This window comes from Phyllobates terribilis, unplaced genomic scaffold, assembly GCF_046119375.1.
Source record: "Phyllobates terribilis strain yellow unplaced genomic scaffold, ASM4611937v1 Scaffold_4__5_contigs__length_816908805, whole genome shotgun sequence".
In the NCBI taxonomy this organism is placed as follows: domain Eukaryota; kingdom Metazoa; phylum Chordata; class Amphibia; order Anura; family Dendrobatidae; genus Phyllobates; species Phyllobates terribilis.
Window position 1 is genome coordinate 684,251,422 of NW_027362764.1, and position 131,980 is coordinate 684,383,401.

Consider the following 131,980-nt stretch of genomic DNA (forward strand, 5'->3'; position numbering starts at 1 on the left):
CTCCACCCGCTAGGAAGGCACCACATAGGGTCAGGGAAACTGGCGCCAAGTTTACCAAGAGGAGGCCCGAGGCAGCCGGACAGAAGTGTTGGTAAGAAAGGCCAGACAAAGGACACACAAAGGGGGTCCTGTGAAGCGCTCCAAAGTTATCTGGGAGTTGTCTGAGCCCCTCACCTGGTGAGCACAGTACGACGTGGGCAGCCGTTACCTGCAGACGTGGTCTGGATAATAAGAACTGTGAGTAAAGGCCCTGAACTGCATCACTGACTCCGTATCGTTACGGCTGCTGCCCTGCACCATCACCCCCATCCTCCGCATACACTGCCCTGAGGCTATACTCCTCCCGTGGGGAGTTATGCTACGCTCTGCTGCACCCACAACACCAGCCTTAGCGGTCTGCCCTGTAGCGGCGGTTCACTCTGACCGCAATCCACGGGTGGCGTAGTCGGACATTTAAACATCAAAACCACATAAATAGTTCCGCCACTGGTTTGACCGCCCTGAGCCACGGAACCGGATCGCCGCCACGAAGACTACAACCACCAGCATCCACCAAAAAGTGTCCGGCTCCGGGTGTCCCAAGGCCCAGGGGGTGCGTCAGAACATTTTCATCACCTTTCACAATCACCAATGGGACAAGGCAGGGATGTCCTCTGTCCCCTCTCTTATACATCCTAGTGACGGAGCACCTGCTCTCATCAATTCGCCATAACCCCAATATTAGGTGGATTGAGGTGGGAGGCACCGAGTACAAGTGCTCTCTATTTGCTGATGATGTCCTAGTATATATCACTCAATCACATATATCCATCCCTGCTGTTATGGCTGAAATAGATCACTTTGTTACATGGTCAAATTTTAAAATCAATGCAGCGAAGTCTGAGGCCCTCGATGTCTTCCTCCCTAAATCCATATAGGATTCCATCCAGTCCAACTTTCCCTTTGCCTGGCCCTCACAGGGTATCAAATACTTAGGAATTCCTATTCATAGAGACCTCTCCCATCTATGTTATCTTAATTTTGGGCCCTTTATTGAACAATTCCATACAGACCACGGTTGGCAAGTTAGAACTGTAAGATTCACTACGTGAACCACTGGTGTTTTGTGGAAAAGCACATGTACACCGCGTTCCAAATTATTATGCAAAAAGTGTTTAGGAGTGATAAGGGAAGAATTTGTTTGTTTGTCAGTTAAACTCATTGATGGTGATGTGTGTCAGGGCTCTTTATATCACTGTAAGCAATTGCAGACACCTGTGCTAATTAGTTTGGCAGGTGTGTCCAATGAAAGGCAAGACTACTTAAGAAGGCTCTCTCACATTATTAAGCAGCCTACATTTTCTGCCAAAATGGGAAAGAAAAAGGATGTGTCGGCTGCTGAGAAGCAACAAATTGTGGAGTGTTTAGGTCAAGGCATGACTACAATCAACATTGTGCGATGATCAGGATGAAGTGTCTTGGCAATCAAGAAGTATGTAGCTGATTCACAGTACACATGTGTGCGTGCTGATAAGGGCAAATTGAGGACTCTTTCCTACAGGCAATTACGTCAGGTTGAAACAACAGCGGCAAAAAAGCCTTGTCATAGCAGCAGACAAGTTTTTGAAGCTGCTTGTGCCTCCAACGTCCCCCGAACAACAAGATGCAGGGTCCTTCAGAGGTTTGCAGCTGTGCATATGCCATCCTGTCGACCTCCTCTATCCACTTCACACAAGCAGAAACGGCTCCAGTGGGCCAAACATTACATGAAGACTGATTTCAAAACTGTTTTGTTCACGGATGAGTGCCGTGCAGCGCTCGATGGTCCAGATGAATGGAGTGGAGGATGGCTGGTTGATGGACACCCCACGCAAACACGGCTACAGCGCCAACAAGGAGGAGGTGGAGTAATGTTTTGGGCTGGAATCATGGGGAGAGAGATTGTCGGCCCCTTTAGGATCCCTGAAGGCGCTAAAGATGAACTCCATAATGTATGTGGATTTTCTCAAACAGCACTTCCTGCCATGGTTCAAGAAGAAGAACCGTGTATTTCACAGCAAGATCATTTTTCTGCATGATAATGCACCATCTCATGCTGCACATAAAACATCTGCATCTCTGGCTGATATGGGCATAAAAGGGGACAAACTTATGGTGTGACCCCCATGCTCCCCTGACCTCTACCCCATTCAGAACCTTTGGAGCATCATTAAAAGGAGTGTCTATGATGGCGGGAGGCAGTTCACATCTAAGCAACAGATCTGGGAGGGTATTCTGTCCTCATGCAAAACAATTGAAGCAGAAACCATCCAAAACCTGACAAATTCAATGGACGAGAGAGTTCAGAAGCTCCTTTCGAACAAGGGGTCCTATGTGAAAATGTAACATCACCTAGAATAAAGTTTTGAGTTGAAAACTGTTTGATTTCAGTTTCTAACAACCTGCTAATGCTTATAATTTCAAAAATGACCATTTTTTTGGTCTTTATTAAAATGAAAAGGTTGATCGAAAAGTTTGGGGGATCTAAGAGTGTGGCAACCCAGTAGTCATGATTACTTCGAATTCTGACAATATGAGGGTCATGCTGCAGGTAGTGCAGCAAGAAGGCACTTATGTGTCTTGCGCATCTCGGAGCCCCAAAATTATTTTCCGGGCTAGATGCAGCTAAAAATTATTTTTAATTTTAAATCTGGTGAAGCTTATTATAGATGGCCTAATAGGATCAGTGCTGCACACTGCTACAAAGCCCAAATTATTTTCCAGTCAAGATACAGATAAACATGATTAGTAATTTGAAAGCTTAAAACGGTTGGTAGGGTGATTTTAACCAATCATCAAGCTTTTACTCTCCCCAGGATGACACAGGGGTAGAAAAGTCGTTTCGGATCCATGATTTGTTCATCTTTATGAACGTGAGTCTGTCTACATTATCAGTGGAGAGCCGCGTGCGCTTATCTGTCAGCACACCACCAGCAGCGCTGAACACACGTTCAGACAGAACGCTGGCTGCGGGGCATGACAAGATCTCCAAGGCGTAAGTGGCTAGCTCCGGCCATTTATCCAGATTGGAAGCCCAAAAAGAGCAAGGGTCCAGTGACACAGTCGTGGCTTCAATGTTTACTTGGAGATACTCCTGTACCATCGTCTCTAGGCGTTGACTATGTGTCAGACTTCTTGTCTCCTGTGGCCTTGCAAAGGATGGGCTAAAAAAGTGGTGAAATGATTCCGCAAAATTGATGTTACCAGCAGATACTGTGGTTCTGTTACGGTTTGAGTGCTGAACACTTGACGGTCCCACGGTTGGCAAGTTGGAACTGTGAGATTCACTACGTGCACCACTGGTATTTTGTGGAAAAGCACATGTAAGATTCTGCAACAGTCTCTGCTGATACTCCTGCATGCGTGCATCCCTTTCTATGGCAGGAATAATTTCTGCAAATTTACTTTTGTACCGGGGATCTAACAGTGTGGCAACCCAGTAGTCAGGATTATTTCTAATTCTCACAATTCGAGGGTCATGTTGCAGGTAGTGCAGCAAGAAGGCACTCATGTGTGTTGCGCATCCAGGAGCACCAAGTCCCTGTTGTGTTGGTGGCGAGGTAACAATCATGCTTCCTTCCTCTGTCCTCTCCCCCCAACCTCGCACAACAGAAATGTGATCAAGGTCTCCCTCATCTGATGAGTCTTCCATCAGTTCGTCCTCCACTTCTTCCTGGGCTCCTGCACCTTCCTCACTAGTTTGGCTGCTACCATGCGCCCTGGTAAAACCATCTCCCCCACCCTCACATGCCTGCCGCCTTGGTGCTGCCGACCGTCTGGACCTTGCAGATGTTAGCCCTTCCGCATACAACTCCTCCTCCTCTACTTCCTCCACCTCCTCTTGTGCCACCACCTGACTCCGCATTCTGTTTAACATGTGCTCCAGCATGTAAATCACCGGAATAGTCATGCTGATAATGGCATCGTCAGCACTAAACATCTTCGTCGCCATTTCAAAACTGTGCAGAAGGGTGCATAGGTTCCTGATCTGAGACCACTCCTCCAGCGTGATTTGCCCCACCTCTGAATCTCGTTGGCCCAGGCTATACGTCAGAACGTATTGCACCAGGGCTTGTCGGTGCTGCCACAGTCGCTGCAACATGTGCAGAGTTGAATTCCACCGGGTAGGCACATCGCATTTTAGCCGGTGAAGTGGCAGGCCCAACGACTTCTGTAGAGATGTAAGTCGCTGAGCTGCGGGATGCGAACGGCGGAAGTGAGCACACAGCGACCGTGCCCTCTGCAGAAGGCCATCTAGTCTGGGATAGTGGGCTAAAAATTGCTGGACAACCAGGTTCAACACGTGAGCCATACAAGGCACGTGTGTGACATTGCCCCGGCGAAGGGCCGCACCCAGGTTTGCAGCATTGTCGCACACGGACTTCCCTGGTTTCAGGTCCAGTGGAGACAACCATTCATGAAATTGGTTCTCCAGAGCTGACCACAACTCCTCAGCTGTGTGACTCACATTTCCCAGACATTTCAATGTAAAAACCGCCTGATGACGTTGAGCCCTACTGCCAGCATAGTAAGGAGGTGTGCAGGATCCCTTCTGCGCAGTTAGAAAGCTTGTGGCATGACCAGACAGGCTTTGGGTGCAGGTGGAAGACCGAGAGGAGGTTGAAGAGGCAGAAGCAGTGGAGGAACTTTGACATAAAGAGGATTGACGCACAACTCGTGGGGACGGCAAGACTTGGACAGCAGCCCCTTGTCCTGCTGTCACCATAGTTACCCAGTGCCCAGTCAGCGACATGTAACGCCCCTGTCCATGCCTACTCGTCCAAGTGTCTGTGGTGAAATGCACCCTGTCACACACAGAGTTTCTCAAAGAAGCGGTGATGTTGTGTGCGACATGCTGGTGGAGCGCAGGCACACCTTTCTTTGAGAAGTAGTGCCGACTGGGCATCTGGTACTGGGGCACTGCGACGGACATAAGGTCTCGAAAATCCTCTGTGTCCACCAGGCGGAAAGGCAGCATTTCTGTAGCCAAGAGCTTGCAGATGGTGAAATTCAACCTCTTAGCTTTCTCATGGCTAGGAGGAAATGGTCTTTTACTTGTCCACATCTGAGGGACCGAGGGCTGGCTATTGTGCTTAGACGGGGTTGATAAGGGTGTCCCCGGCAAACTGCCGGTCTGTGAGGAAGATGCAGGCGGACATGTTAGGTTGCCTTGATCCAAAGGTGGTGCTATCGATGTCGGACAGCGCTCAACACCAGCTGGTGTTACCACCTCCAAAGAAAATGATGACCTGCCAATCACGCTGGCTGTTGCGGGTAAAGAGGTGGCAGGTCTGCGCCCCAAAACAGGTGTGACTGCTGTCCCCCCAGTCACAGAGGATGAAGAGGCCGCGGATGCACAAGATATGGCAGACGGTGATTGGCCCGGCCGGCTAGGCCGCATTGTAGCACACTGAGCTTCCCACTGCAACTTATGCTTCATGTCCATGTGCCGGTTCATGCATGAAGTACTCAAACTATGTATTTTTTGGCCTCTACTTAGCTTTTGCTGACAAATGTTACAGATAACACGAGTTGGGTCATCTTTATCGATCTGAAAAAATGCCCAGGCTATGCAAGGCTTAGCACCCATGCGACCTGAAGAGCCACCACGACTTGTGGTGAGAGGCAGAGTTGTGTTTGAGGATGCAGTTGTTGACGTGCTTCCAGTACTACGTCTCTGTCCAGGAAGGCGCAACCTGACCTCGTCGTCATTAGCATCTTCCTCCACCTCCTCTGCTGACCTCATCTCTTGGCTGACTGTGGGTTGACAGTAAGTGGGATCTTCGACCTCATCATCATCACCCTGTGCGTTATCACACCCGTCGTCCTCAGAGCCAACCTGTTCCTGCCCTGACAAAAAACTAAAGTTGTCGCTCCAATCAGGTATTTGAGTCTTATCATCGTCTTCCTCATTGTCTCCACCAACAGGAGTTACAGTTTGGGAATGAGGGTCTACATTATGGTCAGAACCTTCTGCGTCTGGTCCTGGATCCGACTCATAAAGATTCTGGGCATCAGTGCAGATCATTTCCTCGTCTGGATTCACAGAAGCGCTGGAGTCGACCTCTGATTCCCAGGCTATAGTATGAGTAAACAGCTCTGCAGACTCAACCATCTGTTCTACCTCATACTCAGACGGGCAGCTGGAGATTTGGGAGCTGTGAGGAAGCAAGTGCGATTTGGGTGACACCTTTGAGGACTGGAGTATTTGTGATGTTGAAGTTGATGTGGAGGAGAGCCCACTTAAAGGAGCACTTGATATCCGTTGAAGCACCTGCTGTTTTTGTGCCTCATCTGGAATTTGTAGCGATTGGCGTGGCCGTAAGAAAGGGATCTTATCACATTGTCCGCTAAAAGAAGTAGACATTTTAGTTTGGCTGGAAGATGGTCTTTCTTCTGCACCTACCCCACGGACACAACCTTTTTTCCCCTTCCCAACACGCCTATTCCCCTTTCCACCAGCAGCAGGCCTTTTTCCACTCATTTTGGTGGTTAACTAATTCACAACTCTGGAGTTGTTTGCACAAAAAAACAATGGATGGTAACCGAGCAGAGCTGAGTGGCCAAACTGTGGTATTAGGCCAAAACTATTGGCTGGGCTAGATGCAGAAAAAAATTATTTTTAATTTGCAACCTGATGGAGGTCAGTATAGATGGACTAATAGACCAAGTCCCACACACCGCTAGAAGCCCAAATATTTTTTCAGAGCTAGATGCAGAAAAAAATTATTTTTAATTTGCAACCTGATGGAGGTCAGTATAGATGGACTAATAGACCAAGTCCCACACACTGCTAGAAGCCCAAATATTTTTTCAGAGCTAGATGCAGAAAAAAATTATTTTTAATTTGCAACCTGATGGAGGTCAGTATAGATGGACTAATAGACCAAGTCCCACACACTGCTAGAAGCCCAGATATTTTTTCAGAGCTAGATGCAGAAAAAAATTATTTTTAATTTGCAACCTGATGGAGGTCAGTATAGATGGACTAATAGAACAAGTCCCACACGCTGCTAAAAGCCCAAATATTTTTTCAGAGATAAATGAAGAAAAAAATTATTTTTAATTTGCAACCTGATGGAGGTCAGTATAGATGGACTAATAGACCAAGTCCCACACACTGCTAGAAGCCCAAATATTTTTTCAGAGCTAGATGCAGAAAAAAATTATTTTTAATTTGCAACCTGATGGAGGTCAGTATAGATGGACTAATAGACCAAGTCCCACACACTGCTAGAAGCCCAAATATTTTTTCAGAGCTACATGCAGAAAAAAAATATTTTTAATTTGCAACCTGATGGAGGTCAGTATAGATGGACTAATAGACCAAGTCCCACACACCGCTAGAAGCCCAAATATTTTTTCAGAGCTAGATGCAGAAAAAAATTATTTTTAATTTGCAACCTGATGGAGGTCAGTATAGATGGACTAATAGACCAAGTCCCACACACTGCTAGAAGCCCAAATATTTTTTCAGAGCTAGATGCAGAAAAAAATTATTTTTAATTTGCAACCTGATGGAGGTCAGTATAGATGGACTAATAGACCAAGTCCCACACACTGCTAGAAGCCCAAATATTTTTTCAGAGCTAGATGCAGAAAAAAATTATTTTTAATTTGCAACCTGATGGAGGTCAGTATAGATGGACTAATAGAACAAGTCCCACACGCTGCTAGAAGCCCAAATATTTTTTCAGAGATAAATGAAGAAAAAAATTATTTTTAATTTGCAACCTGATGGAGGTCAGTATAGATGGACTAATAGACCAAGTCCCACACACTGCTAGAAGCCCAAATATTTTTTCAGAGCTAGATGCAGAAAAAAAATTATTTTTAATTTGCAACCTGATGGAGGTCAGTATAGATGGACTAATAGACCAAGTCCCACACACTGCTAGAAGCCCAAATATTTTTTCAGAGCTAGATGCAGAAAAAAAATATTTTTAATTTGCAACCTGATGGAGGTCAGTATAGATGGACTAATAGACCAAGTCCCACACACCGCTAGAAGCCCAAATATTTTTTCAGAGCTAGATGCAGAAAATTTTTTTATGCAATTTGCAACCTGATGGAGGTCAGTATGGATGGAATAATAGACCAAGTCCCACACACTGCTAGAAGCCCAAATATTTTTTCAGAGCTAGATGCAGAAAAAAATTATTTTTAATTTGCAACCTGATGGAGGTCAGTATAGATGGACTAATAGACCAAGTCCCACACACTGCTAGAAGCCCAAATATTTTTTCAGAGCTAGATGCAGAAAAAAATTATTTTTAATTTGCAACCTGATGGAGGTCAGTATAGATGGACTAATAGAACAAGTCCCACACGCTGCTAGAAGCCCAAATATTTTTTCAGAGATAAATGAAGAAAAAAATTATTTTTAATTTGCAACCTGATGGAGGTCAGTACAGATGGACTAATAGACCAAGTCCCACACACTGCTAGAAGCCCAAATATTTTTTCAGAGCTAGATGCAGAAAAAAATTATTTTTAATTTGCAACCTGATGGAGGTCAGTATAGATGGACTAATAGAACAAGTCCCACACGCTGCTAGAAGCCCAAATATTTTTTCAGAGATAAATGAAGAAAAAAATTATTTTTAATTTGCAACCTGATGGAGGTCAGTATAGATGGACTAATAGACCAAGTCCCACACACTGCTAGATGCCCAAATATTTTTTCAGAGCTAGATGCAGAAAAAAATTATTTTTAATTTGCAACCTGATGGAGGTCAGTATAGATGGACTAATAGACCAAGTCCCACACACTGCTAGAAGCCCAAATATTTTTTCAGAGCTAGATGCAGAAAAAAAATTATTTTTAATTTGCAACCTGATGGAGGTCAGTATAGATGGACTAATAGACCAAGTCCCACACACCGCTAGAAGCCCAAATATTTTTTCAGAGCTAGATGCAGAAAATTTTTTTATTCAATTTGCAACCTGATGGAGGTCAGTATAGATGGACTAATAGACCAAGTCCCACACACTGCTAGAAGCCCAAATATTTTTTCCGAGCTAGATGCAGAAAAAAATTATTTTTAATTTGCAACCTGATGGAGGTCAGTATAGATGGACTAATAGACCAAGTCCCACACACTGCTAGAAGCCCAAATATTTTTTCAGAGCTAGATGCAGAAAAAAATTATTTTTAATTTGCAACCTGATGGAGGTCAGTATAGATGGACTAATAGAACAAGTCCCACACGCTGCTAGAAGCCCAAATATTTTTTCAGAGATAAATGAAGAAAAAAATTATTTTTAATTTGCAACCTGATGGAGGTCAGTATAGATGGACTAATAGACCAAGTCCCACACACTGCTAGAAGCCCAAATATTTTTTCAGAGCTAGATGCAGAAAAAAATTATTTTTAATTTGCAACCTGATGGAGGTCAGTATAGATGGACTAATAGACCAAGTCCCACACATTGCTAGAAGCCCAAATATTTTTTCAGAGCTAGATGCAGAAAAAAATTATTTTTAATTTGCAACCTGATGGAGGTCAGTATAGATGGACTAATAGACCAAGTCCCACACACCGCTAGAAGCCCAAATATTTTTTCAGAGCTAGATGCAGAAAAAAATTATATTCAGTTTGCAACCTGATGGAGGTCAGTATAGATGGACTAATAGAATGATGCTATGCCCAAAAGATTTTACTTCACTAGGTGCAGTAAAAAAATTGGTATTCTATACACAGGTGGTATATCTTGCAACACAGATAGGCTACTCCACTGACTAACACACTCTGCAATAGGCCAAAAAGGATTAGCTTTGCTAGATTCAGCCAAATGCTGTGAAAAAAACTTGCACAGCACTGGCACAGACCTGCCTGGCAAAAACTGATAGGAACTGATGTAACCTAGTCCTGAAAAGGACTCCAATTACAATTAGTCTTTACTCCCACAATCTATCTATTTAAGAGCACAGACCTGCCTGATAAAAGTCGTAGGAAATGCTGTAACCTAGTCCTTAAAAGGACTGCAATCACAACTATTCCCTACTCCCAAGCTATCTGTATATTTGTGCGAAAATTGGCTTGAAATTAACAAGGTATAGCGCACACAGCAACAGCGGTGCCGTCTAACACGCAGCTGCAGCAGTGAGAAAATGGTGGCGACGGGGAAAATGGCTTGGTCTTATAGGGCAAGAACATGTGACATACACTGCCAATCACACATGCCCTTGCTTGTGTGAAAAAAAGCACTTCGCTCCGTGTGTGCGCTGCTGATAGGCTGACAGATTGCACCTCCCCACTGTAAATGAGGGAAAGAGAAAAAAAAATGGAGATCTTCATTGTTCCTGCAGAGATCCATCCCCTGCCACTCCCCCCGCCCCGCTGTACACTCAAACTGCGTATTAACATTAATTTTCATCATTACTGAGAAAAAATCCAGTTATGATTTTGGTGCACGAACAGTTATCGAACATAACCTCGAACAGCCGAATTTTTCTCAAATTGTTCGTGTTCGCCGACCGGCTCGAACACCGCCCAAAACAGCTCGAATTTGAGATTGGCGAACAGTTCGAGTAGAACAACGCTCATCTCTACTTGAGAGAGATTCCCAACAAATGTCTGGATAGTTGAAATCTCCCTTGACCACTACGTCATATTTTTGGAGAACTTAGTCATTTGATACATAAAGAGTTCATCCATATCTTCAGCTTGCCCAGGTGGCCTGTAGTAAATGCCTACAATGGTGTCCTTTCCGTTGTTCTCTCCTTGTATTCTTACCCAAACAGTTTCCACAGAACTCCCATTCTCTGAAGCTTCAATCTCTGTGCAGATATACACTTTTCTAACATACAATGCAACACCTCCTCCTCGTTTATCAAGTCTGTTTCTTGCAAATAAGTTGTATCCTTTTAGCCTTTTATTCCAATCATGTGTATCGTCCCACCAAGTTTCAGTGATTCCAATGACATCACATTCCTTTTCTTGCATTAGTAGTTCCAATTCTCCTTGTTTGTTGCCCATGCTTTGTGCATTTGTATAAAAACATTTTAGTTTGTGATTGGTTTCTCTTCCTCCCATATTTTTATTATTTAAATTGTTTTGTCTTTGTTCTTCCTTTCCACTATCAGTAGCAGAGATCTCAATAGTATTTGTCAGCTGTATGGCTTTTTCTGGCCTTTTGCTTCCCTTCCCACATTGTTCTAGTTTAAAGCTCTTCTGATGAGTGTAGCAAGGCGACTTCCAAATACATGTTTTCCAGTCTTCGTAAGGTGCACCCCATCTCTAGCAAGTAGTCCATCGTATAGGTAATTCATTCCGTGATCCAGAAATCCAAATCCTTGTTGACGGCACCATCGACGTAGCCAGTTGTTCACCTGTAGAATCTTATTCCACCTCATTGTTCCATGGCCATCCACTGGGAGGATGGATGAGAAGACCACCTGCGCTCCCAATTCTTTCACTTTCTTGCCTAAGTCTTCAAAGTCACTGCAGATGGTTTCCAAGTCCTTTCTTGCGGTGTCATTTGTCCCCACATGTATTAGCAGGAATGGGTAGTGATCTGTAGGTCTGAAGAGTCTTGATATCCTGTCAGACACATCTTTAATTTTTGCTCCTGGAAGACAGCACATTTCTCTTGAGGTTATGTCTGGTCTGCAGATAGCGGCCTCTGTTCCTCTTAACAGGGAATCCCCCATGACCACCACTCTCCGTTTTTTCTTCACAACATTCTTCTTTCTCCATCCAGGAGGATTCTGAGGGCTTACAAGGTTATTCATTGCTGGCAAAGTCTTATTTTGCTGTATTTCTTCATGGTTCTCCTGCGTGAGAGCCTGGTACTGGTTCCTGAGCAGTATGGGTGCTGACTGCCTCTCGATCCTCCTGCTTCAGTGGGTCACATGCTTCCATTCCTCTGTTTCGTCAGGTGCAGTTCGAATTTCTTCTCTTTCTGAATCATGAAGAGATAATTCTGCTCTGTCTAAGAACTCTTCACCTTCCTTAATGATTTTCAAGGTAGTTAACCTCTCTTCTAGATTACGCAACTTTTCCTCCAACAGGGACACAAGCTTGCATTTCTGGCATGTGAAGTTTGGCTTTTCCACTGGCAAGTCTGTGAACATGCAGCAGGATATGCAGCTCACCAAATGGCTCCTGGACTCTTCCATGTTCTTATTGTTAATGTTCTGAAAACAGTGAAAAAAGCTTAAAAAAAAAGCTTCAAAATGCGCGCGCCAGTAGGCGCGCGGTTTACCGATGTCCTCTTTTCAGCTCCAACAGCCAAAATCCAGTGTTCTTTGAGCTCGCGGAGACTCTTCACTTACCCCAAAATGCAGTGGGAATATGCAAATTATCTCCTCAGGACTCCTCCCCTGGTTTACCGATGTCCTCTTTTCAGCTCCAACAGCCAAAATCCAGTGTTCTTTGAGCTCGCGGAGACTCTTCACTTACCCCAAAATGCAGTGGGAATATGCAAATTATCTCCTCAGGACTCCTCCCCTGGTTTACCGATGTCCTCTTTTCAGCTCTAACAGCCAAAATCCAGTGTTCTTTGAGCTCGCGGAGACTCTTCACTTACCCCAAAATGCAGTGGGAATATGCAAATTATCTCCTCAGGACTCCTCCCCTGGTTTACCGATGTCCTCTTTTCAGCTCCAACAGCCAAAATCCAGTGTTCTTTGAGCTCGCGGAGACTCTTCACTTACCCCAAAATGCAGTGGGAATATACAAATTATCTCCTCAGGACTCCTCCCCTGGTTTACCGATGTCCTCTTTTCAGCTCCAACAGCCAAAATCCAGTGTTCTTTGAGCTCGCGGAGACTCTTCACTTACCCCAAAATGCAGTGGGAATATGCAAATTATCTCCTCAGGACTCCTCCCCTGGTTTACCGATGTCCTCTTTTCAGCTCCAACAGCCAAAATCCAGTGTTCTTTGAGCTCGCGGAGACTCTTCACTTACCCCAAAATGCAGTGGGAATATGCAAATTATCTCCTCAGGACTCCTCCCCTGGTTTACCGATGTCCTCTTTTCAGCTCCAACAGCCAAAATCCAGTGTTCTTTGAGCTCGCGGAGACTCTTCACTTATCCAAAAATGCAGTGGGAATATGCAAATTATCTCCTCAGGACTCCTCCCCTGGTTTTGTGCTTTCCCTTCTCTTCAATTTTTTTGCTGGCTTCCTTAAAAGGTCTTGTAGACACAACGCCCCACTCAGAGCCACTGAGCTCACTGATCGGCTGCAGCGCTGTCGACGGAACGTCAGCTTCACGGCCAATACCACAGGCCGGGAGCAGAGGCGAGACTCACCGGTAGACCCGGGTAGGGTGAGCAGAGCGCGGTTAGTTGCTTTCTAATAGCCTGCAGCCGGGGATTAACTTTTAATGAAAGGGAACAATCCCTTTGACTGTCTGCAGCGCGCCACACCTAGGAAGCGCACTCTCACACACAAGCCAGCATGCACACGTGCTCACACGTGACAACACCCCATATCTGCCCCTACAACCTCTCCGTCACCATGCGTCAGACTCTTCTGCCTGTTTTATGATTTCAGGGCCCTAGCAGGAATCACCCCCCCCTCCCCAATTCCTTCCTTGCCTTCCTTGCACTGAGGTTAGCTCTTTGTCAGCCGCCTGGCTTGGTTACACAAGCTTCTTTGCAGAGAAACATGTTACTTCTGCTGGCCCTCGCTAGGCGGTCGGCATCCAAAACCTTCCCTGGGCACCTGCTGAAAGCCTGGCCCCTTCACGGCCCCGGGTGCTTTTAACGCCATCATTTCCACACGGCGAGCTGCGGAGTCAATAAGCACTCCTAGCCGTGACAAGGAGCTCGGTGTCAGGCCTGCGTGAAGGCGGCCCGGGTAGCGTACTTAGCTGCCAACTGGCTCATAGTCCTTGGGGCTTCCATCATCTAAGTTACTTAAGGTCGGTGTCCGGCAAGGCGCCGTTCCATGCTAGCCGAGCTGGGCAGTAGGGCAAAATGTCATCAAAATGGTCTACAGCACCCGGTGTTCCCAGGTGGTCTCCCATCCAAGTACTGTCCGAGCCCAGCCCTGCTTTGTTTTCAAGATCAGACGAGATCGGGCGTATCCAAGGTGGTATGGCCAGTAGACTCTGCTTGATCAATCGCCCGGCCAGCCTTTCTCAGGATCGCTTTGTTATGATCTGCTACAGAGAGTATGGAAAGAAAGGAGATCTATCCCTACAATAGAACTAAACTAGATCCCTACGATGTAACGGGGAACCTGATCCTGCGATCAGACCCGCTAAAGTCCTCGGCTAGTCTGAACGCAGACCTATAGATGTGAGGTAGGGATCCCTACAAGATCTAGAGACTGGGAAAAGCTGGACACCTCCTAGCAGAAATAGTAGCAGTCAAAGACAAACACACAACAAAAAGGCATAGGGGTCAGAAGACCTAGCAAAACTAAAAGAGAACGGCAACAGAGCAACAAGCTAGCTCAACAGTAGTAAATACAAATGAAGTCCAGCAAAGCCAGGAGGGCGGAGCCGGATTAAATAGGCAAAATGGTCATGTGACCAGCAAACTAAAAAAAACCTAACAGGAGAGTTGTAACAGTACCCCCTCTTCTAAGAGGATCCTCCGGATCCCCTAGGCCCAGGCTTACCAGAAAACCTCCTGTGAAACGCTCGGACAAGTCTGGGGGCAGAAACATAATCCGCTCTCACCCATGAGTTATCCTCAGGTCCGAAACCCTTCCAAGCGACGAGATACTGCAAACTCCCTCTATACCGTCTAGAATTTAGGATGCGGGAAATTTCATATTCCCCGTCCTCCACCACCGGAGGAACAGTGGCAGAGGCGTCACCATCCGACACATCAGCTTTTTTCAACAGAGAAACATGAAACACCGGATTAATCCTCCAGGACGTAGGAACCTCCAGCCTAACAGCAGATTGGTTAACTATCTGAAGTACCTTAAAGGGCCCTACGAACTTGGGACCAAATTTTTTAGAAGGAATCCTCAATCGCAGATTCTTAGAGGACAACCAAACCATGTCACCAACCGCAAACAAAACCTCTTGCCGTTTCCTATCAAAGTACCTCTTAGATTTTTTGTTAGCCTCCTGAAGATTACCACGCACATCCATCCAAACTCTCTCCAAATCACCGGAAAAACTCTCCTCCTCAGGCACAGCCGAAACCAATTTGGAAAATGACCCAAAAGACGGATGTCTCCCAGAACAACAAAAAAAAGGCGAACACCCAGCAGAAGAGGATGTATGGTTGTTAAGAGCAAATTCAGCAAGTGGCAGAAACTCAGACCACCCCTCTTGATTGTCTGCCACAAAACAACGCAAGAACTGCTCAACATCCTGGTTCTTCCTTTCTGTCTGGCCATTAGACTCAGGATGATATCCGGATGAAAACGACAAATGAACTCCCAACCTGTCACAAAAGGCACGCCATAAACGAGCCACGAACTGAGGTCCCCTATCAGAAACAATGTCAGTAGGAACACCATGTAGTCTGACAATCTCCTTGACAAAGGCCTTAGCGAGTGTCTTAGCGCAAGGCAGTTTGATGAAGGGAACCAAGTGACACATCTTGCTAAAACGGTCCACGACCACCCAGATGACCGTGAAACCTTCAGAGGGAGGAAGGTCAGTAATAAAGTCCATAGCCAGATGTGTCCAAGGTGCACTAGGAACCTCCAGAGGGCAAAGCAACCCCGCAGCAGGAGCATGCGAAGACTTGGATCTTGCACACACAGTACATTGGCGCACCCACTTAATGACTTCCTTCTGCCATCCAGGCCACCAAAAACTGCGACCCACAAGTCTCTTGGTCTCAGAAATTCCTGGATGACCTGCCAACCGAGACTCATGACACTCAACAAACAAATCTCTCCTAAAGGTCCTAGGCACAAACAACCTCCCATGGGGAGTGTTAGATGGGGCATTCTCCTGTGCTTTAAGAATCTCATCCTCCAAAACGGAGTCCAAAGCAGCAATCACAACACCTTCTTGTAAAATGGTCTCCTCTTCCTCCTCAACACCGACCATGGGAGAAAAGCTGCGAGACAAAGCATCCGCTTTAACATTCTTGGTACCCAGGATGTAAGTAATGGAAAAATTAAACCGCGAGAAAAAAAGTGCCCACCTAGCCTGACGGGCATTCAAGCGCTTGGCAGCATCAAGATAGATCAGATTTTTATGATCAGTGAAAACCTGAATGGGAAATTCAGCACCTTCCAAGAGATGACGCCAGTGTTCAAATGCGAGTTTAATCGCCAGCAATTCCCGATTACCAATATCGTAATTAAGTTCAGTCTCGGAAAATTTTTTTGAAAAAAAGGCACAGGGATGTACTCCATCCTTGTTTTCCTGAGACAACACCGCACCAACCCCCACCGAAGAAGCATCAACCTCAACCAAAAACGGCTTAGTCACATCAGGCTGCATAAGGATGGGAGCAGAGGTGAACCTCTCATTTAGAAACACAAAAGCTTCAATGGCCTCAGAAGTCCACTGAACCGCATTAGCACCTTTCCTGGTGAGATCGGTCAGCGGTTTGACAATAATAGAAATTTTTTTTATGAATTTTCTGTAATAATTGGCGAAACCCAAAAACCTCTGTATCGATTTCAAACCAATAGGCCTAGGCCATTCCTGCACAGCTTGAACTTTAACCGGGTCCATCTCAAAACCTTCACTGGAGATAATGTAGCCCAAAAAACTAATTCTCTGTACAGCGAACTCACATTTCTCCAGCTTAGCAAAAAGCGAATTGTCCATTAATAACTGTAATACCTCACGTACGCTCCGCCAATGAGACTCCAGATCCGGCGAATAAATCAAAATGTCATCCAATTACACAACCACATTTTTGCCGATTAAAGGTCTAAGGATATCATTAATAAGATTCTGAAAAAATGCTGGAGCATTGGTGAGACCAAAAGGCATAACCAGATTCTCAAAATGACCCACAGGAGTGTTAAAAGCAGTCTTCCATTCATCACCCTCCTTCATGCGCAACAAATTGTATGCCCCCCGGAGATCAATTTTAGAGAACCACTTGGCCCCCACTAACTGGTTAAATAAATCAGGAATCAATGGCAGTGGGTAAGAATTGCGTACAGTAATTTTATTAATCTCACGAAAGTCCAGACAAGGACGTAAACCGCCATCTTTTTTTTTTACAAAAAAAAATCCAACAGCCACAGGAGACTTGGAAGGCCTAATGTGACCGGCGGCCAAGTTTGTCTGTATGTATTCTTTCAAAGCCTTTCTTTCAGGAATAGTAAGATTAAATAAACGACTCTTAGGAAGAGTCGCGCCAGGGACAAATTCAATGGTACAATCATAGTCTCTATGGGAAGGCAAAACCTGCGACTCCTCCTCAGAAAAAACTCTCCAAAAATCCTGAATAGGTACAGGCAATTCCCCTCTATCCACAGCAGCAATGCGCCCGTTACAACACTTGTCATAACACTTAGGGCTCCAGGACTTAATTTCATTGGTAGACCAATCCAGTACAGGATTGTGCAATTTTAACCAGGGTAACCCCAATATTACTGGAGAAGGCAAATTATCCAATACCACCAAATCCAAATTCTCTTGATGAATACCATTAATAGTGAGGGGAAATTCACAGACCTTGTGAGTAACACTCTTCAAGGGAGAGCCATCGACAGAAACCACAGCAATAGGGGATGACAAAGTTTTAGGTTCTAATCTAAGTTTTTCCAAGAATCCCCCATCAATCACATTCAGAGTAGATCCACAATCCACAAATACCCAAAATTCAATTAATTCATCCTGAGCAGCAGTAGTGGCAGATAGGAATACTCCCTTAGAATTTAAACAGGCAATACGAGCATGACTGACCATTTTTTTTTCTTTCTTCTTACGAAGCACACAGCTCTTAATAAAATGACCAGAATTTCCGCAATAGAAACACAAGCCTTCAGAAAGTCGGCGGTCTTTTTCCTGAGAGCGGGGTGCCATCGCCCCAATTTCCATCGGCTCTCCATTGTCAGCACAGAACCTCTCAGGACTCGAAGCTGACATAGCAGAGGATTTGCTCTCATTAACCCTTTCACGCAGTCTCCTGTCCACCCGTATAGCTAATTGCATTGCCTCCTGCAAGTTTCCAGGTGTGGGATAAGCAATCAGTAAATCCTTTACCCTTTCACATAGCCCTGCAAGAAACAAGCTTTTCAAAGCAGAATCGTTCCACCCCACCTGGGCAGACCACCGACGGAAGTGAGAACAATATTTTTCCAGATTACCTGATCCCTGCCTCAAACGTCTTAATTCAGACTCAGCAGATGAGACACGATCAGGATCATCGTACAACAAACCCAAAGCAGAAAAAAAACTATCCACTGATCTAAAGCACGGATCACTAGGTTGGAGAGAGAAGGCCCATCCCTGAGGATCTTTGCGCAAAAGTGACATTATGATCCCTATGCGCTGTGATTCATCACCAGAGGATCCGGGTCTCAAACGAAAATATAATAGACAAGCATTTTTAAAAGAAAAAAAATCTTGTTGTTCGCCAAAAAATAGATCAGGCAGACGTACCTTAGGTTCCACAAAATGCGGTCCAGAACAGCTACTCACGTGTTGTTGGAGCTTGGTCACCTCCAGAGAGAGTCCCTGCAAGCGTTGAGCCAAACCTTGCACCGAGACCATGATGGAAAACTGGAGGTCTTTCCATAGAGAAATTTTTTTTTTTTTATGGCTGGAATTACTGTTATGATCTGCTACAGAGACTAAGGAAAGAAAGGAGATCTATCCCTACAATAGAAAGAAACAAGATCCCTACGATGTAACGGGGAACCTGATCCTGCGATCAGACCCGCTAAAGTCCTCGACTAGTCTGAACGCAGACCTATAGATGTGAGGTAGGGATCCCTACAAGATCTAGGGACTGGGAAAAGTTGGACACCTCCTAGCAGAAATAGTAGCAGTCAAAGACAAACACACAACAAAAAGGCATAGGGGTCAGAATACCTAGCAAAACTAACAGAGAACGGCAACAGAGCAACAAGCTAGCTCAACAGTAGTAAATACAAATGAAGTCCAGCAAAGCCAGGAGGGCGGAGCCGGATTAAATAGGCAAAATGGTCATGTGACCAGCAAACTAAAAAAAAACTAACAGGAGAGTTGTAACACGCTTGGTGGCGAGCAATCTGGCCGTGACGGGGCGGGCTCCGAAGGGTCCATGCAAAGGCTGTGCCGCTCTTACAGGTGTGGTTTGTTTAGCAGTGATTCACCCGCCGCATCAGGTGTCTTCAAAAATGTCTCGGCGCAGGGTCTCCTGCAGGCTAAACCCTTCATCGCGGTAATGTGACAGAAAGAGCAAGCTGGACCCGTAACTTGGGGGCGGAGCGAGACGTCCAGGGGTGAATGAAGGAAGAGGGTGAGATGGTTGCCAGTGACTTTGAGCTGCTCTTCAGGGAGGAGGGTCGTGTTGCCTGCAAAGGTCTTCTGCTTGGGGTTACTGGTGGTTGCCTCCAGCCACGCGGGAGACCCTGGTCCTAGTATTAAAAGTAAAGAAGCAACAATGCTGGAGGCCCACTGTAATCAGAAGGATGCTGGTATTTTGCAGAGATGAAATAGAGCAAGAGAGAAAGCAAATGAAAAAAAGAAAAGAGAATGAATGTGTGCACTTGTGAAAGGAAATGGAAAAAAGGCATAGAAGAGAGTGCCCCCTGCTGGTGGAAGGAAGGAAAAAGCAAAAGCCTACAGCACCTGGTATTCCCAGGCGGTCTCCTATCCAAGTACTAACCAGGCCCGACCCTGCTTAGCTTCTGAGATCAGGCGTGTTCAGAGTGGTGTGGCCATTGGCAGAGACAAGCCTCTCACTTGCTGCTTTTCTACTTTGACGTCTGTCTGCCGGCTGCCCTTTCCAGTGCTCAGCAAGACCAGGTCCTTTTGTGCTTTCCCTTCTCTTCAATTTTTTTGCTGGCTTCCTTAAAAGGTCTTGTAGACACAACGCCCCACTCAGAGCCGCTGAGCTCACTGATCGGCTGCAGCGCTGTCGACGGAACGTCAGCTTCACGGCCAATACCACAGGCCGGGAGCAGAGGCAAGACTCACCGGTAGACCCGGGTAGGGTGAGCAGAGCGCGGTTAGTTGCTTTCTAATAGCCTGCAGCCGGGGATTAACTTTTAATGAAAGGGAACAATCCCTTTGACTGTCTGCAGCGCGCCACACCTAGGAAGCGCACTCTCACACACAAGCCAGCATGCACACGTGCTCGCACGTGACAACACCCCCTATCTGCTCCTACAACCTCTCCGTCACCATGCGTCAGACTCTCCTGCCTGTTTTATGATTTCAGGGCCCTAGCAGGAATCACCACCCCCTCCCCAATTCGTTCCGCACCTTCCTTGCACTGAGGTTAGCTCTTTGTCAGCCGTCTGGCTTGGTTACACAAGCTTCTTTGCAGAGAAACATGTTACTTCTGCTGGCCCTCGCTAGGCGGCCGGCATCCAAAACCTTCCCTGGGCACCTGCTGAAAGCCTGGCCCCTTCACGGCCCCAGGTGCTTTTAACGCCATCATTTCCACACGGCGAGCTGCGGAGTCAATAAGCACTCCTAGCCGTGGCAAGGAGCTAGGTGTCAGGCCTGCGTGAAGGCGGCGGGGTAGCGTACTTAGCTGCCAACTGGCTCAGAGGCCTTGGCGCTTCCATCATCTAAGTTACTTAAGGTCTGTGTCCGGCAAGGCGCCGTTCCATGCTAGTCGAGCTGGGCAGTAGGTAAAAACGTCATCAAAATGATCTACAGCACCCGGTGTTCCCAGGAGGTCTCCTATCCAAGTACTGTCCGAGCCCAGCCCTGCTTTGCTTCCGAGATCAGATGAGATCGGGCGTATCCAAGGTGGTATGGCCAGAAGAAGCTGCTCGATCCATCGCCCGGCCAGCATTTCTCAGGATCGCTTGGTGGCGAGCAATCTGGCCGTGACGGGGCGGGCTCCGAAGGGTCCATGCAAAGTCTGTGCCGTCCCTACAGGTGTGGTTTGTTGAGCAGTAATTCACCCGCCGCATCAGGTGTCTTCAAAAATGGCTCAGCGCAGGGTCTCCTGCAGGCTAAACCCTTCATCGCGGTAATGTGACAGAAAGAGCAAGCTGGACCCGTAACTTGGGGGCGGAGCGAGACGTCCAGGGGTGAATGAAGGAAGAGGGTGAGATGGTTGCCAGTGACTTTGAGCTGCTCTTCAGGGGGCAGGGTCGTGCTGCCTGCAAAGGTCTTCTGCTTGGGGTTACCGGTGGTTGCCTCCAGCCACGCGGGAGACGCTGGTCCTAGTGAACAGGAGCCTAGTATTAAAAGTAAAAAGCAACAATGCTGGAGGTCCACGGTGATCAGAAGGATGCTGGTATTTTGCTGAGATGAAATAGCGCAAGAGAGAAAGCAAATGAAAAAAAGAAAAGAGAATGAATGTGTGCACTTGTGAAAGAGAATGGAAAAAATGCATAGAAGAGAGTGGCCCCTGCTGGTGGAAGGAAGGAAAAAGCAAAAGCCTACAGCACCTGGTATTCCCAGGTGGTCTCCCATCCAAGTACTAACTAAGGATTTTCCCAACATAGAAGATCTGCAGAAACTAAGGATTGGTAGGAAGGAATGTACATATACATTCATGTCCATATTTGAACGGTTGTACAAAGCTCTCATCAAAAATGGAAAAGTACAACATATGATAACAACTTTTGTACAAAAATTCAAATTCCTAAATTCAGTTTCCCAAGTTATGGCATCACAAAAAAATTCATTATTTGAATGTGCGCAGATGGATTTTGTTAGAAAACATGAGAATCGTGAAAAGAAAATAAATCAAGCTAAATTTATAAAACCAGGAAAGGTAAAATCTTACCAAAAGCCAATATCAAACTCTCCTAGACTGAGTCATCCCCATAGTGAACTCTATCAAATACGCAGAAGATTTCATATATGTTATAAGCCATATCAGCCAGTGCAAAGATCCATCTCTCCACAGAATGAGTTAATTCTCAGTCAGAACTGTGATTCTCTAAAAAGGAAAATGGCTGAAACTGATGGACAGAGACAGGTGAGATGACCAACTCACAGTGACGTCATGGAATGTGGACAGAAGAACAGGCAGTTCTCTGAGGTTTTGAAGGATATAAAACTGTCTTTCCTAAATAGGGCGTTCCTGGAGATATTTGAGAGAGACAAAAGATTTGGTTTAGGGAGTGGCTAAGGAAAAACTGTAATTATAATGTTGTATCAAAATGTAATACAATGTCTCAATATTTATTTATAATCTTATATAGTAAAATTGTAGTTACATAGTTTCTAATAGTTCATATATATATATATATATATATATACACTTGTCTAAGTAGAGATTGCTTATAATTGTATTTATATATACGTTTATAAAATAGATATATATATTAATTAATAAATTAGAACTTCATATATATAAATTTAAGTAGCAATATTTTGAATTACATTAGAACCAACCAATATATGTATAAGATATTTAAATAATTCTGTTTCTGTATGAATGTGATATTTAATTTTATTTTCTTATATTTCTTTAGAGTTTTCATTCCAAAGCAGGATTTGATCAAAGAACTCTAAAATGGATTTATTTCTTTATTCACACAGGAAGTGAAAAAATTGCATGATTTTATGTGTATAACATTTTAAAATAATAACAATATATCTAGTTGAACTATAATATATATGTAATACTTATTAATTCTTTTGTGTTGCTAATATTTTCTGTGCATGAAGTGTTCGTGCAAATTAAAGTAGCTTTACAGCATGACGTGTGACAGCTGCGGCCTTTGAACTTTGAGCTAATAGTATAGGATCCCATTCATTCTATTTTCAACTGATGTAACTTAAGACCGGGCAGCCAGTGAAAAAAGAATCTAAGACAAGAGTTTTTTCAAGTGTCTGAAATTCCAGTGACTTACTCTCATATTATATAATATGTACTTGGGGAATATTCAAAGAAATATAAAGATATTCAATTGATATGGCAATGCGCATTAATAAATTGGGATACAACAATTTTGGGTTAAATATATATATATATATATAAAACTTCATATGTGGAATGTTTGAGTTGAACAGATCTGTGAATGTCATAGTGAAGGTGACAGATGAGTAAATCAGCAGCTGCTAAGTGTGATTGATGTGACAGAGGCCTCGTATGTTTGTATGTTTAAAAAAAAAAAAATGTTTCTTTATGTGAAGGTACAAAAATATATTTAATTCTGAGTAAATTATAATACATAATTAGGTATTATCTACATATGTATATTTCTATATTTCTTTAATAATTATTATTTCTTGATTTAACTAATAGTGGATAAGGGCAACCACACATCAAAATATTTTTCAAAGCAAATTTATATTTAGAATAATTTTCCACATGATAATATTCTTGAATAACTATAATATTATTTTTAATGGTTACCTAAATAGGTACACACCTCTCTTTAGTCACATCTATGCTACTCATCGATATGAAATTTATGCACAATATTTCTAGAAGAATAATTATTTTTAATTGGGTTCTGATATATACATAAATTTTATAAAATAATATTTTTGGTATTAAGGGGGAAAATGTGTTTTTGATCCTGATTACATAATCACTTTTGATCAATACTTATTTTACACACATTTAATAAAGAAGAAATAATAAGGTACTATGGTATAATTAAGAAGGGTATTACATGCAAAGTTGCATAATTTAATATTTTTTGGTGGTACAAGGTTATGACAAATATGAAATCATCCAGATAATGGAGATATAAGGGTATTTTTTATGGAGAATATAATTACTCTGCATTTGTCATTAAAATTTAAAGGCCTTATTTTTATTTTTATTCTTATTTTTACTCTTAATTTTATTTTTCATTTTTAAAATTTTATTCTTACTTTATGCTTCTTATTTTTCTATTTTTTCATTTTTTAATTCTCATTTGATTTTATTTTAGTTCAATATCTCAATTGAGAAAACACATTAATATTTAATAAAGTAATGTCTAATACAAGAGTATTGCTTCATTAAATATATATTGCTAAGGAAAAAAATGTTTACATTTTCTGAGTAAACACAACAATTCATTCATTCATTTATTCATTCATTCATTCATTCATACATTCATATATTTATTCATTTTGGTTCAGGAGTATACATTCTTTGATATTATTGGTTTAATAAAGATATAAAAACTTGTTTTTTCAAAATACACTGACACCTATGGGTTGGAAAAGGTAATTACACCTATGACATAAAAATGTTCTATCATATGGAGAACTTGATTGATAATGAATTATTATCTATTATTGTTTATTATTCCAAACATAATTTATTTTAATATTTTGATAATAATTAGATGGATATTACTGATTGCTATGGTACGCTGTGATATTATAGGTTAGGAAAAACTGCCAGATTTGGTATCAGATTAGGGAATGAAGACTTCAATCAAGACATCGCAATTATGAATTCTATCTTAATAAAGACTTTTAATTTTTATAAATCAAAGAGATTCTCAAAAGTTACAAGAAGAAGCAACTGATATCCGGACGTCTCAGAAGGTAACAGGTGTGAATGCTGAGTGTTATAATAGACTGTGTCCATTACATACAATACAATTCACACCACTGATCACCAGGACGGCAGAGGACGATAATCCTATATGTACTGTGTTGTGTTCAAGTTTCATCACGTTCCACTGGTTTCTTATCACCTGCAATGCTTCAATGAAAGCTGGTGAACAGGTAATACCTGGCATATGTGTCCTGTATATAAAGGACTGAGTACTGGTTATGGTGCTATATAAAGCAGGAAAGTGTCAAGTTAACCCTTGCTTTACTGACCAAAGACGTCACATCTGTTCCAAAAGTGACACGAGACCAGTGCGGACACACGGAAGATTCCAAAGACGATCCAACGTAAGTCCAGGTGACACTGCACAGATATTAAAGCTACATTTCATCCATGAACTTTGTTTTCTTATCAACTGACACACATGATCTTTCTAATAAAGAGTACAGTTTATGGACTGAACAATAATGAACACAATTATGGACTGTACAATATCTACATGCTGTAATTTATTTCAAAGGAGTTTTCATCTAAAGACTGTGTTATAAAAGAACCAAGAAGAAGACGAGACGACGACCCGATGACATCAGATGATGACGATTGAACCCGCGATTGCTTCAATTTAGATATAGGGAAGTATTATTATACATATTAAATGAATATTAGTCGCGGCTTACCATAACATGAATTCACATCATTATATAACAATAATCCGATATTGATACTATTATTACTATTATTATTATTATGGAAATTTAATGATATTGCCAAGGAAGAAGAAAAGAAAAAATGGTTGATGAATGTATCTTCTTTTGAGAATTTTCAGTTAAAGTCCTTTTATTCTCAAAAAGGGGGAAATGTTAAATGGTTAATTATGGAAATTCATTTGGAATGTTAATCGATAATCATTTTTCTGAGTTCTATGCCTCAGCCATCGTGTCTAGTTGACAGGCGCTAGTTGTGTGTGTATTTTTGGTTCACTACCATATGTAGAACAGGTGTGCCATACGACTGGCTATAAAAGCCCATGGTACAGAAAGGAAGGGCTCTCTTGCTCTGCCCACCCCACAAGACACAGAATCTTCATGCTGAGAAGCAGATGACATGTAGGCCTGGACACATGCTGGACAAAGACATGATTTACCAGCCAGGATCCAAGGAAAGATGGGTGAATCTCAACAATTAAGCTAATTATGGACAAATGGACAATTACTTTATAACTAATTATTGTATGTACCTGCTGCAATCTGATTCTTTTTAATGGACAATCCAAGAATAAATAGATACATTTTTTTATAAGAATATCGTGATATTGATACTTTGAGAAGTCCTCAGTAGAAAAAAAATGATAGAGGAGGAGTATTATTTTACAGTCTCCCATCCAAGTACTAACCAGGCCTGACCCTGCTTAGCTTCCAAGATCAGATGAGATCGGGCGTGTTCAGGGTGTTGTGGCCATAGGCAGAGACAAGCCTCTCACTTGCTGCTTTTCTACTTTGACATCTGGCTGCCGGCTGCCCTTTCCAGTGCTCAGCAAGACCAGGTCCTTTTGTGCATTCCCTTCTCTTCAATTTTTTTGCTGGCTTCCTTAAAAGGTCTTGTAGACACAACGCCCCACTCAGAGCCGCTGAGCTCACTGATCGGCTGCAGCGCTATCGACGGAACGTCAGATTCACGGCCAATGCCACAGGACGGGAGCAGAGGCGAGACTCACCGGTAGACCCGGGTAGGGTGAGTAGAGCGCGGTTAGTTGCTTTCTAATAGCCTGCAGCCGGGGATTAACTTTTAATGAAAGGGAACAATCCCTTTGACTGTCTGCAGAGCGCCACACCTAGGAAGCGCACTCTCACACACAAGCCAGCATGCACACGTGCTCGCACGTGACAACACCCCCTATCTGCCCTAACAACCTCTCCGTCACCATGTGTCAGACTCTCCTGCCTGCTTTATGATTTCAGGGCCCTAGCAGGAATCACCCCCCCCCTCCCCAATTCCTTCCGCACCTTCCTTGCCTTCCTTGCACTGAGGTTAGCTCTTTGTCAGCCGTCTGGCTTGGTTACACAAGCTTCTTTGCAGAGAAACATGTTACTTCTGCTGGCCCTCGCTAGACGGCCGGCATCCAAAACCTTCCCTGGGCACCTGCTGAAAGCCTGGCCCCTTCAAGGACCCGAGTGCTTTTAACGCCATCATTTCCACACGGCGAGCTGCGGAGTCAATAAGCACTCCTAGCCGTGGCAAGGAGCTCGGTGTCAGGCCTGTGTGAAGGCGGCGGGGTAGCGTACTTAGCTGCCAACTGGCTCAGAGGCCTTGGGGCTTCCATCATCTAAGTTACTTAAGGTCGGTGTCCGGCAAGGCGCCGTTCCATGCTAGCCGAGCTGGGCAGTAGGTAAAAACGTCATCAAAATGGTCTACAGCACCTTGAGTTCCCAGGAGGTCTCCCATCCAAGTACTGTCTGAGCCCAGCCCTGCTTTGCTTCCGAGATGAGATGAGATCAGGCGTATCCAAGATCATATGGCAAGTAGACGCTGAGCGTTCCATCGCCTGGCCAGCCTTTCTTAGGATCGCTTGGTGGCGAGCAATCTGGCCGTGACGAGGCAGGCTCCGAAGTGTCCATGCAAAGGCTGTGCCATCCCTACAGGTGTGTTTTGTTTAGCAGTGATTCACCCGCCGCATCAGGTGTCTTCAAAAATGTCTCGGCGCAGAGTCTCCTGCAGGCTAAACCCTTCATCGCGGTAATGTGACAGAAAGAGCAAGCTGGACCCGTAACTTGGGGGCGGAGCGAGACGTCCAGGGGTGAATGAAGGAAGAGGGTGAGATGGTTCCCAGTGACTTTCTGCTGCTCTTCAGGGGGGAGGGTCGTGTTGCCTGCAAAGGTCTTCTGCTTGGGGTTACCTGTGGTTGCCTCCAGACACGCGGGAGACGCTGGTCCTGGTGAAAAGGAGCCTAGTATTAAAAGTAAAGAAGCAACAATGCTGGAGGCCCACGGTGATCAGAAGGATGCTGGTATTTTGCAGAGATGAAATAGCGCAAGAGAGAAAGCAAATGAAAAAAAGAAAAGAGAATGAGTGTGTGCACTTGTGAAAGAGAATGGAAAAAAGGCATAGAGGAGAGTGCCCCCTGCTGGTGGAAGGAAGGAAAAAGCAATAGCCTACAGCACCTGGTATTCCCAGGCAGTCTCCCATCCAAGTACTAACCAGACCCAACCATGCTTAGCATCCAAGATCAACCAAGATCAGGGAGTGTCCAGGGTGGTGTGGCCGTAGGCATAGACAAGCCTCTCACTTGCTGCTTTTCTACTTTGACGTCTGGCTGCCGGCTGCCCTTTCCAGTGCTCAGCAAGACCAGGTCCTTTTGTGCTTTCCCTTCTCTTCAATTTTTTTGCTGGCTTCCTTAAAAGGTCTTGTAGACACAACGCCCCACTCAGAGCCGCTGAGCTCACTGATCGGCTGCAGCGCTGTCGACGGAACGTCAGCTTCACGGCCAATGCCACAGGCCGGGAGCAGAGGCGAGACTCACCGGTAGACCCGGGTAAGGTGAGTAGAGCGCGGTTAGTTGCTTTCTAATAGCCTGCAGCTGGGGATTAACTTTTAATGAAAGGGAACAATCCCTTTGACTGTCTGCAGCGCGCCACACCTAGGAAGCACAATCTCACACACAAGCCAGCATGCACACGTGCTCGCACGTGACAACACCCCATATTTGCCCCTACAACCTCTACGTCACCATGCGTCAGACTCTCCTGCCTGTTTTATGATTTCAGGGCCCTAGCAGGAATCACCCCCCCCTCCCCAATTCCTTCCGCACCTTCCTTGCCTTCCTTGCACTGAGGTTAGCTCTTTGGCAGCCGTCTGGCTTGGTTACACAAGCTTCTTTGCAGAGAAACATGTTACTTCTGCTGGCCCTCGCTAGGCGGCCGGCATCCAAAACTTTCCCTGGGCACCTGCTGTAAGCCTGGCCCCTTCACGGCCCCGGGTGCTTTTAATGCCATCATTTCCACATGGCGAGCAGCTGAGTCAATAAGCACTCCTAGCCGTGGCAAGGAGCTCGGTGTCAGGCCTGCGTGATGGCGGCGGGGTAGCGTACTTAGCTGCCAACTGGCTCAGAGGCCTTGGGGCTTCCATCATCTAAGTTACTTAAGGTCTGTGTCCGGCAATGCGCCGTTCCATGCTAGACGAGCTGGGCAGTAGGGCAAAACGTCATCAAAATGGTCTACAGCACCCGGTGTTGCCAGGAGGTCTCCCATCCAAGTATAGTCTGAGCCCAGCTCTGCTTTGCTTCCGAGATCAGATGAGATCGGGCGTATCCAAGGTGGTATGGCCAGTAGACGTTGCTCGATCCATCGCCCGGCCAGCCTTTCTCAGGATCGCTTGGTGGCGAGCAATCTGGCCGTGACAGGGCGGGCTCCGAAGGGTCCATGCAAAGGCTGTGCCATCCCTACAGGTGTGGTTTGTTTAGCAGTGATTCACCCGCCGCATCAGGTGTCTTCAAAAATGTCTTGGCGCTGTGTCTCCTGCAGGCTAAACCCTTCATCGCGGTAATGTGACAGAAAGAGCAAGCTGGACCCGTAACTTGGGGGCGGAGCGAGACGTCCAGGGGTGAATGAAGGAAGAGGGTGAGATGGTTGCCAGTGAATTTCATCTGCTCTTCAGGGGGGAGGGTCGTGTTGCCTGCAAAGGTCTTCTGCTTGGAGCTACCGGTGGTTGCCTCCAGCCACCCGGGAGACGCTGGTCCTGGTGAAAAGGAGCCTAGTATTAAAAGTAAAGAAGCAACAATGCTGGAGGCCCACGGTGATCAGAAGGATGCTGGTATTTTGCAGAGATGAAATAGCGCAAGAGAGAAAGCAAATGAAAAAAAGAAAAGAGAATGAATGTGTGCACTTGTGAAAGGGAATGGAAAAAAGGCATAGAAGAGAGTGCCCCCTGCTGGTGGAAGGAAGGAAAAAGCAAAAGCCTACAGCACCTGGCATTCCCAGGCGGTCTCTGTTAAATGGTTAATTATGGAAATTCATTTGGAATGTTAATCGATAATCATTTTTCTGAGTTCTATGCCTCAGCCATCGTGTCTAGTTGACATGCGCTATTTGTGTGTGTATTTTTGGTTCACTACCATATGTAGAACAGGTGTCCATACGACTGGCTATAAAAGCCCATGGTACAGAAAGGGGGGGCGCTCTTGCTCTGCCCACCCCACAAGACACAGAATCTTCATGCTGAGAAGCAGATGACATGTAGGCCTGGACACATGCTGGACAAAGACATGATTTACCAGCCAGGATCCAAGGAAAATGGGTGAATTTCAACAATTAAGCTAATTATGGACAAATGGACAATTACTTTATAACTAATTATTGTATGTACCTGCTGCAATCTGATTCTTTTTAATGGACAATCCAAGAATAAATAGATACATTTTTTATAAGAATATCGTGATATTGATACTTTGAGAAGTCCTCAGTAGAAAAAAATAATACAGGAAGAGTATTATTTTACAATGGTGAGCCAGCCAGTCCTGTTTTTTTGTTTTTTAAATTAAGTAAGTGAATTTCTTCCGTGAACAAGGGGGGAGTCCTGACGAGCTGAACAGCTGTTGTTCACGTGTCAGTAAATTCACTAGTTTGTCACGAGAAGCAGAAAGGACCTACAGACTGAGGAAAGACAGGAAGCAGAGGTACTAACAAGGAACAGAATCACACAGGAAAAGAATCAGATGAACTGAAGACAGGACGTGCTGATAAAGAGAAGCCAAGGAATCTTAAGGTAAGCAAAATATGGATATAATTTCTTCTTTTGCTAAACAAAGTAATATTAATTTCAAAGTTAATGTAGGAGATGACATAGAAGTTTTGTGGCTCAGTTTATACAAAGAATGTGAATTGCAGAATTTACAGTTAGCTTCTAAATTGGTAAATAGAGACAAACAGAAATTGAGAAATATTCTACATTTGGTAGATTTTTTTCATAGTCTTGTGTTAGAGATTTCTAAGCAGGAAAATAGTGTAGAAGTGTCAGACGGTGATACTGATTCAGACTGTAATGTGGAAAATGAACAAGAAGTAAGACACGTGTCTGTAACTGAAGTTGACCTTGGGTCTGACCAAGAGACGGACATACAGAAACCTGACATGGGAGGAGACATGACTGACATACGAGAAACCGACATACTAGGTGATGTGGGAGGAGACGTGAGTGACGTAGGAGGAACGGACGTACAAGAGCCACTAAATATATCAGAGAATTCTGGAATTACCTAGGCTCAACTCCAAATTAAAATGAGGAAAAATTTGCTGAAATTATACAAAATCATGCCAAAATATGATGTCAAAATCCATGCCTGTAGAAATTCAGAGACATTTGAGAGCTTCTCTGATAAGTTTGATTTATCCAATGAGGAGAGGAATCAATTATTTAAAATATGGATTCCTGTGACATTGTCCAGACGTTTACATTTAATGCCCTGTGAAAATTACTCTCCTAATGGATGGGAAAATGATTTGGACAGATTAAGATATTTGTTTTATTGTGTCACAAAGGATTTTCCCAACATAGAAGATCTGCAGAAACTAAGGATTGGTAGGAAGGAATGTACATATACATTCATGTCCATATTTGAACGGTTGTACAAAGCTCTCATCAAAAATGGAAAAGTACAACATATGATAACAACTTTTGTACAAAAATTCAAATTCCTAAATTCAGTTTCCCAAGTTATGGCATCACAAAAAAATTCATTATTTGAATGTGTGCAGATGCTGGATTTTGTTAGAAAACATGAGAATCGTGAAAAGAAAATAAATCAAGCTAAATTTATAAAACCAGGAAAGGTAAAATCTTACCAAAAGCCAATATCAAACTCTCCTAGACTGAGTCATCCCCATAGTGAACTCTATCAAATACGCAGAAGATTACATATATGTTATAAGCCATATCAGCCAGTGCAAAGATCCATCTCTCCACAGAATGAGTTAATTCTCAGTCAGAACTGTGATTCTCTAAAAAGGAAAATGGCTGAAACTGATGGACAGAGACAGGTGAGACGACCAGCTCACAGTGACGTCATGGAATGTGGACAGAAGAACAGGCAGTTCTCTGAGGTTTTGAAGGATAGAAAAATGTCTTTCCTAAATAGGGCGTTCCTGGAGATATTTGAGAGAGACAGAAGATTTGGTTTAGGGAGTGGCTAAGGAAAAACTGTAATTATAATGTTGTATCAAAATGTAATACAATGTCTCAATATTTATTTATAATCTTATACAGTAAAATTGTAGTTACATAGTTTCTAATAGTTCATATATATATATATATATATATATATATATATATGTATATATATATATATACACTTGTCTAAGTAGAGATTGCGTATAATTGTATTTATATATACGTTTATAAAATATATATATATATTAATTAATAAATTAGAACTTCATATATATAAATTTAAGTAGCAATATTTTGAATTACATTAGAACCAACCAATATATGTATAAGATATTTAAATAAATCTGTTTCTGTATGAATTTGATATTTAATTTTATTTTCTTATATTTCCTTAGAGTTTTCATTCCAAAGCAGGATTTGATCAAAGAACTCTAAAATGGATTTATTTCTTTATTCACACAGGAAGTGAAAAAATTGCATGATTTTATGTGTATAACATTTTAAAATAATAACAATATATCTAGTTGAACTATAATATATATGTAATACTTATTAATTCTTTTGTGTTGCTAATATTTTCTGTGCATGAAGTGTTCGTGCAAATTAAAGTAGCTTTACAGCATGACTTGTGACAGCTGCGGCCTTTGAACTTTGAGCTAATAGTATAGTATCCCATTCATTCTATTTTCAACTGATGTAACTTAAGACCGGGCAGCCAGTGAAAAAAGAATCTAAGACAAGAGTTTTTTCAAGTGTCTGAAATTCCAGTGACTTACTCTCATATTATATAATATGTACTTGGGGAATATTCAAAGAAATATAAAGATATTCAATTGATATGGCAATGCGCATTAATAAATTGGGATACAACAATTTTGGTTTAAAAATATATATATATATATATCTAAAACTTCATATGTGGAATGTTTGAGTTGAACAGATCTGTGAATGTCAGAGTGAAGGTGACAGATGAGTAAATCAGCAGCTGCTAAGTGTGATTGATGTGACAGAGGCCTCGTATGTTTGTATGTTTGAAAAAAAAAAATGTTTCTTTATGTGAAGGTACAAAAATATATTTAATTCTGAGGAAATTATAATACATAATTAGGTATTATCTACATATATATATTTCTATATTTCTTTAATAATTATTATTTCTTGATTTAACTAATAGTGGATAAGGGCAACCACACATCAAAATGGTTTACAAAGCAAATTTATATTTAGAATAATTTTCCACATGATAATATTCTTGAATAACTATAATATTATTTTTAATGGTTACCTAAATAGGTACACACCTCTCTTTAGTCACATCTATGCTACTCATCGATATGAAATTTATGCACAATATTTCTAGAAGAATAATTATTTTTAATTGGGTTCTGATATATACATAAATTTTATAAAATAATATTTTTGGTATTAAGGGGGAAAATGTGTTTTTGATCATGATTACATAATCACTTTTGATCAATACTTATTTTCCACACATTTTAATAAAGAAGAAATAATAATAAGGTACTATGGTATAATTAAGAAGGGTATTACATGCAAAGTTGCATAATTTAATATTTTTTGGTGATACAAGGTTATGACAAATATGAAATCATCCAGATAATGGAGATATAAGGGTATTTTTTATGGAGAATATAATTACTCTGCATTTGTCATTAAAATTTAAAGGCCTTATTTTTATTTTTATTCTTATTTTTACTCTTAATTTTATTTTTCATTTTTAAAATTTTATTCTTACTTTATACTTCTTATTTTTCTATTTTTTCACTTTTTAATTCTCATTTGATTTTATTTGAGTTCAATATCTCAATTGAGAAAACACATTAATATTTAATAAAGTAATGTCTAATACAAGAGTATTGCTTCATTAAATATATATTGCTAAGGAAAAAAATGTTTACATTTTCTGAGTAAACACAACAATTCATTCATTCATTTATTCATTCATTCATTCATTCATACATTCATATATTTATTCATTTTTGTTCAGGAGTATACATTCTTTGATATTATTGATTTAATAAAACTATAAAAACTTGTTTTTTCAAAATACACTGACACCTATGGGTTGGAAAAGGTAATTACACCTATGACATAAAAATGTTCTATCATATGGAGAACTTGATTGATAATGAATTATTATCTATTATTGTTTATTATTCCAAACATAATTTATTTTAATATTTGGATAATAATTAGATGGATATTACTGATTGCTATGGTACGCTGTGATATTATAGGTTAGGAAAAACTGCCAGATTTGGTATCAGATTAGGGAATGAAGACTTCAATCAAGACATCGCAATTATGAATTCTATCTTAATAAAGACTTTTAATTTTTATAAATCAAAGAGATTCTCAAAAGTTACAAGAAGAAGCAACTGATATCCGGACGTCTCAGAAGGTAACAGGTGTGAATGCTGAGTGTTATAATAGACTGTGTCCATTACATACAATACAATTCACACCACTGATCACCAGGACGGCAGAGGACGATGATCCTATATGTACTGTGTTGTGTTCAAGTTTCATCACGTTCCAGTGGTTTCTTATCACCTGCAACGCTTCAATGAAAGCTGGTGAACAGGTAATACCTGGCATATGTGTCCTGTATATAAAGGACTGAGTATTGGTTATGGTGCTATATAAAGCAGGAAAGTGTCAAGTTAACCCTTGCTTTACTGACCAAAGACGTCACATCTGTTCCAAAAGTGACACGAGACCAGTGCGGACACACGAAAGATTCCAAAGACGATCCAACGTAAGTCCAGGTGACACTGCACAGATATTAAAGCTACATTTCATCCATGGACTTTGTTTTCTTATCAACTGACACACATGATCTTTCTAATAAAGAGTACAGTTTATGGACTGAACAATAATGAACACAATTATGGACTGTACAATATCTACATGCTGTAATTTATTTCAAAGGAATTTTCATCTAAAGACTGTGTTATAAAAGAACCAAGAAGATGACGACCCGATGACATCAGATGATGACGATTGAACCCGCGATTGCTTCAATTTAGATATAGGGAAGTATAATTATACATATTAAATGAATATTAGTCACGGCTTACCATAACATGAATTCACATCATTATATAACAATAATCCGATATTGATACTATTATTACTATTATTATTATTATGGAAATTTAATGATATTGCCAAGGAAGAAGGAAAGAAAAAATGACTGATGAATGTATCTTCTTGTGAGAATTTTCAGTTAAAGTCCTTTTATTCTCAAAAAAGGGGGAAATGTTAAATGGTTAATTATGGAAATTCATTTGGAATGTTAATCGATAATCATTTTTCTGAGTTCTATGCCTCAGCCATCGTGTCTAGTTGACATGGGATATTTGTGTGTGTATTTTTGGTTCACTACCATATGTAGAACAGGTGTCCATACGACTGGCTATAAAAGCCCATGGTACAGAAAGGGGGGGCTCTCTTGCTCTGCCCACCCCACAAGACACAGAATCTTCATGCTGAGAAGCAGATGACATGTAGGCATGGACACATGATGGACAAAGACATGATTTACCAGCCAGGATCCAAGGAAAGATGGGTGAATCTCAACAATTAAGCTAATTATGGACAAATGGACATTTACTTTATAACTAATTATTGTATGTACCTGCTGCAATCTGATTCTTTTTAATGGACAATCCAAGAATAAATAGATACATTTTTTTATAAGAATATCGTGATATTGATACTTTGAGAAGTCCTCAGTAGAAAAAAAATAATACAGGTAAAGTATTATTTTACAGTCTCCCATCCAAGTACTAACCAGGCCTGACCCTGCTTAGCTTCCAAGATCAGATGAGATCGGGCGTGTTCAGGGTGGTGTGGCCGTAGGCAGAGACAAGCCTCTCACTTGCTGCTTTTCTACTTTGACGTCTGGCTGCCGGCTGCCCTTTCCAGTGCTCAGCAAGACCAGGTCCTCTTGTGCTTTCCCTTCTCTTCAATTTTTTTGCTGGCTCCTTAAAAGGTCTTGTAGACACAACGCCCCACTCAGAGCCGCTGAGCTCACTAATCGGCTGCAGCTCTGTAGACGGAACGTCAGCTTCACGGCCAATGCCACAGGCCGGTAGCAGAGGCGAGAATCACCGGTAGACCCGGGTAGTGTGAGTAGAGCGCGGTTAGTTGCTTTCTAATAGCCTGCAGCCGGGGATTAACTTTTAATGAAAGGGAACAATCCCTTTGACTGTCTGCAGCACGCCACACCAAGGAAGCACACTCTCACACACAAGCCAGCATGCACACGTGCTCACACGTGACAACACCCCCTCTCTGCCCCTACACCCTCTCCGTCACCATGCGTCAGACTCTCCTGCCTGTTTTATGATTTCAGGGCCCTAGCAGGAATCACCCCCCCCTCCCCAATTCCTTTCGAACCTTCCTTGCCTTCCTTGCACTGAGGTTAGCTCTTTGGCAGCCGTCTGGCTTGGTTACACAAGCTTCTTTGCAGAGAACCATGTTACTTCTGCTGGCCCTCGCTAGGCGGCCAGCATCCAAAACCTTCCCTGGGCACCTGCTGAAAGCCTGGCCCCTTCACGGCCCCGGGTGCTTTTAACGCCATCATTTCCACAAGGCGAGCTGCGGAGTCAATAAGCACTCCTAGCCGTGGCAAGGAGCTCGGTGTCAGGCCTGCGTGAAGGCGGCTGGGTAGCGTACTTAGCTGCCAACTGGCTCAGAGGCCTTGGGGCTTCCATCATCTAAGTTACTTAAGGTCGGTGTCCGGCAAGGCGCCGTTCCATGCTAGCCGAGCTGGGCAGTAGGGCAAAACGTCATCAAAATGGTCTACAGCACCCGGTGTTCCCAGGAGGTATCCCATCCAAGTACTGTCCGAGCCCAGCCCTGATTTGCTTCCGAGATCAGATGAGATCAGGCGCATCCAAGGTGGTATGGCCAGTAGACTTTGCTCGATCCATCGCCCGGCCAGCCTTTCTCAGGATCGCTTGGTGGCGAGCAATCTGGCCGTGACGGGGCGGGCTCCGAAGGGTCCATGCAAAGGCTGTGCCGTCCCTACAGGTGTGGTTTGTTTAGCAGTGATTCACCCTCCGCATCAGGTGTCTTCAAAAATGGCTCGGTGCAGGGTCTCCTGCAGGCTAAACCCTTCATCGCGGTAATGTGACAGAAAGAGCAAGCTGGACCCGTAACTTGGGGGCGGAGCGAGACGTCCAGTGGTGAATGAAGGAAGAGGGTGAGATGGTTGCCAGTGACTTTGAGCTGCTCTTCAGGGGGGAGGGTCGTGTTGCCTGCAAAGGTCTTCTGCTTGGGGTTACCGGTTGTTGCCTCCAGCCACCCGGGAGACGCTGGTCCTGGTGAAAAGGAGCCTAGTATTAAAAGTAAATAAGCAACAATGCTGGAGGCCCACGGTGATCAGAAGGATGCTGGTATTTTGCAGAGATGAAATAGCGCAAGAGAGAAAGCAAATGAAAAAAAGAAAGAGAATGAATGTGTGCACTTGTGAAAGGGAATGGAAAAAAGGCATATAAGAGAATGCCCCCTGCTGGTGGAAGGAAGGAAAAAGCAAAAGCCTACAGCGCCTGGTATTCCCAGGCGGTCTCTTATCCAAGTACTAACCAGGCCCAACCCTGCTTAGCTTGTGAGATCAGCCAAGATCAGGCATGTTCAGGGTGGTGTGGCCGTAGGCACAGACAAGCCTCTCACTTGCTGCTTTTCTACTTTGAAGTCGGGCTGCCGGCTGCCCTTTCCAGTGCTCAGCAAGACCAGGTCCTTTTGTGCTTTCCCTTCTCTTCAATTTTTTTGCTGGCTTCCTTAAAAGGTCTTGTAGACACAACGCCCCACTAAGAGCCGCTGAGCTCACTGATCGGCTGCAGCGCTGTCGACAGAACGTCAGCTTCACGGCCAATGCCGCAGGCCGGGAGCAGAGGCGAGACTCACCGGTAGACCCGGGTAGGGTGAGTAGAGCGCGGTTAGTTGCTTTCTAATAGTCTGCAGCCGGGGATTAACTTTTAATGAAATGGAACAATCCCTTTGACTGTCTGCAGCGCGCCACACCTAGGAAGCGCACTCTCACACACAAGCCAGCATGCACACGTGCTCGCACGTGACAACACCCCCTATCTGCCTCTACAACCTCTCCGTCACCATGCGTCAGACTCTCCTGCCTGTTTTATGATTTCAGGGCCCTAGCAGGAATCACCCCCCCTCCCCAATTCCTTCCGCACCTTCCTTGCCTTCCTTGCACTGAGGTTAGCTCTTTGGCAGCCGTTTGGCTTGATTACACAAGCTTCTTTGCAGAGAAACATGTTACTTCTGCTGGCCCTCGCTAGGCGGCCGGCATCCAAAACCTTCCCTGGGCACCTGCTGAAAGCCTGGCCCCTTCACGGCCCCGGGTGCTTTTAACGCCATCATTTCCACACGGCGAGCTGCGGAGTCAATAAGCACTTCTAGCCGTGGCAAGGAGCTCGGTGTCAGCCCTGCGTGAAGGCGGCGGGGTTGCGTACTTAGCTGCCAACTGGCTCAGAGGCCTTGAGGCTTCCATCATCTAAGTTACTTAAGGTCGGTGTCCGGCAAGGCACCGTTCCATGCTAGCCGAGCTGGGCAGTAGGGCAAAACGTCATCAAAATGGTCTACAGCACCCGGTGATCCCAGGAGGTATCCCATCCAAGTACTGTCCGAGCCCAGCACTGCTTTGCTTCTGAGATCAGACAAGATCAGGCGTATCCAAGGTGGTATGGCCAGTAGACGCTGCTCGATCCATCGCCCGGCCAGCCTTTCTCAGGATCGCTTGGTGGCGAGCAATCTGGCCGTGACGGGGAGGGCTCCGAAGGGTCCATGCAAAGGCTGTACCGTCCCTACAGGTGTGGTTTGTTTAGCAGTGATTCACCCACCGCATCAGGAATCTTCAAAAATGTCTCGGCGCAGGGTCTCCTGCAGGCTAAACCCTTCATTGCGTTAATGTGACAGAAAGAGCAAGCTGGACCCGTAACTTGGGGGCGGAGCGAGACGTCCAGGGGTGAATGAAGGAAGAGGGTGAGATGGTTGCCAGTGACTTTGAGCTGCTCTTCAGTGGGGAGGGTCGTGTTGCCTGCAAAGGTCTTCTGCTTGGGGTTACCGGTGGTTGCCTCCAGCCACCCGGGAGACGCTGGTCCTGGTGAAAAGGAGCCTAGTATTAAAAGTAAATAAGCAACAATGCTGGAGGCCCACGGTGATCAGAAGGATGCTGGTATTTTGCAGAGATGAAATAGCGCAAGAGAGAAAGCAAATGAAAAAAAGAAAAGAGAATGAATGTGTGCACTAGAGATGAGCGTTGTTCTACTCGAACTGTTCGCCAATCTCAAATTCGAGCTGTTTTGGGCGGTGTTCGAGCCGTTCGGCGAACACGAACAATTTGAGAAAAATTCGGCTGTTCGAGGTTATGTTCGATAACTGTTCGTGCACCAAAATCATAACTGAATTTTTTCTCAGTAATGATGAAAATTAATGTTAATACGCAGTTTGAGTGTACAGCGGGGTGGGGGGAGGGGCAGGGGATGGATCTCTGCAGGAACAATGAAGATCTCCATTTTTTTTTCTCTTTCCCTCATTTACAGTGGGGAGGTGCAATCTGTCAGCCTATCAGCAGCGCACACACGGAGCGAAGTGCTTTTTTTCACACAAGCAAGGGCATGTGTCATTGGCAGTGTATGTCACATGTCCTTGCCCTATAAGACCAAGCCATTTTCCCCGTCGCCACCATTTTCTCACTGCTGCAGCTGCGTGTTAGACGGCACCGCTGTTGCTGTGTGCGCTATACCTTGTTAATTTCAAGCCAATTTTCGCACAAATATACAGATAGCTTGGGAGTAGGGAATAGTTGTGATTGCAGTCCTTTTAAGGACTAGGTTACAGCATTTCCTACGACTTTTATCAGGCAGGTCTGTGCTCTTAAATAGATAGGTTGTGGGAGTAAAGACTAATTGTAATTGGAGTCCTTTTCAGGACTAGGTTACATCAGTTCCTATCAGTTTTTGCCAGGCAGGTCTGTGCCAGTGCTGTGCAAGTTTTTTTCACAGCATTTGGCTGAATCTAGCAAAGCTAATCCTTTTTGGCCTATTGCAGAGTGTGTTAGTCAGTGGAGTAGCCTATCTGTGTTGCAAGATATATCACCTGTGTATAGAATACCAATTTTTTACTGCACCTAGTGAAGTAAAATCTTTTGGGCATAGCATCATTCTATTAGTCCATCTATACTGACCTCCATGAGGTTGCAAACTGAATCTAATTTTTTTCTGCATCTAGCTCTGAAAAAATATTTGGCCTTCTAGCAGTGTGTGGGACTTGCTCTATTAGTCCACCTATACTGACCTCCATCAGGTTGCAAACTGAATATATTTTTTTCTGCATCTACCTCTGAAAAAATATTGGGCTTCTAGCTGTGTGTGGAACTTGTTGTATTAGTCCATCTATACTGACCTCCATCAGGTTGCAAACTGAATATATTTTTTTCTGCATCTACCTCTGAAAAAATATTGGGCTTCTAGCTGTGTGTGGGTCTTGTTCTATTAATCCATCTATACTGACCTCCATCAGGTTGCAAACTGAATATAATTTTTTTCTGCATCTAGCTCTGAAAAAATATTTGGCCTTCTAGTAGTGTGTCGGACTTTCTCTATTAGTCCATCTATACTGACCTCCATCAGGTTGCAAATTAAAAATAATTTTTATCTGCATCTACAGTACCTCTGAAAAAATATTTGGGCTTCTAGCTGTGTGTGGGACTTGTTGTATTAGTCCATCTATACTGACCTCCATCAGGTTACAAACTAAATATAATTTTTTTCTGCATCTAGCTCTGAAAAAATATTTGGCCTTCTAGTAGTGTGTGGGACTTTCTCTGTTAGTCCATCTATACTGACCTCCATCAGGTTGCAAACTGAATATATTTTTTTCTGCATCTACCTCTGAAAAAACATTGGGCTTCTATCTGTGTGTGGGTCTTGTTCTATTAATCCATCTATACTGACCTCCATCAGGTTGCAAACTGAATATAATTTTTTTCTGCATCTAGCTCTGAAAAAATATTTGGCCTTCTAGTAGTGTGTCGGACTTTCTCTATTAGTCCATCTATACTGACCTCCATCAGGTTGCAAATTAAAAATAATTTTTATCTGCATCTACAGTACCTCTGAAAAAATATTTGGGCTTCTAGCTGTGTGTGGGACTTGTTGTATTAGTCCATCTATACTGACCTCCATCAGGTTGCAAACTGAATATATTTTTTTCTGCATCTACAGTACCTCTGAAAAAATATTGGGCTTCTAGCTGTGTGTGGGACTTGTTGTATTAGTCCATCTATACTGACCTCCATCAGGTTGCAAACTGAATATATTTTTTTCTGCATCTACCTCTGAAAAAATATTGGGCTTCTAGCTGTGTGTGGGACTTGTTGTATTAGTCCATCTATACTGACCTCCATCAGGTTGCAAATTTAATATAATTTTTTTCTGCATCTAACCCAGCCAATAGTTTTGGCCTAATACCACAGTTTGGCCACTCAGCTCTGCTCGGTTACCATCCATTGTTTTTTTGTGCAAACAACTCCAGAGTTGTGAATTAGTTAACCACCAAAATGAGTGGAAAAAGGCCTGCTGCTGGTGGAAAGGGGAATAGGCGTGTTGGGAAGGGGAAAAAAGGTTGTGTCCGTGGGGTAGGTGTTAAAGTAACAGTAACATCTGCAGAAGAAAGACCATCTTCCAGCCAAACTAAAATGTCTACTTCTTTTAGCGGACAATGTGATAAGATCCCTTTCTTACGGCCACGCCAATCGCTACAAATTCCAGATGAGGCACAAAAACAGCAGGTGCTTCAACGGATATCAAGTGCTCCTTTAAGTGGGCTCTCCTCCACATCAACTTCAACATCACAAATACTCCAGTCCTCAAAGGTGTCACCCAAATCGCACTTGCTTCCTCACAGCTCCCAAATCTCCAGCTGCCCGTCTGAGTATGAGGTAAAACAGATGGTTGAGTCTGCAGAGCTGTTTACTCATACTATAGCCTGGGAATCAGAGGTCGACTCCAGCGCTTCTGTGAATCCAGACGAGGAAATGATCTGCACTGATGCCCAGAATCTTTATGAGTCGGATCCAGGACCAGACGCAGAAGGTTCTGACCATAATGTAGACCCTCATTCCCAAACTGTAACTCCTGTTGGTGGAGACAATGAGGAAGACGATGATGAGACTCAAATACCTGATTGGAGCGACAACTTTAGTTTTTTGTCAGGGCAGGAACAGGTTGGCTCTGAGGACGACGGGTGTGATAACACACAGGGTGATGATGATGAGGTTGGAGATCCCACTTACTGTCAACCCACAGTCAGCCAAGTGATGAGGTCAGCAGAGGAGGTGGAGGAAGATGCTAGTGACGACGAGGTCAGGTTGCGCCTTCCTGGACAGAGACGTAGTACTGGAAGCACGTCAACAACTGCATCCTCAAACACAACTCTGCCTCTCACCACAAGTCGTGGTGGCTCTTCAGGTCGCATGGGTGCTAAGCCTTGCATAGTCTGGGCATTTTTTCAGATCGATAAAGATGACCCAACTCGTGTTATCTGTAACATTTGTCAGCAAAAGCTAAGTAGAGGCCAAAAAATACATAGTTTGAGTACTTCATGCATGAACCGGCACATGGACATGAAGCATAAGTTGCAGTGGGAAGCTCAGTGTGCTACAATGCGGCCTAGCCGGCCGGGCCAACCACCGTCTGCCATATCTTGTGCATCCACGGCCTCTTCATCCTCTGTGACTGGGGGGACAGCAGTCACACCTGTTTTGGGGCGCAGACCTGCCACCTCTTTACCCGCAACAGCCAGCGTGATTGGCAGGTCATCATTTTCTTTGGAGGTGGTAACACCAGCTGGTGTTGAGCGCTGTCCGACATCGATAGCACCACCTTTGGATCAAGGCAACCTAACATGTCCGCCTGCATCTTCCTCACAGACCGGCAGTTTGCCGGGGACACCCTTATCAACCCCGTCTAAGCACAATAGCCAGCCCTCGGTCCCTCAGATGTGGACAAGTAAAAGACCATTTCCTCCTAGCCATGAGAAAGCTAAGAGGTTGAATTTCACCATCTGCAAGCTCTTGGCTACAGAAATGCTGCCTTTCCGCCTGGTGGACACAGAGGATTTTCGAGACCTTATGTCCGTCGCAGTGCCCCAGTACCAGATGCCCAGTCGGCACTACTTCTCAAAGAAAGGTGTGCCTGCGCTCCACCAGCATGTCGCACACAACATCACCGCTTCTTTGAGAAACTCTGTGTGTGACAGGGTGCATTTCACCACAGACACTTGGACGAGTAGGCATGGACAGGGGCGTTACATGTCGCTGACTGGGCACTGGGTAACTATGGTGACAGCAGGACAAGGGGCTGCTGTCCAAGTCTTGCCGTCCCCACGAGTTGTGCGTCAATCCTCTTTATGTCAAAGTTCCTCCACTGCTTCTGCCTCCTCAACCTCCTCTCGGTCTTCCACCTGCACCCAAAGCCTGTCTGGTCATGCCGCAAGCTTTCTAACTGCGCAGAAGGGATCCTGCACACCTCCTTACTATGCTGGCAGTAGGGCTCAACGTCATCAGGCGGTTTTTACTTTGAAATGTCTGGGAAATGTGAGTCACACAGCTGAGGAGTTGTGGTCAGCTCTGGAGAACCAATTTCATGAATGGCTGTCTCCACTGGACCTGAAACCAGGGAAGGCCGTGGGCGACAATGCTGCAAACCTGGGTGCGGCCCTTCGCCGGGGCAATGTCACACACGTGCTTTGTATGGCTCACGTGTTGAACCTGGTTGTCCAGCAATTTTTAGCCCACTATCCCAGACTAGATGGCCTTCTGCAGAGGGCACGGTCGCTGTGTGCTCACTTCCGCCGTTCGCATCCCGCAGCTCAGCGACTTACATCTCTATAGAAGTCGTTGGGCCTGCCACTTCACCGGCTAAAATGCGATGTGCCTACCCGGTGGAATTCAACTCTGCACATGTTGCAGCGACTGTGGCAGCACCGACAAGCCCTGGTGCAATACGTTCTGACGTATAGCCTGGGCCAACGAGATCCAGAGGTGGGGCAAATCACGCTGGAGGAGTGGTCTCAGATCAGGGACCTATGCACCCTTCTGCACAGTTTTGAAATGGCGACGAAGATGTTTAGTGCTGATGATGCCATTATCAGCATGACTATTCCGGTGATTTACATGCTGGAGCACATGTTAAACAGAATTCGGAGTCAGGTGGTGGCACAAAAGGAGGTGGAGGAAGTAGAGGAGGAGGAGTTGTATGCGGAAGGGCTAACATCTGCAAGGTCCAGACGGTCGGCAGCACCAAGGCGGCAGGGATGTGAGGGTGGGGGAGATGGTTTTACCAGGGCGCATGGTAGCAGCCAAACTAGTGAGGAAGGTGCAGGAGCCCAGGAAGAAGTGGAGGACGAACTGATGGAAGACTCATCAGATGAGGGAGACCTTGATCACATTTCTGTTGTGCGAGGTTGGGGGGAGAGGACAGAGGAAGGAAGCATGATTGTTACCTCGCCACCAACACAACAGGGACTTGGTGCTCCTGGATGCGCAACACACATGAGTGCCTTCTTGCTGCACTACCTGCAACATGACCCTCGAATTGTGAGAATTAGAAATAATCCTGACTACTGGGTTGCCACACTGATAGATCCCCGGTACAAGAGTAAATTTGCCGAAATTATTCCTGCCATAGAAAGGGATGCACGCATGCAGGAGTATCAGCAGAGACTGTTGCAGAATCTTACATGTGCTTTTCCACAAAACACCAGTGGTGCACGTAGTGAATATCACAGTTCCAACTTGCCAACCGTGGGACCGTCAAGTGTTCAGCACTCAAACCGTAACAGAACCACAGTATCTGCTGGTAACATCTATTTTGCGGAATCATTTCACCACTTTTTTAGCCCATCCTTTGCAAGGCCACAGGAGACAAGAAGTCTGACACATAGTCAACGCCTAGAGACGATGGTACAGGAGTATCTCCAAGTAAACATTGAAGCCACGACTGTGTCACTGGACCCTTGCTCTTTTTGGGCTTCCAATCTGGATAAATGGCCGGAGCTAGCCACTTACGCCTTGGAGATCTTGTCATGCCCCGCAGCCAGCGTTCTGTCTGAACTTGTGTTCAGCGCTGCTGGTGGTGTGCTGACAGATAAGCGCACGCGGCTCTCCACTGATAATGTAGACAGACTCACGTTCATAAAGATGAACAAATCATGGATCCGAAACGACTTTTCTACCCCTGTGTCATCCTGGGGAGAGTAAAAGCTTGATGATTGGTTAAAATCACCCTGCCAACCGTTTTAAGCTTTCAAATTACTAATCATGTTTATCTGTATCTTGACTGGAAAATAATTTGGGCTTTGTAGCAGTGTGCAGCACTGATCCTAATAGGCCATCTATAATAAGCTCCACCAGATTTAAAATTAAAAATAATTTTTAGCTGCATCTAGCCCGGAAAATAATTTTGGGGCTCCGAGATGCGCAAGACACATAAGTGCCTTCTTGCTGCACTACCTGCAGCATGACCCTCATATTGTCAGAATTCGAAGTAATCATGACTACTGGGTTGCCACACTCTTAGATCCCCCAAACTTTTCGATCAACCTTTTCATTTTAATAAAGACCAAAAAAATGGTCATTTTTGAAATTATAAGCATTAGCAGGTTGTTAGAAACTGAAATCAAACAGTTTTCAACTCAAAACTTTATTCTAGGTGATGTTACATTTTCACATAGGACCCCTTGTTCGAAAGGAGCTTCTGAACTCTCTCGTCCATTGAATTTGTCAGGTTTTGGATGGTTTCTGCTTCAATTGTTTTGCATGAGGACAGAATACCCTCCCAGAGCTGTTGCTTAGATGTGAACTGCCTCCCGCCATCATAGACACTCCTTTTAATGATGCTCCAAAGGTTCTGAATGGGGTAGAGGTCAGGGGAGCATGGGGGTCACACCATAAGTTTGTCCCCTTTTATGCCCATATCAGCCAGAGATGCAGATGTTTTATGTGCAGCATGAGATGGTGCATTATCATGCAGAAAAATGATCTTGCTGTGAAATACACGGTTCTTCTTCTTGAACCATGGCAGGAAGTGCTGTTTGAGAAAATCCACATACATTATGGAGTTCATCTTTAGCGCCTTCAGGGATCCTAAAGGGGCCGACAATCTCTCTCCCCATGATTCCAGCCCAAAACATTACTCCACCTCCTCCTTGTTGGCGCTGTAGCCGTGTTTGCGTGGGGTGTCCATCAACCAGCCATCCTTCACTCCATCCATCTGGACCATCGAGCGCTGCACGGCACTCATCCGTGAACAAAACAGTTTTGAAATCAGTCTTCATGTAATGTTTGGCCCACTGGAGCCGTTTCTGCTTGTGTGAAGTGGATAGAGGAGGTCGACAGGATGGCGTATGCACAGCTGCAAACCTCTGAAGGACCCTGCATCTTGTTGTTCGGGGGACGTAGGAGGCACAAGCAGCTTCAAAAACTTGTCTGCTGCTATGACAAGGCTTTTTTGCCGCTGCTCTTTCAACCTGACGTAATTGCCTGTAGGAAAGAGTCCTCAATTTGCCCTTATCAGCACGCACACGTGTGTACTGTGAATCAGCTACATACTTCTTGATTGCCACGACACTTCATCCTGATCATCGCACAATGTTGATTGTAGTCATGCCTTGACCTAAACACTCCACAATTTGTTGCTTCTCAGCAGCCGACACATCCTTTTTCTTTCCCATTTTGGCAGAAAATGTAGGCTGCTTAATAATGTGAGAGAGCCTTCTTAAGTAGTCTTGCCTTTCATTGGACACACCTGCCAAACTAATTAGCACAGGTGTCTGCAATTGCTTACAGTGATATAAAGAACCCTGACACACATCACCATCAATGAGTTTAACTGACAAACAAATTCTTCCCTTATCACTCCTAAACACTTTTTGCATAATTATTTGGAATGCAGTGTACATGTGCTTTTTCACAAAACACCAGTGGTTCACGTAGTGAATCTTACAGTTCTAACTTGCCAACCGTGGTCTGTATGGAATTGTTCAATAAAGGGCCCAAAATTAAGATAACATAGATGGGAGAGGTCTCTATGAATAGGAATTCCTAAGTATTTGATACCCTGTGAGGGCCAGGCAAAGGGAAAGTTGGACTGGATGGAATCCTATATGGATTTGGGGAGGGAGACATCGAGGGCCTCAGACTTCGCTGCATTGATTTTAAAATTTTACCATGTAACAAAGTGATCTATTTCAGCCATAACAGCAGGGATGGATATATGTGATTGAGTGATATATACTAGGACATCATCAGCAAATAGAGAGCACTTGTACTCGGTGCCTCCCACCTCAATCCACCTAATATTGGGGTTATGGCGAATTGAAGAGAGCAGGTGCTCCGTCACTAGGATGTATAAGAGAGGGGACAGAGGACATCCCTGCCTTGTCCCATTGGTGATTGTGAAAGGTGATGAAAATGTTCTGATGCACCCCCTGGGCCTTGGGACACCCGGAGCCGGACCCTTTTTGGTGGATGCTGGTGGTTGTAGTCTTCGTGGCGGCGACCCGGTTCCGTGGCTCAGGGCGGTCAAACCAGTGGCGGAACTATTTATGTGGTTTTGATGTTTAAATGTCCGACTACGCCACCCGTGGATTGCGGTCAGAGTGAACCGCCGCTACAGGGCAGACCGCTGAGGCTGGTGTTGTGGGTGCAGCAGAGCGTAGCATAACTCCCCACGGGAGGAGTATAGCCTCAGGGCAGTGTATGCGGAGGATGGGGGTGATGGTGCAGGGCAGCAGCAGTAACGACACGGAGTCAGTGATGCAGTACAGGGCCTTTACTCACAGTTCTTATTATCCAGACCACGTCTGCAGGTAACGGCTGCCCACGTCGTACTGTGCTCACCAGGTGAGGGGCTCAGACAACTCCCAGATAACTTTGGAGCACATCACAGGACCCCCTTTGTGTGTCCTTTGTCTGGCCTTTCTTACCAACACTTCTGTCCGGCTGCCTCGGGCCTCCTCTTGGTAAACTTGGCGCCAGTTTCCCTGACCCTATGTGGTGCCTTCCTAGCGGGTGTAGCGAGGGGCTGCGCCACATAAAATGTCAGAGCCTCCGGTTTCTAGCTGAGGGTCGTTTCCTGCCTCCACTAGTTCGGGGACCGGTCTCCCCCTTTGGCCTGACCCCTCCACGCAGGTGGATTCGGGCGTGCGGTGGCGACTCGCCCGTCCGCACCCCTGGGATCCCTTCATTCCTCGTTCCTGGAGCCTTCTCTGCTCCTCTTCCTTCCTTCTCCCTCTTCCAGGCCTGGGCCTCTGTTACTAGGCCCGCCTCCGGAGCAGAGCTCATGCAGAGCCCCTGCTCCCTGCCACTTCTGCTCAGACTTCTCTGCACTGAACTAAGATGGTGCCCACCTGTTATACTCCCTTCTCAATGCACCCAGGAACTGCTTCCTCCCTGCTCCTGCACTACAGGGTTCCCCTTCCTCAGTGTTCCCTCCCCCCACTCCAGCCAGGGACAGGGACTGTCGTGCCCATCTCAGGGGCATATTGGTCGCCCTGCCCCACGGCAATGTGGTGTAATGCATGCAGGTGTCGGGTCCTGATCCACACTCCATCCTTACCTGAGAGTGAGATATCACACCTCTGGGTGAGGTGCAATACGTCTGTAGCAACCGAGCCCTCAGGGTGCTACAGTTCCATTTATCTTCAGCCTCGGTGACGTATTGCGATACAGGGCCGTGATTTTGGCTATAAAAGGGTCCCCTAGACCCCTACCCCAAGCTTTTTAAGAGAATCATATATGACGTGCCAGGAGACTCTATGGAATGCTTTCTCAGCATCCAATGAGAGTATCTAATTACAAATTTTTAACTGCATCTAGCCCAGGAAATACTTTGTGCCTAGTAGCAGTGTCTGCTAGTCAGCGGATTATCCCGGCTGTTAAGCAAGCTACACCACCTGTAGTTTAGACACTTAATTTTTTCAAAGGAAATGCTTCGGGACCATGGGATACTTAGTGAAGAGCATCAGGAGGCACCCCAAGGCATAGGGGCTGGGACTGGCAGTAGGATGCCTTGCGGTGGACAGCCGAGCTCGATCCTTATAAAAGCTTTTTAACTGCAGCAGCTTTAGTGGACGCTACTGGAGCTGGAATTACGCGGCTGCTGGCATGAGACTTGCCCTCCAATAGATCCTTGTAAATGGATTTAAAGTGTATTCATTCAAATTAGAGAGACAATTTAAATTAAAAAGCTTAGAGCTGCCTCCACCACAGGGGGGCTCGCTCGACCCACCAGCGGACAGGCACCAGTATTGGGAGAGGGGGGCTGGCCGTCAGGGTTCACCGCGGCTCTGGCACAAACCCGGCGACACGGAGGTGGCACAGGCAGGAGCGGACTGGCCGTGTCGGCTTCTCACTTTTTGGATTTTAGAAGGGCATGACATGCCTATATCTGTGTCTCCCCCTCCTTTTACTCCTCCACCTCTTTTCTTTTCGCATGACTATATGTACTTGTCACTTTTCCATGTGTTAGTTATGTCTTCTGAGCAGTTTGTCAGCTTTTGGACACCTTTGAAGGTGTTTTCTATGTGTTTCTATGTGTTTTTGTTTGCCTGCCATTGGTTTTAACGGTGTTCGAAGGTGTTCGACGAACACACGGGTGTTCGACGAACCGAACCGAACTCGAACACCACGGGGGTGGCTCAACACTAGTGTGCACTTGTGAAAGGGAATAGAAAAAAGGCATAGAAGAGAGTGCCCCCTGCTGGTGGAAGGAAGGAAAAATCAAAAGCCTACAGTGCCTGGTATTCCCAGGTGGTCTCCCATCCAAGTATTAACCAGGCTTGACCCTGCTTTGCTTCTGAGATCACATGTGTTCAGGGTGGTGTAGCCGTAGGCATGCACAAGCCTCTCACTTGCTGCTTTTCTACTTTGAAGTCTGGCTGCCGGATGCCCTTTCCAGTGTTCAGCAAGACCAGGTCCTTTTGTGCTTTCCCTTCTCTTCAATTTTTTTGCTGGCTTCCTTAAAAGGTCTTGTAGACACAACGCCCCACTCAGAGCCGCTGAGCTCAGTGATCGGCTGCAGCGCTGTCGACGGAACGTCAGCTTCACGGCCAATGCCACAGGCCGGGAGCAGAGGCGAGACTCACCGGTAGACCCGGGTAGGGTGAGTAGAGCGCGGTTAGTTGCTTTCTAATAGCCTGCAGCCGGGGATTAACTTTTAATGAAAGGGAACAATCCCTTTGACTGTCTGCAGCGCGCCACACCTAGGAAACGCACTCTCACACACAAGCCAGCATGCACACGTGCTCGCACCTGACAACACCCCCTATCTGCCTCTACAACCTCTCCGTCACCAAGCGTCAGACTCTCCTGCCTGTTTTATGATTTCAGGGCCCTAGCAGGAATCACCCCCCCCCTCCCCAATTCCTTCCGCACCTTGCTTGCACTGAGGTTAGCTCTTTGCCAGCCGTCTGGCTTGGTTACACAAGCTTCTTTGCAGAGAAACATGTTACTTCTGCTGGCCCTCGCTAGGCGGCCGGCATCCAAAACCTTCCCTGGGCACCTGCTGAAAGCCTAGCCCCTTCACGGTCCCGGGTGCTTTTAACGCCATCATTTCCACACGGCAAGCTGCGGAGTCAATAAGCACTCCTAGCCGTGGCAAGGAGCTCGGTGTCAGGCCTGCGTGAAGGCGGCGGGGTTGCGTACTTAGATGCTAACTGGCTCAGAGACCTTGGGGCTTCCATCATCTAAGTTACTTAAGGTCGGTGTCCGGCAAGGCGCCGTTCCATGCTAGCCGAGCTGGGCAGTAGGGCAAAACGTCATCAAAATGGTCTACAGCACCTGGTGTTCCCAGGAGGTCTCCCATCCAAGTACTGTCCGAGCCCAGCCCTGCTTTGCTTCCAAAATCAGACAAGATCAGGTGTATCCAAGGTGGTATGGCCAGTAGACGCTGCTCAATCCATCGCCCGGCAAGCCTTTCTCAGGATCGCTTGGTGGCGAGCAATCTGGCCGTGACGGGGCGGGCTCCGAAGGGTCCATGCAAAGGCTGTGCCGTCCCTACAGGTGTGGTTTGTTTAGCAGTGATTCACCGGCCGCATCAGGTGTCTTCAAAAATGTCTCGGCGCAGGGTCTCCTGCAGGCTAAACCCTTCATTGCGGTAATGTGACAGAAAGAGCAAGCTGGACCCGTAACTTGGGGGCGGAGCGAGACGTCCAGTGGTGAATGAAGGAAGAGGGTGAGATGGTTGCCAGTGACTTTGAGCTGCTCTTCAGGGGGGAGGGTCGTGTTGCCTGCAAAGGTCTTCTGCTTGGGGTTACCGGTGGTTGCCTCCAGCCCCTCGGTAGACGCTGGTCCTAGTATTAAAAGTAAAGAAGCAACAATGCTGGAGGCCCACGGTGATCAGAAGGATGCTGGTATATTGCAGAGATGAAATAGCGCAAGAGCGAAAGCAAATGAAAAAAAGAAAAGAGAATGAATGTGTGCACTTGTGAAACGGAATGGAAAAAAGGCATAGAAGAGAGTGCCCCCTGCTGGTGGAAGGAAGGAAAAAGCAAAAGCCTACAGCACCTGGTATTCCCAGGCAGTCTCCTATCCAAGTACTAACCAGGCCCAACTCTGCTTAGCTTCTGAGATCAGGTGTGTTCAGTGTGGTGTGGCCATAGGCAGAGACAAGCCTCTCACTTGCTGCTTTTCTACTTTGACGTCTGGCTGCCGGCTGCCCTTTCCAGTGCTCAGCAAGACCAGGTCCTTTTGTGCTTTCCCTTCTCTTCAATTTTTTTGCTGGCTTCCTTAAAAGGACTTGTAGACACAACGCCCCACTCAGTGCCGCTGAGCTCACTGATCGGCTGCAGCGCTGTCGACGGAACGTCAGCTTCACGGCCAATGCCACAGGCCGGGAGCAGAGGCGAGACTCACCGGTAGACCCGGGTAGGGTGAGTAGAGCGCGGTTAGTTGCTTTCTAATAGCCTGCAGCCGGGGATTAACTTTTAATGAAAGGGAACAATCCCTTTGACTGTCTGCAGCGCGCCACACCTAGGAAGCGCACTCTCACACACAAGCCAACATACACACGTGCTCGCACGTGACAACACCCCCTATCTGCCCCTACAACCTCTCCGTCACCATGCGTCAGACTCTCCTGCCTGTTTTATGATTTCAGGGCCCTAGCAGGAATCACGCCCCCCCTCCCCAATTCCTTCCTTGCCTTCCTTGCACTGAGGTTAGCTCTTTGTCAGCCGTCTGGCTTGGTTACACAAGCTTCTTTGCAGAGAAACATGTTACTTCTGCTGGCCCTCGCTAGGCGGCCGGCATCCAAAACCTTCCCTGGGCACCTGCTGAAAGCCTGGCCCCTTCACGGCCCCGGGTGCTTTTAACGCCATCATTTCCACACGGCGAGCTGCGTAGTCAATAAGCACTCCTAGCCGTGGCAAGGAGCTCGGTGTCAGGCCTGCGTGAAGGCGGCGGGGTAGCGTACTTAGCTGCCAACTGGCTCAGAGGCCTTGGGGCTTCCATCATCTAAGTTACTTAATGTCGGTGTCCGGCAAGGCGCCGTTCCATGCTAGCCGAGCTGGGCAGTAGGGCAAAATGTCATCAAAATAGTCTACAGCACCCGGTGTTCCCACGATGTCTCCCATCCAAGTACTGTCGGAGCCCAGCCCTGCTTTGCTTCCGAGATCAGACGAGATCGGGCGTATCCAGGGTGGTATGACCAGTAGACGCTGCTTGATCTATCGCCCGGCCAGCCTTTCTCAGGATCGCTTGGTGGCGAGCAATCTGGCCGTGACGGGGCGGGCTCCGAAGGGTCCATGCAAAGGCTGTGCCGTCCCTACAGATGTGGTTTGTTTAGCAATGATTCACCCGCCGCATCACGTGTCTTCAAAAATGTCTCGGCGCAGGGTCTCCTGCAGGCTAAACCCTTCATCACGGTAATGTGACTGAAAGAGCAAGCTGGACCCGTAACTTGGGGGCGGAGCGAGACGTCCAGGGGTGAATGAAGGAAGAGGGTGAGATGGTTGCCAGTGACTTTGAGCTGCTCTTCAGGGGGGAGGGTCGTGTAGCCTGCAAAGGTCTTCTGCTTGGGGTTACCGGTGGTTGCCTCCAGCCAAGCGGGAGATGCTGGTCCTGGTGAAAAGGAGCCTAGTATTAAAAGTAAAGAAGCAACAATGCTGGAGGCCCACGGTGATCAGAAGGATGCTGGTATTTTGCAGAGATGAAATAGCGCAAGAGAGAAAGCAAATGAAAAAAAGAAAAGAGAATGAATGTGTGCACTTGTGAAAGGGAATGGAAAAAAGGCATAGAAGAGAGTACCCCCTGCTGGTGGAAGGAAAGAAAAAGCAAAAGCTTACAGCACCTTGTATTCCCAGGTGGTCTCCCATCCAAGTACTAACCAGGCCCAACCCTGCTTATCTTCCTAGATCAGAGGAGATCAGGCGTGTTCAGGGTGGTTTGGCCGTAAGCAGAGACAAGCCTCTCACTTGCTGCTTTTCTACTGTGACATCTGGCTGCCGGCTGCCCTTTCCAGTGCTCAGCAAGACCAGGTCCTTTTGTGCTTTCCCTTCTCTTCAATTTTTTTGCTGGCTTCCTAAAAAGGTCTTGTAGACACAACGTCCCACTCAGAGCCGCTGAGCTCACTGATCGGCTGCAGCGCTGTCGACGGAACGTCAGCTTCACGGCCAATACCACAGGCCGGGAGCAGAGGCGAGACTCACCGGTAGACCCGGGTAGGTTGAGCAGAGCGCGGTTAGTTGCTTTCTAATAGCCTGCAGCCGGGGATTAACTTTTAATCAAAGGGAACAATCCCTTTGACTGTCTGCAGCGCGCCACACCTAGGAAGCGCACTCTCACACACAAGCCAGCATGCACACGTGCTCACACGTGATGACAACACCCCCTATCTGCCCCTACAACCTCTCTGTCACCATGCGTCAGACTCTCCTGCCTGTTTTATGATTTCAGGGCCCTAACAGGAATCACCCCCCCCCCTCCCCAATTCCTTCCTTGCCTTCCTTGCACTGAGGTTAGCTCTTTGTCAGCCGTCTGGCTTGGTTACACAAGCTTCTTTGCAGAGAAACATGTTACTTCTGCTGGCCCTCGCTAGGCGGCCGGCATCCAAAGCCTTCCCTGGGCACCTGCTGAAAGCCTGGCCCCTTCACGGTCCCGGGTGCTTTTAACGCCATCATTTCCACACGGCGAACTGTGGAGTCAATATGCACTCCTGGCCGTGGCAAGGAGCTCGGTGTCAGGCCTGCGTGAAGGCGGTGGGGTAGCGTACTTAGCTGCCAACTGGCTCAGAGGCCTTGGGGCTTCCATCATCTAAGTTACTTAAGGTCGGTGTCCGGCAAGGCGCCGTTCCATGCTAGCCGAGCTGGGCAGTAGGGCAAAACGTCATCAAAATGGTCTACAGCACCCGGTGTTCCCAGGAGGTATCCCATCCAAGTACTGTCCAAGCCTAGCCCTGCGTTGCTTTTGAGATCAGACGAGATCGGGCGTATCCAAGGTGGTATGGCCAGTAGACGCTGCTTGATCCATCGCCCGGCCAGCCTTTCTCAGGATCGCTTTGTTATGATCTGCTACAGAGAGTATGGAAAGAAAGGAGATCTATCCCTACAATAGAACTAAACTAGATCCCTACGATGTAACGGGGAACCTGATCCTGCGATCAGACCCGCTAAAGTCCTCGGCTAGTCTGAACGCAGACCTATAGATGTGAGGGAGGGATCCCTACAAGATCTAGGGACTGGGAAAAGTTGGACACCTCCTAGCAGAAATAGTAGCAGTCAAAGACAAACACACAACAAAAAGGCATAGGGGTCAGAAGACCTAGCAAAACTAACAGAGAACGGCAACAGAGCAACAAGCTAGCTCAACAGTAGTAAATACAAATGAAGTCCAGCAAAGCCAGGAGGGCGGAGCCGGATTAAATAGGCAAAATGGTCATGTGACCAGCAAACTAAAAAAAACCTAACAGGAGAGTTGTAACAGTACCCCCTCTTCTAAGAGAATCCTCCGGATCCCCTAGGCCCAGGCTTACCAGGAAACCTCCTGTGAAACGCTTGGACAAGTCTGGGGGCAGAAACATAATCCGCTCTCACCCATGAGTTATCCTCAGGTCCGAAACCCTTCCAAGCGACGAGATACTGCAAACTCCCTCTATACCGTCTAGAATTTAGGATGCGGGAAATTTCATATTCCCCGTCCTCCACCACCGGAGGAACAGTGGCAGAGGCATCACCATCCGACACATCAGCTTTTTTCAACAGAGAAACATGAAACACCGGATTAATCCTCCAGGACGTAGGAACCTCCAGCCTAACAGCAGATTGGTTAACTATCTGAAGTACCTTAAAGGGCCCTACGAACTTGGGACCCAATTTTTTAGAAGGAATCCTCAATCGCAGATTCTTAGAGGACAACCAAACCATGTCACCAACCGCAAACAAAACCTCTTGCCGTTTCCTATCAAAGTACCTCTTAGATTTTTTGTTAGCCTCCTGAAGATTACCACGCACATCCGTCCAAACTCTCTCCAAATCACCGGAAAAACTCTCCTCCTCAGGCACAGCCGAAACCAATTTGGAAAATGACCCAAAAGACGGATGTCTCCCAGAACAACAAAAAAAAGGCGAACACCCAGCAGAAGAGGATGTATGGTTGTTAAGAGCAAATTCAGCAAGTGGCAGAAACTCAGACCACCCCTCTTGATTGTCTGCCACAAAACAACGCAAGAACTGCTCAACATCCTGGTTCTTCCTTTCTGTCTGGCCATTAGACTCAGGATGATATCCGGATGAAAACGACAAATGAACTCCCAACCTGTCACAAAAGGCACGCCAAAAACGAGCCACGAACTGAGGTCCCCTATCAGAAACAATGTCAGTAGGAACACCATGTAGTCTGACAATCTCCTTGACAAAGGCCTTAGCGAATGTCTTAGCGCAAGGCAGTTTGATGAAGGGAACCAAGTGACACATCTTGCTAAAACGGTCCACGACCACCCAGATGACCGTGAAACCTTCAGAGGGAGGAAGGTCAGTAATAAAGTCCATAGCCAGATGTGTCCAAGGTGCACTAGGAACCTCCAGAGGGCAAAGCAACCCCGCAGCAGGAGCATGCGAAGACTTGGATCTTGCACACACAGTACATTGGCGCACCAACTTAATGACTTCCTTCTGCCATCCAGGCCACCAAAAACTGCGACCCACAAGTCTCTTGGTCTCAGAAATTCCTGGATGACCTGCCAACCGAGACTCATGACACTCAACAAACAAATCTCTCCTAAAGGTCCTAGGCACAAACAACCTCCCATGGGGAGTGTTAGATGGGGCATTCTCCTGTGCTTTAAGAATCTCATCCTCCAAAACGGAGTCCAAAGCAGCAATCACAACACCTTCTTGTAAAATGGTCTCCTCTTCCTCCTCAACACCGACCATGGGAGAAAAGCTGCGAGACAAAGCATCCGCTTTAACATTCTTGGTACCCAGGATGTAAGTAACGGAAAAATTAAGCCGCGAGAAAAAAAGTGCCCACCTAGCCTGACGGGCATTCAAGCGCTTGGCAGCATCAAGATAGATCAGATTTTTATGATCAGTGAAAACCTGAATGGGAAATTCAGCACCTTCCAAGAGATGACGCCAGTGTTCAAATGCGAGTTTAATCGCCAGCAATTCCCGATTACCAATATCGTAATTAAGTTCAGTCTCGGAAAATTTTTTTGAAAAAAAGGCACAGGGATGTACTCCATCCTTGTTTTCCTGAGACAACACCGCACCAACCCTCACCGAAGAAGCATCAACCTCAACCAAAAACGGCTTAGTCACATCAGGCTGCATAAGGATGGGAGCAGAGGTGAACCTCTCCTTTAGAAACACAAAAGCTTCAATGGCCTCAGAAGTCCACTGAACCGCATTAGCACCTTTCCTGGTGAGATCGGTCAGCGGTTTGACAATAATAGAAAATTTTTTTATGAATTTTCTGTAATAATTTGCGAAACCCAAAAACCTCTGTATCGATTTCAAACCAATAGGCCTAGGCCATTCCTGCACAGCTTGAACTTTAACCGGGTCCATCTCAAAACCTTCACTGGAGATAATGTAGCCCAAAAAACTAATTCTCTGTACAGCGAACTCACATTTCTCCAGCTTAGCAAAAAGCGAATTGTCCATTAATAACTGTAATACCTCACGTACGCTCCGCCAATGAGACTCCAGATCCGGCGAATAAATCAAAATGTCATCCAATTACACAACCACATTTTTGCCGATTATAGGTCTAAGGATATCATTAATAAGATTCTGAAAAAATGCTGGAGCATTGGTGAGACCAAAAGGCATAACCAGATTCTCAAAATGACCCACAGGAGTGTTAAAAGCAGTCTTCCATTCATCACCCTCCTTCATGCGCAACAAATTGTATGCCCCCCGGAGATCAATTTTAGAGAACCACTTAGCCCCCACAAACTGGTTAAATAAATCAGGAATCAATGGCAGTGGGTAAGGATTGCGTACAGTAATTTTATTAATCTCACGAAAGTCCAGGCAAGGACGTAAACCGCCATCTTTTTTTTTTACAAAAAAAAATCCAACAGCCACAGGAGACTTAGAAGGCCTAATGTGACCGGCGGCCAAGCTTGTCTGTATGTATTCTTCCAAAGCCTTTCTTTCAGGAATAGTAAGATTAAATAAACGACTCTTAGGAAGAGTCGCGCCAGGGACAAATTCAATGGTACAATCATAGTCTCTATGGGGAGGCAAAACCTGCGACTCCTCCTCAGAAAAAACTCTCCAAAAATCCTGAATAGGTACAGGCAATTCCCCTCTATCCACAGCAGCAATGCGCCCGTTACAACACTTGTCATAACACTTAGGGCTCCAGGACTTAATTTCATTGGTAGACCAATCCAGTACAGGATTGTGCAATTTTAACCAGGGTAACCCCAATATTACTGGAGAAGGCAAATTATCCAATACCACCAAATCCATATTCTCTTGATGAATACCATTAATAGTGAGGGGAAGTTCACAGACCTTGTGAGTAACACTCTTCAAGGGAGAGCCATTGACAGAAACCACAGCAATAGGGGATGACAAAGTTTTAGGTTCTAATCTAAGTTTTTCCAAGAATCCCCCATCAATCACATTCAGAGTAGATCCATAATCCACAAATACCCGAAATTCAATTAATTCATCCTGAGCAGCAGTAGTGGCAGATAGGAATACTCCCTTAGAATTTAAACAGGTAATACGAGCATGACTGGCCATTTTTTTTTCTTTCTTCTTACGAAGCACACAGCTCTTAATAAAATGACCAGAATTTCCGCAATAGAAACACAAGCCTTCAGAAAGTCGGCGGTCTTTTTCCTGAGAGCGGGGTGCCATCGCCCCAATTTCCATCGGCTCTCCATTGTCAGCACAGAACCTCTCAGGACTCGAAGCTGACATAGCAGAGGATTTGCTCTCAGTAACCCTTTCACGCAGTCTCCTGTCCACCCGTATAGCTAATTGCATTGCCTCCTGCAAGTTTCCAGGTGTGGGATAAGCAATCAGTAAATCCTTTTCCCTTTCACATAGCCCTGCAAGAAACAAGCTTTTCAAAGCAGAATCGTTCCACCCCACCTGGGCAGACCACCGACGGAAGTGAGAACAATATTTTTCCACATTACCTGATCCCTGCCTCAAACGTCTTAATTCAGACTCAGCAGATGAGACACGATCAGGATCATCGTACAACAAACCCAAAGCAGAATAAAAACTATCCACTGATCTAAAGCACGGATCACTAGGTTGGAGAGAGAAGGCCCATCCCTGAGGATCTTTGCGCAAAAGTGACATTATGATCCCTATGCGCTGTGATTCATCACCAGAGGATCCGGGTCTCAAACGAAAATAAAATAGACGAGCATTTTTAAAAGAAAAAAAATCTTGTTGTTTAACAAAAAATAGATCAGGCAGACGTACCTTAGGTTCCAGAAAATGCGCTCCAGAACAGCTACTCACGTGTTGTTGGAGCTTGGTCACCTCCAGAGAGAGTCCCTGCAAGCGTTGAGCCAAATCTTGCACCGAGACCATGATGGAAAACTGGAGGTCTTTCCTTAGAGAAATTTTTTATTTTTTTTTTTATGGCTGGAATTACTGTTCTGATCTGCTACAGAGACTAAGGAAAGAAAGGAGATATATACCTACAATAGAACTAAACTAGATCCCTACGATGTAACGGGGAACCTGATCCTGCGATCAGACCCACTAAAGTCCTCGGCTAGTCTGAACGCAGACCTATAGATGTGAGGGAGGGATCCCTACAAGATCTAGGGACTGGGAAAAGTTGGACACCTCCTAGCAGAAATAGTAGCAGTCAAAGACAAACACACAACAAAAAGGCATAGGGGTCAGAAGACCTAGCAAAACTAACAGAGAACGGCAACAGAGCAACAAGCTAGCTCAACAGTAGTAAATACAAATGAAGTCCAGCAAAGCCAGGAGGGCGGAGCCGGATTAAATAGGCAAAATGGTCATGTGACCAGCAAACTAAAAAAAAACTAACAGGAGAGTTGTAACACGCTTGGTGGCGAGCAATCTGGCCGTGACGGGGTGGGCTACGAAGGGTCCATGCAAAGGCTGTGCCGTCCCTACAGGTGTGGTTTGTTTAGCAGTGATTCACCCGCCGCATCAGGTGTCTTCAAAAATGTCTCGGCGCAGGGTCTCCTGCAGGCTAAACCCTTCATCGCGGTAATGTGACAGAAAGAGCAAGCTGGACCCGTAACTTGGGGGCGGAGCGAGATGTCCAGGGGTGAATGAAGGAAGAGGGTGAGATGGTTGCCAGTGACTTTGAGCTGCTCTTCAGGGGGGATGGTCGTGTTGCCTGCAAAGGTCTTCTGCTTGGGGTTACCGGTGGTTGCCTCCAGACACCCGGGAGACGCTGGTCCTGGTGAAAAGGAGCCTAGTATTAAAAGTAAATAAGCAACAATGCTGGAGGCCCACGGTGATCAGAAGGATGCTGGTATTTTGCAGAGATGAAATAGCGCAAGAGAGAAAGCAAATGAAAAAAAGAAAAGAGAATGAATGTGTGCACTTGTGAAAGGGAATGGAAAAAAGGCATAGAGGAGAGTGCCCCCTGCTGGTGGAAGGAAGGAAAAAGCAAAAGCCTACAGCACCTTGTATTCACAGGTGGTCTCCCATCCAAGTACTAACCAGGCCCAAACCTGCTTAGCTTCCAAATTCAGACAAGATTGGGCGTGTTCAGGGTAGTTTGGCGGTAGGCACTGGCAAGCCTCTCACTTGCTGCTTTTCTACTTTCAAGGCACAGACAAGCCTCTCACTTGCTGCTTTTCTACTTTGACGTCTGGCTGCTGGCTGCCCTTTCCAGTGCTCAGCAAGAACAGGTCCTTTTGTGCTTTCCCTTTTCTTCAATTTTTTGGCTGGCTTCCTTAAAAGGTCTTGTAGACTCAACGCCCCACTCAGAGCTGCTGAGCTCACTGATCTGCTGCAGCGCTGTCGATGGAACGTCAGCTTCACGGCCAATGCCACAGGCCGGGAGCAGAGGCGAGACTCACCTGTAGACCAGGGCAGGGTGAGTAGAGCGCGGTTAGTTGCTTTCTAATAGGCTGCAGCCGGGGAATAACTTTTAATGAAAGGGAACAATCCCTTTGACTGTCTGCAGCGCGCCACACCTAGGAAGCGCACTCTCACACACAAGCCAGCATGCACACGTGCTCGCACGTGACAACACCCCCTATCTGCCTCTACAACCTCTCCGTCACCATGCGTCAGACTCTCCTGCCTGTTTTATGATTTCAGGGCCCTAGCAGGAATCACCCCCCCCTCCCCAATTCCTTCCGCACCTTCCTTGCCTTCCTTGCACTGAGGTTAGCTCTTTGGCAGCCATCTGGCTTGGTTACACAAGCTTCTTTGCAGAGAATCATGTTACTTCTGCTGGCCCTCGCTAGGCAGCCGGCATCCAAAACCTTCCCTGGGCACCTGCTGAAAGCCTGGCCCCTTCACGCCCCCGGGTGCTTTTAACACCATCATTTCCACACGGCGAGCTGCGGAGTCAATAAGCACTCCTAGCCGTGGCAAGGAGCTCGGTGTCAGGCCTGCGTGAAGGCGGCAGGGTAGCGTACTTAGCTGCCAACTGGCTCAGAGGCCTTGGGGCTTCCATCAACTAAGTTACTTAAGGTCGGTGTCCGGCAAGGCGCCGTTCCATGCTAGCCGAGCTGGGCAGTAGGGCAAAACGTCATCAAAATGGTCTACAGCACCCGGTGTTCCCAGGAGTTATCCCATCCAAGTACTGTACGAGCCCAGCCCTGCTTTGTTTCCGAGATCAGACGAGATCAGGCGTATCCAAGGTGGTATGGCCAGTAGACGCTGCTCAATCCATCACCCGGCCAGCCTTTCTCAGGATCGCTTGGTGGCGAGCAATCTGGCCGTGATGGGGCGGGCTCCGAAGGGTCCATGCAAAGGCTGTGCCATCCCTACAGGTGTGGTTTATTTAGCAGTGAATCACCCGCCGCATCAGGTGTCTTCAAAAATGGCTCGGCGCAGGGTCTCCTGCAGGCTAAACCCTTCATCGCGGTAATGTGACAGAAAGAGCAAGCTGGACCCGTAACTTGGGGATGGAGCGAGTCGTCCAGGGGTGAATGAAGGAAGAGGGTGAGATGGTTGCCAATGACTTTGAGCTGCTCTTCAGGGGGGAGGGTCGTGTTGCCTGCAAAGGTCTTCTGCTTGGGGTTACCGGTGGTTGCCTCCAGCCACGCGAGAGACGCTGGTCCTGGTGAAAAGGAGCCTAGTATTAAAAGTAAAGAAGCAACAATGCTGGAGGCCCACGGTGATCAGAAGGATGCTGGTATTTTGCAGAGATGAAATAGCGCAAGAGAGAAAGCAAATGAAAAAAAGAAAAGAGAATGAATGTGTGCACTTGTGAAAGGGAATGGAAAAAAGACATAGAAGAGAGTGCCCCCTGCTGGTGGAAGGAAGGAAAAAGCAAAAGCCTACAGGACCTGGTATTCCCAAGTGGTCTCCCATCCAAGTACTAACCAGGCCTGACCCTGCTTAGCTTCTGAAATCAGACGAGATTGGGCAGAGACAAGCCTCTCACTTGCTGCTTATCTACTTTGAAGTCTGGCTGCCGGCTGCACTTTCCAGTGCTCAGCAAGACCAGGTCCTTTTGTGCTTTCCCTTCTCTTCAATTTTTTTGCTGGCTTCCTTAAAAGGTCTTGTAGACACAACGCCCCACTCAGAGCCGCTGAGCTCACTGATCGGCTGCAGCGCTGTCGACGGAACGTCAGCTTCACGGCCAATGCCACAGGCCGGGAGCAGAGGCGAGACTCACCGGTAGACCCGGGTAGGGTGAGTAGAGCGCGGTTAGTTGCTTTCTAATAGCCTGCAGTCGGGGATTAACTTTTAATGAAAGGGAACAATCCCTTTGACTGTCTGCAGCGCGCCACACCTAGGATGCGCACTCTCACACACAAGCCAGCATGCACACGTGCTCGCACGTGACAACACCCCCTATCTGCCCCTACAACCTCTCCATCACCATGCGTCAGACTCTCCTGCCTGTTTTATGATTTCAGGGCCCTAGCAGGAATCACCCCCCCCCTCCCCAATTCCTTCCGCACCTTCCTTACCTTCCTTGCCTTCCTTGCACTGAGGTTAGCTCTTTGGCAGCCGTCTGGCTTGGTTACACAAGCTTCTTTGCAGAGAAACATGTTATTTCTGCTGGCCCTCGCTAGGCGGCCGGCATCCAAAACCTTCCCTGGGCACCTGCTGAAAGTCTGGCCCCTTCACGGCCCCGGGTGCTTTTAACACCATCATTTCCACACGGCGAGCTGCGGAGTCAATAATCACTCCTAGTCGTGGTAAGGAGCTCGGTGTCAGGCCTGCGTGAAGGGCGGCGGGTTAGCGTACTTAGCTGCCAACTGGCTCAGAGGCCTTGGGGCTTCCATCATCTAAGTTACTTAAGGTCGGTGTCCGGCAAGGCGCCGTTCCATGCTAGCCGAGCTGGGCAGTAGGGCAAAATGGTCTACAGCACCCGGTCTTCCCAGGTGGTCTCCCATTCAAGTACTGTCTGAGACCAGCCCTGCTTTGCTTCCGAGATCAGACGAGATCGGGCGTATCCAAGGTGGTATGGCCAGTAGACGCTGCTCGATCCATCGCCCGGCCAGCCTTTCTCAGAATCGCTTGATGGCGAGCAATCTGGCCGTGACGGGGCGGGCTCCGAAGGGTCCATGCAAAGGCTGTGCCGTCCCTACAGGTGTGGTTTGTTTAGCAGTGATTCACCTGCCGCATCAGGTGTCTTCAAAAATGGCTCGGCGCAGGGTCTCCTGCAGGCTAAACCCTTCATCGCGGTAATGTGACAGAAAGAGCAAGCTGGACCCGTAACTTGGGGGTGGAGCGAGACGTCCAGGGGTGAATGAAGGAAGAGGGTGAGATGGTTGCCAGTGACTTTGAGCTGCTCTTCAGGGGGGAGGGTCATGTTGCCTGCAAAGGTCTTCTGATTGGGGTTACCGGTGGTTGCCTCCAGCCACCCGGGAGACGCTGGTCCTGGTGAAAAGGAGCCTAGTATTAAAAGTAAATAAGCAACAATGCTGGAGGACCACGGTGATGAGAAGGATGCTGGTATTTTGCAGAGATGAAATAGCGCAAGAGAGAAAGCAAATGAAAAAAAGAAAAGAGAATGAATGTGTGCACTTGTGAAAGGGAATGGAAAAAAGGCATAAAAGAGAGTGCCCCCTGCTGGTGGAAGGAAGGAAAAAGCAAAAGCCTACAGCACCTGGCATTCCCAGGCGGTCTCTGTTAAATGGTTAATTATGGAAATTCATTTGGAATGTTAATCGATAATCATTTTTCTGAGTTCTATGCCTCAGCCATCGTGTCTAGTTGACATGCGCTATTTGTGTGTGTATTTTTGGTTCACTACCATATGTAGAACAGTTGTCCATACGACTGGCTATAAAAGCCCATGGTACAGAAAGGGGGGGCTCTCTTGCTCTGCCCACCCCACAAGACACAGAATCTTCATGCTGAGAAGCAGATGACATGTAGGCCTGGACACATGCTGGACAAAGACATGATTTACCAGCCAGGATCCAAGGAAAGATGGGTGAATCTCAACAATTAAGCTAATAATGGATAAATGGACAATTACTTTATAAATAATTATTGTATGTACCTGCTGCAATCTGATTCTTTTTAATGGACAATCCAAGAATAAATAGATACATTTTTTTATAAGAATATCGTGATATTGATACTTTGAGAAGTCCTCAGTAGAAAAAAATAATACAGGAAGAGTATTATTTTACAATGGTGAGCCAGCCAGTCCTGTTTTTTTGTTTTTTAAATTAAGTAAGTGAATTTCTTCCGTGAACAAGGGGGGAGTCCTGACGAGCTGAACAGCTGTTGTTCACGTGTCAGTAAATTCACTAGTTTGTCACGAGAAGCAGAAAGGACCTACAGACTGAGGAAAGACAGGAAGCAGAGGTACTAACAAGGAACAGAATCACACAGGAAAAGAATCAGACGAACTGAAGACAGGACGTGCTGATAAAGAGAAGCCAAGGAATCTTAAGGTAAGCAAAATATGGATATAATTTCTTCTTTTGCTAAACAAAGTAATATTAATTTCAAAGTTAATGTAGGAGATGACATAGAAGTTTTGTGGCTCAGTTTATACAAAGAATGTGAATTGCAGAATTTACAGTTAACTTCTAAATTGGTAAATAGAGACAAACAGAAATTGAGAAATATTCTACATGTGGTAGATTTTTTTCATAGTCTTGTGTTAGAGATTTCTAAGCAGGAAAATAGTGTAGAAGTGTCAGACGGTGATACTGATTCTGACTGTAATGTGGAAAATTAACAAGAAGTAAGACACGTGTCTGTAACTGAAGGTGACCTTGGGTCTGACCAAGAGACGGACATACAGAAACCTGACATGGGAGGAGTCATGACTGACATACGAGAAACCGACATACTAGGTGATGTGGGAGGAGACGTGAGTGACGTAGGAGGAACGGACGTACAAGAGCCACTAAAAATATCAGAGAATTCTGGAATTACCCAGGCTCAACTCCAAATTAAAATGAGGAAAAATTTGCTGAAATTATACAAAATCATGCCAAAATATGATGTCAAAATCCATGCCTGTAGAAATTCAGAGACATTTGAGAGCTTCTCTGATAAGTTTGATTTATCCAATGAGGAGAGGAATCAATTATTTAAAATATGGATTCCTGTGACATTGTCCAGACGTTTACATTTAATGCCCTGTGAAAATGACTCTCCTAATGGATGGGAAAATGATTCGGACAGATTAAGATATTTGATTTATTGTGTCACAAAGGATTTTCCCAACATAGAAGATCTGCAAAAACTAAGGATTGGTAGGAAGGAATGTACATATACATTCATGTCCATATTTGAACGGTTGTACAAAGCTCTCATCAAAAATGGAAAAGTACAACATATGATAACAACTTTTGTACAAAAATTCAAATTCCTAAATTCAGTTTCCCAAGTTATGGCATCACAAAAAAATTCATTATTTGAATGTGCGCAGATGCTGGATTTTGTTAGAAAACATGAGAATCGTGAAAAGAAAATAAATCAAGCTAAATTTATAAAACCAGGAAAGGTAAAATCTTACCAAAAGCCAATATGAAACTCTCATAGACTGAGTCATCCCCATAGTGAACTCTATCAAATACGCAGAAGATTTCATATATGTTATAAGCCATATCAGCCAGTGCAAAGATCCATATCTCCACAGAATGAGTTAATTCTCAGTCAGAACTGTGATTCTCTAAAAAGGAAAATGGCTGAAACTGATGGACAGAGACAGGTGAGACGACCAACTCACAGTGACGTCATGGAAGGTGGACAGAAGAACAGGCAGTTCTCTGAGGTTTTGAAGGATAGAAAAATGTCTTTCCTAAATAGGGCGTTCCTGGGGATATTTGAGAGAGACAGAAGATTTGGTTTAGGGAGTAGCTAAGGAAAAACTGCAATTATAATGTTGTATCAAAATGTAATACAATGTCTCAATATTTATTTATAATCTTATACAGTAAAATTGTAGTTACATAGATTCTAATAGTTCATATATATATATATATATATATATATATATATATATACATATATATACACTTGTCTAAGTAGAGATTGCGTATAATTGTATTTATATGTACGTTTATAAAATATATATATATTAATTAATAAATTAGAACTTCATATATATAAATTTAAGTAGCAATATTTTGAATTACATTAGAACCAACCAATATATGTATAAGATATTTAAATAATTGTGTTTCTGTATGAATTTGATATTTAATTTTATTTTCTTATATTTCCTTAGAGTTTTCATTCCAAAGCAGGATTTGATCAAAGAACTCTAAAATGGATTTATTTCTTTATTCACACAGGAAGTGAAAAAATTGCATGATTTTATGTGTATAACATTTTAAAATAATAACAATATATCTAGTTGAACTATAATATATATGTAATACTTATTAATTCTTTTGTGTTGCTAATATTTTCTGTGCAAGAAGTGTTCATGCAAATTAAAGTAGCTTTACAGCATGACGTGTGACAGCTGCGGCCTTTGAACTTTGAGCTAATAGTATAGGATCCCATTCATTCTATTTTCAACTGATGTAACTTAAGACCGGGCAGCCAGTGAAAAAAGAATCTAAGACAAGAGTTTTTTCAAGTGTCTGAAATTCCAGTGACTTACTCTCATATTATATAATATGTACTTGGGGAATATTCAAAGAAATATAAAGATATTCAATTGATATGGCAATGCGCATTAATAAATTGGGATACAACAATTTTGGGTTAAATATATATATATATATCTAAAACTTCATATGTGGAATGTTTGAGTTGAACAGATCTGTGAATGTCAGAGTGAAGGTGACAGATGAGTATATCAGCAGCTGCTAAGTGTGATTGATGTGACAGAGGCCTCGTATGTTTGTATGTTTGAAAAAAAAAATGTTTCTTTATATGAAGCTACAAAAATATATTTAATTCTGAGGAAATTATAATACATAATTAGGTATTATCTACATATATTTATTTCTATATTTCTTTAATAATTATTATTTCTTGATTTAACTAATAGTGGATAAGGGCAACCACACATCAAAATGGTTTACAAAGCAAATTTATATTTAGAATAATTTTCCACATGATAATATTCTTGAATAACTATAATATTATTTTTAATGGTTACCTAAATAGGTACACACCTCTCTTTAGTCAAATCTATGCTACTCATCGATATGAAATTTATGCACAATATTTCTAGAAGAATAATTATTTTTAATTTGGTTCTGATATATACATAAATTTTATAAAATAATATTTTTGGTATTAAGGGGGAAAATGTGTTTTTGATCCTGATTACATAATCACTTTTGATCAATACTTATTTTCCACACATTTTAATAAAGAAGAAATAATAATAAGGTACTATGGTATAATTAAGAAGGGTATTACATGCAAAGTTGCATAATTTAATATTTTTTGGTGGTACAAGGTTATGACAAATATGAAATCATCCAGATAATGGAGATATAAGGGTATTTTTTATGGAGAATATAATTATTCTGCATTTGTCATTAAAATTTAAAGGCCTTATTTTTATTTTTATTCTTATTTTTACTCTTAATTTTATTTTTCATTTTTAATATTTTATTCTTACTTTATACTTCTTATTTTTCTATTTTTTCATTTTCATTTTTTAATTCTCATTTGATTTTATTTGAGTTCAATATCTCAATTGAGAAAACACATTAATATTTAATAAAGTAATGTCTAATACAAGAGTATTGCTTCATTAAATATATATTGCTGAGGAAAAAAATGTTTACATTTTCTGAGTAAACACAACAATTCATTCATTAATTTATTCATTCATTCATTCATTCATACATTCATATATTTATTCATTTTGGTTCAGGAGTATACATTCTTTGATATTATTGGTTTAATAAAGATATAAAAACTTGTTTTTTCAAAATACACTGACACCTATGGGTTGGAAAAGGTAATTACACCTATGACATAAAAATGTTCTATCATATGGAGAACTTGATTGATAATGAATTATTATCTATTATTGTTTATTATTCCAAACATAATTTATTTTAATATTTTGATAATAATTAGATGGATATTACCGATTGCTATGGTACGCTGTGATATTATAGGTTAGGAAAAACTGCCAGATTTGGTATCAGATTAGGGAATGAAGACTTCAATCAAAACATCGCAATTATGAATTCTATCTAAATAAAGACTTTTAATTTTTATAAATCAAAGAGATTCTCAAAAGTTACAAGAAGAAGCAACTGACATCCGGACGTCTCAGTAGGTAACAGGTGTGAATGCTGAGTGTTATAATAGACTGTGTCCATTACATACAATACAATTCACACCACTGATCACCAGGACGGCAGAGGACGATGATCCTATATGTACTGTGTTGTGTTCAAGTTTCATCACGTTCCAGTGGTTTCTTATCACCTGCAACGCTTCAATGAAAGCTGGTGAACAGGTAATACCTGGCATATGTGTCCTGTATATAAAGGACTGAGTACTGTTTATGGTGCTATATAAAGCAGGAAAGTGTCAAGTTAACCCTTGCTTTACTGACCAAAGACGTCACATCTGTTCCAAAAGTGACACGAGACCAGTGCGGACACACGGAAGATTCCAAAGACGATCCAACGTAAGTCCAGGTTACACTGCACAGATATTAAAGCTACATTTCATCCATGGACTTTGTTTTCTTATCAACTGACACACATGATCTTTCTAATAAAGAGTACAGTTTATGGACTGAACAATAATGAACACAATTATGGACTGTACAATATCTACATGCTGTAATTTATTTCAAAGGAGTTTTCATCTAAAGACTGTGTTATAAAAGAACCAAGAAGAAGACGAGACGACGAACCGATGACATCAGATGATGACGACTGAACCCGCGATTGCTTCAATTTAGATATAGGGAAGTATAATTATACATATTAAATGAATATTAGTCACGGCTTACCATAACATGAATTCAAATCATTATATAGCAGTAATCCGATATTGATACTATTATTACTATTATTATTATAATGGAAATTTAATGATATTGCCAAGGAAGAAGGAAAGAAAAAATGATTGATGAATGTATCTTCTTTTGAGAAATTTCAGTTAAAGTCCTTTTATTCTCAAAAAAGGGGGAAATGTTAAATGGTTAATTATGGAAATTCATTTGGAATGTTAATCGATAATCATTTTTCTGAGTTCTATGCCTCAGCCATCGTGTCTAGTTGACATGCGCTATTTGTGTGTGTATTTTTGGTTCACTACCATATGTAGAACAGGTGTCCATACGACTGGCTATAAAAGCCCATGGTACAGAAAGGGGGGGCTCTCTTGCTCTGCCCACCCCACAAGACACAGAATCTTCATGCTGAGAAGCAGATGACATGTAGGCCTGGACACATGCTGGACAAAGACATGATTTACCAGCCAGGATCCAAGGAAAGATGGGTGAATCTCAACAATTAAGCTAATTATGGACAAATGGACAATTACTTTATCACTAATTATTGTATGTACCTGCTGCAATCTGATTCTTTTTAATGGACAATCCAAGAATAAATAGATATATTTTTTTATAAGAATATCGTGATATTGATACTTTGAGAAGTCCTCAGTAGAAAAAAATAATACAGGAATAGTATTATTTTACAGTCTCCCATCCAAGTACTAACCAGGCCTGACCCTGCTTAGCTTCCAAGATCAGATGAGATCGAGCGTGTTCAGGGTGATGTGGCCGTAGGCGGAGACGAACCTCTCACTTGCTGCTTTCCTACTTTGAAGTCTGGCTGCCGGCTGCCCTTTCCAGTGCTCAGCAAGACCAGGTCCTTTTGTGCTTTCCCTTCTCTTCAATTTTTTTGCTGGCTTCCTTAAAAGGTCTTGTAGACACAACGCCCCACTCAGAGCCGCTGAGCTCACTGATCGGCTGCAGCGCTGTCGACGGAACGTCAGCTTCACGGCAAATGCCACAGGCCGGGAGCAGAGGCGAGACTCACCGGTAGACCCGGGTAGGGTGAGTAGAGCACGGTTAGTTGCTTTCTAATAGTCTGCAGCCGGGGATTAACTTTTAATGAAAGGGAACAATCCCTTTGACTGTCTGCAGCGCGCCACACCTAGGAAGCGCACTCTCACACACAAGCCAGCATGCACACGTGCTCGCACGTGACAACACCCCCTATCTGCCCCTACAACCTCTCCGTCACCATGCGTCAGACTCTCCTGCCTGTTTTATGATTTCAGGGCCCTAGCAGTGTTCACCCCCCCTCCCCAATTCCTTCCGCACCTTCCTTGCCTTCCTTGCACTGAGGTTAGCTCTTTGTCAGCCGTCTGGCTTGGTTACACAAGCTTCTTTGCAGAGAAACATGTTACTTCTGCTGGCCCTCGCTAGGCGGCCGGCATCCAAAACCTTCCCTGGGCACCTGCTGTAAGCCTGGCCCCTTCACGGCCCCGGGTGCTTTTAACGCCATCATTTCCACACGGCGAGCTGCGGAGTCAATAGGCACTCCTAGCCGTGGCAAGGAGCTCGGTGTCAGGCCTGCGTGGTTGCATACTTAGCTGCCAACTGGCTCAGAGGCCTTGGGGCTTCCATCATCTAAGTTACTTAAGGTCGGTGTCCGGCAAGGCGCCGTTCCATGCTAGCCGAGCTGGGCAGTAGGGCAAAACTTCATCAAAATGGTCTACAGCACCCGGTGTTCCCAGTAGGAATCCCATCCAAGTACTGTCCGAGCCCAGCCCTGCTTTGCTTCCGAGATCAGAAGAGATCAGGCGTATCCAAGGTGGTATGGCCAGTAGACGCTGCGCGATCCATCGCCCGGCCAGCCTTTCTCAGGATCGCTTGGTGGTGAGCAATCTGGCCGTGATGGGGCGGGCTCCGAAGGGTCCATGCAAAGGCTGTGCCGTCCCTACAGGTGTGGTTTGTTTAGCAGTGATTCACCCGCCGCATCAGGTGTCTTCAAAAATGGCTCGGCGCAGGGTCTCCTGCAGGCTAAACCCTTCATCGCGGTAATGTGACAGAAAGAGCAAGCTGGACCCGTAACTTGGTGGTGGAGCGAGACGTCCAGGGGTGAATGAAGGAAGAGGGTGAGATGGTTGCCAGTGACTTTGAGCTGCTCTTCAGGGGGGAGGGTCGTGTTGCCTGCAAAGGTCTTCTGCTTGGGGTTACCGGTGGTTGCCTCCAGACACACGGGAGACGCTGCTCCTGGTGAAAAGGAGCCTAGTATTAAATGTAAAAAAGCAACAATGCTGGAGGCCCACGGTGATCAGAAGGATGCTGGTATTTTGCAGAGATGAAATAGCGCAAGAGAGAAAGCAAATGAAAAAAAGAATAGAGAATGAATGTGTGCACTTGTGAAAGGGAATGAAAAAAAGGCATAGAAGAGAGTGCCCCCTGCTGGTGGAAGGAAGGAAAAAGCAAAAGCCTACAGCACCTGGCATTCCCAGGCGGTCACCTATCTAAGTGCTAACCAGGCCCAACCCTGCTTAGCTTCTGAGATCAGATGAGATTGGGCGTGTTCAGGGTGGTGTGGCCATAGACAGAGACAAGACTCTCACTTGCTGCTTTTCTACTTTGAAGTCTGGCTGCCGGCTGCCCTTTCCAGTGCTCAGCAAGACCAGGTCCTTTTGTGCTTTCCCTTCTCTTCAATTTTTTTGCTGGCTTCCTTAAAAGGTCTTGTAGACAGAAGGCCCCACTCAGAGACGCTGAGCTCACTGATTGGCTGCAGCGCTGTCGACGGAACGTCAGCTTCGCGGCCAACGCCACAGGCCGGGAGCAGAGGCGAGACTCACTGGTAGACCCGGGTAGGGTGAGTAGAGCGCGGTTAGTTGCTTTCTAATAGCCTGCAGCCGGGGATTAACTTTTAATGAAAGGGAACAATCCCTTTGACTGTCTGCAGCGCGCCACACCTAGGAAGCGCACTCTCACACACAAGCCAGCATGCACACGTGCTAGCACGTGACAACACCCCCTATCTGCCCCTTCAACCTATCCGTCACCATGCGTCAGACTCTCCTGCCTGTTATATGATTTCAGGGCCCTAGCAGGAATCACGCCCCCCACTCCCCAATTCCTTCTTTGCCTTCCTTGCACTGAGGTTAGCTCTTTGTCAGCCGTCTGGCTTGGTTACACGAGCTTCTTTGCAGAGAAACATGTTACTTCTGCTGGCCCTTGCTAGGCGGCCGGCATCCAAATCCTTCCCTGGGCACCTGCTGAAAGCCTGGCCCCTTCACGGCCCCGGGTCCTTTTAACTCCATCATTTCCACATGGCGAGCTGCGGAGTCAATAAGCACTCCTAGCCGTGGCAAGGAGCTCGGTGTCATGCCTGCGTGATAGCGTACTTAGCTGCCAACTGGCTCAGAGGCCTTGGGGCTTCCATCATCTAAGTTACTTAAGGTCGGTGTCCGGCAAGGCGCCGTTCCATGCTAGCTGAGCTGGGCAGTAGGGCAAAACGTCATCAAAATGGTCTACAGCACCCGGTGTTCCCAGGAGGTCTCCCATCCAAGTACTGTCCGAGCCCAGGCCTGCTTTGCTTTTGAGATCAGACGAGATCGGGCGTATCCAAGGTGGTATGGCCAGTAGACGCTGCTCGATTCATCGCCGGCCAGCCTTTCTCAGGATCGCTTGGTGGCGAGAAATCTGGCCGCGACGGGGCCGGCTCCGAAGGGTCAATGCAAAGGCTGTGCCGTCCCTACAGGTGTGGTTTGTTTAGCAGTGATTCACCCGCCGCATCAGGTGTCTTCAAAAATGGCTCGGCGCAGGGTCTCCTGCAGGCTAAACCCTTCATTGCGGTAATGTGACAGAAAGAGCAACATGGACCCGTAACTTGGGGGCGGAGCGAGACGTCCAGGGGTGAATGAAGGAAGAGGGTGAGATGGTTGCCAGTGACTTTGAGCTGCTCTTCAGGGGGGAGGGTCGTGTTGCCTGCAAAGTTCTTCTGCTTGGGGTTACCGGTGGTTGCCTCCAGCCATGCGGGAGACGCCGGTCCTGGTGAAAAGGAGCCTAGTATTAAAAGTAAAGAAGCAACAATGCTGGAGGCCCACGGTGATCAGAAGGATGCTGGTATTTTGCAGAGATGAAATAGCGCAAGAGAGAAAGCAAATGAAAAAAAGAAAAGAGAATGAATGTGTGCACTTGTGAAAGGGAATGGAAAAAAGGCATAGAAGAGAGTGCCGCCTGCTGGTGGAAGGAAGGAAAAAGCAAAAGCCTACTGCACCTGGCATTCCCAGGTGGTCTCTGTTAAATGGTTAGTTATGGAAATTCATTTGAAATGTTAATCGATAATCATTTTTCTGAGTTCTATGCCTCAGCCATCGTGTCTAGTTGACATGCGCTATTTGTGTGTGTATTTTTGGTTCACTACCATATGTAGAACAGGTGTCCATACGACTGGCTATAAAAGCCCATGGTACAGAATGGGGGGGCTCTCTTGCTCTGCCCACCCCACAAGACACAGAATCTTCATGCTGAGAATCAGATGACATGTAGGCCTGGACACATGCTGGACAAAGACATGATTTACCAGCCAGGATCCAAGGAAAGATGGGTGAATCTCAACAATTAAGCTAATTATGGACAAATGGACAATTACTTTATAACTAATTATTGTATGTACCTGCTGCAATCTGATTCTTTTTAATGGACAATCCAAGAATAAATAGATACATTTTTTATAAGAATATCGTGATATTGATACTTTGAGAAGTCCTCAGTAGAAAAAAATAATATAGGAAGAGTATTATTTTACAATGGTGAGCCAGCCAGTCCTGTTTTTTTGCTTTTTAAATTAAGTAAGTGAATTTCTTCCGTGAACAAGGGGGGAGTCCTGACGAGCTGAAAAGCTGTTGTTCACTTGTCAGTAAATTCACTAGTTTTTCACGAGAAGCAGAAAGGACCTACAGACTGAGGAAAGACAGGAAGCAGAGGTACTAACAAGGAACAGAATCACACAGGAAAAGAATCAGACGAACTGAAGACAGGACGTGCTGATAAAGAGAAGCCAAGGAATCTTAAGGTAAGCAAAATATGGATATAATTTTTTCTTTTGCTAAACAAAGTAATATTAATTTCAAAGTTAATGTAGGAGATGACATAGAAGTTTTGTGGCTCAGTTTATACAAAGAATGTGAATTGCAGAATTTACAGTTAACTTCTAAATTGGTAAATAGAGACAAACAGAAATTGAGAAATATTCTACATTTGGTAGATTTTTTTCATAGTCTTGTGTTAGAGATTTCTAAGCAGGAAAATAGTGTAGAAGTGTCAGACGGTGATACTGATTCTGACTGTAATGTGGAAAATGAACAAGAAGTAAGACACGTGTCTATAACTGAAGGTGACCTTGGGTCTGACCAAGAGACGGACATACAGAAACCTGACATGGGAGGAGACATGACTGACATACGAGAAACCGACATACTAGGTGATGTGGGAGGAGACGTGAGTGACGTAGGAGGAACGTACGTACAAGAGCCACTAAAAATATCAGAGAATTCTGGAATTACCCAGGCTCAACTCCAAATTAAAATGAGGAAAAATTTGCTGAAATTATACAAAATCATGCCAAAATATGATGTCAAAATCCATGCCTGTAGAAATTCAGAGACATTTGATAAATTCTCTGATAAGTTTGATTTATCCAATGAGGAGAGGAATCAATTATTTTAAATATGGATTCCTGTGACATTGTCCAGACGTTTACATTTAATGCCCTGTGAAAATGACTCTCCTAATGGATGGGAAAATGATTCGGACAGATTAAGATATTTGATTTATTGTGTCACAAAGGATTTTCCCAACATAGAAGATATGCAGAAACTAAGGATTAGTAGGAAGGAATGTACATATACATTCATGTCCATATTTGAACGGTTGTACAAAGCTCTCATCAAAAATGGAAAAGTACAACATATGATAACAACTTTTGTACAAAAATTCAAATTCCTAAATTCAGTTTCCCAAGTTATGGCATCACAAAAAAATTAATTATTTGAATGTGCACAGATGCTGGATTCTGTTAGAAAACATGAGAATCGTGAAAAGAAAATAAATCAAGCTAAATTTATAAAACCAGGAAAGGTAAAATCTTACCAAAAGCCAATATCAAACTCTCCTAGACTGAGTCATCCCCATAGTGAACTCTATCAAATACGCAGAAGATTTCATATATGTTATAAGCCATATCAGCCAGTGCAAAGATCCATCTCTCCACAGAACGAGTTAATTCTCAGTCAGAACTGTGATTCTCTAAAAAGGAAAATGGCTGAAACTGATGGACAGAGACAGGTGAGACGACCAACTCACAGTGACGTCATGGAATGTGGACAGAAGAACAGGCAGTTCTCTGAGGTTTTGAAGGATAGAAAAATGTCTTTCCTAAAGAGGGCGTTCCTGGAGATATTTGAGAGAGACAGAAGATTTGGTTTAGGGAGTGGCTAAGGAAAAACTGTAATTATAATGTTGTATCAAAATGTAATACAATGTCTCAATATTTATTTATAATCTCATACAGTAAATTGTAGTTACATAGTTTCTAATAGTTCATATTTATATATATATATATATATATACACTTGTCTAAGTAGAGATTGCGTATAATTGTATTTATATATACGTTTATAAAATATATATATATATATATTAATTAATAAATTAGAACTTCATATATATAAATTTAAGTAGCAATATTTTGAATTACATTAGAACCAACCAATATATGTATAAGATATTTAAATAATTCTGTTTCTGTATGAATTTGATATTTAATTTTATTTTCTTATATTTCCTTAGAGTTTTCATTCCAAAGCAGGATTTGATCAGAGAACTCTAAAATGGATTTATTTCTTTATTCACACAGGAAGTGAAAAAATTGCATGATTTTATGTGTATAACATTTTAAAATAATAACAATATATCTAGTTGAACTATAATATATATGTAATACTTATTAATTCTTTTGTGTTGCTAATATTTTCTGTGCATGAAGTGTTCTTGCAAATTAAAGTAGCTTTACAGCATGGCGTGTGACAGCTGCGGCCTTTGAACTTTGAGCTAATAGTATAGGATCCCATTCATTCTATTTTCAACTGATGTAACTTAAGACCGGGCAGCCAGTGAAAAAAGAATCTAAGACAAGAGTTTTTTCAAGTGTCTGAAATTCCAGTGACTTACTCTCATATTATATAATATGTACTTGGGGAATATTCAAAGAAATATAAAGATATTCAATTGATATGGCAATGTGCGTTAATAAATTGGGATACAACAATTTTGGGTTAAATATATATATATATATCTAAAACTTCATATGTGGAATGTTTGAGTTGAACAGATCTGTGAATGTCAGAGTGAAGGTGACAGATGAGTAAATCAGCAGCTGCTAAGTGTGATTGATGTGACAGAGGCCTCGTATGTTTGTATGTTTGAAAAAAAAAAATGTTTCTTTATGTGAAGGTACAAAAATATATTTAAATCTGAGGAAATTATAATTCATAATTAGGTATTACAGTGCCTACAAGTAGTATTCAACCCCCTGCAGATTTAGGTGGTTGACACATGCGGAATTAACTTGGCATTGTGACATTTGTACTGTAGATCAGCCTGGAAGTGGGAAATGCACTGCAGCAAATTTTTTTTTGTTTTTTTGTTTTTTTAAAACGTTAAAAGTTAATTCAGAGTGTCATTTATTATTCAACCCCTCAAACCACAAGAATTCTGTTTGGTCCCCCTGAAGTATTAAGAAGTAGTTCAGGCTCCAAGAATAATGAGCTTCACATGTGTGGATTAAAGATCTCTTTTGCCAGCCTTTTCTGACTATTTAAGAACCTCCCCAAACTTGTGAACAGCACTCAGACATGGTCAACATGGGAAAGACAAAAGAGCATTCCAAGGCCATCAGAGACAAGATCGTGGAGGGTCACAAGGCTGGCAAGGGGTACAAAACCCTTTCCAAGGAGTTGGGCCTACCTGTCTCCACTGTTGGGAGCATCATCCGTAAGTGGAAGGCTTATGGAACTACTGTTAGCCTTCCACGGCCTGGACAGCCTTTGAAAGTGTCCTCCCGTGCCGAGGCCAGGCTTGTCCGAAGAGTCAAGGCTGTAGCGCCGGCGTCCCTGCCCTCTGCTAGGCAGGGACGCTGTTCCCCTCACCTCTCTGCTCCGTGCCCGGCGTCCTCCTCCCGCTCTGCTGGCAGCGCGCGCTCCTTCCCGGCCACTGTGCTTAGGGCGCGCGCGCTCTCCCTCCCTCTTAAAGGGGCCGCGCACGCCGTCCTAAGGAGTCCCCGGCCAATGGCCGGAGGACTTCACCATATATAAGGCACCTCCTCCAAAATGGAGGTGCCCGAGCAATGTTGTTGCACTGTTCACTACTCTGCTTCAGCCCTCAGGTCCCGTTGCCAGTTACCTGCCAGATACCTGCCAGATTCCTGCCAGCTTGCTGTCTTATTCCTGCCTGATATTCTGCTACCTGCCTGCTAGCCTGAGGTCCGACGGTCTGCCTTACTACTCCTGTCAGGCTGTCTAAGGACCAGCTTGCCCGCTCACCTGGGAGCGCACATCAACTACCTGCCTGCTTGCCTGAGGTCCGACGGTCTGCCTTCCAACTCTTGTCAGTCTGTCTATGGACCAGCTTGCCCGCTCACCTGGGAGCACACATCTGCTACCTGCCTGCTAGCCTACCTGGAGGCTCTGTCGTCACGTGCTGTGACCACCTGCCTGTCCAGTGACTCCTGCCCGCTCACCTGGGAGCGCTCATCTGCTGCCTGTCTGCTAGCCTACCTGGAGGCTCTGCCGTCACGTGCTGTGACCACCCGCCTGTCCAGAGACTTCTGCCCGCTCACCTGGGAGCGCTCATCTGCCGCCTGTCTGTTGGTCTTCCTGGAGGCTCCGCCGTCACATGCTGTGACCACCCGTTTATCCAGAGACTCTCGCCTGCTCACCTGGGAGCTCACGTCTACCATCAGCCGCCACAGGTCGTACCAACCCTTTACCCAGAGACTGCCCCGGTCACTTGCCGTGACCATCTGCCCGTTAACCCAGAGACTGCCCCGGTCACTTGCCGTGACCATCTGCCCGTTCACCCAGAGACTGCCCCGGTCACTTGCCGTGACCATCTGCCCGTTCATCCAAAGACTGACCCGGTCACTTGCCGTGACCTCCTGCCCGTTCTTCTAGAGACTGTCCCGGTCACCTGCTGTGACTGCCTGCCTGGTCGCCACCCGCTCCCTTACAAGGACCGCCCCCTTGTATAGTAGCTCAGAGGTTCCGCCTCCCAGACCCGTTACAGTTTGCTCGGGCCATGGAACCCGGTGGCACCCAAGCTCCCTCGCTCTCGGTCCTGTGTCATGAACTGTCCCGTCAGAGGTCCCAACAGGAGTCCATCCTGGGTCACCTGCGGAATGTCAATTCTCGCCTGGACACTCTGACTGCTCCGCCAGCAACCTCCGCCAGTGCCATGACTCGCAATCCGGCAGCTCCGCTGTCCACTAATACCATGGTATCCTACCCCGGACCCCGGCTTTCTGCACCTCCTCGCTTCGGAGGCGACTCCGCCCAGGCTCGGGGCTTCATAAATCAGTGCACCCTGCACTTTGAACTCCTGTCCCACCAGTTTAACTCCGACCGGGCCAAAATTGCCTTCATCATGTCCCATCTCACCGGGGAGGCCCTGGCCTGGCTAAATCCTCTATGGGAGAGAGGAGACTCCCTGGTGTCCGACTTGCCTGCCTTTCTCATGGCTTTCCGGAAAGTCTTCGACGAACCCGGACGGAAGACCTCATCCGCATCATCACTGCTACGCCTCCGTCAGGGAAGTCTCACCGTGGGCCAATATGCCATACGGTTCCGTACCCTTGCCTCGGAGCTGGCCTGGGATAACGACGCTCTGGTATCCGTCTTCTGGGAGGGTCTGTCCGGCCGTATTAAGGATGAACTTGCCGGTCGGGACATTCCTACCACTCTCGATGACCTAATAACTCTTGCCACCCGGATTGACCTACGGTTCCAGGAGCGTGCCAAAGAGGTCACCCGTGAGAGGAGGTTTCCACGTCTAGCTCCTACTTTTCAGAAATCCGTCTCTCCCCAGGTACACTCTCCTGAGCCTATGCAGGTCGACCAGACCAAGATGGTCAAAACCCGTCAGGACTTACGCCGTGCCGAGGGGAGCTGCTTCTACTGTGGCAGTAAGGAGCACCGGATCCGTGCCTGCCCGGAGAGGTCGGGAAACGCCTGTGTCTAGGTTCGCTCAGAGAGGTCGACCTAGACAAGAATAAATCCTCTCCATCTCTGCTGCTGTCAGTCTCAATCGTCTGCGGGGAGAACCGTTATTTCGAACTAGCCCAACTTGACTCTGGAGCAGCCGGGAATCTTATTTCACAGTCCCTGGTAGAGAAATTCCGCATCCCCACCAAACCTCTGGCTGTACCCTTGTCTGTTGCTGCCGTGGATGGGGGTCTCTTACCACGCCCCATCCAACTCATCACCGAATCCATTACTCTGCAGGTGGGAATGCTGCATTCTGAGAGTATCTCCTTTCATGTTCTGCCTGGACTCTCTCACGCCCTCTTGCTAGGTCTACCTTGGCTCCAGAGACATGCACCCGTGGTTGACTGGCAGAACGGAGAAGTCCTTCGCTGGGGACAGGACTGCCATAAGACCTGTCTGGTTCCCGTCCATCCCGTCCGTCCTTCTCCTACCCCAGCTAATCTACCTGGACTTCCGATTCCTTATTGGTCTTATGCTGATGTCTTTAATAAAAAGGAGGCAGAGACACCACCCCCTCATAGACCATACGACTGCCCTATCGACCTGTTACCTGGTACTACTCCTCCCTGTGGGCGTATTTATCCATTATCCGCTGCTGAGACCCGGTCGATGTCCGAATATATTGAGGAGAATCTGGCCAGGGGATTCATCCGGAAATCTACCTCCCCGGCGGGAGCAGGCTTCTTTTTCGTCAAAAAGAAGGACGGCTCTCTCCGTCCCTGTATAGACTATAGAGGCCTTAACCAGATCACGGTGAAGAATAAGTACCCCCTTCCGCTCATTCCGGAGTTATTTGATCGTCTGAGGGGGGCTAGAATCTTCACCAAACTGGACCTCCGTGGGGCGTACAACCTGGTTCGTATCCGTCAGGGGGATGAATGGAAGACGGCATTCAACACCCGGGACGGCCACTATGAATATCTGGTAATGCCCTTTGGTCTCTGTAACGCTCCTGCCGTCTTTCAACAGTTGGTCAATGACATCTTCCGGGACCTTCTCTACTCCTGCGTAGTGGTGTACCTGGACGACATCTTGGTCTTCTCCCCGGATCTCCAGACTCACCGGAGGGACGTTCGTCAGGTCCTGCTCAGGCAGAATCACCTCTTCGCTAAATACGAGAAGTGCCTCTTTGAGCAGACCTCGCTTCCGTTTTTGGGCTACATTATTTCTCAGACCGGCCTACGAATGGATCCAGAGAAACTGTCTGCCATCGAGAAATGGCCTCGACCGGAGGGGTTGAAGGCCATTCAGCGGTTCCTGGGCTTCGCCAACTACTACCGCCTCTTCATACCGCACTTCTCTTCCCGGACTGCCCCAATTTCCGCGCTCACCCGTAAGGGTACTAATCCCAAAGAGTGGCCGCCCGAAGCAGAGGAGGCCTTTCTTTCCTTAAAACAGGCCTTCTCTTCCGCCCCGGTGCTGCATCGCCCGGACGGCAACAAGCAGTTCTTCCTGGAAGTTGACGCCTCCTCCTCTGGAGCCGGAGCGGTACTTACTCAAAAATCATCTTCCGGGAGGATGGTAACTTGCGGCTTCTTCTCTAAACTCTTCTCCTCCTCAGAGCACAATTATTCCATAGGAGACCGAGAGTTATTGGCCATCAAACTGGCATTGGAGGAGTGGCGTTACCTGCTCGAGGGGGCTCTTCACCCAGTAATAATTTACACTGACCACAAGAACTTGGCTTACCTCCAGTATGCCCAGAGACTTAACCCGCGCCAAGCCCGGTGGTCCTTGTTTTTTGCTCGCTTTGATTTTGTTCTTCATTTTCGCCCGGCTGACAAAAACGTCAAGGCGGACGCCTTGTCTCGATCCTTTCTGGTGTCTGATTTCGAGGAAGATCCGAAACACATCATCGATCCCGCCAGAGTAATGCAGGTGGCTCCCGTGAGTCTAAATCGTCTCCCTCCCGGAAAGACGTTCGTATCAGTACCTGATCGGGAGAAGATCCTTCACTGGGGTCACTCGTCTAAACTGGCTGGCCACGCCGGTCAGAAAAAGACCCTCCAGCTTATTACCCGGCACCACTGGTGGCCTAGCCTGCACAAGGACGTAATAGACTTTGTTTCTGCCTGTGTGTCCTGCGCCCGCAGCAAGGTTCCGAGACATCTGCCAGCCGGTCGCCTCCTTCCGCTTTCTGTACCTGCTGCCCCCTGGCAACATATAGCAATGGACTTTATAACTGACCTCCCAGTCTCTGCCGGTTGTACGGTCATTTGGGTGGTCGCTGACCGCTTCTCCAAGATGGCTCATTTCGTTCCCCTGCCAGGCCTCCCGTCTGCACCCGAGCTAGCTAAAGACTTTATTCGTCACATCTTTCGTCTTCATGGCCTGCCCCTCCACATCGTGTCGGATCGTGGGGTACAGTTCACCTCACGCTTCTGGAGAGCCACTTGTAAACTGCTAGACGTCACCCTGGACTTCTCTTCCGCTTACCACCCACAGTCCAATGGTCAAGTGGAGCGGATCAATCAGAACCTGACCAGTTACCTCCGGCACTTCGTTAATGCCCATTATTCAGACTGGGTGGATCTCCTACCATGGGCCGAGTTCTCTTATAACAATCACGAGAGCGAATCCTCCTCCAAATCCCCGTTTTTTGTAGTCTTCGGTCAGCATCCTCGGATTCCTTTTCCTGTCTCCACCTCTGTGGACAACCCGGCTGAAGAATCTCTCGTTAGCAAATTTTCCTCCATTTGGGAGAGAACCCGATCCGCACTCCTTCAGTCGTAAGAACGGATGAAAAGACACACTGACAAATAACGCCTGGATCCTCCACAATTTCGTCCTGGAGATAAAGTCTGGCTCTCATCTAAATATGTCCGACTCAAGATACCTTCTTACAAGTTAGGGCCTCGGTTCATCGGTCCTCTGGAGGTCATCAGTCAGATCAACCCAGTGGCCTATAAATTGAAACTCCCGGCCAACTTACGGATCCCTAACTCCTTCCATGTATCTCTCCTCAAACCTGTGGTACTTAACTCTTTTTCCAAGTCTACAGGTACGCCTCCTGCTCCGGTTTCTGCTGAGGACGAGTTTGAGGTAGAGAACATTCTTGCCACCAAAAGGGTAAGAGGAAAGACCTTTTTTCTAGTAGATTGGAAGGGGTTTGGTCCTGAGGAGAGAACGTGGGAGCCCCGGGAGAACATCCATGCCCCGCTCATCCTTGCTAAATTTCTGTCTGGCCTAAAAAAGGGGGGGCCTAAAGGGGGGGTACTGTAGCGCCGGCGTCCCTGCCCTCTGCTAGGCAGGGACGCTGTTCCCCTCACCTCTCTGCTCCGTGCCCGGCGTCCTCCTCCCGCTCTGCTGGCAGCGCGCGCTCCTTCCCGGCCACTGTGCTTAGGGCGCGCGCGCGCTCTCCCTCTTAAAGGGGCCGCCCGCGCCGTCCTAAGGAGTCCCCGGCCAATGGCCGGAGGACTTCACCATATATAAGGCACCTCCTCCAAAATGGAGGTGCCCGAGCAATGTTGTTGCACTGTTCACTACTCTGCTTCAGCCCTCAGGTCCCGTTGCCAGTTACCTGCCAGATACCTGCCAGATTCCTGCCAGCTTGCTGTCTTATTACTGCCTGATATTCTGCTACCTGCCTGCTAGCCTGAGGTCCGACGGTCTGCCTTACTACTCCTGTCAGGCTGTCTAAGGACCAGCTTGCCCGCTCACCTGGGAGCGCACATCAACTACCTGCCTGCTTGCCTGAGGTCCGAAGGTCTGCCTTCCAACTCTTGTCAGTCTGTCTATGGACCAGCTTGCCCGCTCACCTGGGAGCGCACATCTGCTACCTGCCTGCTAGCCTACCTGGAGGCTCTGCCGTCATGTGCTGTGACCACCTGCCTGTCCAGTGACTCCTGCCCGCTCACCTGGGAGCGCTCATCTGCTGCCTGTCTGCTAGCCTACCTGGAGGCTCTGCCGTCACGTGCTGTGACCACCCGCCTGTCCAGAGACTTCTGCCCGCTCACCTGGGAGCGCTCATCTGCCGCCTGTCTGTTGGTCTTCCTGGAGGCTCCGCCGTCACATGCTGTGACCACCCGTTTATCCAGAGACTCTCGCCTTCTCACCTGGGAGCTCACGTCTACCATCAGCCGCCACAGGTCGTACCAACCCTTTACCCAGAGACTGCCCCGGTCACTTGCCGTGACCATCTGCCCGTTCACCCAGAGACTGCCCCGGTCACTTGCCGTGACCATCTGCCCGTTCACCCAGAGACTGCCCTGGTCACTTGCCGTGACCATCTGCCCGTTCATCCAGAGACTGCCCCGGTCACTTGCCGTGACCTCCTGCCCGTTCTTCTAGAGACTGTCCCGGTCACCTGCTGTGACTGCCTGCCTGGTCGCCACCCGCTCCCTTACATGGACCGCCCCCTTGTATAGTAGCTCAGAGGTTCCGCCTCCCAGACCCGTTACAAAGGCTAACCCAAGGACAACAAGGAAGGAGCTCCGGGAAGATCTCATGGCAGTGGGGACATTGGTTTCAGTCAGTACCATAAGTAACGTACTCCACCGCAATGGTCTCCGTTCAAGACGAGCCCGTAAGGTACCTTTACTTTCAAAGCGTCAGTTTGCTCATGATCACTTGGAGGACTCTGAGACAGACTGGTTCAAGGTTCTATGGTCTGATGAGACCAAGATCGAGATCTTTGGTGCCAACCACACACGTGACGTTTGGAGACTGGATGGCACTGCATACGACCCCAAGAATACCATCCCTACAGTCAAGCATGGTGGTTGCAGCATCATGCTGTGGGGCTGTTTCTCTGCCAAGAGACCTGACCATCTGGTCCGCATCCATGGGAAGATGAATAGCACGGCCTACCTGGAGATTTTGGCCTTAACCCAATTGAAAACTTGTGGAAGGAGCTCAAGAATAAAGTCCACATGAGACACCCAAAGAACCTAGATAACTTGGAGAAGATCTGCATGGAGGAGTGGGCCAAGATAACTCCACAGACCTGTGCCGGCCTGATCAGGTCTTATAAAAGACGATTATTAGCTGTAATTGCAAACAAGGGTTATTCCACAAAATATTAAACATAGGGGTTGAATAATAATTGACACACACTTTTATGTTTAAAATTTAATAAAATTCAACTGAGCAACATAACTTTTTGGTTTGTAAGATTTATGCTTCTGTTCATAAAACCTACTCTCGTTTGCAGTTTGAAGGCTCTAACTTATTTGCATCTTATCAAACCAGCTAAATCTGCAGGGGGTTAAATACTACTTGTAGAAGAGTATTGCTTCGTTAAATGTATATTGCTAAGGAAAAAAATGTTTACATTTTCTGAGTAAACACAACAATTCATTCATTCATTTATTCATTCATTCATTCATTCATACATTCATATATTTATTCATTTTGGTTCAGGAGTATACATTCTTTGATATTATTGGTTTAATAAAGATATAAAAACTTGTTTTTTCAAAATACACTGACACCTATGGGTTGGAAAAGGTAATTACACCTATGACATAAAAATGTTCTATCATATGGAGAACTTGATTGATAATGAATTATTATCTATTATTGTTTTTTATTCCAAACATAATTTATTTTAATATTTTGATAATAATTAGATGGATATTACTGATTGCTATGGTACGCTGTGATATTATAGGTTAGGAAAAACTGCCAGATTTGGTATCAGATTAGGGAATGAAGACTTCAATCAAGACATCGCAATTATGAATTCTATCTTAATAAAGACTTTTAATTTTTATAAATCAAAGAGATTCTCAAAAGTTACAAGAAGAAGCAACTGATATCCGGACGTCTCAGAAGGTAACAGGTGTGAATGCTGAGTGTTATAATAGACTGTGTCCATTACATACAATACAATTCACACCACTGATCACCAGGACGGCAGAGGACGATGATCCTATATGTACTGTTTTGTGTTTAAGTTTCATCACGTTCCAGTGGTTTCTTATCACCTGCAACGCTTCAATGAAAGCTGGTGAACAGGTAATACCTGGCATATGTGTCCTGTATATAAAGGACTGAGTACTGGTTATGGTGCTATATAAAGCAGGAAAGTGTCAAGTTAACCCTTGCTTTACTGACCAAAGACATCACATCTGTTCCAAAAGTGACACGAGACCAGCGCGGACATACGGAAGATTCCAAAGACGATCCAACGTAAGTCCAGGTGACACTGCACAGATATTAAAGCTACATTTCATCCATGGACTTTGTTTTCTTATCAACTGACACACATGATCTTTCTAATAAAGAGTACAGTTTATGGACTAAACAATAATGAACACAATTATGGACTGTACAATATCTACATGCTGTAATTTATTTCAAAGAAGTTTTCATCTAAAGACTGTGTTATAAAAGAACCAAAAAGAAGACGAGACGACGACCCGATGACATCAGATGATGACGATTGAACCCGCGATTGCTTCAATTTAGATATAGGGAAGTATAATTATACATATTAAATGAATATTAGTCACGGCTTACCATAACATGAATTCACATCATTATGTAACAATAATCCGATATTAATACTATTATTACTATTATTATTATTATGGAAATTTAATGATATTGCCATGGAAGAAGGAAAGAAAAAATGATTGATGAATGTATCTTCTTTTGAGATTTTTCAGTTAAAGTTCTTTTATTCTCAAAAAAGGGGGAAATGTTAAATGGTTAATTATGGAAATTCATTTGGAATGTTAATCGATAATCATTTTTCTGAGTTCTATGCCTCAGCCATCGTGTCTAGTTGACATGCGCTATTTGTGTGTGTATTTTTGGTTCACTACCATATGTAGAACAGGTGTCCATACGACTGGCTATAAAAGCCCATGGTACAGAAAGGGGGGGCTCTCTTGTTCTGCCCACCCCACAAGACACAGAATCTTCATGCTGAGAAGCAGATGACATGTAGGCCTGGACACATGCTGGACAAAAACATGATTTACCAGCCAGGATCCAAGGAAAGATGGGTGAATCTCAACAATTAAGCTAATTATAGACAAATGGACAATTACTTTATAACTAATTATTGTATGTACCTGCTGCAATCTGATTCTTTTTAATGGACAATCCAAGAATAAATAGATACATTTTTTTATAAGAATATCGTGATATTGATACTTTGAGAAGTCCTCAGTAGAAAAAAATAATACAGGAAGAGTATTATTTTACAGTCTCCCATCCAAGTGCTAACCAGGCCCGACCCTGCTTAGCTTCTGAGATCAGATGAGATCGGGCGTGTTCAGGGTGGTGTGGCCACAAGGAGAGATAAGACTCTCACTTGCTGCTTTTCTACTTTGAAGTCTGGCTGCCGGCTGCCCTTTCCAGTGCTCAGCAAGACCAGGTCCTTTTGTGCTTTCCCTTCTCTTCAATTTTTTTGCTGGCTTCCTTAAAAGGTCTTGTAGACACAACGCCCCACTCAGAGCCGCTGAGCTCACTGATCGGCTGCAGCGCTGTCGACGGAACGTCAGCTTCACGGCCAATGCCACAGGCCGGGAGCAGAGGCGAGACTCACCGGTAGACCCGGGTAGGGTGAGTAGAGCGCGTTTAGTTGCTTTCTAATAAGCTGCAGCCGGGGATTAACTTTTAATGAAAGGGAACAATCCCTTTGACTGTCTGCAGCGCGCCACACCTAGGAAGCGCAATCTCACACACAAGCCAGCATGCACACGTGCTCGCACGTGACAACACCCCCTATCTGCCCCTACAACCTCTCGGTCACCATGCATCAGACTCTCCTGCCTGTTTTATGATTTCAGGGCCCTAGCAGGAATCACCCCCCCCTCTCCCCAATTCCTTCCTTGCCTTCCTTGCCTTCCTTGCACTGAGGTTAGCTCTTTGTCAGCCGTCTGGCTTGGTAACACAAGCTTCTTTGCAGAGAAACATGTTACTTCTGCTGGCCCTCGCTAGGCGACCGGCATCCAAAACCTTCCCTGGGCACCTGCTGAATGCCTGGCCCCTTCACGGCCCCGGGTGCTTTTAACGCCATCATTTCCACCCGGCGAGCTGCGGAGTTAATAAGCACTCCTAGCCGTGACAAGGAGCTCGGTGTTAGGCCTGCGTGAAGGCGGCGGGGTAGCGTACTTAGCTGCCAACTGGCTCAGAGGCCTTGGGGCTTCCATCATCTAAGTTACTTAAGGTCGGTGTCCGGCAAGGTGCCGTTCCATGCTAGCCGAGCTGGGCAGTAGGGCAAAACGTTATCAAAATGGTCTACAGCACCCGGTGTTCCCAGGAGGTCTCCCATCCAAGTACTGTCTGAGCCCAGCCCTGCTTTGCTTCCGAGATCAGACGAGAATGGGCGTATCCAAGGTGGTATTGCCAGTAGACGCTGCTTGATCCATCGCCCGGCCAGCCTTTCTCAGGATCGCTTGGTGGCGAGTGTAACATACTTGGCGGCGTCCTTGCATAGTGGTCCATCTCCCACTGTGCAAGAGCGCGCACTTGATCTCCTGTCCAGAATGTCTCTCTGGCTTCCCTCCATGCTGTCTGTTTGTGTCTGTTTCTGCTGCTTAAGGGCGGCGCCCGATCACTTCCTGCTTTTTGTACCTGCTGTGGGTCACACCCCTTGTGCGTCCTCAGCCTATTGGTGTCTGTCACCTGGTATATATCTCAGCTGCTCCCATCTATCCCTGCCTGAGCATAGTGTTTCATTCAGTGTGTGCTTGCACTCTGAAAGTGCCAGGTCCCGTTCTTTGTCTCCTGCCTTGCGGTATCAGTTCCCGTGTCTGAACTGAGTCCTGTCTATGTCTCCTGCCTTGCGGTATCAGTTCCCGTGTCTGAACTGAGTCCTGTCTTTGTCTCCTGCCTTGCGGTATCAGTTCCCGTGTCTGAACTGAGTCCTGTGTATGTCTCCTGCCTTGCGGTATCAGTTCCCGTGTCTGAACTGAGTCCTGTCTGTGTACTCTTGCCTGCTGCCTCTCCTGGAGGCTGTATTTCCAGTCCTGTCTGAACACGCTCCTAGCCTGTTCCTCCCGCCTTCTAGGGGCCGATTACCTAGACCCGCTCCTGTATCTTGTCTGTCCTGTCTGAACACGCTCCTTGCCTGTTCGTCCCGCCTCTCTGGGGGCCGTATTCCCAGTCCCGCTCCTGTATCCCGCTGCAGTGTCGGTCTCCTCCGTACACTCAGTTCCAGTCTGAACTCTCTCCTATCCTTTACCTGTTTTGCCTCTATGTCCGTTCCCTTCCTTTTTCTGCAGAGTCTGAACTCGTACCTAACTCCTGCTTGTTGTCTCTGTACTCCCGTTTGTGAGTTTGTGGTCCACTCGCTACTTCACTGCAAGTACCCTGTGGGTATCTGGCTCTGCCTTTCTCTTCCTGTCTGTTCCGTGTGAACAGAGCCCTGTCCCCCCTGCTCTGCTTTGTTTGCCGCTCTGCGGTTTCCGCTCTGCTCCTGCCTTGTTTACCGCTCTGCGGTTTCCGCTCTGCTAATTCCTTGTTTACCGCTCTGCGGTTTCCGCTCTGCTCCTGCCTTGTTTACCGCTCTGCGGTTTCCGCTCTGCTCCTGCTTAGCTTGCCGCTCTTGCGGTTTCTGCCCTGCTCTTGCCTTGCTTGCCGCTCCTGCGGTTTCTGCTCTGCTCCTGCCTTGTTTGCCGCTCTGCGGTTTCCGCTCTGCTCCTGCAAACTTAGCCGCTCTGCGGTTTCCGCTCTGCTCCTGCCTACTTAGCCGCTCTGCGGTTTCCGCTCCGATCCTGCCTTGTTTACCGCTCTGCGGTTTCCGCTCTGCTCCTGCCTTGTTTGCCGCTCTGCGGTTTCCGCTCTGCTCCTGCCTACCTAGCCGCTCTGCGGTTTCCGCTCTGCTCCTGCCTTGTTTACCGCTCTGCGGTTTCCGCTCTGCTCCTGCCTTGTTTACCGCTCTGCGGTTTCCGCTCTGCTCCTGCTTAGCTTGCCGCTCTTGCGGTTTCCACTCTGCTCTTGCCTTGCTTGCCGCTCCTGCGGTTTCTGCTCTGCATCTGCTCGCTGCTCCAGCAGTCCTGTCCTGCTCTGCTTCTGCTCGCTGCTCCGACAGTCCCGTCCTGCTCTGGATCTGCTCGCTGCTCCGGCAGTCCTGTCCTGCTCTGCTTGCGCTCGCTGCTCCGGCAGTCCCGTCCTGCTCTGCTCTTGCCCACCGCTTCGGGCATTCCCTCTCTGCTGTGTTTGGCTACCGCATCTGCGGTTCTGTTTCTGTGACCCAGTCTGTACTGGGTCTTGTCCTCTCTGTGATCCAGCCCGTCCTTTCGGCCAGTACCTCCCCGCCTGCATACTCGCCTGTATCTACCCGTCTGCATACCTGCCGTGTTCGCTTATATCCACCAGTCTGTGCCAGCCTAACCTGCCTGTTCCAGTAATCCCTGTGTGGGTCAACCCCCGTGTCCGGAGTTTGACCTGGAGTAGCACCTGGTCCCTCTGCCCGGTTTCTCCTTGGTGCACTGGCGTCGTATGCCGTCGTGCCACCTTGGTCGGATCGGCCAGATACTTAGTCACGCCCCTCCAGGCACTCTCCGGTTCATGGTCCAGTGGAACCACTACTCCCACACACGCCAGTCAGTCCGGGCGTGTGCATAACAGCATGCTCAGGCCATGGTTCCCGTTGAGCCCCACGGCCTTCGCTCTCTGAGACGTTTTCTAGTGAATACATGCATTAAAAATAAATAGATACATTTTTTTTTCCCTTAGCTGAGTTCCAGGCGAATTTCGCACCATCCAGATGGATCTATCAGCTCTCGTTCCTGCGGATCCGCCACGTTACTATGGGGATCCAAGACAGTGTCGTGCATTTGTGGAGCAATGCATGCTACACTTTAAGGCCTACCCTCTCTATTTTCCTTCCGATTGGGCTAAAGTGGCCTTTATGATTGACTACCTAGCGGGTGATGCCTTGAAATGGGTCACCCCCCCTATAGGAAGCATGGGATCCTGTCGTCCTTGACCTGCAGGCCTTCCTGGTGGCCTTTCGTGTGGTCTTCGAGGACCCTAACCCTGAAGCCCCTGCTGAAGCTTCACTTCCCAATATCCCGGAGCAGCCCCGACGGGTAATGTGTGTGGGTAGCGCAATAGTCCTCCAGCCCAATGAGACTACTGCCCACCCAGAATCCTCACAGGGTGACTACGCTTTCCGGAATACTTCTCCCAACCTCAAGAGGCAGTCCAGATGTGCTAGACGTAGAGGCAAGCCGTCACGCCAGGGTCTGTCCTCCCTGAGACCTCCTGACCCCAACCTTGAAGTCCCTACTGAAGCTTCATCTCCCTGTATCCCGGAGAAGCCCCAACGGGTAATGTGCGTGGGTAGTGCACCAGTTCTCCTACCCGAAGAGACTTCTGCCCATCCAGAATCCACACAGGAGAACTTCCTGCACCCGGCATCAGATGCTTCACCCACTTTAACCAGTGTGCATGTCCAAGGATGCTCCAAAGCTGTGGTTACCTCAGAGTCTGTGCACCTCTACTACCTGGTGGAGGACCCCCTGTTGCCTCCTGAATCCTCCGGGATACCACTCGATGACAAATGGAGAGAGACTTCTCTACACCCGGTACTCGATACTTTGTACGCTTCGTCCTGTGAGCCTGACAATGGGTACCCCAAAGTGGTAGTTACCCCCGAGTCTCTACACCCCTCCGACCAGGCGGAGGACCTCCAGTTGTCTCCTGAACCCTTCGGGGTGCTACCTGGTAGCGAAAGGACAGAGACTCTCCTATACTCTGTACCTGATGCCTCGCTCTCTTCGTCCAGTGAGTCCAACCTAGTGTACTCCGAAGCAGAGGTTAACCATGAGTCTCTACACCCCTCTGACCAGGCAGAGGACCTCCAGTTGTCTCCAGAACCATTCGGGGTGCCACCTGGTGGTGAATGGACAGAGACTTTCCTATATCCTGGATCTGATACCTCGCTTGCTTCGTCCAGTGAGTCCGACCTAGTGTACTCTGAAGCAGAGGTTACCCGTGAGTCTCTACACCCCTCTGACCAGGCGGAGGACCGCCAGTTGTCTCCAGAACCCTTCGGGGTGCCACCTGGTGGTGAATGGACAGAGACTTTCCTATACTCGGTACCCAATACCTCGCCTGCTTCGTCCAGTGAGTCCGACCTTGTGTACTCTGAAGCAGATGTTTTCTCTGAGAATCTGCACTCTTCTGACCCGGCGGAGGACCTCCAGTTGTTTCCTGAATCCTCCGGGGTACCACCAGATAACAAAGAGGCAGTGACTTTTCCTCATCCTATACCTGATAACCCGTCTATTTCTTCCTGTGAGCTTGACAAGATGTACCTCGAAGCAGAGATTACCCCCAAGTCTCTGTCCCCCTCCAAACCGGTGGAGGACTTCCAGTTGTCTTCTGTACCCTCTGGGATGCCACCTGAAAGTATGTGGAGTGAGACTTCCTTGTGTGCTGTTCCTGGTACTCCACCCATTTTGTCTGTTGCTAAGCGTGGCTGGATGGGAGGTAGCATCCTAGCTACCCAGAGGAGACCAGTTTTTCCGGTGGACAGTGGAAGTGATCTCTTCGAAGGGAAGAATTGGCCCTCAAATTCCCTGCGGGAGATTCTGGCAGGCCTGAAGAAGAGGGGTCGTAAGGGGGGGGGGGTACTGTAACATAACTGGCGGCGTCCTTGCATAGTGGTCCATCTCCCACTGTGCAAGAGCGCGCACTTGATCTCCTGTCCAGAATGTCTCTCTGGCTTCCCTCCATGCTGTCTGTTTGTGTCTGTTTCTGCTGCTTAAGGGCGGCGCCCGATCACTTCCTGCTTTTTGTACCTGCTGTGGGTCACACCCCTTGTGCGTCCTCAGCCTATTGCTGTCTGTCACCTGGTATATAGCTCAGCTGCTCCCATCTATCCCTGCCTGAGCATAGTGTTTCATTCAGTGTGTGCTTGCACTCTGAAGGTGCCAGGTCCCGTTCTTTGTCTCCTGCCTTGCGGTATCAGTTCCCGTGTCTGAACTGAGTCCTGTCTATGTCTCCTGCCTTGCGGTGTCAGTTCCCGTGTCTGAACTGAGTCCTGTCTTTGTCTCCTGCCTTGCGGTATCAGTTCCCGTGTCTGAACTGAGTCCTGTCTGTGTACTCTTGCCTGCTGCCTCTCCTGGAGGCTGTATTTCCAGTCCTGTCTGAACACTCTCCTAGCCTGTTCCTCCCGCCTTCTAGGGGCCGATTACCTAGACCCGCTCCTGTATCTTGTCTGTCCTGTCTGAACACGCTCCTTGCCTGTTCGTCCCGCCTCTCTGGGGGCCGTATTCCCAGACCCGCTCCTGTATCCCGCTGCAGTGTCGGTCTCCTCCGTACACTCAGTTCCAGTCTGAACTCTCTCCTATCCTTTACCTGTTTTGCCTCTATGTCCATTCCCATCCTTTTTCTGCAGAGTCTGAACTCGTACCTAACTCCTGCTTGTTGTCTCTGTACTCCCGTTTGTGAGTTTGTGGTCCACTCGCTACTTCACTGCAAGTACCCTGTGGGTATATGGCTCTGCCTTTCTCTTCCTGTCTGTTCCGTGTGAACAGAGCCCTGTCCCCCCTGCTCTGCTTTGTTTGCCGCTCTGCGGTTTCCGCTCTGCTCCTGCCTTGTTTACCGCTCTGCGGTTTCCGCTCTGCTCCTGCCTTGTTTACCGCTCTGCGGTTTCCGCTCTGCTCCTGCCTTGTTTACCGCTCTGCGGTTTCCGCTCTGCTCCTGCCTGGTTTACCGCTCTGCGATTTCCGCTCTGCTCCTGCTTAGCTTGCCTCTCTTGCGGCTTCTGCCCTGATCTTGCCTTGCTTGCCGCTCCTGCAGTTTCTGCTCTGCTCCTGCCTTGTTTGCCGCTCTGCGGTTTCTGCTCTGCTCCTGCCTTGTTTGCCGCTCTGCGGTTTCCGCTCTGCTCCTGCCTACTTAGCCGCTCTGCGGTTTCCGCTCTGCTCCTGCCTTGTTTACCGCTCTGCGGTTTCCGCTCTGCTCCTGCCTTGTTTACCGCTCTGCGGTTTCCGCTCTGTTCCTGCTTAGCTTGCCGCTCTTGCAGTTTCCACTCTGCTCTTGCCTTGCTTGCCGCTCCTGCGGTTTCTGCTCTGCATCTGCTCGCTGCTCCGGCAGTCCTGTCCTGCTCTGCTTCTGCTCGCTGCTCCGGCAGTCCCGTCCTGCTCTGCATCTGCTCGCTGCTCCGGCAGTCCTGTCCTGCTCTGCTTGCGCTCGCTGCTCCGGCAGTCCCGTCCTGCTCTGCTCTTGCCCACCGCTTTGGGCATTCCCTCTCTGCTGTGTTTGGCTACCGCATCTGCGGTTCTGTTTCTGTGACCCAGTCTGTACTGGGTCTTTTCCTCTCTGTGCTCCAGCCCGTCCTTTCGGCCAGTACCTCCCCGCCTGCATACTCGCCTGTATCTACCCGTCTGCATACCTGCCGTGTTCGCTTATATCCACCAGTCTGTGCCAGCCTAACCTGCCTGTTCCAGTAATCCCTGTGTGGGTCAACCCCCGTGTCCAGAGTTTGACCTGGAGTAGCACCTGGTCCCTCTGCCCGGTTTCTCCTTGGTGCACTGGCGTCGTATGCCGTCGTGCCACCTTGGTCGGATCGGCCAGATACTTAGTCACGCCCCTCCAGGCACTCTCCGGTTCATGGTCCAGTGGAACCACTTCTCCCGCACACGCCAGTCAGTCCGGGCGTGTGCATAAAAGCGAGCAATCTGGCCGTGACGGGGTGGGCTCCGAAGGGTCCATGCAAAGTCTGTGCCGTCCCTACAGGTGTGGTTTGTTTAGCAGTGATTCACCCGCCACATCAGGTGTCTTCAAAAATGTCTCGGCGCAGGGTCTGCTGCAGGCTAAACCCTTCATCGCGGTAATGTGACAGAAAGAGCAAGCTGGACCCGTAACTTGGGGGCGGAGCGAGACGTCCAGGGGTGAATGAAGGAAGAGGGTGAGATGGTTGCCAGTGACTTTGAGCTGCTCTTCAGGGGGGAGGGTCGTGTTGCCTGCAAAGGTCTTCTGCTTGGGGTTACCGGTGGTTGCCTCCAGCCACGCGGGAGACGCTGGTCCTGGTGAAAAGGAGCCTAGTATTAAAAGTAAAGAAGCAACAATGCAGGAGGCCCACGGTGATCAGAAGGATGCTGGTATTTTGCAGAGATGAAATAGTGCAAGAGAGAAAGCAAATGAAAAAAAGAAAAGAGAATGAATGTGTGCACTTGTGAAAGGGAATGGAAAAAAGGCATAGAAGAGAGTGCCCCCTGCTGGTGGAAGGAAGGAAAAAGCAAAAGCCTACAGCACCTGGTATTCCCAAGCGGTGTCCCATCCACGTACTAACCATGCCCGACCCTGCTTAGCTTCCAAAATCAGATGAGAGAAAGTGTGTTCAGGGTGGTGTGGCCGTAAACAGAGACAAACCTCTCACTTGCTGCTTTTCTACTTTGACGTCTGGCTGCCGGCTGCCCTTTCCAGTGCTCAGCAAGACCAGGTCCTTTTGTGCTTTCCCTTCTCTTCAATTTTTTTGCTGGCTTCCTTAAAAGGTCTTGTAGACACAACGCCCCACTCAGAGCCGCTGAGCTCACTGATCGGCTGCAGCGCTGTCGAAGGAGCGTCAGCTTCACGGCCAATGCCACAGGCAGGGAGCAGAGGCGAGACTCACCGGTAGACCCGGGTAGGGTGAGTGGAGCGCGGTTAGCTGCTTTCTAATAGCCTGCAGCCGGGGATTAACTTTTAATGAAAGGGAACAATCCCTTTGACTGTCTGCAGCGCGCCACACCTAGGAAGCGCACTCTCACACACAAGCCAGCATGCACACGTGCTCGCACGTGACAACACCCCCTATCTGCCCCTACAACCTCTCCGTCACCATGCATCAGACTCTCCTGCCTGTTTTATGATTTCAGGGCCCTAGCAGGAATCCCCCCCCCCTCCCCAATTCCTTCCACACCTTCCACACCTTCCTTGCCATCCTTGCCCTGAGGTTAGCTCTTTGTCAGCCGTCTGGCTTGGTTACACAAGCTTCTTTGCAGAGAAACATGTTACTTCTGCTGGCCCTCGCTAGGTGGCCGGCATCCAAATCCTTCCCTGGGCACCTGCTGAAAGCCTGGCCCCTTCACGGCACCGGGTGCTTTTAACGCCATCATTTCCACACGGCGAGCTGCGGAGTCAATAAGCACTCCTAGCCGTGGCAAGGAGCTCGGTGTCAGGCCTGCGTGAAGGCGACGGGGTAGCGTACTTAGCTGCCAACTGGCTCAGAGGCCTTGAGGCTTCCATCATCTAAGTTAATTAAGGTTGGTGTCCGGCAAGGCGCCGATCCATGCTAGCCGAGCTGGGCAGTAGGGCAAAACGTCATCAAAATGGTCTACAGCACCCAGTGTTCCCAGGAGGTCTCCCATCCAAGTACTGTCTGAGCCCAGCCCTGCTTTGCTTCCGAGATCAGACGAGATCGGGCGTATCCAAGGTGGTATGTCCAGTAGACGCTGTTCGTTCCATCGCCCAGCCAGCCTTTCTCAGGATCGCATGGTGGCGAGCAATCTGGCCGTGACGGGGCGGGCTCCGAACTGTCCATGCAAAGGCTGTGCCGTCCCTACAGGTGTGGTTTGTTTAGCAGTGATTCACCCGCCGCATCAGGTGTCTTCAAAAATGTCTCGGCGCAGGGTCTCCTGCAGGCTAAACCCTTCATCGTGGTAATGTGACAGACAGAGCAAGCTGGACCCGTAACTTGGGGACGGAGCGAGACGTCCAGGGGTGAATGAAGGAAGAGGGTGAGATGGTTGCCAGTGACTTTTAGCTGCTCTTCAGGGGGGACGGTCGTGTTGCCTGCAAAGGTCTTCTGCTTGGGGTTACCGGTGGTTGCCTCCAGACACGCGGGAGACGCTGGTCCTGGTGAAAAGGAGCCTAGTATTAAAAGTAAAGAAGCAACAATGCTGGAGGCCCACGGTGATCAGAAGGATGCTGGTATTTTGCAGAGATGAAATAGCGCAAGAGAGAAAGCAAATGAAAAAAAGAAAAGAGAATGAATGTGTGCACTTGTGAAAGGGAATGGAAAAAAGGCATAGAAGAGAGTGCCCCCTGCTGGTGGAAGGAAGGAAAAAGCAAAAGCCTACAGCACCTGGCATTCCCAGGAGGTCTCTGTTAAATGGTTAATTATGGAAATTCATTTGGAATGTTAATCGATAATCATTTTTCTGAGTTCTATGCCTCAGCCATCGTGTCTAGTTGACATGCGCTATTTGTGTGTGTATTTTTGGTTCACTACCGTATGTAGAACAGGTGTCCATACGACTGGCTATAAAAGCCCATGGTACAGAAAGGGGGGGCTCTCTTGCTCTGCCCACCCCACAAGACACAGAATCTTCATGCTGAGAAGCAGATGACATGTAGGCCTGGACACATGCTGGACAAAGACATGATTTACCAGCCAGGATCTAAGGAAACCAAGTATGCAATGGACCAGGCAACTGTTAGGTGGATTCATAGCTGGCTTAGTGATCGGACTCAAAGGGTGGTTGTAAATGGCTTCACATCCAGCTGGATGAATGTCTCAAGTGGGGTACCACAGGGCTCTGTCCTGGGACCTGTATTGTTCAACATCTTTATCAATGATTTAGATGAAGGAATTGAGGGTAAACTGATTAAATTTGCTGATGACACAAAGCTAGGAGGGATAGCTAATACTAGAGAAGAGAGAGAGAGGATTCAAAAAGACCTAAATAAACTGGAGCAGTGGGCAGCAACCAACAGAATGGTTTTTAACAGGGAAAAATGCAAAGTACTACATCTGGGCAATAAAAATGAAAAAAGCATATACAGAATGGGAGGAATAGAGCTAAGCAACAGTACATGTGAAAAAGACTTAGGTATACTAATAGATCATAGACTGAACATGAGTCAACAGTGTGATGCAGCAGCAAAAAAGGCAAATACCATTCTGGGATGTATTAACAGAAGCATACAGTCTAGATCACGTGAAGTCATTATCGGTCTTTACTCCTCTTTGGTCAGACCTCATCTGGAATACTGTGTACAGTTTTGGGCACCACATTTTAAAAAAGACATAGACAAACTGGAGCAAGTTCAGAGAAGAGCGACCAGAATGGTGACTGGTCTGCAAACCATGTCCTATGAGGAACGGTTGCAGGATTTGGGAATGTTTAGCTTGCAAATAAGAAGACTGAGAGGAGACTTAATAGCTGTCTACAAATATGTCAAGGGCTGTCACATTGTAGAAGGATCATCTTTATTCTCATTTGCACAAGGAAAGACTAGAAGCAATGGGATGAAACTAAATGGGAGGAGACACAGATTAGATATTAGAAAAAACTTTTTGACAGTTAGGGTGATCAATGAGTGGAACAGGCTGCCACGAGAGGTGGTGAGTTCCCCTTCAATGGACGTCTTCAAACAGAGGCTGGACAGACATCTGTCTGAGATGATTTAGTGAATCCTGCTTTGAGCAGGGGGTTGGACCAGATGACCCAGGAGGTCCCTTCCAACTCTACCATTCTATGATTCTATGATTCTATGAAAGATGGGTGAATCTCAACAATTAAGCTAATTATGGACAAATGGACAATTACTTTATAACTAATTATTGTATGTACCTGCTGCAATCTGATTCTTTTTAAAGGACAATCCAAGAATAAATAGATACATTTTTTTATAAGAATATCGTGATATTGATACTTTGAGAAGTCCTCAGTAGAAAAAAATAAGAGTATTATTTTACAGTCTCCCATCCAAGTACTAACCAGGCCCAACCCTGCTTAGCTTCTGAGATCAGACGAGATCAAGCGTGTTCAGGGTGGTGTGGCCGTAGGCAGAGAGAAGGCTCTCACTTGCTGCTTTTCTACTTTGAAGTCTGGCTGCCGGCTGCCCTTTCCAGTGCTCAGCAAGACCAGGTCTTTTTGTGCTTTCCCTTCTCTTCAATTTTTCTGCTGGCTTCCTTAAAAGGTCTTGTAGACAGAAGGCCCCACTCAGAGCCTCTGAGCTCACTGATCGGCTGCAGCGCTGTCGACGGAACGTCAGCTTCACGGCCAATGCCACAGGCCGGGAGCAGAGGCGAGACTCACCGGTAGACCCGGGTAGGGTGAGTAGAGCGCGGTTAGTTGCTTTCTAATAGCCTGCAGCCGGGGATTAACTTTTAATGAACGGGAACAATCCCTTTGACTGTCTGCAGCGCGCCACACCTAGGAAGCGCACTCTCACACACAAGCCAGCATGCACACGTGCTCGCACGTGACAACACCCCCTATCTGCCCCTACAACCTCTACGTCACCATGCGTCAGACCCTCCTGCCTGTTTTATGATTTCAGGGCCCTAGCAGGAATCACCCCCACCCACCCCAATTCCTTCCGCACCTTCCTTGCACTGAGGTTAGCTCTTTGTCAGCCATCTGCCTTGGTTACACAAGCTTCTTTGCAGAGAAACATCTTACTTGTGCTGGCCCTCGCTAGGCGGCCGGCATCCAAAACCTTCCCTGGGCACCTGCTGTAAGCCTGGCCCCTTCACGGCCCCGGGTGCTTTTAACGCCATCATTTCCACACGGCGAGCTGCGGTGTCAATAGGCACTCCTAGCCGTGGCAAGGAGCTCGGTGTCAGGCCTGCGTGGTAGCGTACTTAGCTGCCAACTGGCTCAGAGGCCTTGGGGCTTCCATCATCTAAGTTACTTAAGGTCGTGTCCGGCAAGGCGCCGTTCCATGCTAGCCGAGCTGGCAGTAGGGCAAAACGTCATCAAAATGGTCTACAGCACCTGGTGCTCCCAGGAGGTCTCCCATCCAAGTACTGTCCGAGCCCAGCCCTGCTTTGCTTCCGAGATCAGACGAGATCGCGCGTATCCAAGGTGGTATTGCCAGTGGACGCTGCTCGATCCATCGCCCGGCCAGCCTTTCTCAGGATCGCTTGATGGCGAGCAATCTGGCCGTGACGGGGTTAGCTCCGAAGGGTCCATGCAAAGGCTGTGCCGTCCCTACAGGTGTGGTTTGTTTAGTAGTGATTCACCCGCCGCATCAGGTGTCTTCAAAAATGTCTTGGCGCAGGGTCTCCTGCAGGCTAAACCCTTCATCGCGGTAATGTGACAGAAAGAGCAAGCTGGACCCGTAACTTGGGGGCGGAGCGAGACGTCCAGGGGTGAATGAAGGAAGAGGGTGAGATGGTTGCCAGTGACTTTGAGCTGCTCTTCAGGGGGAAGGGTCGTGTTGCCTGCAAAGGTCTTCTGCTTGGGGTTACCGTGTGTTGCCTCCAGCCACACGGGAGACGCTGGTCCTGGTGAAAAGGAGCCTAGTATTAAAAGTAAAGAAGCAACAATGCTGGAGGCCCACGGTGGTCAGAAGGATGTTGGTATTTTGCAGAGATAAAATAGCGCAAGAGAGAAAGCAAATGAAAAAAAGAAAAGAGAATGAATGTGTGCACTTGTGAAAGGGAATGGAAAAAAGGCATAGAAGAGAGTGCCCCCTGCTGGTGGAAGGAAGGAAAAAGAAAAAGCCTACTGCACCCGGTATTCCCAGGTGGTCTCCCATCCAAGTACTAACCAGGCCCAACCCTGCTTAGCTTCTGAGATCAGACAAGATCAGGCGTGTTCAGGGTGGTGTGGCCAAAGGCAGAGATGAGCCTCTCACTTGCTGCTTTTCTACTTTGAAGTCTGGCTGCCAGTTGCCCTTTCCATTGTTCAGCAAGACCAGGTCCTTTTGTGCTTTCCCTTCTCTTCAATTTTTTTGCTGGTTTCCTTAAAAGGTCTTGTAGACAGGATGCCCCACTCAGAGCCACTGAGCTCACTGATCGGCTGCAGCGCTGTCGACGGAACGTCAGCTTCACGGCCAATGCCACAGGCCGGGAGCAGAGGCGAGACTCACCGGTAGACCCGGGTAGGTTGAGTAGAGCGCGGTTAGTTGCTTTCTAATAGCCTGCAGCCGGGTATTAACTTTTAATGAAAGGGAACAATCTCTTTGACTGTCTGCAGCGCGCCACACCTAGGAAGCGCACTCTCACACACAAGCCAGCATGCACACGTGCTCGCACGTGACAACACCCCCTATCTGCCCCTACAACCTCTCTGTCACCATGCGTCAGACTCTCCTGCCTGTTTTATGATTTCAGGGCCCTAGCAGGAATCCCCCCCCCCTCCCCAATTCCTTCCTTGCCTTCGTTGCCTTCCTTGCACTGAGGTTAGCTCTTTGTCAGCCGTCTGGCTTGGTTACACAAGCTTCTTTGCAGAGAAACATGTTACTTCTGCTGGCCCTCGCTAGGCGGCCGGCATCCAAAACCTTCCCTGGGCACCTGCTGAAAGCCTGACCCCTTCACGGCCCCGGGTGCTTTTAACGCCATCATTTCCACACGGCGAGCTGCGGAGTCAATAAGCACTCCTAGCCGTGGCAAGGAGCTCTGTGTCAGGCCTGCGTGAAGGGCGGCGGGGTAGCGTACTTAGCTGCCAACTGGCTCAGAGGCCTTGGGGCTTCCATCATCTAAGTTACTTAACACTAGGACTACTGGACTCGTGACCCCGCCTAGAACTACTGAAAGTAGTCATTTTGACTCCTTGCTTGTTTTCGTTTATTTTTAGAGTTTCATTTGTGGTTATTTATTAATAATTATATTTTTTGTAATGTATTATTATTGTGAGATCCAACAGTAATGCTTTTGATTGTTTTTTTCCTGCTTTTCTTATTTTTCTACAGAAAATAACAATAATTATAATAGACGTTTTTCAAACATTTTTTTTTATTCAAGTGCACACATATAAACAACAACTGAAGAACAAAAAGCAGAGAAAATGTAGGTGGAGGAGCATAAAAATGAAAATATGGCGCAGAATTCACCTTCTGAACATTTGGTGTTTCGCATTTTAGGCATTGCCTTTGATTTATGGCAGTACATTGCCCACACAAAGACTTACCACAAGTCTTACAATTTCCGACAGATCTATTTTTCTTGCACTTTTCTTTGATCTGGCAAAATTTTGTTTGAACCATCACTTCTGAGCATGTAGAAACTTGGGACGTGGAACCCTTTTCCCTATCTGTGACATAAGGACCACTCAACTCTCTCACAAGCGTTTGCAAAAATGCCTTGCGTGACATTTTTTGGTGGGTAATCTCCTTGAATATTATCCATGCATTTATACCCGCAAAGTCTAAGGCATTTTCAAATGCATGAACAGGCCATCTCCTTGTGCATGTTCGTGTGGTATATTTTCGTGCCATCTGATCCACTACATCTACTCCATATTTTGTTTCATTGTAAAACTTTACCGTTTCTGGAGTTTTTTTACCGGAATCAGATGCAACAACAACATCTGGATGGACGGAACTCAAAATGACAACATTTTTGTTGGGCTTTCCTTGATCTACTGTAAGTGTAAAATTGTCTTCATTTCTAAACACTTTAGTGTTGTACAATTCCTCTTTCATGGATTTTATTTCTTTAGGCACTTCTCGCCTTATCTTGTTCAGTGTTCCCACGATGGTTGTTCCTTTGCTTTTTAGCTGTTTAGCTAATTTTACTGAAGTAAAATAAGTATCGGTTGTAACATTGCGACCTTTTTTCAAAAACGGGTCCAATAACTTCATTACCACATGATCAGCTAAACGGTCCTCAGCACGGCGTGTGTCATCTTTGCCTAGATAAGGGAAGCCATTTGCCAGATATTTGCTCCTCTTATCAACAGCTAGCCAATATTTGTGGCCATATTTATCTGGTTTGGAAGGCATGTACTGCGTGAATGGACACCTAGTTTTGCTTGGGAAAAGTTGCTCATCCACCGTTATGTATGGGCCAGGTTTGTAACACGCAATACAATTTTCAATAAACCTGTCCCACACAGTAGAAAATAGAGCAAACTTGTCCGTTTGCAGTCTCTCCGATCGAGTAGATTTCTCTTCAAATCTGAGAAACCTCATAATTTCAACAAAGCGGTCCCTAGACATTGTCGCTTTGCAAAACGGTATTCCCCAGTCATTACACCAAATACTGCTAATCGAGTGACGGGTCGTGCCAGATATTCCACGAGCATAGAATATCGCAATGAATGCATCTAGCTCCTCATCAGATAGAGTAAACTGTAAATTATTGTTCCTGCATGCTTCTGCAAGCGTACAGTTCTTTATATGTGTCAATATATATGAATCAAAAAATAAACGCCATGCGCTCAAAGGACTATCAATAATGATATTTCTTCTGGCGTATCCTGTAGGGCCAGGTGCTTCTCGAAGAATATTTTGGCTGTCACGCCTACCAGGCAAGTGTTCTCCAATTTCAACAGGTTTCCATTGAATACCATCCGCTGAAACTAGTATTCCTTCAGATTCGCCTTCTCTGGTGTTTGTTGTTGCATTACCTTCGCCGCCATCGTTATCTGTTGTTCTTTCATTTCTGGGACGTTTTGCTGATTTTTTCTGTCCACGACCAGGAGGATGGTCACGAGGCAACATAACTGCATGAGCCCGATCCCCAGTTGATGTGCTTGGAATATCTGTAAAAAAGTTGATGAATATTTAGAATTTTTGTATTATAAGGGTCCGTGCACACTGGCTGGATTAGCGGCGGAATATCCGACCGGATATTCTCACCACAATCCGGCCCGTACCTGCCCGCTCAGGTACAGAGCGGAGTTTCATACCTGAAGCTCCGCTCCGAACCCCGGGCTGGAGCCGCTGTCTGGGACGGAGCCGTGCTCGCGCGTAAGAAAGCGCTGCTCTGTCCCTGACAGTGGCTCCAGCCCGGGGTTCGGAGCGGAGCTTCAGGCATGAGCGGGCAGGTACGGCCTGTATTGCGGCAAGAATATCCAGATGGCTATTCAGCCAGAATTCTGCTAGTGTGCACAGGCCCTAACTCAGTGTGTGGAAGAACAAATAAATACACATAACTACTTACCTTCTGGATTTGTTCCTTCTGAGTCTTCAGATTCACTTGATATGTTCTGAGGAATGAAATCTTCATCACTGTCAGAATCAAATACATGTTCCTGCAATTCGGATTCTGATTCATCCTCCGGTATGGATTGCAAAGTAGCCAGAATATCCTGAGGCTTTATCAAACGTCTTCTCTCCATATTCCTCACAAATTCCATAATTCTATATAGTTCCCTGCTGAAAAATAGAAATGAAATGAAAACTAAAAGAAATAATAACTGTTCTGCCACCTTCAAAAGTAGGTGGGCTGAATCAGTTGACAGACAGCTAAACTATTTCATTACAATTCATACCTGTATGAGTCTTCAGAGCTCGTATGTCTGCGTCTGTTCTCTTTGTCTCTTCAGCTGAACTGAAAGTAAAGTTACTATCCAGAATACTGTCTCCTGCTAGGACCTTAGAAAAACACCACCCTTCATTAGCATAAGATAAGAGCCTAGAGTAAACAAGCTATTTTGTTCAGCATTACACAGTAATACAAGCAGGTAAAACACAAGGAAAATGTGAAAAGTTGACATGTAAATTGAACTACATCTATATGAACATCAGGGTAAATAAGACAGAGTGAAAAAATTATGCACAAAACTTTATAGCAACATTTAGTGACAAAAGGACCTCAAAATATAGTAGGGAGTCAAAATGACTCCCTTCAATAGTTCTTGATAAATTTTGAAAAAAACGCGCAAATTTTTCACCAAAATTATTTATTCTCACAAAATCTTTTTTCACATCATATTTGAGGAAAAGTCACCGAGTTTCAAGCCGGAATTCTGAAAAATGTAGTCACAGAAGAGAAATAAAAAACGAAAGGAGTCAAAATGACTCCATCAGTAGTTCTAGTGTTAATTAAGGTCGGTGTCCGGCAAGGCGCCGTTCCATGCTAGCCGAGCTGGGCAGTAGGGCAAAACGTCATCAAAATGGTCTACAGCACCCGGTGTTCCCAGAAGGTCTCCCATCCAAGTACTAACCAGGCCCAAATCTGCTTAGCTTCCGAGATCAGACGAGATTGGGCATGTTCAGGGGCATGTTCAGGTTGGTGTGGCCATAGGCAGAGACAAGCCTCTCACTTGATGCTTTTCTACTTTAAAGTCTGGCTGCCGGCTGCCCTTTCCAGTGCTCAGCAAGACCAGGTCCTTTTGTGCTTTCCCTTCTCTTCAATTTTTTTGCTGGCTTCCTTAAAAGGTCTTGTAGACAGAAAACCCCACTCAGAGCCGCTGAGCTCACTGATCGGCTGCAGCGCTGTCGACGGAACGTCGGCTTCACGACCAATGCCACAGGCCGGGAGCAGAGGCGAGACTCACCGGTAGACCCGGGTAGGGTGAGTAGAGCGCGGTTAGTTGCTTTCTAATAGCCTGCAGCCGGGGATTAAATATTAATGAAAGGGAACAATCCCTTTGACTGTCTGCAGCGCGCCACACCTAGGAAGCGCACTCTCACAAACAAGCCAGCATGCACACGTGCTCGCACATGACAACACCCCCTATCTGCCCCTACAACCTCTCCGTCACCATGCGTCAGACTCTCCTGCCTGTTTTATGATTTCAGGTCCCTAGCAGGAATCACCCCCTTCCTCCCCAATTCCTTCCTTGCCTTCTTTGCACTGAGGTTAGCTCTTTGTCAGCCGTCTGGCTTGGTTACACAAGCTTCTTTGCAGAGAAACATGTTACTTCTGCTGGTCCTCGCTAGGCGGCCGGCATCCAAAACCTTCCCTGGGCACCTGCTGAAAGCCTGGCTCCTTCACGGCCCCGGGTGCTTTTAACGCCATCATTTCCACACGGCGAGCTGCGGAGTCAATAAGCACTCCTAGCCGTGGCAAGCAGCTCGGTGTCAGGCCTGTGTGAAGGGCGGTGGGGTAGCATACTTAGCTGCCAACTGGCTCAGAGGCCTTGGGGCTTCCATCATCTAAGTTACTTAAGGTTGGTGTCCGGCAAGGCGCCGTTCCATGCTAGCCGAGCTGGGCAGTAGGGCAAAACGTCATCAAAATGGTCTACAGCACCCGGTGTTCCCAGGAGGTCTCCCATCCAAGTACTGTCCGAGCCCAGCCCTGATTTGCTTCCGAGATCAGACGAGATCGGGCGTATCCAAGGTGGTATGTCCAGTAGACACTGCTCGATCCATTGCCCGGCCAGCCTTTCTCAGGATCGCTTGGTGGCGAGCAATCTGGCCGTGACGGGGCGGGCTCCGAAGGGTCCATGCAAAGGCTGTGCTGTCCCTACAGGTGTGGTTTGTTTAGCAGTGATTCACCCGCCGCATCAGGTGTCTTCAAAAATGTCTCGGCGCAGGGTCTCCTGCAGGCTAAACCCTTCATCGCGGTAATGTGACAGAAAGAGCAAGCTGGACCCGTAACTTGGGGGCGGAGCAAGACGTCCAGGGGTGAATGAAGGAAGAGGGTGAGATGGTTGCCAGTGACTTTGAGCTGCTCTTCAGGGGGGAGGGTCGTGTTGCCTGCAAAGGTCTTCTGCTTGGGGTTACCGGTGGTTGCCTCCAGCCACGCGGGAGACGCTGATCCTGGTGAAAAGGAGCCTAGTATTAAAAGTAAAGAAGCAACAATGCTGGAGGCCCACGGTGATCAGAAGGATGCTGGTATTTTGCAGAGATGAAATAGCGCAAGAGAGAATGCAAATGAAAAAAAGAAAAGAGAATGAACGTGTGCACTTGTGAAAGGGAATGGAAAAAAGGCATAGAAGAGAGTGCCCCCTGCTGGTGGAAGGAAGGAAAAAGCAAAAGCCTACAGCACCTGGTATTTCCAGGCGGTCTCCCATCCAAGTACTAACCAGGCCCAACTCTGCTTAGCTTCCAACATCAGACAAGATTGGGCGTGTTCAGGGTGGTGTGGCCATAGGCAGAGACAAGCCTCTCACTTGCTGCTTTTCTTCTTTGAAGTCTGGCTGCCGGCTGCCGGCTGCCCTTTCCAGTGCTCAGCAAGACCAGGTCCTTTTGTGCTTTCCCTTCTCTTCAATTTTTTTGCTGGCTTCCTTAAAAGGTCTTGTAGACACAATGCCCCACTCAGAGCCGCTGAGCTCACTGATCAGCTGTAGCACTGTCGACGGAACGTCAGCTTCACGGCCAATGCCACAGGCCGGGAGCAGAGGCGAGACTCAACGGAAGACCCGGGTAGGGTGAGTAGAGCGCGGTTAATTGCTTTCTAATAGCCTGCAGCCGGGGATTAACTTTTAATGAAAGGGAACAATCCCTTTGACTGTCTGCAGTGCGCCACACCTAGGAAGCGCACTCTCACACACAAGCCAGCATACACACGTGCTCGCACGTGACGACACCCCCTATCTGCCCCTACAACCTCTCCGTCACCATGCGTCAGACTCTCCTGCCTGTTTTATGATTTCAGGTCCCTAGCAGGAATCACCCCCTTCCTCCCCAATTCCTTCCTTGCCTTCTTTGCACTGAGGTTAGCTCTTTGTCAGCCGTCTGGCTTGGTTACACAAGCTTCTTTGCAGAGAAACATGTTACTTCTGCTGGTCCTCGCTAGGCGGCCGGCATCCAAAACCTTCCCTGGGCACCTGCTGAAAGCCTGGCTCCTTCACGGCCCCGGGTGCTTTTAACGCCATCATTTCCACACGGCGAGCTGCGGAGTCAATAAGCACTCCTAGCCGTGGCAAGCAGCTCGGTGTCAGGCCTGTGTGAAGGGCGGTGGGGTAGCATACTTAGCTGCCAACTGGCTCAGAGGCCTTGGGGCTTCCATCATCTAAGTTACTTAAGGTTGGTGTCCGGCAAGGCGCCGTTCCATGCTAGCCGAGCTGGGCAGTAGGGCAAAACGTCATCAAAATGGTCTACAGCACCCTGTGTTCCCAGGAGGTCTCCCATCCAAGTACTGTCCGAGCCCAGCCCTGATTTGCTTCCAAGATCAGACGAGATCGGGCGTATCCAAGGTGGTATGGCCAGTAGACGCTGCTCGATCCATCGCCCGGCCAGCATTTCTCAGGATCGCTTGGTGGCGAGCAATCTGGCCGTGACGGGGCGGGCTCCGAACGGTCCATGCAAAGGCTGTGCTGTCCCTACAGGTGTGGTTTGTTTAGCAGTGATTCACCCGCCGCATCAGGTGTCTTCAAAAATGGCTCGGCGCAGGGTCTCCTGCAGGCTAAACCCTTCATCGCAGTAATGTGACAGAAAGAGCAAGCTGGACCCGTAACTTGGGGGCGGAGCGAGACGTCCAGGGGTGAATGAAGGAAGAGGGTGAGATGGTTGCCAGTGACTTTGAGCTGCTCTTCAGGGGGGAGGGTCGTGTTGCCTGCAAAGGTCTTCTGCTTGGGGTTACCGGTGGTTGCCTCCAGCCACCCGAGAGACGCTGGTCCTGGTGAAAAGGAGCCTAGTATTAAAAGTAAATAAGCAACAATGCTGGAGGCCCACGGTGATCAGAAGGATGCTGGTATTTTGCAGAGATGAAATAGCGCAAGAGAGAAAGCAAATGAAAAAAAGAAAAGAGAATGAATGTGTGCACTTGTGAAAGGGAATGGAAAAAAGGCATAGAAGAGAGTGCCCCCTGCTGGTGGAAGGAAGGAAAAAGCAAAAGCCTACAGCACCTGGCATTCCCAGGCGGTCTCTGTTAAATGGTTAATTATGGAAATTCATTTGGAATGTTAATCGATAATCATTTTTCTGAGTTCTATGCCTCAGCCATCGTGTCTAGTTGACATGCACTATTTGTGTGTGAATTTTTGGTTCACTACCATATGTAGAACAGGTGTCCATACGACTGGCTATAAAAGCCCATGGTACAGAAAGGGGGGGCTCTCTTGCTCTGCCCACCCCACAAGACACAGAATCTTCATGCTGAGAAGCAGATGACATGTAGGCCTGGACACATGCTGGACAAAGACATGATTTACCAGCCAGGATCCAAGGAAAGATTGGTGAATCTCAACAATTAAGCTAATTATGGACAAATGGACAATTACTTTATAACTAATTATTGTATGTACCTGCTGCAATCTGATTCTTTTTAATGGACAATCCAAGAATAAATAGATACATTTTTTTATAAGAATATCGTGATATTGATACTTTGAGAAGTCCTCAGTAGAAAAAAATAATACAGGAAGAGTATTATTTTACAATGGTGAGCCAGCCAGTCCTGTTTTTTTGTTTTTTAAATTAAGTAAGTGAATTTCTTCCGTGAACAAGGGGGGAGTCCTGACGAGCTGAACAGCTGTTGTTCACGTGTCAGTAAATTCACTAGTTTGTCACGAGAAGCAGAAAGGACCTACAGACTGAGGAAAGACAGGAAGCAGAGGTACTAACAAGGAACAGAATCACACAGGAAAAGAATCAGACGAACTGAAGACAGGACGTGCTGATAAAGAGAAGCCAAGGAATCTTAAGGTAAGCAAAATATGGATATAATTTCTTCTTTTGCTAAACAAAGTAATATTAATTTCAAAGTTAATGTAGGAGATGACATAGAAGTTTTGTGGCTCAGTTTATACAAAGAATGTGAATTGCAAAATTTACAGTTAACTTCTAAATTGGTAAATAGAGACAAACAGAAATTGAGAAATATTCTACATTTGGTAGATTTTTTTCATAGTCTTGTGTTAGAGATTTCTAAGCAGGAAAATAGTGTAGAAGTGTCAGACGGTGATACTGATTCTGACTGTAATGTGGAAAATGAACAAGAAGTAAGACACGTGTCTGTAACTGAAGGTGACCTTGGGTCTGACCAAGAGACGGACATACAGAAACCTGACATGGGAGGAGACATGACTGACATACGAGAAACCGATATACTAGGTGATGTGGGAGGAGACGTGAGTGACGTAGGAGGAACGGACGTACAAGAGCCACTAAAAATATCAGAGAATTCTGGAATTACCCAGGCTCAACTCAAAATTAAAATGAGGAAAAATTTGCTGAAATTATACAAAATCATGCCAAAATATGATGTCAAAATCCATGCCTGTAGAAATTCAGAGACATTTGAGAGCTTCTCTGATAAGTTTGATTTATCCAATGAGGAGAGGAATCAATTATTTAAAATATGGATTCCTGTGACATTGTCCAGACCTTTACATTTAATGCCCTGTGAAAATGACTCTCCTAATGGATGGGAAAATGATTCGGACAGATAAAGATATTTGATTTATTGTGTCACAAAGAATTTTCCCAACATAGAAGATCTGCAGAAACTAAGGATTGATAGGAAGGAATGTACATATACATTCATGTCCATATTTGAACGGTTGTACAAAGCTCTCATCAAAAATGGAAAAGTACAACATATGATAACAACTTTTGTACAAAAATTCAAATTCCTAAATTCAGTTTCCCAAGTTATGGCATCACAAAAAAATTCATTATTTGAATGTGCGCAGATGCTGGATTTTGTTAGAAAACATGAGAATCGTGAAAAGAAAATAAATCAAGCTAAATTTATAAAACCACTAAAGGTAAAATCTTACCAAAAGCCAATATCAAACTCTCCTAGACTGAGTCATCCCCATAGTGAACTCTATCAAATACGCAGAAGATTTCATATATGTTATAAGCCATATCAGCCAGTGCAAAGATCCATCTCTCCACAGAATGAGTTAATTCTCAGTCAGAACTGTGATTCTCTAAAAAGGAAAATGGCTGAAACTGATGGACAGAGACAGGTGAGACGACCAACTCACAGTGACGTCATGGAATGTGGACAGAAGAACAGGCAGTTCTCTGAGGTTTTGAAGGATAGAAAAATGTCTTTCCTAAATAGGGCGTTCCTGGAGATATTTGAGAGAGACAGAAGATTTGGTTTAGGGAGTGGCTAAGGAAAAACTGTAAATATAATGTTGTATCAAAATGTAATACAATGTCTCAATATTTATTTATAATCTCATACAGTAAAATTGTAGTTACATAGTTTCTAATAGTTCATATATATATATATATATATATATATATACACTTGTCTAAGTAGAGATTGCGTATAATTGTATTTATATATACGTTTATAAAATATATATATATATATATATATATTAATTAAGAAATTAGAACTTCATATTTATAAATTTAAGTAGCAATATTTTGAACTCCATTAGAACCAACCAATATATGTATAAGATATTTAAATAATTCTGTTTCTGTATGAATTTGATATTTAATTTTATTTTCTTATATTTCCTTAGAGTTTTCATTCCAAAGCAGGATTTGATCAAAGAACTCTAAAATGGATTTATTTCTTTATTCACACAGGAAGTGAAAAAATTGCATGATTTTATGTGTATAACATTTTAAAATAATAACAATATATCTAGTTGAACTATAATATATATGTAATACTTATTAATTCTTTTGTGTTGCTAATATTTTCTGTGCATGAAGTGTTCGTGCAAATTAAAGTAGCTTTACAGCATGACGTGTGACAGCTGCGGCCTTTGAACTTTGAGCTAATAGTATAGGATCCCATTCATTCTAAGTTTTTTCAAGTGTCTGAAATTCCAGTGACTTACTCTCATGTTATATACTATGTACTTGGGGAATATTCAAAGAAATATAAAGATATTCAAATGATATGGCAATGCACATTAATAATGAAGGAAGAGGGTGAGATGGTTGCCAGTGACTTTGAGCTGCTCTTCAGGGGGGAGGGTCGTGTTGCCTGCAAAGGTCTTCTGCTTGGGGTTACCGGTTGTTGCCTCCAGCCACACGGGAGACGCTGGTCCTGGTGAAAAGGAGCCTAGTATTAAAAGTAAAGAAGTAACAATGCTGGAGGCCCACGGTGATCAGAAGGATGCTGGTATTTTGCAGAGATGAAATAGCGCAAGAGAGAAAGCAAATGAAAAAAAGAAAAGGGAATGAATGTGTGCACTTGTGAAAGGGAATGGAAAAAAGGCATATAAGAGAGTGACCCCTGCTGGTGGAAGGAAGGAAAAGCAAAAGCCTACAGCACCTGGTATTCCCAGGTGGTCTCCAATCCAGGTATTAACCAGGCCCAACCATGCTTAGCTTCCAAGATCAGACAAGATTGAGCATGTTCAGGGTGGTGTGGCTGTAAGCAGAGAAAAGCCTCTCACTTGCTGCTTTTCTACTTTGACGTCTGGCTGCCGGCTGCCCTTTCCAGTGCTCAGCAAGACCAGGTCCTTTTGTGCTTTCCCTTCTCTTCAATTTTTTTGCTGGCTTCCTTAAAAGGTCTTGTAGACAGAAGGCCCCACTCAGAGCCGCTGAGCTCACTGATCGGCTGCAGCGCTGTCGGCGGAACGTCAGCTTCACGGCCAATGCCACAGGCCGGGAGCAGAGGCGAGACTCACCGGTAGACCCGGGTAGGGTGAGTAGAGCGCGGTTAGTTGCTTTCTAATAGCCTGCAGCCGGGGATTAACTTTTAATGAAAGGGAACAATCCCTTTGACTGTCTGCAGCGCGCCACACCTAGGAAGCGCACTCTCACACACAAGCCAGCATGCACACGTGCTCGCACGTGACAACAACCCCTATCTGCCCCTACAACCTCTCCGTCACCATGCGTCAGGCTCTCCTGCCTGTTTTATGATTTCAGGGCCCTAGCAGGAATCACCCCCCCTCCCCAATTCCTTCCGCACCTTCCTTGCCTTCCTTGCACTGAGGTTAGCTCTTTGTCAGCCGTCTGGCTTGGTTACACAAGCTTCTTTGCAGAGAAACATGTTACTTCTGCTGGCCCTTGCTAGGCGGCCGGCATCCAAAACCTTCCCTGGGCACCTGCTGAAAGCCTGGCCCCTTCACGGCCCCGGGTGCTTTTAACGCCATCATTTCCACACGGCGAGCTGCGGAGTCAATAAGCACTCCTAGCCGTGGCAAGGAGCTCGGTGTCAGACGTGCGTGAAGGCGGCGGGGTAGCGTACTTAGCTGCCAACTGGCTCAGAGGCCTTGGGGCTTCCATCATCTAAGTTACTTAAGGTCGGTGTCCGGCAAGGCGCCGTTCCATGCTAGCCGAGCTGGGCAGTAGGGCAAAACGTCATCAAAATGGTCTACAGCACCCGGTGTTCCCAGGAGGTCTCCCATCCAAGTACTATCCGAGCCCAGCCCTGCTTTGCTTCCGAGATCAGACAAGATGAGGCGTATCCAAGGTGGTATGGTCAGTAGACGCTGCTCGATCCATCGCCCGGCCAGCCTTTCTCAGGATCGCTTGGTGGTGAGCAATCTGGCCGTGACGGGGCGGGCTCCGAAGGGTCCATGCAAAGGCTGTGCCGTCCCTACAGGTGTGGTTTATTTAGCAGTGATTCACCCGCCGAATCAGGTGTCTTCAAAAATGGCTCGGCGCAGGGTCTCCTGCACCCTAAACCCTTCATCGCGGTAATGTGACAGAAAGAGCAAGCTGGACCCGTAACTTGGGGGCTGAGCGAGACGTCCAGGGGTGAATGAAGGAAGAGGGTGAGATGGTTACCAGTGACTTTGAGCTGCTCTTCAGGGGGGAGGGTCGTGTTGCCTGCAAAGGCCTTCTGCTTGGGGTTACCGGTGGTTGCCTCCAGCCACCCGGGAGACGCTGGTCCTGGTGAAAAGGAGCCTAGTATTAAAAGTAAAGAAGCAACAATGCTGGAGGCCCACGGTGATCAGAAGGATGCTGGTATTTTGCAGAGATGAAATAGCGCAAGAGAGAAAGCAAATGAAAAAAAGAAAAGAGAATGAATGTGTGCACTTGTGAAAGGGAATGGAAAAAAGGCATAGAAAAGAGTGCCCCCTGCTGGTGGAAGGAAGGAAAAAGCAAAAGCCTACAGCACCTGGCATTCCCAGGCGGTCTCTGTTAAATGGTTAATTATGGAAATTCATTTGGAATGTTAATCGATAATCATTTTTCTGAGTTCTATGCCTCAGCCATCGTGTCTAGTTGACATGCGCTATTTGTGTGTGTATATTTGGTTCACTACCATATGTAGAACAGGTGTCCATACGACTGGCTATAAAAGCCCATGGTACAGAAATGGGGGGCTCTCTTGCTCTGCCCACCCCACAAGACACAGAATCTTCATGCTGAGAAGCAGATGACATGTAGGCCTGGACACATGCTGGACAAAGACATGATTTACCAGCCAGGATCCAAGGAAAGATGGGTGAATCTCAACAATTAAGCTAATTATGGACAAATGGACAATTACTTTATAACTAATTATTGTATGTACCTGCTGCAATCTGATTCTTTTTAATGGACAATCCAAGAATAAATAGATACATTTTTTATAAGAATATCGTGATATTGATACTTTGAGAAGTCCTCAGTAGAAAAAAATAATACATGAAGAGTATTATTTTACAATGGTGAGCCAGCCAGTCCTGTTTTTTTTTTTTTTAAATTAAGTAAGTGAATTTCTTCCGTGAACAAGGGGGGAGTCCTGACGAGCTGAACAGCTGTTGTTCACGTGTCAGTAAATTCACTAGTTTGTCACGAGAAGCAGAAAGGACCTACAGACTGAGGAAAGACAGGAAGCAGAGGTACTAACAAGGAACAGAATCACACAGGAAAAGAATCAGACGAACTGAAGACAGGACGTGCTGATAAAGAGAAGCCAAGGAATCTTAAGGTAAGCAAAATATGGATATAATTTCTTCTTTTGCTAAACAAAGTAATATTAATTTCAAAGTTAATGTAGGAGATGACATAGAAGTTTTGTGGCTCAGTTTATACAAAGAATGTGAATTGCAGAATTTACAGTTAACTTCTAAATTGGTAAATAGAGACAAACAGAAATTCAGAAATATTCTACATTTGGTAGATTTTTTTCATAGTCTTGTGTTAGAGATTTCTAAGCAGGAAAATAGTGTAGAAGTGTCAGACGGTGATACTGATTCTGACTGTAATGTGGAAAATGAACAAGAAGTAAGACACGTGTCTGTAACTGAAGGTGACCTTGGGTCTGACCAAGAGACGGACATACAGAAACATGACAAGGGAGGAGACATGACTGACATACGAGAAACCGATATACTAGGTGATGTGGGAGGAGACATGAGTGACATAGGAGGAACGGACGTACAAGAGCCACTAAAAATATCAGAGAATTCTGGAATTACCCAGGCTCAACTCCAAATTAAAATGAGGAAAAATTTGCTGAAATTATACAAAATCATGCCAAAATATGATGTCAAAATCCATGCCTGTAGAAATTCAGAGACATTTGAGAGCTTCTCTGATAAGTTTGATTTATCCAATGAGGAGAGGAATCAATTATTTAAAATATGCATTCCTGTGACATTGTCCAGACGTTTACATTTAATGCCCTGTGAAACTGACTCTCCTAATGGATGGGAAAATGATTCGGACAGATTAAGATATTTGATTTATTGTGTCACAAAGGATTTTCCCAACATAGAAGATCTGCAGAAACTAAGGATTGGTAGGAAGGAATGTACATATACATTCATGTCCATATTTGAACGGTTGTACAAAGCTCTAATCAAAAATGGAAAAGTACAACATATGATAACAACTTTTGTACAAAAATTCAAATTCCTAAATTCAGTTTCCCAAGTTATGGCATCACAAAAAAATTTATTATTTGAATGTGTCCAGATGCTGGATTTTGTTAGAAAACATGAGAATCGTGAAAAGAAAATAAATCAAGCTAAACTTATAAAGCCAGGAAACGTAAAATCTTACCAAAAGCCAAAATCAAACTCTCCTAGACTGAGTCATCCCCATAGTGAACTCTATCAAATACGCAGAAGATTTCATATATGTTATAAGCCATATCAGCCAGTGCAAAGATCCATCTCTCCACAGAATGAGTTAATTCTCAGTCAGAACTGTGATTCTCTAAAAAGGAAAATGGCTGAAACTGATGGATAGAGACAGGTGAGACGACCAACTCACTGTGACGTCATGGAATGTGGACAGAAGAACAGGCAGTTCTCTGAGGTTTTGAAGGATAGAAAAATGTCTTTCCTAAATAGGGCATTTCTGGAGATATTTGAGAGAGACAGAAGATTTGGTTTAGGGAGTGGCTAAGGAAAAACTGTAATTATAATGTTGTATCAAAATGTAATACAATGTCTCAATATTTATTTATAATCTTATACAGTAAAATTGTAGTTACATAGTTTCTAATAGTTCATATATATATATATATATATATATATATATACACTTGTCTAAGTAGAGATTGCGTATAATTGTATTTATATATACTTTTATAAAATATATACAGTACAGACCAAAAGTTTGGACACACCTTCTCATTTATAGATTTTTCTGTATTTTCATGACTATGAAAATTGTACATTCACACTGAAGGCATCAAAACTATGAATTAACACATGTGGAATTATATACTTAACAAAAAAGTGTGAAACAACTGAAAATATGTCTTATATTCTAGGTTCTTCAAAGCAGCCACCTTTTGCTTTGATGACTGCTTTGCACACTCTTGGCATTCTCTTGATGAGCTTCAAGAGGTAGTCACCGGAAATGGTTTTCACTTCACAGATGTGCCCTGTCAGGTTTAATAAGTGGGATTTCTTGCCTTATAAATGGGGTTATGACCATCAGTTGTGTTGTGCAGAAGTCAGGTGGATACACAGCTGATAGTCCTACTGAATAAACTGTTAGAATTTGTATTATGGCAAGAAAAAAGCAGCTAAGTAAAGAAAAATGAGTGGCCATCATTACTTTAAGAAATGAAGGTCAGTCAGTCTGAAAAATTGGGCAAACTTTGAAAGTGTCCCCAAGTGCAGTTGCAAAAACCATCAAGCGCTACAAAGAAACTGGCTCCCATGAGGACCGCCCTAGGAAAGGAAGACCAAGAGTCACCTCTGCTTCTGAGGATAAGTTTATCCGAGTCACCAGCCTCAGAAATCGCAGGTTAACAGCAGCTCAGATTAGAGACCAGGTCAATGCCACACAGAGTTCTAGCAGCAGACACATCTCTACAACAACTGTTAAGAGGAGACTTTGCGCAGCAGGCCTTCATGGTAAAATAGCTGCTAGGAAACTACTGCTAAGGACAGGCAACAAGCAGAAGAGACTTGTTTGGGCTAAAGAACACAAGGAATGGACATTAGACCAGTGGAAATCTGTGCTCTGGTCTGATGAGTCCAAATTTGAGATCTTTGGTTCCAACCACCGTGTCTTTGTGTGATGCAGAAAAGGTGAACGGATGGACTCTACATACCTGGTTCCCACCGTGAAGCATGGAGGAGGAGGTGTGATGGTGTGGGAGTGCTTTGCTGGTGACACTGTTGGGGATTTATTCAAAATTGAAGGCATAATGAGCCAGCATGGCTACCACAGCATCTTTCAGCGGCATGTTATTCCATCCAGTTTGTGTTTAGTTGGACCATCATTTATTTTTCAACAGGACAATGACCCCAAACACACCTCCAGGCTGTGTAAGGGCTATTTGACCAAGAAGGAGAGTGATGGGGTGTTACGCCAGATGACCTGGCCTCCACAGTCACCAGACCTGAACCCAATCAAGATGGTTTGGGGTGAGCTGGACCGCAGAATGAAGGCAAAAGGGCCAACAAGTGCTAAGCATCTCTGGGAACTCCTTCAAGATTGTTGGAAGACCATTTCCGGTGACTACCTCTTGAAGCTCAACAAGAGAAGGCCAAGAGTGTGCAAAGCAGTCATCAAAGCATAAGGTGGCTGCTATGAAGAACCTAGAATATAAGACATATTTTCAGTTGTTTCACACTTTTTTGTTAAGTATATAATTCCACATGTGTTAATTCATAGTTTTGATGCCTTCAGTGTGAATGTACAATTTTCATAGTCATGAAAATACAGAAAAATCTTTAAGTGAGAAGGTGTGTCCAAACTTTTGGTCTGTACTGTATATATACATATTATTTAATAAATTAGAATTTCATATATATAACTTTAAGTAGCAATATTTTGAATTACATTAGAACCAACCAATATATCTATAAGATATTTAAAGAATTCTGTTTCTGTATGAATTTGATATTTAATTTTATTTTCTTATATTTCCTTAGAGTTTTCATTCCAAAGCAGGATTTGATCAAAGAACTCTAAAATGGATTTATTTCTTTATTCACACAGGAAGTGAAAAAATTGCATGATTTTATGTGTATAACATTTTAAAATAATAACAATATATCTAGTTGAACTATAATATATATGTAATACTTATTAATTCTTTTGTGTTGCTAATATTTTCTGTGCATGAAGTGTTCGTGCAAATTAAAGTAGCTTTACAGCATGACGTGTGACAGCTGCGGCCTTTGAACTTTGAGCTAATAGTATAGGATCCCATTCATTCTATTTTCAACTGATGTAACTTAAGACCGGGCAGCCAGTGAAAAAAGAATCTAAGACAAGAGTTTTTTCAAGTGTCTGAAATTCCAGTGACTTACTCTCATATTATATAATATGTACTTGGGGAATATTCAAAGAAATATAAAGATATTTAATTGATATGGCAATGCGCATTAATAAATTGGGATGCAACAATTTTGGGTTAAATATATATATATATATCTAAAACTTCATATGTGGAATGTTTGAGTTGAACAGATCTGTGAATGTCAGAGTGAAGGTGACAGATGAGTAAATCAGCAGCTGCTAAGTGTGATTGATGTGACAGAGGCCTCGTATGTTTGTATGTTTAAAAAAAAAAAAATGTTTCTTTATGTGAAGGTACAAAAATATATTTAATTCTGAGGAAATTATAATACATAATTAGGTATTATCTACATATATATATTTCTATATTTCTTTAATAATTATTATTTCTTGATTTAACTAATAGTGGATAAGGGCAACCACACATCAAAATGGTTTACAAAGCAAATTTATATTTAGAATAATTTTCCACATGATAATATTCTTGAATAACTATAATATTATTTTTAATGGTTACCTAAATAGGTACACACCTCTCTTTAGTTAAATCTATGCTACTCATCAATATGAAATTTATGCACAATATTTCTAGAAGAATAATTATTTTTAATTGGGTTCTGATATATACATAAATTTTATAAAATAATATTTTTGGTATTAAGGGGGAAAATGTGTTTTTGATCCTGATTACATAATCACTTTTGATCAATACTTATTTTCCACACATTTTAATAAAGAAGAAATAATAATAAGGTACTATGGTATAATTAAGAAGGGTATTACATGCAAAGTTGCATAATTTAATATTTTTTGGTGGTACAACGTTATGACAAATATGAAATCATCCAGATAATGGAGCTATAAGGGTATTTTTTATGGAGAATATAATTACTCTGCATTTGTCATTAAAATTTAAAGGCCTTATTTTTATTTTTATTCTTATTTTTACTCTTAATTTTATTTTTCATTTTTAAAATTTTATTCTTACTTTATACTTCTTATTTTTCTATTTTTTCATTTTTTAATTCTCATTTGATTTTATTTGAGTTCAATATCTCAATTGAGAAAACACATTAATATTTAATAAAGTAATGTCTAATACAAGAGTATTGCTTCATTAAATATATATTGCTAAGGAAAAAAATGTTTACATTTTCTGAGTAAACACAACAATTCATTCATTCATTTTTTCATTTATTCATTCATTCATTCATTCATTCATACATTCATATACTTATTCATTTTGGTTCAGGAGTATACTGTAACGGGTCTGGGAGGCGGAACCTCTGAGCTACTATACAAGGGGGCGGTCCTTGTAAGGGAGCGGGTGGCGACCAGGCAGGCAGTCACAGCAGGTGACCGGGACAGTCTCTGGAAGAACGGGCAGGAGGTCACGGCAAGTGACCGGGGCAGTCTCTGGATGAACGGGCAGATGGTCACGGCAAGTGACCAGGGCAGTCTCTGGGTGAACGGGCAGATGGTCACGGCAAGTGACCAGGGCAGTCTCTGGGTAAAGGGTTGGTACGACCTGTGGCGGCTGATGGTAGACGTGAGCTCCCAGGTGAGCAGGCGAGAGTCTCTGGATAAACGGGTGGTCACAGCATGTGACGGCGGAGCCTCCAGGAAGACCAACAGACAGGCGGCAGATGAGCGCTCCCAGGTGAGCGGGCAGGAGTCACTGGACAGGCAGGTGGTCACAGCACGTGACGGCGGGGCCTTCAGGTAGGCTAGCAGGCAGGTAGCAGATGTGTGCTCCCAGGTGAGCGGGCAAGCTGGTCCTTAGACAGACTGACAGGAGTTGTAAGGCAGACCGTCGGACCTCAGGCTTGCAGGCAGGTAGAAGAATATCAGGCAGGAATAAGACAGCAAGCTGGCAGAAATCTGGCAGGTATCTGGCAGGTAACTGGCAACGGGACCTGAGGGCTGAAGCAGAGTGGTGAACAGTGCAACAACATTGCTCGGGCACCTCCATTTTGGAGGAGGTGCCTTATATATGGTGAAGTCCTCCGGCCATTGGCCGGGGACTCCTTAGGACGGCGAGCGCGGCCCCTTTAAGAGGGAGGGAGAGCGCGCGCGCCCTAAGCACAGTGGCCGGGAAGGAGCGCGCGCTGCCAGCAGAGCGGGAGGAGGACGCCGGGCACGGAGCAGAGAGGTGAGGGGAACAGCGTCCCTGCCTAGCAGAGGGCAGGGACGCCGGCACTACAGTACCCCCCCTTTAGGCCCCCCCTTTTTTAGGCCAGACAGAAATTTAGCAAGGATGAGCGGGGCATGGATGTTCTCCCGGAGCTCCCACGTTCTCTCCTCAGGACCAAACCCCTTCCAATCTACTAGAAAAACGGTCTTTCCTCTTACCCTTTTGGTGGCAAGAATGTTCTCTACCTCAAACTCGTCCTCAGCAGAAACCGGAGCAGGAGGCGTACCTGTAGACTTGGAAAAAGAGTTAAGTACCACAGGTTTGAGGAGAGATACATGGAAGGAGTTAGAGATCCATAAGTTGGCCGGGAGTTTCAATTTATAGGCCACCGGGTTGATCTGACTGATGACCTCCAGAGGGCCGATGAACCGAGGCCCTAACTTGTAAGAAGGTATCTTGAGTCGGACATATTTAGATGAGAGCCAGACTTTATCTCCAGGACGAAATTGTGGAGGATACAGGCGTTTTTTGTCAGCGTGTCTTTTCATCCGTTCGGACGACTGAAGGAGTGCGGATCGGGTACTCTCCCAAATGGAGGAAAATTTGCTAACGAGAGATTCCGCAGCCGGGTTGTCCACAGAGGTGGAGACAGGAAAAGAAATCCGAGGATGCTGACCGAAGACTACAAAAAACGGGGATTTGGAGGAGGATTCGCTCTCGTGATTGTTATAAAAGAACTCGGCCCATGGTAGGAGATCCACCCAGTCTGAATGATGGGCATTAACGAAGTGCCGGAGGTAACTGGTCAGGTTCTGATTGATCCGCTCCACTTGACCATTGGACTGTGGGTGGTAAGCGGAAGAGAAGTCCAGGGTGACGTCTAGCAGTTTACAAGTGGCTCTCCAGAAGCGTGAGGTGAACTGTACCCCACGATCCGACACGATGTGGAGGGGCAGGCCATGAAGATGGAAGATGTGACGAATAAAGTCTTTAGCTAGCTCGGGTGCAGACGGGAGGCCTGGCAGGGGAACGAAATGAGCCATCTTGGAGAAGCGGTCAGCGACCACCCAAATGACCGTACAACCGGCAGAGACTGGGAGGTCAGTTATAAAGTCCATTGCTATATGCTGCCAGGGGGCAGCAGGTACAGAAAGCGGAAGGAGGCGACCGGCTGGCAGATGTCTCGGAACCTTGTTGCGGGCGCAGGACACACAGGCAGAAACAAAGTCTATTACGTCCTTGTGCAGGCTAGGCCATCAGTAGTGCCGGGTAATAAGCTGGAGGGTCTTTTTCTGGCCGGCGTGGCCAGCCAGTTTAGACGAGTGACCCCAGTGAAGGATCTTCTCCCGATCAGGTACTGATACGAACGTCTTTCCGGGAGGGAGACGATTTAGACTCACGGGAGCCACCTGCATTACTCTGGCGGGATCGATGATGTGTTTCGGATCTTCCTCGAGATCAGACACCAGAAAGGATCGAGACAAGGCGTCCGCCTTGACGTTTTTGTCAGCCGGGCGAAAATGAAGAACAAAATCAAAGCGAGCAAAAAACAAGGACCACCGTGCTTGGCGCGGGTTAAGTCTCTGGGCATGCTGGAGATAAGCCAAGTTCTTGTGGTCAGTGTAAATTATTACCGGGTGAAGAGCCCCCTCGAGCAGGTAATGCCACTCCTCCAATGCCAGTTTGATGGCCAATAACTCTCGGTCTCCTATGGAATAATTGCGCTCTGAGGAGGAGAAGAGTTAAGAGAAGAAGCCGCAAGTTACCATCCTCCCGGAAGATGATTTTTGAGTAAGTACCGCTCCGGCTCCAGAGGAGGAGGCGTCAACTTCCAGGAAGAACTGCTTGTTGCCGTCCGGGCGATGCAGCACCGGGGCGGAAGAGAAGGCCTGTTTTAAGGAAAGAAAGGCCTCCTCTGCTTCGGGCGGCCACTCTTTGGGATTAGTACCCTTACGGGTGAGCGCGGAAATTGGGGCAGTCCGGGAAGAGAAGTGCGGTATGAAGAGGCGGTAGTAGTTGGCGAAGCCCAGGAACCGCTGAATGGCCTTCAACCCCTCCGGTTGAGGCCATTTCTCGATGGCAGACAGTTTCTCTGGATCCATTCGTAGGCCGGTCTGAGAAATAATGTAGCCCAAAAACGGAAGCGAGGTCTGCTCAAAGAGGCACTTCTCGTATTTAGCGAAGAGGTGATTCTGCCTGAGCCTGAGCAGGACCTGACGAACGTCCCTCCGGTAAGTCTGGAGATCCAGAGAGAAGACCAAGATGTCGTCCAGGTACACCACTACGCAGGAGTAGAGAAGGTCCCGAAAGATGTCATTGACCAACTCTTGAAAGACGGCAGGAGCGTTACAGAGACCAAAGGGCATTACCAGATATTCATAGTGGCCGTCCCGGGTGTTGAATGCCGTCTTCCATTCATCCCCCTGACGGATACGAACCAGGTTGTACGCCCCACGGAGGTCCAGTTTGGTGAAGATTCTAGCCCCCCTCAGACGATCAAATAACTCCGGAATGAGCGGAAGGGGCTTACTTATTCTTCACCGTGATCTGGTTAAGGCCTCTATAGTCTATACAGGGACGGAGAGAGCCGTCCTTCTTTTTGACGAAAAAGAAGCCTGCTCCCGCCGGGGAGGTAGATTTCCGGATGAATCCCCTGGCCAGATTCTCCTCAGTATATTCGGACATCGACCGGGTCTCAGCAGCGGATAATGGATAAATATGCCCACGGGGAGGAGTAGTACCGGGTAACAGGTCGATAGGGCAGTCGTATGGTCTATGAGGGGGTAGTGTCTCTGCCTCCTTTTTATTAAAGACATCAGCATAAGACCAATAAGGAATCGGAAGTCCAGGTAGATTAGCTGGGGTAGGAGAAGGACGGACGGGATGGACGGGAACCAGACAGGTCTTATGGCAGTCCTGTCCCCAGCGAAGGACTTCTCCGGTCTGCCAGTCAAGCACGGGTGCATGTCTCTGGAGCCAAGGTAGACCTAGCAAGAGGGCGTGAGAGAGTCCAGGCAGAACATGAAAGGAGATACTCTCAGAATGCAGCATTCCCACCTGCAGAGTAATGGATTCGGTGATGAGTTGGATGGGGCGTGGTAAGAGACCCCCATCCACGGCAGCAACAGACAAGGGTACAGCCAGAGGTTTGGTGGGGATGCGGTATTTCTCTACCAGGGACTGTGAAATAAGATTCCCGGCTGCTCCAGAGTCAAGTTGGGCTAGTTCGAAATAACGGTTCTCCCCGCAGACGATTGAGACTGACAGCAGCAGAGATGGAGAGGATTTATTCTTGTCTAGGTCGACCTCTCTGAGCGAACCTAGACACAGGCGTTTCCCGACCTCTCCGGGCAGGCACGGATCCGGTGCTCCTTACTGCCACAGTAGAAGCAGTTCCCCTCGGCACGGCGTAAGTCCTGACGGGTTTTGACCATCTTGGTCTGGTCGACCTGCATAGGCTCAGGAGAGTGTACCTGGGGAGAGACGGAGGGAGTGACGGGTTTCTGAAAAGTAGGAGCTAGACGTGGAAACCTCCTCTCACGGGTGACCTCTTTGGCACGCTCCAGGAACCGTAGGTCAATCCGGGTGGCAAGAGTTATTAGGTCATCGAGAGTGGTAGGAATGTCCCGACCGGCAAGTTCATCTTTAATACGGCCGGACAGACCCTCCCAGAAGACGGATACCAGAGCGTCGTTATCCCAGGCCAGCTCCGAGGCAAGGGTACGGAACCGTATGGCATATTGGCCCACGGTGAGACTTCCCTGACGGAGGCGTAGCAGTGATGATGCGGATGAGGTCTTCCGTCCGGGTTCGTCGAAGACTTTCCGGAAAGCCGTGAGAAAGGCAGGCAAGTCGGACACCAGGGGGTCTCCTCTCTCCCATAGAGGATTTAGCCAGGCCAGGGCCTCCCCGGTGAGATGGGACATGATGAAGGCAATTTTGGCCCGGTCGGAGTTAAACTGGTGGGACAGGAGTTCAAAGTGCAGGGTGCACTGATTTATGAAGCCCCGAGCCTGGGCGGAGTCGCCTCCGAAGCGAGGAGGTGCAGAAAGCCGGGGTCCGGGGTAGGATACCATGGTATTAGTGGGCAGCGGAGCTGCCGGATTGCGAGTCATGGCACTGGCGGAGGTTGCTGGCGGAGCAGTCAGAGTGTCCAGGCGAGAATTGACATTCCGCAGGTGACCCAGGATGGACTCCTGTTGGGACCTCTGACGGGACAGTACATGACACAGGTCCGAGAGCGAGGGAGCTTGGGTGCCACCGGGTTCCATGGCCCGAGCAAACTGTAATGGGTCCTTGTAAGGGAGCGGGTGGCGACCAGGCAGGCAGTCACAGCAGGTGACCGGGACAGTCTCTGGAAGAACGGGCAGGAGGTCACGGCAAGTGACCGGGGCAGTCTCTGGATGAACGGGCAGATGGTCACGGCAAGTGACCGGGGCAGTCTCTGGGTGAACGGGCAGATGGTCACGGCAAGTGACCGGGGCAGTCTCTGGGTAAAGGGTTGGTACGACCTGTGGCGGCTGATGGTAGACGTGTGCTCCCAGGTGAGCAGGCGAGAGTCTCTGGATAAACAGGTGGTCACAGCATGTGACGGCGGAGCCTCCAGGAAGACCAACAGACAGGCGGCAGATGAGCGCTCACAGGTGAGCGGGCAGGAGTCACTGGACAGGCAGGTGGTCACAGCACGTGACGGCGGGGCCTCCAGGTAGGCTAGCAGGCAGGTAGCAGATGTGCGCTCCCAGGTGAGCGGGCAAGCTGGTCCATAGACAGACTGACAAGAGTTGGAAGGCAGACCGTCGGACCTCAGGCAAGCAGGCAGGTAGTTGATGTGCGCTCCCAGGTGAGCGGGCAAGCTGGTCCTTAGACAGACTGACAGGAGGTGTAAGGCAGACCGTCGGACCTCAGGCTAGCAGGCAGATAGCAGAATATCAGGCAGGAATAAGACAGCAAGCTGGCAGGAATCTGGCAGGTATCTGGCAGGTAACTGGCAACGGGACCTGAGGACTGAAGAAGAGTGGTGAACAGTGCAACAACATTGCTCGGGCACCTCCATTTTGGAGGAGGTGCCTTACATATGGTGAAGTCCTCCGGCCATTGGCCGGGGACTCCTTAGGACGGCGCGCGCGGCCCCTTTAAGAGGGAGGGAGAGCGCGCGCACCCTAAGCACAGTGGCCAGGAAGGAGCGCGCGCTGCCAGCAGAGCGGGAGGAGGACGCCGGGCACGGAGCAGAGAGGTGAGGGGAACAGCGTCCCTGCCTAGCAGAGGGCAGGGACGCCGGCACTACATATACATTCTTTGATATTATTGGTTTAATAAAGATATAAAAACTTGTTTTTTCAAAATACACTGACACCTATTGGTTGGAAAAGGTAATTACACCTATGACATAAAAATGTTCTATCATATGGAGAACTTGATTGATAATGAATTATTATCTATTATTGTTTATTATTCCAAACATAATTTATTTTAATATTTGGATAATAATTAGATGGATATTACTGATTGCTATGGTACGCTGTGATATTATAGGTTAGGAAAAACTGCCAGATTTGGTATCAGATTAGGGAATGAAGACTTCAATCAAGACATCGCAATTATGAATTCTATCTTAATAAAGACTTTTAATTTTTATAAATCAAAGAGATTCTCAAAAGTTACAAGAAGAAGCAACTGATCTCCGGACGTCTCAGAAGGTAACAGATGTGAATGCTGAGTGTTATAATAGACTGTGTCCATTACATACAATACAATTCACACCACTGATCACCAGGATGGCAGAGGACGATGATCCTATATGTACTGTGTTGTGTTCAAGTTTCATCACGTTCCAGTGGTTTCTTATCACCTGCAACGCTTCAATGAAAGCTGGTGAACAGGTAATACCTGGCATATGTGTCCTGTATATAAAGGACTGAGTACTGGTTATGGTGCTATATAAAGCAGGAAAGTGTCAAGTTAACCCTTGCTTTACTGACCAAAGACGTCACATCTGTTCCAAAAGTGACACGAGACCAGTGCGGACACACGGAAGATTCCAAAGACGATCCAACGTAAGTCCAGGTGACACTGCACAGATATTAAAGCTACATTTCATCCATGGACTTTGTTTTCTTATCAACTGACACACATGATCTTTCTAATAAAGAGTACAGTTTATGGACTGAACAATAATGAGCACAATTATGGACTGTACAATATCTACATGCTGTAATTTATTTCAAAGGGGTTTTCATCTAAAGACTGTGTTATAAAAGAACCAAGAAGAAGACGAGACGACGACCCGATGACATCAGATGATGACGATTGAACCCGTGATTGCTTCAATTTAGATATAGGGAAGTGTAATTATACATATTAAATGAATATTAGTCACGGCTTACCATAACATGAATTCACATCATTATTAGTGTTGAGCCACCCCCGTAGTGTTCGGGTTCGGTTCGGTTCGTCGAACACCGGGATGTTCGAGGAACTGTTCGTCGAACTGTTCGTCGAACACCTTAGAACACCGTCGAACACCGTTAAAACCAATGGCAGGCAAACAAAAACACATAGAAACACATAGAAAACACCTTCAAAGGTGTCCAAAAGCTGACAAACTGCTCAGAAGACGCTTTCTTTAAAAAAGCCGGCCGGCAATTCAGCAGCGGCATACACCGGTACCCGACAATTTAGACAAAAAGGAATAGAGCCTCACACATAGATTAGATAGATAGAAACATGTCAGTCACATATATATGAAGTACAGTGACAGTGTTGCTTACTGTACTTGTCATTTAGTGTAAAGGATTTATTAAAAAATATAATAGTGTTTTCATGCACTGTCTCTTTAAAAAAGCCGGCCGGCAATTCAGCATCTGTACCCGACAATTTATAACAGACAGAATAGAGCTTCACACATAGATTAGATAGATAGAAACATGTCAGTCACATATATATGAAGTACAGTGATAGTGTTGGTTACTGTACTTGTCATTTAGTATTAAAATAAAAGATTTATTATTAAAAAAAATTGGCGTGGGGTTCCCCTTAATTTTAGTCTCTAGCGGAGGTTAAGCAGACAGCTGGGGCAGATGTTTGAAGCCTGGGAAGGGGGTAATACCCACGGAGCTTCCCAGGCTACTAATATGAGCCCCCAGCTGAATACATAGCCTTTACTAGCTATTAAAATGGGGGACCCCCCCAAAAAAATGACGTGGGGTCCCCCCTAATTTAATAGCTAGCAAAGGCTAGGCAGACAGCTGGGGGCTGATATTAATAGCCCAAGAAGGGTGCCATGAATATTGGCCCCCTCCCAGGCTAGAAACACCAGCCGTCAGCCGCCCCAGAAATGGCGCATTCATAGGATGAGCAAATTCTGGCACTTAGCCTCGCTCTTCCACGCTGCCCTGGTGCGGTGGCAGGGGGTAATAGGGCTGGGGTTGATGTCAGCTTATAATGCCAGGTGACATCAAGCCCAGGTTAGTAATGGAGAGGCGTCTATAAGACACCCCCATTACTAACCCCATAGTCAAAGTTAAAAGAAAACACAAACACCCAGAATAAAGTCCTTTAATTGAAATAAAGACACAATCCTTTATTGTTCTAAATTAAACCATACTTACCATCACGCCCATTCCAGCTGAAGCCAACGATCTCCTGCAATAAAAGAAAAATAATAAAGCAACATCATCCTTACCTTTCCATGGTTCCCACGACAGCTTCAGCTCTGCTACATCGAGATGACAGGCTGGACCGCAGCAGAACGCCGCCATCCAGCATGTCATCCCGCAGACACTGAGAAGCGCAGGCTTGCTTGCGCTCTGCAGTGTCTGGCTGTGACAGCATAAAGATGAGACGAGTTCATGTCCAATGAACTCGGCGCACCTCATGCACGTCACTGACAGCGTGGGAAAATTCTCACGCTGAAGCGCTGAGTGCAGGAGAATTCTCCCACGCTGTCAGTGACGTGCATAAGGTGAGCTCATGTCCAATGAACTCAGCTCACCTCCTGCACGTCACTGACAGCGTGGGAGAATTCTCCTGCACTCAGCGCTTCAGCGTGAGAATTCTCCCACGCTGAAGCGCTGAGTGCAGGAGAATTTTCCCACGCTGTCAGTGACGTGCATAAGGTGAGCTCATGTCCAATGAACTCAGCTCACCTCCTGCACGTCACTGACAGCGTGGGAGAATTCTCCTGCACTCAGCGTTTCAGCGTGAGAATTCTCCCACGCTGAAGCGCTGAGTGCAGGAGCATTTTCCCACGCTGTCAGTGACGTGCAAGAGGTGAGCCGAGTTCATTGGACATTAACTCGGCTCATCTGGATGCCCTCACAGAGAGACACTGTGGAGCGCAAGCAAGCCTGCGCTTCTCAGTGTCTGCGGGATGACAGGCTGGATGGCAGCGTTCTGCTGCGGTCCAGCCTGTCATCTCGATGTAGCAGAGCTGAAGCTGTCATGGGAACCACGGAAAGGTAACAATGATGTTGCTTTATTATTTTTCTTTTATTTCAGGAGATCGTTGGCTTCAGCTGGAATGGGTGTGATGGTAAGTATGGTATAATTTAGAACAATAAAGAATTGTGTGTTTATTTCAATTAAAGGACTTTTTTCTGGGTGTTGTGTTTTTTTTAAATACTTTACTAGAAATTCATGGTGGTCATGTCTAATATTGGCGTGACCCCATGAATTTTGGGCTTAGGGCCAGCTGATAATGCCAAGCTGGCCCTAACCCCTTTATTACCCAGTGAGCCACCGCATCAGGGCCCTGGATGAGTTGGGTACAGCGCCAGAAGATGGCGCTTCTATGAACGCGCCATTTTCCGGGGTGGCTGCGGACTGCAATTTGCAGCGGGGGTGGCCCAGAAAGCTTGGGCCTCCCTGCGCTGCGGATTCCAGCCCCCAGCTGCATAGTTGTATCTGGCTGGACACAAAAACAGGGCGAAGCCCCACGTCAATTTTCTTTAAATTATTTCATGAAATAATTAAGAAAAAAAGGGCTTCCCTATATTGTTGTGTCCGGCCAGGTACAAATAGGCAGCTGGTGGTTGGGGCAGCCCGTTCCTGCCTGCTGCACCTGACTGGACACAAATATAGTGCGAAGCCCCACGTCAATTTTTTTTTAATTATTTCATGAATTTCCTGAAATAATTTAAAAAACTTGAAGTGGGGCTTCGCACTATATTTGTGTCCAGCCAGGTACAGCAGGCAGGAACGGGCTGCCCCCAACCACCAGCTGCCTATTTGTACCTGGCCGGACACAACAATATAGGGAAGGCCTTTTTTTCTTAATTATTTCATGAATTTCATGAAATAATTAAAAAAAATTGAAGTGGGGCTTCGCACTATATTTGTGTCCAGCCAGGTACAGCAGGCAGGAACGGGCTGCCCCCAACCACCAGCTGACTATTTGTACCTGGCCGGACACAACAATATAGGGAAGGCCTTTTTTTCTTAATTATTTCATGAATTTCATGAAATAATTAAAAAAAAAATACGTGGGGCTTCGCCCTATTTTTGTGTCCAGCCAGGTACAACTAGGCAGCTGGGGGCTGGAATCTGCAGCGCAGGGAGGCCCAAGCTTTCTGGGCCCCCCCTGCTGCAAATTGCAGTCCACAGCCACCCCGGAAAATGGCGCGTTCATAGAAGCGCAATCTTCTGGCGCTGTACCCAACTCATCCAGGGCCCTGGTGCGGTGGCTCACTGGGTAATAAAGGGGTTAGGGCCAGCTTGGTATTATCAGCTGGCCCCAAGCCCAAAATTCATGGGGTCACGCCAGTATTAGACATGACCGCCATGAATTTCTAGTAAAGTACTTAAAAAAAACACAACACCCAGAATAAAGTCCTTTAATTGAAATAAACACACAATACTTTATTGTTCTAAATTAAACTATACTTACCATCACGCCCATTCCAGCTGAAGCCAACGATCTCCTGCAATAAAATAAAAATAATATACCAACCTCATCCTTACCTTTCCATGGTTCCCACGACAGCTTCAGCTCTGCTACATCGAGATGACAGGCTGGACCGCAGCAGAACGCTGCCATCCAGCCTGTCATGCCGCAGACACTGAGAAGAGCACGCATGCTTGCGCTCCTCAGTGTCTCGCTGTGACGGCATCCAGATGAGCCGAGTTCATGTCCAATGAACTCCGTTCACCTCATGCACGTCACTGACAGCGTGGGAAAATTCTCACGCTGAAGTGCTGAGTGCAGGAGAATTGTCCCACGCTGTCAGTGACGTGCATGAGGTGAGCTCATGTCCAATGAACTCAGCTCACCTCATGCACCTCACTGACAGCGTGGGAAAATTCTCCTGCACTCAGCGCTTCAGCGTGAGAATTCTCCCACGCTGTAAGTGACGTGCATGAGGTGCGCCGAGTTCATTGGACATGAACTCGTCTCATCTTTATGCCGTCACAGCCAGACACTGCAGAGTGCAAGCAAGCCTGCGATTCTCAGTGTCTGTGGGATGACAGGCTGGATGGCGGCGTTCTGCTGCGGTCCAGCCTGTCATCTCGATGTAGCAGAGCTGAAGCTGTCGTGGGAACCATGGAAAGGTAAGGATGAGGTTGCTTTATTATTTTATTTTTATTACAGGAGATCGTTGGCTTCAGCTGGAATGGGCGTGATGGTAAGTATGGTTCAATTTAGAACAATAAAGAATTGTGTCTTTATTTCAATTAAAGGACTTTATTCTGGGTGTTTGTGTTTTTTTTAACTTTGACTATGGGGTTAGTAATGGGGGTGTCTTATAGACGCCTCTCCATTACTAACCTGGGCTTGATGTCAGCTGGCATTATAAGCTGACATCAACCCCAGCCCTATTACCCCCTGCCACCGCACCAGGGCAGCGTGGAAGAGCGAGGCTAAGTGCCAGAATTGGCGCATCCTATGAATGCGCCATTTCTGGGGCGGCTGACGGCTGGTGTTTCTAGCCTGGGAGGGGGCCAATATTCATGGCTCCCTTCCTGGGCTATTAATGTCAGCCCCCAGCTGTCTGCCTAGCCTTTGCTAGCTATTAAATTAGGGGGGACCCCACGTCATTTTTTTGGGGGGGTCCCCCATTTTAATAGCTAGTAAAGGCTATGTATTCAGCTGGGGGCTGATATTAGTAGCCTGGGAAGCTCCGTGGGTATTACCCCCTTCCCAGGCTTCAAACATCTGCCCCAGCTGTCTGCTTAACCTCCGCTAGAGCCTAAAATTAAGGGGAACCCCACGCCAATTTTTTTAATAATAAATCCTTTATTTTAATACTAAATGACAAGTACAGTAACCAACACTGTCACTGTACTTCATATATATGTGACTGACATGTTTCTATCTATCTAATCTATGTGTGAAGCTCTATTCTGTCTGTTATAAATTGTCGGGTACAGATGCTGAATTGCCGGCCGGCTTTTTTAAAGAGACGGTGCATGAAAACACTATTATTTTTTTTGATAAATCCTTTACACTAAATGACAAGTACAGTAATCAACACTGTCACTGTACTTCATATATATGTGACTGACATGTTTCTATCTATCTAATCTATGTGTGATTCTCTATTCCTTCTATTCTAAATTGTCGGGTACCGCTGCTGAATTGCCGGCCGGCTTTTTTAAAGAGACGGTGCATGAAAACACTATTATTTTTTTTGATAAATCCTTTACGCTAAATGACAAGTACAGTAAGCAGCACTTTCACTGTACTTCGTATATATGTGGCTGACATGTTTATATCTATCTAATCTATGTGTGAAGCTCTATTCTTTCGGTTCTAAATTGTCGGGTACCGGTGTATGCCGCTGCTGAATTGCCGGTTTTTCATGTTTCACTGTTGGCACTGTTCCCATCGATTTGGGCAATCACTGTAATGCCACAACCACCATGGCTGTGGCATTGCAGCGAGTGGCAGACAATCCCTGCATGATTGGTGCTCTAAATAGCACCAGACATGCAGGACACGCTTTTGGTGCACGAACAGTTATCGAACATAACCTCGAACAGCCGAATTTTTTGCAAATCGTTCGGGTTCGTCGAACAACTCGAACACCGCCCAAAACAGCTCGAATTTGAGATTGGCGAACAGTTCTAGTCGAACACCGCTCATCTCTAATAATTATATAACAATAATCCGATATTGATACTATTATTACTATTACTATTATTATTATGGAAATTTAATGATATTGCCAAGGAAGAAGGAAAGAAAAAATGATTGATGAATGTATCTTCTTTTGAGAATTTTCAGTTAAAGTCCTTTTATTCTCAAAAAGGGGGAAATGTTAAATGGTTAATTATGGAAATTCATTTGGAATGTTAATCGATAATCATTTTTCTGAGTTCTATGCCTCAGCCATCGTGTCTAGATGACATGCGCTATTTGTGTGTGTATTTTTGGTTCACTACCATATGTAGAACAGGTGTCCATACGACTGACTATAAAAGCCCATGGTACAGAAAGGGGGGGCTCTCTTGCTCTGCCCACCCCACAAGACACAGAATCTTCATGCTGAGAAGCAGATGACATGTAGGCCTGGACACATGCTGGACAAAGACATGATTTACCAGCCAGGATCCAAGGAAAGATGGGTGAATCTCAGCAATTAAACAATTAAGCTAATTATGGACAAATGGACAATTACTTTATAACTAATTATTGTATGTACCTGCTGCAATCTGATTCTTTTTAATGGACAATCCAAGAATAAATAGATACATTTTTTTATAAGAATATC

At 46.1% G+C, this 131,980-nt stretch overlaps 2 non-coding genes and 28 pseudogenes across 2 annotated transcripts; all 30 read right to left on the reverse strand.

Moving 5' to 3' along the window:
• Positions 1 to 13,961: 13,961 nt before the first annotated feature.
• LOC141268532 (5S ribosomal RNA) lies at positions 13,962 to 14,081 on the reverse strand (annotated as a pseudogene).
• Positions 14,082 to 19,680: 5,599 nt separating this feature from the next.
• Positions 19,681 to 19,789, reverse strand: LOC141268842 (5S ribosomal RNA; annotated as a pseudogene).
• A 932-nt stretch (positions 19,790 to 20,721) lies between these two features.
• Positions 20,722 to 20,840, reverse strand: LOC141268405 (5S ribosomal RNA; annotated as a pseudogene).
• A 6,844-nt stretch (positions 20,841 to 27,684) lies between these two features.
• LOC141269795 (5S ribosomal RNA) lies at positions 27,685 to 27,804 on the reverse strand (annotated as a pseudogene).
• A 941-nt stretch (positions 27,805 to 28,745) lies between these two features.
• On the reverse strand, positions 28,746 to 28,865 carry LOC141269779 (5S ribosomal RNA; annotated as a pseudogene).
• Positions 28,866 to 36,523: 7,658 nt separating this feature from the next.
• On the reverse strand, positions 36,524 to 36,643 carry LOC141267599 (5S ribosomal RNA; annotated as a pseudogene).
• A 620-nt stretch (positions 36,644 to 37,263) lies between these two features.
• On the reverse strand, positions 37,264 to 37,382 carry LOC141268937 (5S ribosomal RNA; annotated as a pseudogene).
• Positions 37,383 to 38,322: 940 nt separating this feature from the next.
• LOC141269487 (5S ribosomal RNA) lies at positions 38,323 to 38,442 on the reverse strand (annotated as a pseudogene).
• Positions 38,443 to 50,576: 12,134 nt separating this feature from the next.
• LOC141268423 (5S ribosomal RNA) lies at positions 50,577 to 50,696 on the reverse strand (annotated as a pseudogene).
• A 606-nt stretch (positions 50,697 to 51,302) lies between these two features.
• On the reverse strand, positions 51,303 to 51,411 carry LOC141267889 (5S ribosomal RNA; annotated as a pseudogene).
• A 933-nt stretch (positions 51,412 to 52,344) lies between these two features.
• Positions 52,345 to 52,464, reverse strand: LOC141269014 (5S ribosomal RNA; annotated as a pseudogene).
• A 621-nt stretch (positions 52,465 to 53,085) lies between these two features.
• LOC141267234 (5S ribosomal RNA) lies at positions 53,086 to 53,204 on the reverse strand. Its single transcript, XR_012321244.1, has one exon. It is a non-coding gene; the product is annotated as a 5S ribosomal RNA (ribosomal RNA).
• A 937-nt stretch (positions 53,205 to 54,141) lies between these two features.
• Positions 54,142 to 54,261, reverse strand: LOC141269750 (5S ribosomal RNA; annotated as a pseudogene).
• A 5,619-nt stretch (positions 54,262 to 59,880) lies between these two features.
• On the reverse strand, positions 59,881 to 59,999 carry LOC141269107 (5S ribosomal RNA; annotated as a pseudogene).
• Positions 60,000 to 60,981: 982 nt separating this feature from the next.
• Positions 60,982 to 61,101, reverse strand: LOC141269598 (5S ribosomal RNA; annotated as a pseudogene).
• Positions 61,102 to 62,756: 1,655 nt separating this feature from the next.
• LOC141268113 (5S ribosomal RNA) lies at positions 62,757 to 62,876 on the reverse strand (annotated as a pseudogene).
• Positions 62,877 to 70,527: 7,651 nt separating this feature from the next.
• LOC141268506 (5S ribosomal RNA) lies at positions 70,528 to 70,647 on the reverse strand (annotated as a pseudogene).
• Positions 70,648 to 71,268: 621 nt separating this feature from the next.
• Positions 71,269 to 71,387, reverse strand: LOC141268152 (5S ribosomal RNA; annotated as a pseudogene).
• Positions 71,388 to 72,310: 923 nt separating this feature from the next.
• On the reverse strand, positions 72,311 to 72,430 carry LOC141268654 (5S ribosomal RNA; annotated as a pseudogene).
• Positions 72,431 to 87,295: 14,865 nt separating this feature from the next.
• On the reverse strand, positions 87,296 to 87,415 carry LOC141269443 (5S ribosomal RNA; annotated as a pseudogene).
• A 6,843-nt stretch (positions 87,416 to 94,258) lies between these two features.
• LOC141269763 (5S ribosomal RNA) lies at positions 94,259 to 94,377 on the reverse strand (annotated as a pseudogene).
• Positions 94,378 to 95,327: 950 nt separating this feature from the next.
• On the reverse strand, positions 95,328 to 95,447 carry LOC141267517 (5S ribosomal RNA; annotated as a pseudogene).
• Positions 95,448 to 98,709: 3,262 nt separating this feature from the next.
• LOC141268307 (5S ribosomal RNA) lies at positions 98,710 to 98,829 on the reverse strand (annotated as a pseudogene).
• A 621-nt stretch (positions 98,830 to 99,450) lies between these two features.
• LOC141266790 (5S ribosomal RNA) lies at positions 99,451 to 99,569 on the reverse strand. Its single transcript, XR_012320814.1, has one exon. It is a non-coding gene; the product is annotated as a 5S ribosomal RNA (ribosomal RNA).
• Positions 99,570 to 103,793: 4,224 nt separating this feature from the next.
• LOC141268892 (5S ribosomal RNA) lies at positions 103,794 to 103,924 on the reverse strand (annotated as a pseudogene).
• Positions 103,925 to 104,858: 934 nt separating this feature from the next.
• On the reverse strand, positions 104,859 to 104,978 carry LOC141267884 (5S ribosomal RNA; annotated as a pseudogene).
• Positions 104,979 to 105,599: 621 nt separating this feature from the next.
• On the reverse strand, positions 105,600 to 105,718 carry LOC141267723 (5S ribosomal RNA; annotated as a pseudogene).
• Positions 105,719 to 106,659: 941 nt separating this feature from the next.
• Positions 106,660 to 106,779, reverse strand: LOC141268623 (5S ribosomal RNA; annotated as a pseudogene).
• A 3,968-nt stretch (positions 106,780 to 110,747) lies between these two features.
• Positions 110,748 to 110,866, reverse strand: LOC141268759 (5S ribosomal RNA; annotated as a pseudogene).
• A 940-nt stretch (positions 110,867 to 111,806) lies between these two features.
• Positions 111,807 to 111,926, reverse strand: LOC141269210 (5S ribosomal RNA; annotated as a pseudogene).
• Between the last annotated feature and the right edge of the window lie 20,054 nt (positions 111,927 to 131,980).